Raw genomic sequence first — 131,778 nt, forward strand, 5'->3', positions numbered from 1 at the left:
TACCCTATAAATATATACATCTATGATGTACCCGCAAAACAAAATTTTAAATACTTAGAAAATCAACATTTATTTATTTATTTATTTATTTGTTTATTTATTTTGAGACAAAGTTTTGCTCTGTTGCCCAGGCTGGAGTGTAGTGGCACAATTTCAGCTCACTGCAACCTCTCCTTCTAGGGTTCAAGTGATTCTCGTGCCTCAACCTCCCAAGAAGCTGGGATTACAGGCATGTGCTACCATGCCCAGCTGATTTTTTGTATTTTTTTTTAAGTAGAGATGGGGTACTCTGTGTTGGCCAGGCTGGTCTCTAACTCCTGGCCTCAAGTGATCAGCCCTCCCCAGCCTCCCAAAGTGCTGGGATTACAGCCATGAGCAACCATGCCCAGCCAGAAAATCAATATTTAGAAAATGGTGCAGCCCCTCTGAAAAGACTGGAGCACCTTCCCACAAAAAAACAAAACAAAAAAAAACCTTTGATTTTGTAACTACTATATGATCCAGCAATTGTACTTCGGGACATTAATCCCAAAGAAATGAAAACTTATGTTTCCACAAAAACCTATACACAAATATTTAAGCAGCCTTATTTAGAATAGCCAAAGACAAAAAACCAACTCAGATGTCCTTTAGTGGGCAGCAAATGGTTAAACAGACAGGTACATCCATACCATGGATACCACCAAGCAACCCAAAGGAACAGGCAATACACACGGCGACCTGGCTAAGTCTCCAGAAAATTATACTGAATGGGGAAAGACATCCCAAATGGTGATATACTGTGTGATTCTACTTCTTCCAATATTATTGCCATTCTTGAAGTGAGCACAGTATAGAGGATTCTCCAGGGGTTAAGGAAGGGTGGAGATAGGGAAGAAGCAGGTGTAGCTGTAAAAGGACAGCAGGAGGGATCCTCGTAGTGAAGGAACGTTCTGTATCCTGACTTTATCAACATCGCTTTCCCAGTTGTTGTACAGTACCTTGTATGAGTGCACCAACACTGTACTGTACTCATATGAGATGTTATCACTGAGGCAGCTTTTCCTGCCTGATTTCCCCACACCCCTCTGAGTGTGTCCTAGGATCACCTCCCTGGTAGACCAGTGATATGATTTGACTGTGTCCTCACCCAGATCTCACCTTGAATTGTCATCCCCATAATCTCCATGTGTTGAGGGAGGGACCCAGTGGGAGGTGATTGGACCTTGGAGGCAGTTTCACCCATGCTGTTCTCATAATAGTGAGTGAATTCTCAAGACTTCTGATGGTTTTATGAGTCAGTTTTCCCAGCTCTTGCTAACACTTCTCTCTCTTGCTGCCATGTGAAGAAGGTCCCTGCTTTCCCTTCACCTTCCACCATGACTGTAAATTTCCTGAGGTTCCCTACCCATGTGGAGCTGTGAGTCAATTAAACCTCTTTCTTTTATAAATTACTCAGTCTCTGGTATGTCTTTATAGCAGTGTTAGAATGGACTAATACAACCAGCTATGTCAGAGGCTGGGGCCCCCATCCTGGGATGTGCACACCAGCTCCCTGGGAGCCTTCCTGCACACGGGTGATGCCAAACACCTCTGTGCCTGGAAGACTACCTGTGTTCATGTCCTGGGGCTGCTGCAACACATGGCCACAAACTTGGTGGCTTAAAACAACAGGGACCTATTCTTTCATAAGAAATGGAAGCCCAAAATCAGAAATCAGTATCACTGGACTGAAGTCAAAGTATCAGCAGGGCTGCGGTCCTAACAGAGGCTCAAGGGGAGCAGCCATTCCTTGCCTCTTCCAGCCTCTGGAGGCTGCAGGGCTTCCTTGGCTTGTGGCTGCATCACTGCTCTCTACCTCTGAGGTCATAGCAGCTTCTCTTCTCTGTCTGAATCAAATCTCCCTCTGCCTCCTTTGTATAAAGATCCTTGTGATTGCATTTAGGGCCCACTTGGATGATCCTGGACACTCTCCTCATTTCCAGATCTTTATCACATCTGCAAATACCCTTTTTCCTTATGAAGTAAGATTACAGGTTCTGGGGGTTAGGACCTGATATCTTTGGGGTGGCCATCATTCAGCCAACTACACTCCTCAATCTGGGGCTCCAGCCCAGACTGGTCCCTTCTCCACTGGGCATGTGTCCTGTCTAACTCTGAACTCCTCCTTCTTAACTGACACCTGGGCTGCCCTTCATTTTTTTTTTTTTTTTTTTTTTTTTTAGACACAGTTTCCTTCTGTCTCCCAGCTGGAGTGCAGTGGCACTATCTGGGCTCACAGCAAACTCTGCCTCCTGGGCTCAAGTGATCCTCCCACCTCAGCCTCCCAAGTAGCTGGGACTACAGGTGTGCACCAACACACCTGGCTAATTTTTGTAGTTTTGTAGAGGTAGGTTTTTGCCATGTTAACCAGGCTGGCCTTGAACTCCTGGCCTCAAGTGATCCGCCCACCCTGGCCTCCCAAAGTGCTGGGATTACAGGTGTAAGCCACTGCACCCGGCCCTCTGGACATCTTTAACCAAGGCTGCAGCACCCATCTGTTGTAGAAACCAGAAATCAGGGCGTCATCCTCACTCCCACCTCTCCCTCAACCATTTTGGCCACGGGTCCACCCAGGGCCTGTGCTGCCACCAGCATGGCTATGGGGGCCTTCACCCTTGGGAAGATGCAGGAGGAGCTCCTCTCACTCAGAACCAGCAGCTGTAACGTCACCCAGGAGCACACGGCCATGCAGGACACTTGCCTATTCTAGAGATGAGCGGTGGTTATTGTTTGTTGCCTCAGAAACCATAAGCCCATTGGTTTCTCTGGGGCCTGGGTCTGGCTCCTGTCCCACTGCTGGCGCAACCTCTCCCCATGATCTTAAGCTGAGAAGTAGCCATCCTCTGGGCCCAGATGTGTTGTGGACTGCAAGCTTTCCAGACACAGGGTGGTGGCTGTGGACCTGTGCTGGGACTCTGAGGGTGCCAGGCCTGTCCCAGCAGCCCCACACCCAGATACCCTCTGTGAAGGAGATGCAGAGGCAAGGGGGAGGCCAGCTGCCCAGACGATCCTGCCCGGCATGCTGGGCACTGCCAGCCACTGGCTCCGGCTGTCATACCCAGGCTGGATTCTGAGGCCGGGGCTGGCCTCCAGACACCTGCAGTGGGCAGCCCCAGCCAGCCCAGCTGTCTTCAAAGACAAAACTGGGGATGGCCTCTTCTCAAATGTGCAGGAATTTCCTCCCATCTGCCTTTTGGCCAGGCCAGGGACCTGGGCTTCCACAGCAAGGCAAGGTGTCCAATCTGCATCTGGGCCCAAGGATGACCTGGCATGCCCTGCACAGACTACCCAAATGGAAGGCACAATGCCGAGAGATGGGGCAAAGGGAAAACGACATCCAGGTCTTAGGGGCCCAGCTGCAAGGGTCCCTGGAAGGCCCCATCAGAGTCTACCAGTGCCCAGGAGCACACCACAGTGACTCACATAATTGGAGCCAATGTCCAGCTGTGTCTGGGCATCCGCAACCACAGTTTACAAGGGGAAAGACACTGACGTCAGGTACTCACTCAAATCATTTCCGTCAAGAACTTTCTCTCTCTCAGCTGTTTGTCTTCAAACCTCCCTCAAGGTGGGAAGCTGGGGAGCAGGGCATAAATGAAAGTTGCCAGACAGATGTAACATTTGGGGTCTTGTTCTGACATGTGACTTCATAGAAACTGGATATGGGCAGGCAGCCACAGGTGATAACTCCACCCCAAGCCTAGGCGATGACAAGTTTCTAGACCTCTGCTCCCTAGAGCTGGCTGAGAACAAAGGCATGGCTGATGTGAGCACTTCTGGGAGGACTCTGAAACTGGGTTCCCACTGGACCCAGGCAGCGCGATGTTAGCCTGACAGGTTAAGTTGTTTCAGTGCCGACTGCAAAGACGTTCCTGATTTCTCAGCTGGACCTGTGATGTGTCAAGGACTTGACGTCACGGTTCTAAACTGTGCCTGCATAACAGGCTTTGTTAACCAGCCATTGCAACGCTGGCACACTTTCAGAACCATAGTGCCAGACAGGTTACCCTCATCTGTGTGTGAGTCAGGGTGTGAGTGTGCTTGGTGTGGGTGAGGAAGTGGAGTGTGTGGGTACTGTGGTGGTAGGAGGGGCTCTGTGCCACAGAAGGTCTCCATGCACATGCCAAGAACTAGAGCTTCCTCGGACCTTACAACTCTCTGTTTACCTTTCCTGGGAGCAGTTGGCCCATTAGCCACTCACACCTTAGTATGAATTTGTCTGCCCTGCACAGGCCCTCTTACAACACAGCAGCTGGCCACAGCCTGCATTCATGTTTCAAGCCACCCAACCCTGTTGGTCCTGTGAGATTCTGTTTCTTGTGCACCTCGTACCAGACTTGGGGAATTTCAGGATATCAAGAATTATGGAAAGATCTCTGGAGCAATCACACAGGAAAAAACAGGCAAACCACAGAGAAATGGGGATCTGATTGGCAAAATACTTTTCATCAGGCTCAGTGGGTGCTGGAAAACCACAGAGCTGACCTTTAGAATTGTAAGAAAGAAGAGTACTTTGAACTCAGGATCCGTGCCCAGCTAAACCATCAATTATGTCTGGGGATGAATTTCCAGATATGCGAGTTTGGGGGATGTTTATCTCCTGCTCCTTCTTTTGTGCTTTTTCTGAGAAGAAATTGTTTCAGGATGTACTCCAATAAAGCCAGTTACAACAAAAGGAATTCAAGAAAAAGAGAAATGGGATCAGAAAACAGTTGTATTACCCCATGTGCAACAGAAAAAAAATTCTAGTCTGAAAGTCTAAAAAGCAGCTGATACAAATGAGCCATTCAGAATAGTACAATGAGGATGCTGGATGGTCTTCCTCACGTGTTTCTTCCATCAACACGGAAAAACAAAGGCAATTAGCAAGGCCAGGATAAACAAAGAGTTATAGAAGAGTATCATGGGCAATTGATAGAGTGTAAAAAAAATCCATTTAAATGTTGGCTCCCAGATTATCCCCTGCCAGCAGCCAGGCTTAGGAGTGTAAGATTTCATTTCCTTCCTGGGTACAGAAAGGAATCATATTTATGAAATCATAATGCATATTTCCTAGCTTAAGAATTATAGACTCAAAATATTGGCAATTACAGGGAAGACATAGTTACAGATTCAGAACAGGGAGTTAATGTTATACATCTTCTCTGGCTACTTATTAAGTTATGACTCTCTCTTCCTTTATTCCTTGCTTTAGTTTTCTCCATAGTTCTTATCACCACCTGACATATTGTCTAATTTACCTACTGATTTTGGTTTATTTTTTGTCTCCTTCAAACTGGAAAGTGAGCTCTGAAAGGCTAGAGGCTTTTGTCTGTTTGGTTTGCTGCCCACAATAGTGGTCGGCATATAGCAGGTGCTCACTACATTTTTTTGAGCAAATGACATCTGAGCAATGTAAACATAAGGGCTTCATGACACCAGCTGGCACACAGGGTATAGAGCATAGGAGCCCTCAGCTCTTCACTTGACACAGAAGGGAGTCATGAAACAGTGCCCAGGCTGGTGAAACAGAAACAGAGGTCTATGCACACGACTCCAGGCTATTTCCAAAAACATGGAAGAGCTAAAAATGACGTAACTAACAAAATTAAGGGGATAATGTAGGAAGTGGAAATGACTTAAACTTCTCTTTCATGCTGGGACATCAAATAGAAATGGTCAAAAATTGATAAATCCAGAAACAAAGTAAAAGCATTTGATTTAGAATTATGGTGGTAACAAGAAGATCTGAAAACATAAACTGTTAAAATGGTTCTCTCCCGAGAGCGGGACTAAGGGCAGGAAACTTTCCTTTTTTCATTTAATATCAGTCTATACTGCTTTAATATTTTTACTTTGTGTGTGTATTACTTTTATAATTTTAAAAAATGTGTGGAAAAAGCTATGTACACAGACCTCAATATCCTTGTTTCCTCTAAAAATGTCTTCACTTATTTATGATTTAGTATTATGCCACTGGACTTTATAGAGGGTCAATATAAAAAATGGCCATCTGAAGAGTGTATCTATATTGTTTGAAAACTGCAATAAAAGACACTCATGTCCATTATGTCACCAAATGTCCCTTATGTGAGGATTCATGCTGTAAACTTCTAGAATTTCACATCTGAAAAAAGTTTGTCTCAACTAGGGAAAAATATCTGCCACAGATATGGAGGACAAAGAGGTTGACATTCTTAATACAAAAAACTTTCTCAAATTAATAACAAAAATCCTTAAATACGTCTATAAAAAAAAAGAGAGAAAGGATACAAACTCACCAAAGAAGAAATTAAAAATCGCGAAATAAGACAGTCAATTAACATTTTACCTCTAGCAAAATTGAAGGAAAAGCGGTGTGGGGAGAAGTGGCAGGAAGAGGAGGAAAGGCAGGAAGGTGAGGAGGGAGGGGAGAAGAGCTCATAATGACAGGTGTATGGGGAGCCTGGTCCCCTGGTCTATTCAGGCCAACTGGATAACATGATCAAAACTTAGAAAAAAGATTGCTGTGAGTCCAGCAGTTCACATCTAAGAATTTAGGCTAAGAAAATAATTGAGTAAGTATGTAAAAATACATTTCAATTGGATCCCTCAGCTCTTCACTTGACACAAATGAACAATTGGACGAGGAACAGTATTGATTGAGTGCCTATTCTGTCCCTGGTATTTACTAGGATGTTCATTTAAGGAATTAAAAAATAATAACAATCCAAAACATTGGAAACCAACTCTCTATCCCTGTATTAGCTTGCCAGGGCTGATATAAAAAAACTACCCAAAAATAGGTGATTATAAATAACAGACATTTGTCTTCTCCCAGTTCTGGGGGCTGGAAATCTGAGATCAAGGTGTCAACAGAGTTGGTTCCTTCTGACTATAGGAGGCAGCATCTTCCCCAGGTTGCCCCACTAGCCTCTGGTGATTTGTTGGCAATCTTAGGTGTTACTTGGTGATATGGTTTGGCTCTGTGTTCCCACCCAAATCTCATGTTGAATTGTAATTCCCAGCGTTGAAGGTGGGACCTGGTGGGAGGTGATTGGTTCATGGGGGTGATTTCTAATGGTTTAGCCTCATCCCCCTAGTGCTCTCTCGTAATTGAGTTCTCATGAGATTTGGTTGTTGAATGTGTAGCACCTCCCCGTTTGCTCTCTTCCTCCTGCTCCATCCATGTACAACATGCTGGCCTCTCCTTTGCCTTCTGCCATGATTGTAAGTTTCCTGAGGCCTTCCTCAGCCATGCCTCCTACGCAGCCTGTGGAACTTTAAGCCAATCAAACTTCTTTTCTTAACAAATTACACAGTCTCTGATAGTTCTTTATAGTGATTTGAGAATGGAATAATTCCCTTGGCTTGCAAATCTCTGCCTTCATCTTCACCTGGTGTTCTCCGTGTGTGTGTGTTTCTGTGCTCACATTTGCCCGGTCTGTAAGGACTCTAGTTATATTAGATTAGGGCCCACCCTAATAATTTCATCTTAACTTGATCCTGCAAAGACCTCATTTCCAAATCACATCATATTCACAGATACTGGGTATAGGGGCTTCAACGTCTTTCCGGGGAACACGATTCAACTCATAACAATTCCAGATAGGGAAAGGGTAAAGTAAATGGAGGTAACCCATATCATCAGTGCTACCCAGTCAATAAAATAGTACTGGACATACATATTCTTAATATAAATTAAATGTTTAAAAAAGATTATACATCAATATAATAGCATGATTCAATTGTAGTCACATACATGTGCATTTGCACACACAGCTGGAAAAATACATTCTAGAATGCTCACAGTTACTTTCATTTAAACATTTAACTTATTTAATATCAAGATAGATGAGGGATCTCCCTGGAGTCTCATGGTTACAAGTGGAGAAGAGGATTTTTCCTTCCTTTCTAGTATTTATCAGAATTCACAATATATTCACTCGTGTGTCCTTCTATTTCTCACTGCTGCTTTACTAGTCCAGGGGAGCCATGAGCACCAACTTTGCTCACAAAAATTGCTACTGGGATCCGCTCAGTAGACCCAAAATTGGTAAAGTCAGGCACTGCATAACAACATTTAGGTCAACAATGAACCATATATACAATGATGGTCTCAAAATTCTAATGCTGCATTGTGACTGTACCTTTGTGATATTTAGATATGTTCAGATACACAAATACCTTCGTACAACCGCCTACAGGATCGGTACAGTGACGTGCTGTACGGTGTGTAGCTCAGCAGCAAGATTGCTTAACAATGCACTCCCCAGAACGTTACTGTCACTAAGCGAAGCATGATTGCTTTTAATAAATGGATGAATAAAGGAATTGTGGACGCTTTAATTTTTGTCTTTACTTTCTTTGTCTGGATTTTCTAATTTTTCTACAAATGGACACATATTATCACTTTTATAATCATCATAAAAGGCCTACATGGTTTTTGGTTGTGGCTCAGATGAATTCTGTGCCATTTCCCTGAGAGAAGGGTAACTCCATGTAATGGGCTGATATTTGGAAGACACTCATGTTCTTTTTCTTGTTCAGCACAAAGACGACCTTCTCCCGGGCAGCTAGGAGCATCCACCCCACTCTGTGGGCAGATGGTGGGTGAGCATTTCTGCAGCAAGAAGAAGTTAATGTCCAGGTTCTGACATTCCAATCCAAGCTGGAATTTATGGCAAGACTTAGAGTACAGGCATTTTTAAAAACAAAGGACTTTCTAAATTCATTTAACTTCTAGTATGTTGTGGGTTAGGTTTGGTGGATCAGATCCTGGGATCTTACCTTTAAAAAGGTCCATTGAGGACAGAGAAGGAAAGGAAAGCCTGCCCCACTGCCCCACAGATCATGGGAAGCGGGGGATAGAGCCAGCTGTCTGGGAGAGGGAGTGTCCAAATTGTGGCTCCCAGCCCAAGACTTCAGATGTGGGTTGGAGAGTTGAAGGGCATGCAGAGGGCAGAAAGGCATTTACACTGATCCTGTCCTGGGACCCTGGGAACCCCAGTGCAGGGAGACGGACCTTTAACACAAGTCTCAAGGGTAGAGCAGCATGGTCAGGGGCAGCCCTTCCAGCTCCCAGCAGACGCTACGCGGAGGGGCTGGTACAGGCCCCGCCACAATGGGGGCAAGGTCTCCCACAGGAGGTGCTACATATGGGAACTCTCTAAGCTGGAGACAGAGGAACCCAAGGCAGCGGCTAGAGGGTCTTAGCTAGGGGCTGCAAGATGCACCATCTTTCTTTTTATAGAGATGTTCTATTTCTGAAGTTAGCACGTCCTCTGTTCGAGGTGTCAGCTCTTCCTGGCTGCTTTGGCCCCTGGCTCAAATCACCAGGGAGGTAACCTGACTGGTTAGTGTGTTAGGATACAGGTAAAGCTATCATAACCAAGGATCTCAAAGGATACTGCAATTTAAATAAGATGCTATTTCTCTCCTTGTACTCGGCTGGATAGCATCCTCCCAAATTCACATCCACACTCAGAATGGGGCCTTATTTGGAAACAGGGTTCTTTGCAGATGTGACTAGTTAAGATGAGGGTGCACCCTGATACCCTTTGGATGTGTGTCCCCTCCAAACCTCACACTGAAATTTGATCCCCAGTGTTGGAGGTGGGACCTGGTAGAAGGTGTTTGGGTTGTGGGGCTGGATCCCTCGTGAATGGCTTGGTGCTGTTCTTGCAGAATTGAGTAAATAAACTGAAACTATCTGAGACAGGTCTCAGTCAATTTAGAAAGTTTATTTTGCCAAGGTTAAGGATGTTGCCATGACACAGCCTCAGGAGGTCCCAACAACATGGGCCTGAGGTGGTTGGGGTACAGCTTGGTTTTATACATTCTAGGGAGATGTGACTCATCGATCAACACATGTACGATGTACGTTGGCTTGGTCAGAAAGACAGGACAACTTGAAGTGGGGTCTTCCAGGTCATAGTAGATTTAAGGATTTTCTGATTGGCAATTGGTTGAAAGAGTTATTATCAATAGAAAGTAAAGTCTAAGTTACGATAAGGGGTTGTGGAGACCAAAGTTTGATCAGCAGATGAAGCCTCCAGGTAGCAGGCTTCAGAGGGAATAGATTGTAAATGTTTCTTATCAGACTTAAAGATCCTGTTCAATCAGTGATTCCAAAAGGGAGGAGGGTAACGAGGCACGTCCAGCTCCCCCTTCCCAGCACAGCCTGAATGAGTTTTTAGGTTGACTTTACAATGCCCTTGGCTGAATGGAGGGGTCCATTCAGATGGTTGTAGGGCTTAGAATTTTATTTTTGGTTTATAAATGCAAGCTTTCTGAGTCCTTACCAGAAGCAGATGCCAGCACCATTCTTCCTGTATAGCCTGCAGAACCATGAGCCAAACAAACCTCTTTGCTTTGTAAATTACCCAGCATCAGTATTCCTTTATAGCAATGCAAAATGGACAGAGACACACCCTAACCCACTGACTGCTGTCCTTATGAGGAGAGGAGAGGAGAGGACACACAGGGACACGGACAGGGAGAATGACATGTGATGACAGAGGCAGCTATCACTGTGCTCCAGCTCCAAGCCAAGGAATGTGGAGGGACCCCAACAACCCCTTGAAGTAGGAGAGACAGGAAGGAGCCTCGCCCTGGAGCCCTCGGAAGGAACACAGCCCTGCCAACACCCTTGATTTTGGTCATGAAAAAGGCCTCCAGATCTGTGAAAAAACAAATTTCCATTATTATAAACCACCAGCTGGTGGCACTTTGTCATGCAGCCCTGGGAAGCCCATGCGTACCTCGAATAGTGCTGAGATGGGCACACAGTTGGCTCCACAGGGCCCTCCAGCCCCTAGGCCTGGGGGTTGCTCCCACACACGGCTCCATCACTGCTCCATGGCCACCATCACCAAGGCCCCTGCTGTTTGGCCGGGAGGCAGAGGAAGATGTGGGGCGAGTGTTTGTTTCTAAGGAGCCTGCTCAGGGTAGCACCAGTCCTAGTCAGCCCAGCTGCTCAGAGCTGTGAAAGGCAGTCTCTCAGGGGTCCATGGTTTCAGCTGGGACTCACAGGAGTCCTTTCCATCTCTCAGGAGGTCCATGGTTTCTGCTGGGACTCACAGGGGTCCTTTCCATAGAGGAAGATGGGTGAAGACCCTGAGGCTGGTTCAGGGCAGTTTGGCTGCTCCTCCCCCTCATGCAGTGACTGTGGCCTGGGAGGTGGGTCTAGGGAAACAAACAGGGCTCTGAGGACCACCTGGTTAATGAGGGCGGGTCCTCCAAGGAAGCAGGGCTCTCCAGGTCAGCTGTGCAGGTGAGAGCAGGATAAACACAGCAGACAGAGCCACGCTTCTGAGTGTTCATGGAGTAGCCCAAAACCACGGTGCCTATTTCCTTCCATTCTTTTAAAAATAGGCCACATAGGAACTTTATGCCACATTTAGAAGGGGATGCATTACTTGTAGGCTACAGCAAGAAAGGCAAAATCAAAGGTGATTTGTCCGTGTCTGACCAAAAGCCACCAAGCATGCAGGTACCAGGATGTCCTGTAGCCCAGCTGGTACTCGAGAGAGTCCCAGCGCCATTTGTCAAATCTTCCAGACTCAGATGGACACATTCCTTTGACCTTTGACAGGTCCACATGAGGGTGATGTGTCACTTCCTGACAAACAGTTTAAGGGCCTCAGTTCTATGTTCAAAACCCCTTCGCTCCCCACTCTGGGAGGTCGCAGAGCCTGTGAAGGAAGGTGTCTCCACCAGCCTGGGCTCCTGGAGCGGGCCAGGCTCCCCCATGCTGCACTGGCAGTGCAAGCTAGAAGTAACCGGGCTATGTTAAGACAGTATGATCTGGGAGTTGTCTATTGCTAGCTCATTCAATCAAACAAAAGAAGCAACATAAACATCTATCAGTGGAGGAGTCTTTAGCTCAGAATCGCAACCCCCATCCTTCAGGGGCCAGGCAGGAGCAGGAGTGCCAGCCAGCAAGGCAGGCCAGCAAGGGTGGCCAGGACGAAGCTGTTGGGGTGATGGGCAGGTGCTCCTGCAGAGCCGATGCCAAGTGGGGAGGGGTACAGGTGGCTGTCTCCTCCCAATTTCCAGAAAAGCTGGACATGCAGATTCTACGTGCTTTCCGACACCGAGCAGGAAGTTCAGGAAGCCAGAGGACGAGACAGCGCATATTGTACGACTCCATTTATCTGAATTGTCTAGAGCAGGGGACTCTATAGAGACAGAAAGGAGGTTGGTGTAGTTTAGGGATCGGGGCATGAGGTGGGGGAGGTGGGGGGGGGACAGTTAAAGGGGAGGGGTTTGTTTTTGAGTGCTCAAAGTGTTCTAAAACTGCTGTGGTGATGAGCGTACTTATCTGTGGATATACTAGAAACCTCTGCATTGTATGCTGTGAATGGGTGAATTGGTTTATATGTGAATTTTATCTCAACAAAGCTGTTTAAAAGGGAATGTGTATATTTGTACATAGACAGACAAGACTGGCTGGTGGCCTTTGCTCCAGGGAGGGGGTGTGGAAGGAAGAGAAGGATGACAGGGGTTTTCCCTTTGAACTTCATGCTATGTCTGCTTTATTTCTGTGTTAAATGAATTTTTGCAATAAGCAATTACTTTTGTTTTGTAGGAACTCAGTAAGGATTGAAAAAAGGAGAAAAAACAAAAAGGAAGATACAAATAGTTTCTACGAATGTGAACTTCCGTGGCTTTGCTGGCATTGTCTTTCTGATTTTGAAAAAAGTGGACGTCCCCATGGGCCAGCCCAGGTGAATAACCTCAGTGTCCACGGCCTGACCGAGATGCACCGTCCTCCACACAGCAGCAAGTACATACGTGAACATCCAGGAAACACATGTGTGTGCTCGTAGGTAAGCATGGCAGACTCTCATTTCTGGATGGCATCACAGCCATTTAGGGCAAACCTGAATCGGGTTCCATATCAATCACATCGTTATTGAAAGGGTCTGGTTATAAACCTTGTCCTCAGAACGGATAATTAGAAGATGGATTAGACACAAAGTGCCGTTTCTTTTTCTTAGAGCAGGGAACCTGACGCAAGGCTCTGCAGCCGCTGCGGGCTTGCCGACCGTCGCCTGGTTGTAATCACCATGACTTATGGGTCTTGGCTGGTGTTTTAGGCAAGATGAACATTGTTGGAGCAGAAATTCATAGCGTGTCATAAGCATTCTGCTTTTTTCACTTTTAACAAAACAGACTTTCAGTTCCAAAGGCAGCCTGGGTCTGGAATGTGTGTTAGATCTTTCAGAAGCATAAACTTGTTTCCTCGCGCTCACCCCTGACGTGTGCTTCCAGGAAAGCACGACAGGCCACAGGCAAAGTGCAGTCACAGCGGGGCCTTGCGCCGAGCAGGAAAAGCCTGGATTTGAAATCAGAGTGGGGCCTTGCCAATGCCACTCTGTTCCTTCCCAGCCGAGATCTGGATTTCCACATTCTGCTTTATTCTTGCTTTTGAGGTTGGGGAAGAAAACATCTGCCTGGTGTACTTAGTCCTGAAATCTAGCCCAAGGCAGGCGCAGGACATGTTCAGGAGATCCACAAATCCCCCTTTGGTGAGGTCCCTCCGAGCCCATCCGAAGGATGCAGGAGGTTAGTGAGGGGAGCTTTGGAGCACAGGAGCAGGCCTGGAAGAGCAGGGCCTTGGTGGGGGCCAGACCCCAGGCTGGTGGCATTGAGAGATTCAAGGGTGGTGCTGGCGGCTCTCTGGCAGGACCAGCACAGGGCACCAGGGCCCAGGGATACGAATAGGGCCCTCCCCAGCACAGCTGCCCCACTGGGGACCAGGCACACAGTGGCCCTGGGCACACATTTCCTGGTGGAAATGCGTAAGCAGCTCCCAGAGTCTCAGTAACACGGGGGCCTCTCATCCTGCAAGAAACACCCTGGGGCTCAGAGCCGGGGCGGAGCTATGACCAATGTCCCATGACTCCGCTCCTGGCTGCAGTGTTCAGCCTCATGTAGGCTGAACAGAACAACCAGGGCGAGCAACCAGGGCTGCCAACTGGAAACCAAGCGACATCTCCTCTGATCCCCACCGTGCCTGAAAGGTGGTGGAGTGGGCAGAACGGTGGCCCCAAAGGTGTGTCTATGACCCAATCCCCAGAACCTGCAAATGTGATTTTATATGGCAAGCAAGTGATTATTACCTTCGTGACAAAAGATGCAATGAAGTGAAGATCTTGAGTGCGGAGTTCACCCCAGTCATCCCAGCGGCCTTCCTAAATGCCACCGCGTGTCCTCATAGAGGTGTGCACGGGAGATGTGATACAAACCCAGAGGGGAAGGCAGACTGGCGGGGTGCAGCTGCAAACCCAGGAAAGCCTGGACCACCTGGACCTGGAAGAGGTGAGAAAAGACCCTCCCTGGGAGCCTCCGCAGGGGCCCGGCCCTGCTAGTACCTTGGTTTTCAACTTCTGGCTCCTGGAGCTGTGAGAGAATAAATGTCTGTTGTTTTAAAATAAACTTAAATGCACTCAGTTTGCGATCATCTGTCCAGGCAGCCGTGGAAAACAATACAGGCAGCATCACACTCCCAAGCCAGCAGCGAGGTTTTCCAGGCTCAAAATCTCCGGGCGGCTCTCTGAGGCCACGAAGCTGGGAGCTGGGGGACCTGGGGTTCACCGGCGGGTCTTTCCGAGCACAGTCGCTCCCGGCCCACCCACGTGACTGAGCATTTCTTCTACTCCCGCCCTCACTCCAAGTCATTTCTGAATCTCGGCCTGATATGACAAAGCTAGCGGAAGAGAAGGCGGGCCACGGCAGGGGTGAAGGCGTACTGAAGATGCTTGCCTGAATGAACAGCAATGCTTTCCTGGCTTTTTGTGTTGACCTAATGTTTCCATTCGCTTCTCAAGGACATTTCTCTTGGGCATGAATGGGATGGCCTCACAGAATCTCCGAGGCTCAGGGTTTCAAGGCCCCTTGGTGTGATGTGCAACCTAAGTCAAGTTCATTATCCAAACAGGAAAACTGAAATGTCTGTGAATGAGCCGGGTAGAGCGCCGGTGAGGGTGAACGGGTGGGCGCTGGCATAGCGGAGCTGCGGGACTGGGCCTGGGGCACTGGCCCAGGATGTGGGCGTGTCTCTGTCAGGTCAACCGGCTGCCACAAATGTTGGGCCACTGCCCAGCCAGGAAGCCTCCTTCCCTTGCCATGTGGGTTGAAAATAACAGCAGGAATAATAATAACAGATGATACCAATCAGCAATGGGAAGAGCTCAGATGGAACTCTGCAAGGTGGGAAGGATCCTGCCCCTGTCACAGAGATGCAGAAACAAAGAGCCGCTGCCCCAGCTGTGGCTGGAACACACCCAGGTCACACTCAGTGCAGGGACTTGGTTCCAGACACCTCCTGTCCGCCTGGGTCCTGGGCTGCTTCCTCAGGAGAGCTATTTCAAACTTACCAAAACAAGTGGTTGATTTGAAGGCTTATATTTTACATGGAATTTCATGGTTTTCCTGTTATGTGGTGTGCTCTTAGATGTGAATGAAAGCGTTGATTCAGAGACAAAAATCATACGGAAACCTCCATTTTCACCTCCAGGGCTTTGGTTGTGCACAGCAGCCAAGCTCAGGGCCCTATTCCAGTGGGCCTGGGGCCAGGCGGGCAGGCTGGGGATTGGGGAGCAGGGGTGGGGGTTGGGCTGCTGCTGTGCTGCTTCTTCCCCTCCAGATTCTGCCCCCAGCCCTCCACCCATGCCACTGTCCCCCCGAGGCCCCACCATCCCTCTGCTGGCCACTGGTCGAGTCTCCCATGCATTTTGGGAGACATGGAAACCTGACTGGTCAGCAGAACAGCAGCCAGAAGTGTCTGTCCCCTCCCTCTGCATGGGAGAGACTGTCCTTCCTCTAGTGTCCCCTCTGAGAGAAGTGCAAGGGGTATATGCAAAAGAAAATAATTCATTCTATCAAAAAGACACACAGGCACTCGTACGTTCACTGCAGCACTGTTCACAATAGCAAATGGAATCAACCTAGGAGCCCTCCAACAGTGGATGGACATATACACCATGGAATACTACACAGCCCTTAAAAAGAACAAAACCATGTCCTTTGCAGCAACAGGGTTGGAGCTAGAGGCCATTATCCTAAGTGAATTGACACAAGAACAAAAGACTAAATATCACATGTTCTCACTTGTAAGCGGGAGCTAAACATTAAATGTACACAGACATGAAGATGGGAACAACAGACACTGAGGATGACCAGGTGGGGAGGAATGGACTGAAAAACCACCTACTGGGTCCTGTGCTCACCACCTGGGTGACAGGATCATTTGGACCCCAAACCTCAGCATCATGCAATATACCCATGTAACAAACCTGCACACGTACCCCTTCATCTGTAATAAAAGTTGAAATTATAAAATAGTAAGAAGAAGGCAGAAGGAAGCCATAGGGGACCTGGCCCTGAATGGGCCCATGGCTCAGCGGGGAGATGCAGGTGAGGTGCCAGTACGGGGTCCCAGGGACTGCTCCAGAGAACGGGGCCCTGCACTGGAGTCTGGAGGCAAAGTGGTGGACAGGAGAGCGCAGCCCCCTTTAGTGACGTTGGATCTACTTGAAACCATCTGCCCATTTCCCTTATCTTTCATCGTTTCAGGGGGACTTTGGGTCAGAACCATGGCTGGCATCTAAAAGATTCATCTATGGCCTTCCTGGGGCAGTGCTGAAGAGGCAACACAGGAAGGATTTAGGTTCTTATCAAACAGTTCTCGTAAAACAAAATAATGGATTCACCCAAAGTATGAGATATTGATTTAGCATCACCTAAGAAGTCATCCTAACACTCCATGAAGAATACATTTTCAGTTCTAAAATCTTCTAATGGATATGTCAATTTTAACAGATTTTTCCCCATCTAAATCTCTGCTTTGGACGGTAGTGTGCGGCTGTCAGGAGCACGATCGCATGACAAATGGGGTTATGACGTACATTTCCATTTTCCAAATGAGCCTTGCAGCTGGGGCTGCAGCCGGCCTGCCTCTCTCCAGGCAGAGTCCTGAGGCTTGGGCAGCAGCCGGAAGCTGGGGTCCCGCGGGTGGGAGGTGGCTCCATCCACGGAGAGCCAGGCAGGGTGGGCCAATGCCAGCTGGGGCCATCCGTAAATTTAATTGTTTTATGGTGATGCCTAGTGTTATTGTCTCCATTTTGCAGGGGAAAAGTCTGAAGCCCAGGGGTAGGAAATGACTTGTCTGAAGTCCTGCAGCTGCTTGTGATCATGATAGCAGCTTCCATAACAAACACCGCTGTGGTGCCCATTCTGTGCCAGGGGCTGGTCTGAGTGCTGCATCCTTATTAACCCCGTTTGCCCTCACAAGTCACGGCATTATTCACATTTTACGGAGGAGGAAACTGAGGCACGGAGACGCAAAGTTTAGAGATACTCACCAGAGGCCTTTTGGTTGATAGGTGTGAAGCTGCGACTTACCCCCGATCACCTGGGCTCTTGCCTTCAGTGACAGAAGCGTCTGCTGACTCCTTTGCCCTCTCCCAGGTGTTCACACGCACCCCCACCTTCGGCCCCACCCTGGGGGCAAATCACAGCTCTCAGCTATGTGAGGCTCCTTCCCTCCAGAAAGACAGGGTCTGTCCTGCCACAGCACCGGGCTCTCAGCCAGCTTGGCCATCCTGGGCTACAGTCAGGGTGGCCGGTTGTCCCTTGGGCAGGGTTCCAGGCCTGCCTGCAAGCAGCCCTTCTGAGGCGGCCAGAGCAACTCGGCGTAGTGAGGGTCCTCATGTCCTTCATCACACAGGCCACGTGCTGCTGGGTTTTTTTTTTCATCGATTTTGTTGCCTTGCTCTGCAAGGTTTTCCCCAGGACTTTACCATAATAATGTTTCTAGTCAGGCTGATGATGTCTCCCTTAAGAGATATTAATATTCGAATAATGTTCTTAAGGTGCATCTCCTTATGAAATAAACTGTAATAAGCGTGCTGTAGTGTTCCATGGAACACAGTATGCATCATGATATATAGAAGGGCTGTCACATATCCATAACTTTGCTTCAACTTCCTGAATCAGTCTGCAAGGGCTAGGATGCCTTTCTAGAACAATCTGTATTGGAGAGGAAAACTCACCAAGGCTTCTTCAGAATGAGCTAGGATGTTGGGCTGGACCAGCCTTGGCGGTCAGCTGGGATGCAGTGGTTTCAGGGCTCTTGGGGAGCCCCTCCCGATAGCAGGAGGGGGCTGCTGTGCTGCAGGCTCCGAGAGCGAGTCCACTGTCCAACCAGGGAGCTGAGGTGTGCGATCCACCTCCTTCAAGATCATCCTTCCCCTTGCAACTCAGCTGGACGATTCATTGCTTCCTGCTGCAAACTACTGCTGGAGGAGGGCTTCACTGCATTTGAAGCTCTTTTCTTTAATGGCAGGTGTTTGATGCATAGCCATATCCAAATTTACTCTTCATTTAGTATTAAACATCTGTTCCAAACAGCATTGTGAAATGCAAATGATAGCATCTGTGTTAAACCTTAATACAAAATTCATTAAATGCATAGCCCAAAACTTTCCAACCTCATTATAAAGCCATGTGCTCTGCACTCACTTACCAGAGCTGTGTCATGGCCCTGCAGCCTGTGCTTGAAGGCTCAACATTCAGGCTGTGTGGCACACAAAAACAATGCCAGGGGGATGGGGTGAGGTTGCCACCATTACCCAAGAGAGGCAGGAAGTCAGGCTCTGCTTGTTTTGTGCATCTGCAAGAGAAACTGGATGCCCAGTCCAAAGAACGCTCAGGCTTCACCACCCGCATAAACTCCAATGTGTCCAGGCCTGGGACCTTGGTGGCTTCTGCAGTGAGGGGCAGGACAGGGTGGACCACTGGTCAAGACCTGTGGGCTGCTCGTGTAGTCAGCACCCACAAGGCCAAGAAGCCATTTGCAGAGAGGACTTGCAGGCAGTAGGGCCCCCACCCACCTGGGGTGCCAGGGAGGTGAGCTCACCATGCTAGTCTAGAACTGAAAGGCAGACAGGCCACAGGGCTGGCTAGAGTCTCGGAGCCTCTCCTTCTTAGTGCACAGATGCTCAAAACCATTTCCATAGGATCTCTGCTAAAACACAAGGGACACCTCAGGGCAGCTGGGTACACAGAGGCACCAGATGCCACTTGGCCACTGTTGTGTTTGGTGACCGGGACATGTGTAGGGAGATGCAACTGAAGGCAGAAGAAATGGGCAAATCCCTTGGAATAGAGAGGAAACTCAAGAGCACCAAGAGGCTGCTGTGACTGATTCTGCTGTTCCAGATATCTGTCATCAATGCCTTGCACCATGGTTTAATTGGCTGTGTTCTCTTTCTTCGTTGGTCATAAAATCATGGTACATCCACTTAGGTGGATGAAATAAATAATGTGTAACTAAAATAGGTTTTGCAAACCAGCACTCATCTGTAGTATGTAATTTGCTCTAAACGTGTTCTATTTTATTCTATCTCATTTTTCAAACATACTGGTCATGGTCTACTATATAGTCATGACCAAGATTTCCTGGTCCACTAATGGGCTGCAGTCTGAATAAGATGGTGCTGGGAGCCAGCTCACCAACCCTGTGTGGAGAACCTACCTGGATGTGGAAGAAACATGCCACATGGTTGAGCCTCTAAATCAGCCCTGTCTGACAGAAATGCAAAGGGAGTCACAAATACAATTTCAAATTTGTAGCAGCCCTGTTAAAAGCGTAAAAATAGGCTGGGCGCAATGACATGCACCTGTCATGCAGCTACTAGGGAGGCTGAGGCAGGAAGATCACGGGCCCGGGAGTTCAAGACCAGCTGGGGCAACACAGCAAGACCTCGTCTTTGGAAAAAAAAGTGTAAAAATAAGCAGGTGAAGTTAACTCTATGTTTTATTTAACCCAACAATTTAAAAACATCTTACTATGTAATCAATATACAAACATTACTAATGAGCTACTTCACATTCTTCTCTTCACACTAAGTCTAAAACCTGGTGTGTTCTGTAGTTTGCACTGACAGCCCATCTCCATTCAGACTAGACACGTTTCGAGAGTGCAGAAAACAAGAGCCCCATGTGGCCAGTGGCTGCCATATTGAACAGCAGAGCTGCAGGGCAGAGGTCGGTCAATCTCTTCTGTAAAGGAACAGACAATAAATATTGTAGGCTTTGCAGGCCAACGGTCTCTGCCACACCTACTCAACCTTGCCACGGTAGAGTAGAAGCAGACAAAGACAATACTTGAACAAATGTCCATGGCCGCATGTAGGCGGCAGGGCAGATCTGGCCTTCAGGCCACAGGCTGCCAACCCCTGATATGGGTCACTCCATGCCTGAAGCCACTGATGTTTCTAGACTCTCCAGTTCAACCCAGTAAATCCTCTTTCTAAACTTGCTCAAGCTGTCATCAAAAATTCCCAATTCAGAGAGTTACCATTTTGATATCTGGCCCCCATTGAGAAGCACTGGGCAGCCCTCAGAGGTCCTCTGGTCCACAGATTCCTCCCGGCTCTCTCCCAGGAGAACACTCCCCTGCCTGTGTGGCCCAAGCGCTCTGTGTCTGCCTCTCCTCCTCTCCCTTCCACCCCTTACTTCCTGCTGTCTTCTCTGAGCTGTTGACGGGCTCGCCTGCACTTGAAAAGCATGCAGGAATATGAGGCTGTCATCGGTGAGAGCCAGGACTGTCTGCTCAGGGACTTGGAATCCCCAATCCAGGGAGTGGGGGTGACTGTCAGGCTGGCTGCGGGCAAGCTGATGGAAAAGGCCCTCTGAGAGCATGGTGTTGCTGGCCTAGAGAAGCTTCCACACCCTCCCTGGTCACTGCACCTCAAGGCCCTGGAAGAAGCTGGTGGCACCGGCGCTGGAGCATCACTCACTTATAAGCACAAGCAGATGCCAGCCAAATGGCTCCAATGGCTGCTCTGAGCTCCAGACCAGGCACTTGCCCAGCCCTGCACAGGGAATGAGTTTCAAATGACAAACATTTGCCTAGTGGCTTCCAAATGCCATTCCCGGAACTGAAGATCACTGTGTGATGGCAGCGTGGTGTGCACTTCCCTGGTTTGCCTGCCCGGTCCCCCACCATCCCCCGGGGGCTCCTTGTCCCTGGCTGGCCTCTGCTGATTAGGAGGCCCTGACCAATGAGTCGCTGCTCTGAGGTTTCTGTACTTGGAGAGGGGAGTGGGGCTCTCTCTGTCAGCTGAGATCCCATTTGGAAGCTGTTGGCTGCCATGGAGAAAGCCAATTTGCAGTGCAAGCGAAAGAAGCCAGTGGCCCATATGCCAAGGGAGGAGAGTGGGGAAGGAACAGGAGGGCCCCAGGGGCATCTGTGGCCTGGAGCTCATGTCCAGAGTCTGGCTCATTCTTGCTTTTTCTAGTAGCTTAGTGGCTCTTGAGACGTCTCCAAGTGTTTTCACTCAGTCATTCTTTCTGCTTGAGCCAGTTCCCGTTTTGTGTCTACCACATGCAAGCAGATGAGCCCTATGAAGTCCGGTTAAATGAGTCCAATCTAAAGCAGTGGTGGAAGCTGCAGCGAGTGCAACCAGCAGAGAGGGGCAAGAATGGTGTGTCCAGGGACACCAGGAGGAGCTCAGCCCTTCAGTGGCTGGAACCTGAGGCCAGCAGCTCCGTCTTCACCCATTGCCCCGTTGTCACTGCTGTAGGGCTTAAGTTTAGGCTTTGGGGGGAAGCACTTCCCCTCTCCAGAGGAGAAAGCACAGGGCCGCTTGGCTAACCCAGACAGAACTCCGTGCCCATGCTGTTTTCATCGTGGAGAATGCAAAACACTTGCGATATTCATCGATAGCACATGAGGCTTTGGGGGCATCATAGGCATCACCTGGAGAAGAAAAGCCGAAGTCATCCCAAGCTGGGCGCACAGGAGCTGCTCTTTAGACTTCCCAAAGAGACTGGAGTGGGTTGCACAGTGTCCCCCCAAATCCACATCCACTTGGCACTTCAGAATGGAACTTGTTGGAAATAGGGTCTCTGCAGATGCTGTTAGTTAAGAGGAGGTCATGCTGGATTAGAGTGGGCCCTAACCCAGTGACTGGTGTCCTTATGAGGAGAAGAAAGGACACACAGACAGAGGGAGGAAGATGGCCATGTGGTGCTGGAGAAGCAGACGGGATGCAGCAGCTGCAAGCCACGGAACCCAGAGAGCACTGAGAACCCAGAGGCCAGATGGAACCCTCCCCAGAGCCCTGGGAGGGAGCACCGCCCTGCAGACACCTTGATTTTGGACTTCTGGCCTCCAGAACTGTGGAAGAATAAATGTCTGTTGTTTTCAGCCATCCTAGTTTGCAGCCATTTGTTGCGATGGCAGCCCTAGAAAATTCATTCAGGGATTCAGGGAGCCACTGGAAAAACTCAGCTCCCTGCAGCCAACGCTGCAGCCCACCCACCCTGCACTGTCAGGTTGCCCTGCCGAGGCAGCGTGGGGCACCCCCAGCACAAAGCCTTCATTCCCTCTCGGTGCGCCATGGGCTCCTTGCCTTCCTGGGCCCTGCCCCGTCCTCTGGGTTCCCTTTGCTGCCGCACATCCAACTTTTCTGATGACCTCAAGGGGTGTTATTATATCATCTACACTGGCATCTGCCTCTCCTTCCTGCACGCAGGTTCTGGAGGCTGTCCCTGGCCCACAGAAGCACTCATGAATGAATCACCAAATAGGATCATTCAGCTGAACTGAACTTTACCTGTACTTCAAGAAGAAACAGTTGGGCCTTGTTGGCAAAGCAGGGATTAGAGAAGCAACTGTCGCTGTTTGTCAAGGGCTTAACATTTGTCAGAACAGGGGCCAAGCGCACGTTACCTGGATGGATTCGTTCTTTCCCACATCCAGTGAGGGAGATGCTCCTATCCCCATTTGACGGATGAGGTGACGGAGCCCCCGTGATGTGTCACTGGGGGGCCCTGCCGGTCTGGCTCTGGCAGCCACAGGGTGCCACCCACTCTCTTGTGCACCCCTGCTCTCTCAGGTGGTATCAGCTCCGCACAAAAGGGAGGAGTGAGGCCAAGAGTAGTTTTCCTCAGAAGGACCCGGCAACAATGGCTGACATTTTGACATTAAATTCAAATTCCCTTAATTTAGGCGATTCTGTTTATAATCAGCAGCAGCCACACTCACTTCTGAGCCCTGCTTCACGAGGTTGGAGAGGGCGCCTCTTTTGATCATCCAGACTCCTAGGTGGGGAGCACCGGGGCTGGCTGTCCTGGGAGCCTAGGTGGGCATGGGGCACAGAGCTGGGTGGGGCAAGCAGGGCCGCCTTGGGGTCAAAGAGCTTTGGGGTTCCTGCAGACATAGTGGGGCAGGATGGGATGTGTTCCCGGGCCTCCCTCCCCACCCTGGTGTGCCTTACCATCTGCCTCCTCCAAACCTGGCCCAGGCCCAGCCAGCACACCTGGTTGCAGAGGGCACGAGTCCATGAGGACCAGACCACAGAGCCATGTGTCAGCTGGACTGCTCATCCTGAGCCCGGGACCCCACTGGCTTGGCAGGACAGGCCTCCCCAGGAGCCACAGTCAGCTTCTCTGTGCAAGCCAAGGTGTTGAGGATGGTTCCGCCCCCACAGGGCGCTGGGCCCGGTCTCCTTCATTCAGACTGTGCCTCGGTGAGAATCAGTGTGTGGCCCCTTCCCAACAGGCTTCACTCCCACTTCACGTCCTCGCTCAGGAAGTCGTCCTGCAATTTCTGATGTGTTAGAACAAGACAGCCATGGCCTCAGCTCTCCAATGGACAAGGTGGCAGTGTTTGCCAAGCAGCCTGGCCCCTAGTGGCCCATTACCCTGTCTCTGATGCCATGAAGAGCTGCCCCGGCCCCACGGGATGCACCAGGAGCAGAGACCTGGGGCGGCTTTTCCTCAGGGCCCACCCTGTTAGCCCACATCTTGCCCCGCTTCAAGCCTGTCCCCCCAGCACACTTCTGGCCGCCTTCTGCCTGTGCCCGTCTCCCGCCTGTGCCCGTCTCCCACCTGTTCCCGTCTCCCGCCTGTGCCCGTCTCCCGCCTGTGCCCGTCTCCCACCTGTTCCTGTCTCCCGCCTGTGCCCGTCTCCTGCCTGTTCCCATCTCCCGCCTGTACCTGTCTCCCGCCTGTGCCCGTCTCCTGCCTGTACCCATCTCCCGCCTGTACCCGTCTCCCGCCTGTACCTGTCTCCCGCCTGTACCTGTCTCCCGCCTGTGCCCATCTCCTGCCTGTACCCATCTTCTGCCTGTGCCCGTCTCCTGCAGATGATGGAAACAGCCCCACAAGAGCCTGCTGTGCACACTCATCACCTAAGACCAATTCATTCCCACTTGAGAAACTCTTGCTCCTAATGAGGTCAGCAGACATTCATGAAACACAGGTGTAAGAGGTGCTGGAAGTTCGTTTTCTTTTACATTCGTTGGAAGCAGCTTACAAATTGCCTTCTAAAAGTAAACAAAAAGTGCAAATTGGAGACAGGATGGTTCAAAAACGCTTCTGAGATGCACCCCCTGCCCATCAGCGTGGCCATTTGATGCTATCCACAGGGTACATGGGCACCTCACGGGTTTGTCTCTCACCCTGGACAAAGCCAGGAAGGTCTATGGCCCAGCTCCGTCTCCAGGGCCTGGACACATGAGTCCAGTGGCTTGGGAAAATGGCCTCACCTCCTAGAAACTCGGTTCCACCCTCTACAAATGGGACTGTTACCCCTGGTCTTGTAGGTGTGGCAAGGATCAAAGATGAGGTGCAGAAACCCCCAGCAGCATGGCTGGCGTGGGGGAGGCCCTCACCCCAGGGCCTTCGGTCCCAGGCTCCCTGCTTCAGAGCAGTGATGGGCGAGCTTCTATTCTGGGTTCTGAGATTCTATGGGCCAAAGCCAAGCAGGAGCTTTAACCAACACTCAAGCCAGGAAGGAGAGCATGTTGGTGTGTGTCAGGGTCTGAACTGTGCCCCTCCTGGTTCATAGCTCCAAACCCTGACCCCCATTGTGACTATATTTGGAATTGGGGCCTTTAAGAAGGTAATGGAGGTTAAATGAGGTCCTAAAGGTGGGGCCCTAATGCAGTGGGACTGGCATCCTTATAATAAGAGGGAGTGGCACCAGGGATGCATGCACAGAGGGTAAGGCCAGGCGAGGACACAGCACCTTTGCTGTCTGCAAGCCAGGAAGAGAGGCCTCAGGGGAAACCCACCTATTGGCACCTTGATCTTGGACTCTCAGCCTCCAGATAATGAGAGAATAAACACATTGTTTAACACATCCTGCCCCAGGTGGTGGCATTTTGTCAGTCCCAGAAGATGAATACAGCAAGCCTCCATGATCTTATTCATTTGTCCTTAGAATTCTGTATTTTGACTGATGCGCTGATTGATACCCTGCCATATGCCAAGAAGGACGTGTTCTAATGTCTGTGTTTACAGGCAAATTGTTCCCATGAACAGTGTTAGGAGCCGCTCACAGTGGTGAGAATTATCCTTTCACATTTCCAGGCACGTGGTCGGGCGCTCCCATTTCACGGGTGATCTTATGGAGTGAATCGCGTCTGTCTGCAGCATTGACAGTGGGATTTGCAGTTGAAAGGTGAGGGGACACTTGGGCGGCCGGACGTCCGTGCTGCTGTCCACATCGCGCCTGCCTGTGCTTCTTCAGGCTCCACACTGCCTGTGCTATACTATCCAGGGGATGCCAGCCTGGGCGCTCTTCACATCCTCCTTCCAAAGAATTCGAGACGCATCCACGTGCCGCTCCAGGGTATTCTCTGCTGGGCAATTTCAAGGGATATTCATGGAGGGTAATTTTTCCTCTCTTTGAATCGCATTTAGACAAGGTTGTGTTTGTGAGGCTGGAGATTCCAAGTGCTCCTAGTTACTGGGCGTCCTCCCTGATTTGAAAATGTTTTCCCCTCACAGCCCTTGAGAATCCACAAAATGATCCCAGAGGCCAGCTTTGCACCAGAGCTCCAGTGCTGACCAGTGTGGGGGGTGGGGACAGGTAATTTGGATACCATGTTCAGGCAATAAACACCTCTCCATGCATACCAAAATATACAAAAGGAGCCAGGCACGGTGGCTCACGCCTGTAATCCCAGCACTTTGGGATCACAAGGTTAGGAGTTTGAGACCAGCCTGGCCAATATGGTGAAACCCTGTCTCTACTAAAAATACAAAAATTAGCCAGGCATGGTGGCAGGCGCCTGTAGTCCCAGCTACTTGGTAGGCTGAGACAGGAGAATCGCTTGAACCTGGGAGGTGGAGGTTGCAGTGAGCCGAGATGTCACCATTGCACTCCAGCCTAGGTGAGACTCTATCTGGAAAAAAAAAAAAATATATATATATATATATATATATATATATATATATATATATATATGCCCCTGGCAGGACCCCGTGCCCACGGTGTTCCAGGGAGCACAGCCCTCTGTGTGGGAGGCAGGAGGCTGACAGTGAGCACCTGCCAGCCCTGAGTCCTCAGGCTGTCAGCCCGAGCCTAAGTGCCCCTTGGCTCCGAGGGGTTCCGAGTGAGGGGAAGGTTCCCACACCCACCGCCCACCTGCTGCCAGGCCCTGGGGGAGCTCTAGTGAGAAACGTCCACGTACTACTGCCCAACACGCTCGCCGCTCCTGAAGAGTTTTGTTTGAGTAGAAATGTCCCCGTGTCCACTGCCGTTTTGCTGGAACAGACTCCAGGCCGCACAGAGGCACCAACACTGTCCCCAGCTGGAGGCCACCACTGCTGCCCTCACTGCTGCCAACTCACAGTCTCCCCCTGCCCCACTTCAGGGCTCTCCCAGGGGGGCCAAACAAGGCCCGGCGATGGGGTGGAGTCACCCGCAGCCTTCCCCAACCCACGCGCCTGCCCACCACCCCACACCCTCCCCCCAAACCTCCACACCCGAGTGGAGACCACGGCCAGCCGGGGACATAGGGCCACACTCTGCCCCCAGAGCTGTTGGGATGGAGAAGAGTGTACTACATTCCCATGTGTGGGACCGCTATCCCACCAGCAAGATCAAATTAAAGGTAGACTGAGAGCTGGCGTTCAGGAAGGCGGGGAAGGATGCACTACAGTCCTACCCGGGGACTTGCTATCCCACCACGGGGTGAAGTTAGGGTAGATTGGGAGTTAGCATTAATTCAGGAAGGTGGGGAAGGATGCGCTACAGTCCCCACCTGGGGACTTGCTATCCCACCACGGGGTGAAGTTAGGGTAGATTGGGAGTTAGCATTAATTCAGGAAGGTGGGGAAGGATGCGCTACAGTCCCCACCTGGGGACTTGCTATCCCACCACGGGGTGAAGTTAGGGTAGATTGGGAGTTAGCGTTCCGGGAGACAGGAAAGGATGCGCTACAGTTCCACCTGTGGACTGGCTCTCAGTGAAGCTAAGGTGGGCTGAGTTAGCGTTCAGCAAGAGCCAAGGCTGCAGCCAGGGCTCAAGTCAGCATCATTGTCAGAGCTGAGACTCCAGTAGGTTTGATTGCAGATCCCTGAACACCTCCTCTCTATGGGGGATCCTGAGACCCTGAACGGCCACCACCCCAATCCTGGCAACCCCGGCCCCTCGGCCGTGAGACTTTCCCTTGCAGCTGCTCGGAATAATCAGGACAGTCCCTGAAGGCCCAGGTGCTGCTCTGCTCTCCTTGGGGGCCGAAACCCCTTCCTCAGTGCGTGTGCTGTGGGCGTCACATGCAGAGCTTCACCTGCTGCCTCCTCAACTTGTCTCAGCAGGAGGGCCTGGCGAGGGGTCGCTCTGCCCCTGGCGAGGGCGGTCCCTGGATGTAGGGTCCCAAGCCCTCTGCTCAGCTGCCTGTCCTGTTGAAGGGGATGACCCCCTGGGATTCTGAATCCTGCATGGACAACTGTCTTTTGTGCTAAGTGCCTGCCTCTGAGGGCCTTGCATAGGCCACACAATTCAGGCACCACCACTCTAAATGCACCCTGTATAGAACCAGCGGCGGTGGACGGGGACTCTCCCTTTGGTCCTGTGCATTGCTTGGGCTCAGCGCCAACAGTGCCAGGGCCTCCCTTCCTTGGGTGAGCCCAGCCGGCCAGCTGCACAGGTCTCTCTGGCAACAACCTAGATGCCTCGCCTGCCTGAGTGACAGGTGGGCTCTGGGCAAGTCCTCAGCAGCTGGCAATTGTGGGGGAGCAGCAGGGCAGGGGTCCCCTGACCCCACAGCTCTGCCTGACCTGAAAGGAAGCTTGAGAAGAAAAGGCAAAGAGGGGGTGACCCAGTGTGTGGGCCCAGACTACTCATCCACAAGTCCCAGAGGCTGGGTGGCTTCAGGGTATAAGAGGTGATGTGGCCTCCGATGAGGCCCCAGCCATGACCGTAGGGATTCCTGCTGCTGCTGTGGCCCTGGGCAGAGTGGGTCTTGGGCATGGGCCAGCACCCAGGGAATGGACAGGGGCAGGAGGCCAGGCCAGCTCCTGTGTCAGGGCTGCTAGGAAGGTAGAGGGGAGACCACTGATGCCTCAGGAACTTCACTGCAGGCAGAATGAGTCCAGAAAAGCCCAAGAAGGAAGTGAGTGTGATTCCCCGTGTCTGCTCCTGCCAGCCGACGTGGCAGCCTGGTTCTCCCTGGAGCCCTTGGGCATCTGCTTCTGGTGGTGACAGTTCAGGAGACCAGCACTCTGGGCAGATTGGTTTCCTATGGCTGCCATAACAGACCAGCAATTGGGTGACTTAAGCCAACAGAAGTGTATTATCTGACAGTTTCAGAGACTAATGTCTGAAATTAAGGTGTGGGCAGGGCTGGTTCCTCCGGGAAGCTCTGAGGGAAAACTCATCCCATGCCTCTGTCCCAGCTTCTGGGGCCTGCCAGCATCCTTCACACACCGTGGCTTGCGGACACATCACTCAGTGTTGGCATTCACGGTCACAGCACCTTCTCCTCCATGTCTGAGTCCTTTCATCCACCCTCGTCCAGCAGGATCTCATCTTGAGCCTTAATTACATCTGCAAAAACCCTACTTTCAGATAAAGTCATATTCTGAAGTTCTGGGTGGACATGAATTTTTGGATGGACACTAACCAACCACTAAGCTGGGTAGGGGAATTGCTCATCCAGCCAACTGTGAAAAAGGTGAACATTGCTGTCCAAACCCCACTGCAGTGCCAGGCAAGGGAGGCACACGGGGAGCCAGATGCAGCTCTCCTCCAAGACACGCTCCTCTTTAGTTTCTAACCTCCTTAATTTTAATTAAGCCTAATTGTTGTAACAACCCTAGTGAACTGAAATTGGGGGTTGTATTAATTTTCTATTGCTGCCGTAATAAATTACGACATACTTAGTGACTTAACACAAAATTTATTATTTTCCAGTTCTGTGAGTCAGAAGTCCAACATGGGTTTCACTGGGCTAAACTGAAGGCACCAGGCAATTTGCATTCCTCTCCAGAGGTTCTGGGAGAGAATCAATTTCCTTGCTTTTCCTGGATTCTAGAGGCCACCTGTGCTCCTTGGCTCATGGCCACCTCCTTCATCCTCAAAGCCAGCAATGGCTGGCAGAAACTTTTTCACATTACTCCCTTCTGATTGCTTCTTCTCTTCCCTCTTCCACTTTAATAGGCCTCTGTAATTACATTGTACCTAACCAGACAACCCAAAATAATATTCCTATTCTCTGAGTAAGCTGCCTAGTAGCCTTAATAGCATCTGCAACCTTAATTCTCCTTTCCCATGAAAGGTAATATATTCCCAGGTTCCAAGGATTAGGATATGGATATCTTGTGGGGTGGGGGGTGACCTTATTCTGTCTAACATAGGAATTTTTCCAGATATCTTATTATTGATTTCTAACGTATTCCATTTTTGTTGATGTACATCTGCATTATCTCAATTGTTTAAATGTATTAAGACTTGTTATGTGCCCCAGCATGTGGTGGTCTATCTTGCAGAACATGCCACACACTTGAAAAGAATGTGTATTCTGAAGTTGCAGCATATAGTATAAATACCAATCAGGTCAAGGTCATTGATCATCTTTTTATATCACCAATATTTTAACTGAATTTTTCTCTATTTGTTCTATCAATTGCTGGGAAATGGCTGCTAAAATCTCTTAGACTGTACGATTGTCTATTTCTTCTTTTATTAGGTGCATACATATTTATGATTGTGAGGTCTTCCTGATACACGGACTATTTCACCATCATGAAGTGACTCTCTTTATCGCCCTTTTTGTTTGTTTGTTTTTATTTTTGTTTTTGTTTTTGAGACAGTCTCGCTCTGTCACCCAGGCTGGAGTGCAGTGGTGTGATCTCAGCTCACTGAAAGCTCTGCCTCCCAGATTCATGCCATTCTCCTGCCCCAGCTCCTCCCAAGTAGCTGGGACTACAGGCGCCCGCCACCATGCCCGGCTGATTTTTTTATTTATTTATTTTTTATTTTTTTTAGTAGAGACAGGGTTTCACCGTGTTAGCCAGGATGGTCTCGATCTCCTGACCTTGTGATCCACTCACCTCGGCCTCCCAAAGTGCTGGGATTACAGGCGTGAGCCACTGCGCCCAGCCTCTTTATTGCTTTTAATGCTCTTTGTCTTGCAGTTGGTTTCATTGGATATTAATGCAGACACTCCAGTTTTCTTTTTTCTTTCTTTCTTTTTTTTTTTTTTTTTTTGAGATGGAGTCTCGCACTGTTGCCCAGACTGGTATGCAGTGGTGCGATCTCAGCTCGCTGCAACCTCCACCTCCCAGGTTCAAGTGATTCTCCTGCCTCAGCCTTCCGAGTAGCTGGAACTACAGGGGTGCACCACCACACCCAGCTAACTTTTGTATTTTTAGTAGAGATGGGGTTCCACTGTGTTGGCCAGGCTGGTCTTGAACTCCTGACCTCGTGATCCACCCGCATCAGCCTCCCATAGTGCTGGGATTACCAGCATGAGCCCCCATGCCTGGCCGCCACTCCAGTTTTCTTATGCTTACTGGCTGCATGGTATATCTTTCTCTGACTATTTATGCTCAATCTGTCCAGGTTTTCAAATTTGAAGTGAATTCTTAAGATAATTGTTACAGCTAGGTCTAGCATTTTTTAAAAAGTCACTTTTTGTTGTGTTAAAATACAGATAACATGTAATTTACCACCTTAACCATTTTTAAATACACAGTTCAGTAGTGTCAAGTATATTTACATTGTTATGCAACCAATCTCTAGAACTTTGTCACCTTACAAAACAAACTCTATACCCATTGGATTCGTCCATTCTTGCATTGCTATAAAGAACTACCTGAGATTGAGTAATTTATAAAGAAAAGAGGTTTAATTGGCTCACAGTTCTGCAGGATGTATAGGAAGAATGGCTGGAGAGGCCTCAGGAAACTTACAATCCTGGCATAAGGGGAAAAGGAAGAAGGCACGTGGCTGGAGCAGGAGGAAGAGAGAGAAGGGGGAGGCACTACACATGTAAACAACGAGATCTCATAAGGACTCACTCACTATCATGAGAACAGCAAGCAGAAATCCACTAATAATCCAATCACCTCCCACCAGGCCCCTCTTCCAACACTGTGGGTTACAATTCAACTTGAGATTTGAGTGGGGACAGAGACCCAAACCATGTTACTCATTAACAATAACTCCCCATTTTTCTCTTTCTCCAGCCCCTGGCAACAACCATTCTGTTTCTATAAGTTTGTCTACTCCAGATATCTTAGGTAAGTGGAATCATGCAGTATTTGTCTTTTTATGACTGGCTTATTTCACTTAGCATAATGTCCTCAAGGTTTAGCCATGTTGTAGCATGTATCAGAATTTACTTCTTTATTACGTTTAAATACTATTCCTTTTTTTGGATATATCACATTTGTTTGTTCACTCGTCTGTCCATAAACTTTGGTTCCACCTTTTAGCTATTGTGAATAATACTGCTATTAATGTGGGTGTCATGAGTGTATAAATATTTCTCTGAAACTCTGCTTTGAATTATTTTGGATATATATCCAGAAGTGGAATTGTTGGATCATATGGAAATTCTACATTTAATTTTTTGGAACTGCCATACTGTTTTTCTACAGCAGCTGTGCCATTTTACATTTTCCACCTACAAGGTACGAGGGCTCTGATTTCTCCACATCCTTTTCAACATCTGTCCTTTTTCTGTTTTTGATAGTAGCCTTCCTAATGGTTGTGAAATGTGGGTATTGTTTCTTAAAATCTAGTCTGACAATCTCTGCCTTTTAATTATAATGCTCAGTCCAATAACATTTAACATGATTTTTGATATGGTTAGATTCGGTGTGCTAATTTATTATTTGTTTTCTGTTTCTTCCCTCTGTTTCATGTTCCTCATTTCTGGGAAAGGGACACCTTTCCCAGTTTTGATACTCTTCATTACTTCTTGAAATCTGAATTTCCAACTGGTATCATCTCCCTTCAAAGAACTTCTAAGTTTTCTTTGATCTGAGAATAGCTTCATTTTGCCTTTATTCTGATTACAGAATTCTAGGTTGATAGTTTCTTTTTCCAGAGCTTTTTTTTTCTTGAGACGGAGTCTCGCTCTGTTGCCCAGGCTGGAGTGCAGTGGTGCGATTTTGGCTCACTGCAAGCTCTGCCTCCCGGGTTCACACCATTCTCCTGCCTCAGTCTCCCGAGTAGCTGGGACTACAGGTGCCCGCCACCACACCCAGCTAATTTTTTGTATTTTTAGTAGAGACGGGGTTTCACTGTGTTAGCCAGGATGGTCTCAATCTCCTGACCTCATGACCCGCCCGCCTCAGCCTCCCAAAGTGCTGGGATTACAGGCGTGAGGCACCGCGCTCGGCCTCCAGAACTTTAAAGATATTGTTCCACCGCTTTGTGGCCTCATAGTTTTGAGGAGAAGTCTGCAGTTATTTAAATCATATTCCTCCATGTGTAATGTGTCTAGTTTTTCTCTGGGTGCTTTAAGGATTTCATCTTTCTTTTTGTTTTCAGCAATTTAACAATAACGTACAGGCATAGATTTCTTTAACCCTTTCCCTGTTTTCCCTGAGAACACTGGGGTTGGCACTGCAGTGTTTAACCTGAGATAATTTTGCCACAGAATATCTCACTTTTATTATTATTATTATTATTATTTTGAGATGGAATCTCACTCTTTTGCCCGGGCCAGACTGCAGTGGCGCTATCTCGGCTCACTGCAAGCTCTGCCTCCCAGATTCACGCCATTCTCCTGCCTCAGCCTCTTGAGTAGCTGGAACTACAGGGGTGCGCCACCACACCCAGCTAACTTTTGTATTTTTAGTAGAGACAGGGTTCCACTGTGTTGGCCAGGCTGGTCTTGAACTCCTGACCTCGTGATCCGCCCACCTCGGCCTCCCAAAGTGCTGGGATTACAGGCGTGAGCCACCACGCCTGGCCTTTTATTATTATTTTGGCATCACTCTGGTATATCTACTTTGGAAACAAAATACATCATTCTATTTATAGCATTCTGTTTTCAGCAGTGATATTTTCATTTACAAAATATAGTAATTCTTCATTGCTGAAAATGTCAAATCTTAGAAAATGTGGCTTTCGTACACATGATGTTATCATCATTCTCAAACAGTTGTTGGCCAAAGATTCATTTGATGAATCAGATTTTTCTGGAATAGACAATTCTGATGATTCAGACAATTCTGACGTGAGCTCTGTTTAGAAATAACTCCAAGAGGCCAGGCACGGTGGCTCACGCCTGTAATATAAGCACTTTGGGAGGCTGAGGCAGGCGGATCATGAGGTCGGAAGTTCGAGACCAACCTGGCCAACATGGTGAAACCCCATCTCTACTAAAAATACAAAAATTAGCCAGGCATGGTGGCACACGCCTGTAATCCCAACTACTCCAGAGGCTGAGGCAGGAGAATCACTTGAACCTGGGAGATGGAGGTTGCAGTGAGCCAAGATCGTGCCATTGTACTCCAGCCTCAGTGACCAATCTCAAAAAAAAAAAACCCAAGAATAGTTTTATATTTTATTTTCACATTGAAATTTAGCCAGATTTGCTTCAGCCTCAAAGAGCATGTTTATGTAAAACTAAGTGACTGCTGGCAGCAAGCTGCACATTTTTTTCTGAACAAGAAAAGGACTAAATCATCCAATTCAGAGTTCACTGAACTTTTACAATCCCACATTTGTGCGGCACAACAACAAATTTAGGAAATGTTTTGGCCACTATACCTTCGAATGTTTTGTCTGCGCCATCCTGTTTCCTTTACTCATAGGACTCAAATTATATCTATGTTACACCTTTTGATATTACCCCCTAGGTTCCCACAGCTCTGTTCATTATTTTTAAATCATTTTTCTCTCTCCTCTTCAGAATAGATTTTATCTGTATTCAAGTACACTGATCTTCATTTCTCATCTCTGTTCTGCTATTAAGACAATCCAGTGAATCTTTAATTTCAGATATTGTCTTTTTTTCAGTTCCAGAATTTCCACTTGGTCCTTATTTTCAGTTTCTATTTCTTAGCTGAGATTTCTTATCTTTTCTTTCCTGCAAGCATATTTCCCTTTACTTCATTGAATATTGTTGTAATATCTTTCTTAAAATCCTTGTCTTTTTTTTTTTTCTTTTGAGATGGAGTCTCACTCTGTCACCCGGGCTGGAGTGCAGTGGCGTGATCTCGGCTCACTGCAAGCTCCGCCTCCTGGGTTCACGCCATTCTCCTGCCTCAGCCTCCTGAGTAGCTGGGACTACAGGCACCAGCCACCACGCCCGGCTAATTTTTTGTATTTTTAGTAGAGATGGGGTTTCACCGTGTTAGCCAGGATGGTCTTGATCTCCTGACCTCATGATCTGCCCACCTCGGCCTCCCAAAGTGCTGGGAAAATCCTTGTCTTTTAATTTCAACATCTTGATCATCTCAGAATTGTTCTCAGTTGATTGACTTTTTGGTTTAAACTGGATCACATTTTCCTGGTTCTTCATATGTCAAGCAATTTTAGATTGTATCCTGAATATTAGGAACATTATGTTGTGGAAGTTCTAGACTCTGTTCTAATCTTCCAGAGAATGTTCATTTTTTTCTCAGTTAAAATTAAACGGCAAATTTGTCTCTTTAGTATCAGCTCAAATCACAGTTTAGATATTTTATCCTTAGCTAAAATGCATTAAGTCTGCCTAAAAGCATGTGTAGTTCAAAGGTTAAGCAGAGAATTGAGTAGAGCTTGTTTTTTGTTTTTCTTTTTTGTTTAGAGTTTGTAGTTTTTATTTGCAAGAGGTTTAGGTCCAGTAGGAGTTAAAGCCATGCCCTATTTTTTCTAACATGTAAGTGTTTTGTTCACCTGTCACAAAGCTGGGAGGCCTGTGAGCAGATGACTTAGTGACAGACGGAAAAACCTTCAGAGGAGATTGAGGAATAAAAGAGCAACTCTCTCTAGGCAGAGGGCAGAGGCAGCTGTGAACAAATCAACCTGTATTAGGCAGCTCAGGCTGGGTAGTTTAACCAAGAGAAATTTATTTTCTCACCATCCAAGAGGCTGGAAGTCCAAGATCAAGGTGTCAGCAGGTATGGTTTCCTCCGAGGCCCCTCTTCTTGGCTTGCTGATGCTCACCTTCTCCCTGTGTCATCCTATGGCCATCCTTTGGTGTGTTTCATCTGTGTCTTTGCCTCCTCTTCTTCTGAAGGCACCAGGCGTATTGGATTAGGACCCACCCCAAAGATCTCATTTAACTTTTGTTACTTTTAAAGACCCTATCTCCAAATACTCACATTCTGATTTACTGGGGGTTAGGATATCAATACATGAATTTGGGGGGACTCAATTCAGCCATAACACTGCCCTTCAGAGGCTGAGGACTACCCTCTCCTAAAAGGCTGCAAAGGGGTGCAGCTGCCTCATGGCCCCTATGTTGTGGGGCATTCAGGCAGCAACTCCCCAGGCATGAGTTGCCCCCTCACTGCTTACACGGTGCCCTCACATGTCCTGTCTTGCTTTATCCTCCCTATCCTCTAGGGTGGTAGCTGCCAGGATTCCCATTTTGCAGACATGAGAATGACTCCAAACCACACAGCTGGGAAGTGAGTAGACCACCACACATCATGTGTTCACTGCATCCTGGGCCTGTGCTTTACATGGTTAATTCAGTTATCTACCCAATGTTGTCTTAGTCTGTTCAGGCTGCTATAACAAAATGCCACTGACTGTGTGGCTTAAACAACAGAAACTCACTTTCTCTCCATTCTGGAGGCTGGAGGTCTGAGATCATGCTGCCAGCATGGCTGGGTTCTGGTGAGCCCTCCTTTCCTGGCTTGCGAATGCTTGTCTTCTTGCTGTATCTTCACCTGGTGGAGAGAGAGGGACAGTGAGCTCTCTGGTTTCTCTTCTTATAAGGACACAAATTCGATCATATCTGGGCCCCATCCTTCGGACCTCACCTAACCCTTATTACCTCCTTGTAGGCTCTATCTCCAAATAGGGTCACACTTGGAGTTAAGGCTTCAGCATAGGAATTTTAGGGGGACCCAATTCAGTTCATAGAAACTCCATGTTTCTCCTGTACTCTGATGGGGAAACTGAGGCTCAGGAAGATCCAGTCACAGAACTAGGGAGTGACACAGCTGAGTGCCCACTTCCCAGGCCAGGCCTGTCTGCCCGGGAGCCCATCTGGGGTCTTGAGCCCGATAGGTCATGGACACCATCCACAGACCTCAGGCCATTCTGTCATAGGACGATGGTAATCACCTGTCCAGGCAGCTGCCATGCTGGCTGGAGGGGACGACACAGTTCTTTGGTCCCAATCTCAAGGCTCAGCCCCAGTTCCTGGCAGCCCTGATTGTTTGACCCAAAAGCAGGCAGCTCCCTCTGCAGGTCCCCAGAACACCTTGGGCTGGGCCATTTCTCCAAGCCCTGCCTGGAGCCTCCACCCTGAGAGGAGTGGCCCCCATCTCGCCAGCTGCCACCTGGTTCCTGTAAGCATCCTGCGTTTCAATAGTATTTGACAAAGTGGGAAGCCCACATGGCTTGGAGATTGTTCTGACTCACTGTAGAAAGTGTCCTAGGTTCCCAAAATATGATGCAGCAGCGAGTCAGGCATGCAGCCCACCTAGGTGCACACTGTCCTGTGTTGCTTTCTCTCCAGAGCACCCTGGGTGCTGGCTGCAAGTTCCCAGAGAACAATGGTGCCCAGCAGGTGTGCAGAGTGTGGGCCTGTCCTGGAGCACCCAGCATCCCACACTTTTTGCTCACCCTTCCCACCAGGGGCCGCACTGGAGACGAAACCTCTAGGAGGATGTGTGCACTATGGATGGGGCTGGCTCCTCTGAGGTGCAGATGCAGGGATGCACCTGCTACAAGCAGAATTGGACTATTTTGGAAAGCTTGAACTCAATGGCATTTTAAAGTGCAGATGACCCTGAAGAGTGCCCTTGGAGAAAGTCTGGGTGGGGACCATGGGGACAGGGCGATGCCCTCTGCCCTGTGGGAGGAGATGGGTGAGCAACAAGGCTTCTTAGCATTGAAATTCACCGAGGCCAGGCAGCCTCTTCCACCGTATGTTACATGTCAAAGAACACTTTTAACTAAGCACTGCCGCTTTCCTCCGGCTGACTTCACCCAGTTACTTACCCCAGTCACACTGCTAGCAGCCCATCTGCATCCTAGAGGAAGCACTGAATGAACAAGCAAAACAAGAGAAGGCTCACCCCCCAGCCCATCATTCACAAGCCCTGCCTGCTGTGGGTGGACTAGGGTGCCCGGTCTCCAAGAGAGTGGCCCTGACTCTGTCCCCTGTCTTTAGCACGTCCCCTCTTCCCCTCCAGCCACCCACCAAGGGAGGTGCCACTGACAAGGTGTGCACACCCCGGAGAGGGCAGCCCCACCTGTGCGTCCTGCCGAGGGCAACTGTAGCTCAGCGCAACCGAGGCTAGCGCCACAACAGGAGGCTGTGCGCTCACAGGGACAAAAATACCCCAAGGAAATCAATGCGGGCCTTATTAATATCAGACCCATACGTGACAACTGTCAGACAATCGGTCAACAAGGGGCCTCGTGTCTGCATGATCCTGGCTAACCCACTGTGATCTTCATGAAGTGTCCTTCTGGGGGGTCCGGATCTTCAAATATGAGGGGAAGACCCTTCCCTTTTATTAGCAGCTAAGCTCTTTATACTTTTCCCATATTGCAGCAGGTTAGAAGTCTAAGCTTTATTGTCTTATGTTATTGAAAATCCAGATTCCGGCAGGCATCTCCCTCAGGTCAAGCTTTGTCTGCGAATACATTCTCATTTTTCCATGTACAGAGACCGTCTGGAGAGGGGCAGAAAAAGATTATGACTGTAATATACTTAAATCCAATTTATTTGCCTGGCCAGAAACTTCCACCCTCCACAATTGCTTCCTACCCAAGATGCTCTCTTTAATTCTTTCTTGACAGGGAGTAACATGCGGCGGCCTCTTCCAGCAGGTACAGGCACGGAGGGAGGTGTGGACCCTGCAGCAACTGGGCCAGCAGGTGACAGGTGGCCTGAGAGAGGGGGCCAGCCGCTGACTGAAGTTTCGGGTTCGGAACTGCTCATTTGTGCATGAGAAGTGGGTCCTCAGTTGTATGTTGTTTACTGGGTGAGAAATGTGGTAACTGGAGAATAACAGGCTGTTGTCCAGGCAAGGCCGCCCCGGCCTGTGGCTCCCTTGCAGCCTCTGGCTTGCACTGCATTTCATCCAGGAGCGTCTGTCGCGGGGGCCCCTGGGATGAGGGTGGGCCCCACAGCCTCACTTAAGGTCTTGATGAGCCTGTGTAACACTTCCCTGCGGGCTTACCTCTGATGCAGGCTCACAGTCTGGGAGGAAAGTGGTTTTGGGGTATTATTTTATTAATCGGCATTTGCTCGTTTTAAAGGATGGGATGTCAAGGGACTGCCAGGACAGACGGAGGTGTGGGCGTCAACCACTGCCCAGGCCCTTCCCCACCCCCAGGCTGAGCCATGCCCGGGGCCGTCCTTGGCCTTAGCCTGCCCGGCTAATGAACCTGGGACTGGGCTGCCCTCCCAATTATCATCTGCTGGCCCTGCCTACAGTCCACCTCAGTGCAGCACAGAGCACAACCATTAAGCACTGACTGTGTGCTTTTTCCTGCTAAGCTGGAGGAGGCAGAGATGGTAGCAAGGCAGGAGGGAGTGATGGGCCAGCAGGATCTGACCACAGGGCAGGGGAGTGCTGCACTGGGCAGGGAGGATGCAGGGAGGGGCTTGACAGATAATGTGTGGAGCCACCACTCTTCCCAGTTTGCCCAGGATGTTCTGGTATTGCTGCTAAAAGTCCTGCATCCCAAGAAAGGCTCAGCCTCAGACAAACCAGGACAGTTGGTCACCCCAGCAGCCAGGAACAGTGACACTAGTCCAGCCAGTGCTGCTCTGTCACCCTAGCAGCTGGGAACGGTGACACTAGTCCAGCCAGTGCTGCTCTGTCACCCTAGCAGCTGGGAACGGTGACACTAGTCCAGCCAGTGCTGCTCTGTCCATCTGTGTATTGGCCAGTGTCTCTAGGGAAAGAGAACCAACAGGATATATACAGATACATGGAGAAAGATTTCTTATGGGGTCGGCTCATGTGATTTTGGGGGCTGAGAAGTCCCACACTCTGCTGTCTGCAAGCCGGAGGCCTGGGACAACCGGTGGTGCATTCCAGTCCGAGCCCAAAGGCCTGAGAGCCAGGGGAGCCCGCCATGTGAGTCCCAGTGTGAGTCTGAAGACTGGAAAACCAGGAGCACCAGCGTCTGAGGGCAAGAGAAGACTGGCAGCCCAGATCAAGCAGACAGAGCAAACGTGCCCTCCTCATCTTCCTGTTCTACTCAGCCCTCGGTGAGCTGGATGCTGCCTGCCCACACTGATCTCACGAGTGTTTCATGCAGTCTCCTGATTTCAAGGCCTTTTCCAGAAACGTTCTCACAGACACACCCAGAAATAATATTTCGCTAGCTATCTGGGTAGCCTGTGGCACAGCCAAGAGGACCATGTACAGAGACCATCTGTACACTCATGCCCTGCAAGTCAGAAGATGCCCTGGGTCTGTTTCTCATCCATACGCTGCAGGCGGGGAGGCTGACCTCTGCCTCTAGGAAAGCTCCCGACGTCTCATGTGCTCTTCTCCTTGGGTCAATGGCCTTCTCCAAGGGTACTGTGGATGACTCTGAGCAAAGCACAGTGGGTGACTACCAATTTGTTGTCCCCAGAGAGCCACTGGGCATGAACCATTTAGGGACGTGGCAAATCACACAGCATTGCAAATCACACAGTTTCTTATTGGGATAAGAAACTGGCCTGCCTGGGGAAGCTAATTCTGAAGTCATCAGTGGGAGGTCTGGAAGCTCCAATTTCTTGGCATCTTAGTGAGGATGCCCCAGGAGGGGACCTGTCCCCTGCCATTCTCCCTTTCCACGGGCTGAGTGCACTCATCAGCAGGGAACATGAGGAGCTGGGATGGGAGTCATCTGAGCCTGGATGCCCCCTCCCTAAGGGAGTGCTGGGAAGTTCAGCAGCTAGCATGAGGAGGCCTGGGATCCATGCCCCCAGCCCCCAGTCCCTGCTGGGCTGAAGGCACCCCAATCCCAGCTGGCCTGTTGCAAAGCAGTCCAGAAAGAGCACCGAGGACCATATCATGACATCTGCCTGTCCCTGTATATGGACAGAGCAGCCTGATCCCTAGCCTGCCATGCAAAGGTGGTATGAGTTCTTGGTCTCTCCAAGGTGATCACTCAAAGGCTTCTTTTGCAAAACGGCTTAGGAAGTGGATCATTTGGTTCATAAGACACTGAGTACTGGAGTCACATTCTTCCTGCACATCAGAATAAGGCAGCAGCAAGTCCCCTGAGACTCTCCACCCCACCCTGCAGCCTCCAGACGGTGAAGTGCCTTATTCAAGACAGTAGAATGGGCCGGCGTGGTGGCTCACGCCTGGGGAGGCCGAGGTGGGTGGAGGTCAGCTGAGGTCAGGAGTTCAAGACCAACCTGGCCAACATGGTGAACTCCCGTCTCTACTAAAAATACAAAAATTAGCTGGGCTTGGTGGCAGGTGCCTGTAATTCCAGCTACTCAGGAGGCTGGGGCAGAAGAATTGCTTGAACCTGGCAGGCAGAAGTTGAGATCACGCCACTGCACTCCAGCCTGGGTGAAAGAGTGAAATTCTGTCTCAAAAAAAAGAATGAAGGGACCACAGTGGCAGGTCCTATGACTCAGTGAGGGGGCACCAAGGGACATGGGGCTACAGGAAGCTGCACTAGCCTCCTTACTCGGGGAGCACTCCTGGGCGTGAAGCAGCATGGGAAGGGACACTGGGTCTTAGTGAGGACCCCCGCCACCGGCACTCCCAGACCTCCAGGAGGCCCTGGCAGGTGGGTGGGAGGGGCTGCGCCATCCTAATGGTATCACCTCTTCCCTCCACTGAAGGGCAGGTGGGTTGAAATCCATTCTACTTCTCAGGAGGCCAAACTCCTGAACTGCCGTCTTGCCAGGGAGAAGCTGTGTTTGAGATAAAATGGAAAGCAGCGAGCACCTAAATACCAAGGCTCTGGTTCCTGAGTCCAGATGGTTTCCACAAACCTGAACCTTTAGGTGTGCGGACAGGTGTCACCAGCTTGACCCCTACTGAGTCCCCTCCAAAGGTCAGGGGACAAGGCTGGGACAGCAGCTTCAGGCATGAATCTAAGCTCAGAGTCAGTGCCAAGGAGGCCATGAGGGACCAAAAAGCAGGGGCATTTCAAATAGCGATAGGTTTTGCCAAATTGTCTTCCACAATGATCGAAACTCTTTTTTCATTGCTACCAATGGTGACTGAGTGCCTATTTTCCAACATCCTCACCAGCGCTATTATAATTTTTAAAACATGTTGCCAACTTGATAGTAAAATGATATAAATTTGATTTGCATTTTTAACTTATGAGTTTTAACACTTTTGCTGTAGCCAAAATTTGAGAGCAACTTAGGTGCCTGTCAGGGGGATAGCAGCTATGTGAATTACTGTTAATCTTTTCAATGTAGTAACACATGGCTTTTAAAATGATGAGTTCCATCTGTGCTGATGAGATGTGTCCATAGGAAACATTTTCAGGACAAATTAAGTGAAAAAAACTTGTAGGACTTTTATGTATAATTTTAATAAGCTCTACACACACACACATATATATATATGCATGTATACATGCACCCATGTGCGTACTCAGACATGAACACGTGTAACACATGCACACATGCACACACACACTGCACACGTTCATACAATTACACACATATGCCCTATGTGTACACATAACCACGTATGTACATGCCCATGCACACCCTAAGCACACATTCACATGCATATTCATACACATTACACATGCACACACGTTCATACATACCTAGATATGCACTTGTGTGCACACCTGTACACACACACATGCACACTATGAACACACAGACACACATTCATGTGCATACCCATATGCACACACACATCCCCAGGCAGAGCTCTGTGGGCTTCATGCGGGAAGAAGGGAATGATTGTTACTTTCTGATTCAGGGCTAGACTGTTTAGGCTAAATCAGAAAATGTGCGTAGAGTTATCATGTACATGGAACGATCATTCTGCAAATGTTAACCACTTTCAGGCCGTTTGTTAGCCAACTTAACTGACAAAGGAAACAGAAGAATAGAAAATCTGCTAATTTGATTAAACTTACATTCTTAGAAGAGTTTGTGAATGGATAAATATGAGGAAGTTCCTTTGGCTCACTTCCTCAGAAGAAACATCGTGATCGATTTCACCAACACTTTCTCAAACAGTCTCAATCCTGGACAATTAGCTGGTGTGTTTGCAGATTGGAGCCCAGAAGCCCTTTCTGTGCTGCCCAAGGCAAGCTCAGCCCCTCGGATGGGAGACCTCCCTCAGCTCCGGCCCACCCCTCCTCGAGGGCATCACTCTGCTGTTGCACCACGGGCATCCGAAATCAGTTCTTTGCCGTCAGGTTTGGATCCACCTCTCTGTCCTTGGATCCAGAGCTGCCAAAAGCCACATACTGTTTTCATCACCTCAGCCAACGTCTGGAGAGCCTATATTCATATAGCCAGTGTGAGAAGGTGGAAACTGAAAATACAAGCAGGGAAAGCAACGCTGGGAAAGGAGGTGGGCCGTCACGGCTTGGAGGAATCTTGAAAGTGAACTGAATATCAGACTCTATTAAGGAATTACGGATCATTTTGTTAGATGTCTGTATCAGTCGTGTCAAAATACCCTTATCTGTTAAAGACACATACTGAGGTACTCAAGGTGGAATTACGGATTGCCTTAATACACTCCAGGAAAAAATCTGGAGACAGTGCGGAAGCAAGCCTGCAAAACGCTGATGCTCACTGCAGCTGGGTGAGGGGCGCGGAGGCTCATTGGCCTAGCATGCTTGAGTATGTTTGAATTTTCCATAACAATACATTTTTTAAAATAAGAAAGTTAAGCAGCCGATATAATTAAAACACCAACAGATGAGACAATGCTGCCATAAGTCTCAAGGTTACTGCAGGGAATGCTTCATAACCTAAGTGTGTTTTCCCGAGGAGTTATACCGCAAAAAATTGATCACCATTACTTATAAACATGCTGGTATTCCTGGAAAATTGAAGAGAACGTGTTAACATATTAAAGCAAATTGGAAAGGTTATCAGCTGGCTAGACACAAAACACACCAAATCTAACAGTCCTCCTAAATATTAGCCGTAACCCACTAGAAAGTATGATTTTTACAAGATGCCCATTACCAAGATGGGCAGGTGGGAAAAAGCCCCGCCCCTCTGTATTGTGCTTCGCTCTCTGGGCGGCTCAGCAACTTTGCTCGTTCCAGCAGCAGAAAGTCTCTCCGCAACCCCTCCGTCAGCCCTGGTCTTCTTCTCCCCTCCTCAACCATGGCACTCATGCCCAGACCAAGGGGCAGTTTGGGGGAACAAACCCCATCAGCACCCCCAGGCACCCTGCTCTCCCGCTGAGTCAGACGTGCCTTTTCTCCTGTGCTTGATACCCAGATGTTCTCCCCGAGGGGTGTGGTCTTCCAGAAGTTGAAGCATCTCCACCCCACTGTTCCAGAGGTGCTTATGCCCTGCCTTGGCATAACAAGGGCACCGTCCATCCTGGCAGTTAAACCAAAATGAGCAAGCAGATGCCCCAGCAGTGCGGAGCTCCGCCTCTTGCAGGTGGAACCTACTTGTAGCTCATCATGATGGGAGGCTTTTTAGTTTCTGCACATTACAGAAGTGACACTCTTAGGGTTGGGGCTCAGCCTGGGCACCTGGACAGTGCCCAGGGGCCTTTGCAGGCTGCGGCAGGGAGAGAGAGAGAGAGGAAGAGGGAGAGGGAGGAAGGGAGAGGGAGAGAGAGATGGTAAAGAGGGAGAGGACTTTAGCTTGGGACAGCTGCTTTCCTCCAGTCTGACCAGGCCAGCCTGTGAAGCTGGTCAGGAAAGCTTGCAAGGCTGTGGGGATGCTGTCTGGGGACTGTCCCTGAGGAGCCACCCCACTGGTGCACTATGGTAGGAGAAGCCTTGGCGGGAAAAGTGGCCGAGACATTTGAGAACAGGCTGAGCCTCGATGGGGGCCAAGCTGGGAACTGGAGGTGAGATTCCCTGTGACTTAAGAAATAGGATATGGGGATATGGCTGGAGGAGGAAAGTGGAGAGGTCTTGGCTGCACCACATGACGCCTCCTCCAGCCCAGCCCAGCCCGGGCTTCCCTTCACTCCCAGGCTTGCTTTTATTCCTTCCTTCCACGTCTACCTGCCAGGTAGGCTCTGCTCCAGCCAGGGCTGCCAGGGAGCCAGGGGCTGGGAACCCCGGGTGTGGCCTTTGAGAAAGGGGGCTTCATTGAGGTGAGCTGGTCGCTCTGCTAAGGGCTCGGAAAGGCATCACGCTGGGCTACAAAGTGCACCCAGCTGCAGATGAGCAAAGTCAGGGAAAGGGATGCTTGGCTCTTAAATCCCATTTGGCTTCTGATGGAAGGGGCACGTGCAAGTTGCCAGCATGATGGAAGGCAAATCATGAACCAGATGACCCGGTGGATCCATTTGTCAACGGACCACTTGTCAGCCTTGGGAAGTCCAGACTTCCTCTGGGGATGTACCCTTGCCACCTCTGTACCCCAGAAAGGCTTCCTATGGCTTGTGGGACAAGAGGTGCAAACAGAGAGGCCGTTACTACCAACAGCAATGCCCAGCCCTGCACACAGGTGTGCGGATTGCAAGCAGGGTCCTTACTCAGTGAGGTGAAGACCTAGGCTGGAGCTCAGGTCTACCGGCCCATCACTGGCATGTGGCTGATGCTTCAGTGCCTGCCACACGCCGATGCCTCCTTGCCAGCCCCTCCTGCCCTGTCCCCCCGTCCCCTCTGTTCTCTGGGGTCCAGGGGCCCCCACTGCCTGTGGAGGTGAACAAAACCCAACCCATGGAGAAAGTTTAGGACCTGACCCAGCGTGGGTCTGGCTTTCCTGAGGGCAGGGAACAGCTTTGTCCCAGTACTGGCCACTTGGGGCCTCCAAATGGCTTTTTCTTGCAGGGCAAGGCAGGCTCTGGGCAGGCACCTCGCCAGGCATTGCGCCCTCTGCCTGCAGGTCGGCAAGGCCTGCTCTCCCCGGCTCCTGAAATGCATTTCCTTCCCGACTCCGAGGCCCTGCTTCCAGAACTTTTGGCAACAGAAAAGGAAACCCGCACAGGCGTCAAATGTCTTCGGACTGAAACCAGCAGGTAACGAACCATACAGCCCCAACTCTGCTGCCTCGCCCACAGTGTGGCGCAGACAGGGGCAGCAACGCCCCGCCCCGCAGCACTGCAGCTGCACCCCCCAGGACGCCCCCCGCGAGCGCCACGACCCAAAACCGCGAGGCGCCCCTGGGAGCTGCCTCCAGAACTTCGTTCCGGGAACGTTTCTGTTCTTTGGAATTTTCATTTGAAGCAGAGGTGTCAAAAATAAATGCAGCCAAGGTGTCAATAGGCTGCCATGGTATGTCCAGCCACACCCCACACAATTGGACGTGAAGTCACGACTCAGAAAGTCACAGCCGCGTCCCGCCACGTGGGCGGGAAAACGTGGAGGCAAATGCGATTGCCTGGACTCGAGCCCCAGCTAAGGAGCAGTCAGGTCCGCGTCACCTGTGGCTTCCACTCCCAGGAAGTCTGATGGCTCCCGTCGTGTATGTTGCGCGGAATCCGTCGTGTGGAGAACGTGCCTGCCACGTGTGGGGGAGAAAGGAGCCACCTTCCGAGGACGTGACCTCACCTGCCGGGCGTGAGGTGCTGGACTGGGACCAGGGTGGGGCTCGGGGCATGGGATGTGGGGCTGGGCGTAGGGCGCGTGGCACAGAGGGACGCGCGTGGCAGGGCTCAGGGCAGACGGAACGTGGAACGGGGAGTGGCTCAGGGCATGGGGCATGGGGCAGGGCGTGGGACGGGGCGGGGCGTGGGGGCACAGGAAGAGGCAGGGCACGAGGAGTGGGGCGAGAGGTGCTAAGTGGGGCCTGAGTGGGGCGCGGGGCGTGGCGCGGAGTGGGGTGGAGCGGGTGGGGCGAGGCTCGGCGTGGGACACGAGGGACGGGACGCGGGGCACGGCAATGGGTGGCGCAGGGCGCACACTCGGGCTCCCTGCAGATGGGCAGCCCCACCTGTGCACGCCGCTCCCCCGCCCAGCGCCTCCCCCGGGACCTGCTCCAGAAGCGCCAGCTGCGGGACCCCACACGGAAGGCAGTCTTCGGTGGTTCTCACCGCAATTCCTCTTAATTATGTGTGACATAAAAAGACCACCTACAGACGAGACAATGCTGCCGTAAGAGTCTCAGGGTTACTGCAGGGAATTCTTCATAACCGAAGTGTGTTTTCCCCGAGGAGTTATGCTACCATTTGATTTAATTTTTAATTTTTACATTTTAATCAAAAATAGATCAAATGGTGGTGGTCTCTCCGGGGAAACACACTTCAGATAGGAAGCCGGCCATGCTCCTTTAAATATGGAAACTGCCGTCTCCGCGCCGCGGGCTGGGCGTGTCCTTTCTGGGAGGGGCCTTGGGCTGTGCACCTCAGGCCACCTGCTCACCCGCGCCTCCCGCTCACCTCCACGCGGAGGTTCATTTAATCGGTGCGTCTATGCAGCGCCTAGGCCTAAATCTCCCAGGAGGCGCCAGTCACGTCCCCCAGGGGGAGCTCCCTGACCTTTCTGGGGGTGCCAGAGTGGGGAAGTGGGCAGTGTGAGCCCACCCCTGAGGCGTGTGTGTGTAAGCGTGCACACGTGCTTTTTAATGTTCTGTATTCTAGTCAACAGACAGTACAGCTGTTCAGTTGCAAGGAAAGGCGTGCACACTATAATCCAGGTGTTTCACTGGAAGAGATGTGTCTTGCATCCACAGTGGTCAGCTGGCTTGTCACATCAGGGCACTGAGGTTGGTCTAGGCTCCTGCCAACATCCAGATGGGCTCCAAAAGCAGCCACCCAATCCCCTGTGTGAGCCTGGCAGATGCACTGGGTGCATTCTGCAGCTTCTCTGGACCTGGTGTTGTCACACAGGGGAGGCTGGTGTGGACCCCATGCGGTTGCCGTGGGGAGGAAGATTCCATGGGTGAAGTGCTACAGTACTGGCTGCAGGTAGGAAGTGAAGCTATTTTGTTCCTGTTGTTATTGCAAGGGAAATAAAGGCAGTCTGCTCCCTCGCTCTCTCTCAGCCCCAGCATCAGCACAGGGCATGGGGGGTCTGTGTAAGGCACTGAGGGGGGCTGCGTACTTGGTAGGGAAGCCTCCAGAGCCCGCCTTCCCTGAGGCTGCCTTAATGCCCTGATGATGCCCACAGCTCTCAACCTGCAGCCGCTTTCTCAAATTCCTGGATTCCTGCACTAAGTAACTCACTAAGGCCCCCGCACTCCAGGCTTCCTGCGTCCAGAGCTGGTCAGACCCGGACAAACCTAGCTGAGCTGAATGATGAGGTGTCCACCTTCTCTTTCACTCCTGTCCCTAAACCCATGGACAGGTGACACCCAGGCCACGTGACCCTAGCTCCATGAGACACGCTTTCACATGCTTCTATTTTAACACGGTGGCCTTGGCCTCTAGTGCCCATAAGAGATGCGCAAACCCAGGTTTCCCCTCCTCCCATCAATGTCATTTCCATAAAGACCCACTGGAAACTTTTTTTTTCGGATTAAGCACCAGGAAAAGTAATGTGGCTTCCCCTAAAGCACAGATGTGCTTCCTTTCTGGAGGCCAGCTGTTTTTGCCTTTGAAGCCCAGACAAAAATCGAGTGCTCCAGTCCGGCAGCCTGACTTTTGGTCCAAGTGTCTCCCCCTCAATACTATTTGCAATTTGTCTCCTGCCTCTGCCTCTGTGGCCCATCACAGGACTTCATCCCAGTCATGGGGCACCACAGGCCCCCTATCATCTTGGTGCCCTGGAGCCCAGGAAGCAGACAGATGGAAGCTATCAGGGAGGAGGAGGCAGGAAGGGGAGGACAGCAGGCCTGCCAGCCCTCTGTGGATATATGAGGGCTGTCTGGGGGTCAGCTGTCCAGCTCACCCCTACAGCTGCAGGACAGCAGGCCCAGGGTAAAGATGACCTGGCTGTGGTCCCTCCCTGGACCCACCTGCCTTGACAGAGGGTAAGAGCCCCAGTCTGTGGGTGCCCCTCCTACTGGCCAGGTTGGCTGAGAGTAGGTTCCCTCTCTCCTGGGGCACCCACTCTCTGGCATCCCCCTCCTTAGCCCCATCATTATCTAGCCTGTGACTGGCTGGATACACACTCGCCTAAGTCCCCTGTACCCTCTGCTGGGACACCAGGGTCTCTGCAAGTCCCCAACTCACGTCACAGGGCAAGTGGATTTGGCTATTCCAGATCCATGGGAGCCCAAGGAATTGAGATGTGCAGGGACCTCGGTCACTTTTAGGCTCCAAGGGCCACCTACTAGCCCCACGGCTACAAAAGCTCCAGATTCTCTGGTGCACCAAGTCTTCCTGTAGACCACGCAATGCAGAGGAAGCCATAAGCTTGAGAGACATCTTCTTTTTAAGAGTCAGAATCTCCTCTGTCTCCCAGGCTGAAGCGCAGTGGTGTAACCATGGCTCACCGTCATCTTGAACTCCTGGGCTCAAACAATACCCCTGCCTCAGCCCCCCAAGCAGCTAGGAGTACAGGCATGCGCCACCATGCCCAGTTAGTTTTATTTATTTATTTATTCTTAGACATAGGGTCTCACTATATTGCCCAGGCTGGTTTCCAACTCCTGGTCTCAGAGGATCCTTCTGCCTCGGTCTCCCCAGTCACTGGGGTTACAGATGTGAGCCACCGTGCCCAGCTCCATTTTCTTAATATAACCGAATGCAGAGGCTCTGAAATGTGCAAGGCCGCACCTGGCCCCTAGGACTCCGGGGCTCCCTTCTCTCAGCACTGTCCCAGGTTTACCCCTGAGAGACAAGCCCCAGCTTGTGCTCCTTGGCAGCCCACTGCCCGGGCTTCCTTTGCAATGTCAGGTGCAGCGCCTGGGCTCACGCGTTTGCACCTCCTACGTTGGATCTCCATCCACAGGAAAATCATCCCGTGGTGATCATGGAGGCAGCAGGCATCTTGGAGCAATGGGGGCTTGGGCAAGCTCCCCCTCTGCCACTGGAGGGAACACCGTGCAGGGACCCCTTGCCACTGTGGTGTGTTGTGACTCTGTGGCTCATTTATTCAGAGCCGGAGCTCCAAACGACTGATCCCAAGTGGAAAACATGCCCCAGGTGCCATCCAGGGTGGGGCAAGTGTGGTGTGCAGCAGACCAGGCAGCCCCTGGGCCAGCCAGATCGCCTCCATCTGGAGGGGCCCTTGTTGAACCAGCCCTGGAAAGATGCTTGAGTACCCTTTGGTCCTGGGCAGGGGCTTGGGGACTAGAGCCCCACTCAAACTGGAGCCCCCACTCATACCGGTGGGCGCTCAAAGGTGGGTCCTGGGAAGGGAACCTACAGGGGTTTTGGGCTCATGCTGTGGCCAACTCGCGCTGACTTCACAGTCACTTTGTTGTCACTGCTACCAGTGACAGTTCTTTTGCAGACATGTGGAAAGAGCCGCTTTGAGTCCTGAGGAGGGAGACCATTCCACCGGCAGGGCTGATTCTGGGTTTTTAGGATTTGAAGACTTCTCCAAAATAACAATTAGGGAGATTTAAAAGTCAAAGGAAATGATTTAAATATTAAATGAAAAATTCAAGATGTTAATTTGAATTTCTATCCTTGTAGATGGTATTGCTACAGAATCAAAGGAGAGAAAGAGGGAAAATACAGCAACATTTAAAACATGGCTGTAAAACCATCTGTGATGAAATTGAGTGGTTTAAAATCTCATCTCCAAGTGTTCTGTGTTTTCAGGGCCTCGACAGTGTGCATGGATAGCTTTTATACCCAGGAGAAAATCATCAGCCATAATGGAAAAACGAGAAGCTGGGGCAGGATTCAGAAACAGAAAACAGGTGGTGGGACCCGCCTGGGCGAGACATTCCCGGCAGGCTGCAGGCGCATGACCAAGAAGCAGGAATGGGCCAGCCTCACACCCAAACTTGCACTCTCGCTGGCCCCGGCCAAGTGCAGAATTGCGGCTGTGGCTCCCAAAGTTCTGAGGCTCATTAAGAATAGGTTTGGCCAGGTGCAGTGTCTCATGCCTCTAATCCCAGCACTTTGGGAAGCCAAGGCAGGAGGATCACTTGAGCCCAGGAGTTCAAGACCAGCCTGAGCAACATGGCGAGACCCCCACCTCAACAACAACAAAAATTAGCCAGACGTGGCAGCGTGTGCCTGTGGTCCCAGCTACATGGGAGGTCAAAGCTGCAGTGAGCCCTGCTTGCTCCACCACACTACAGCCTAGATAATGGAGCAAGACCCTGTCCATTCATTCATACATAAACAAAATAATCAGAATCACCTTAGTCACAAAATAAAGGCAAAATGGAAAATAACGGGTACTAAGGCCTTAAAACAATGTGTTGTTTTAAAGAAATTCGAACATCTATACATGCCATTTTCTACCTCAATTACAACAGGGAGCATCTGAGTTCATTTCACATAAACAAAGAAGCATGCATTATCTCTCAGATGCTATTTAAGAAATTATTCTACGAGATCGTTTTGAATATAAAGAGCATGTGGCAACCGAATCAGCTCTTAACACAGGACGTAAACCCTGGCGCCTCTCCGTCTGGGGTCAGTTCCTGCTGGAGCACCGATCTCAGCCATAGGCAGCTGTGTGGCCTTGGCCAGTCCCCCGACTTCCTTGTCTCCAACATGGATGATGGTCCCAACTCAGGCTGTGGCGGGACCACTGAGCTGTTATGTGCAAAACACATTGGCCCGTGCGTGGACAGATGCAGCGCTGGCTGTGATTACAGTCCTTAGATTCCACCGCTAAGCCAACTTGCCATTTATTCAAGGTTCATGTTAGAAATGCACAAAAAATGGAAAACTACAATACATAGCGAACATCCATGTTCTCACCAGAATTAACTGTTAACACTTGGTCATACTTGCTTTTGATTTTGTGATACTTAGTAAACGGTGACCGTTGTGCTCACCTTCCTTCAGTGGCTGTTGAGAGTCTCATCTCCCTCTCCCACCCCCGCCTCGTTAAGAGTCTCATCTCCCTCTCCCGCCCCCGCCTCGTTAAGAGTCTCATCTCCCTCTCCCACCCCCGCCTCGTTAAGAGTCTCATCTCCCTCTCCCACCCCCGCCTCGTTAAGAGTCTCATCTCCCTCTCCCACCCCCGCCTCGTTAAGAGTCTCATCTCCCTCTCCTGCCCCTACCTCGTTGAAAGTCTCATCTGCCTCTCCCTCCCCCACCTAGTTAAGAGTCTCATCTCCCTCTCCCACCCCCACCTCATTAAGAGTCTCATCTCCCTCTCCTGCCCCCACCTCAGGAGGCCACCGCCATACATCCTTCCGGCCTGTATAAAATAGCTTCTCTACAATGCACTTCTGCCCTGGGTTAGGAACCCTGATGGGGATCACATGCTGCTCCATGGAGCTCCTTGAGGCAAAGAAGTGGGGGTTCATGTACCCCGCACAGGACAGCGGTCAGCCCTGGGCCACCCAATCATGGTGCGTGACTCCAGGCACCTCTGGGTGAGGCAGCTTGAACCACCAGGGAGATCTCTGGAGAAGGTAGCCATGGATGGGAGCTGGGAGCACCAACCACAGTCCCCCACACCCAGAAGCATCCCCGTGATAGTTACTGCCCCCAGATGACACAGCCAGGACACGTGAGGTGCAAGCTGGGTCTCACGCCCAGACCAGCTTTGAGGAGGCTGCCCCAGCCTGCATCAGCCCCATGGTACACTTGAGGTTACACAGCTGAATCTTTGGACCCCCTCACCTCGTCATCATAGACTTTCACTGTACCTATCTGATCACAAACGTAAGCTGCCTATTTTAATATCAGGAGCTATTTTAATAAAAATACAGGATTAAAGGAAGAGCTTAGACCAGGACACGAGTGAATAAGACTAGTGGCCAACTAATCAGCGTTGCTATTTTGTGGGCCTCTCAGTACCCTTGAAGATAAAGAAAATTATTAGTAGAGCATTTGAAAATTCTTGCATTTACTCTGAAGACAAAAACAATGCATGTTCTAAGAATGTTTTCCAAACAGCTAACTCTAGTCGAATATTGGTGGAGGTCATTCATACAGTAAACCTTTGCAGCCAAACAGGAATACCAAGTCTGGGGCAGAGTCTTGCACATTTCTATGAATTGTGTATACAGAGGAACTATGGGCAGGCAGTGGCAAAATGTTGGGTTTTGTTACGCTAGAAGTTTCTAAGTGTTTTTTGTTTGTTTGTTTGGAGATGGAGTCTTGCTCTGTCGCCCAGACTGGAGCGCAGTGGCACGATCTCGGCTCACTGCAACCTCCAACTCCAGGGTTCAAGCGATTCTCCTACCTCAGCCTCCTGGGTAGCTGGGACTACAGGCCCCCGCCACCATGCCCAGCTAATTTTTGTATTTTTAGTAGAAACAGCGTTTCACTATGTTGGCCAGGATGGTCTCGAGCTCCTGATATATCACATGACCTCGTGATCCGCCTGCCTCGGTCTCTGAAAGTGCTGGGATTACAGGCGTGAGCCACCACACCCGGCCAAAGTTGCTAAGTTTTTATACTGATGGAGAGCTTGAAAGAATACAAAAAATACTTCAGGATGTTTTTTAAGCTGCTAAAACAAAACTGTTATTCATTAAGGTTTTTGGGACCAGAGTCAGACCCCCTGGTTCTTGCCTCTACCTCTGTGATGGTGTTTTCTAGAACAAGGCCCCAGGCATGTGAGACCCCCACAGGAGTATTTCCACCTGTGTCAGGAGCTTGCTGTTGGGCGTGAGACTCGAGGGGGCGAATGGCTGGGACTCGGGGCGGTTTGCGGGTAGCACAGCAGCCAAGAGGGCTCCTCGAAAGCCAGGACTTTTGGACAAGGGATCCCGAGTACATCTGTCAATTACTATGGATGCCAGCAAAACCGCGTCTTAAGTGGAACCATCTGGAAAGACAAGGAAGCTTTGTCAGAGTCTCCTCCCACTCTGTTGCCAGGAGGCTGGCCCAGCGCCAACTCAAGGAGAAACTGCGGGTCCCCGGGAGAGTGGGGGAAGGCCCCTTAGGGACCATCCAGGGATGGGGAGATTCTCACGTGGGAGAGTGTCTGAACCCAAATGGAAAGGACGAGAGCAAGCATGAGCCCTCCCTCCAAGTGCCACCGTGGGTCATGGGCCAGTATGCTGTTTTTAATTTTATTGTGGCAGGAACACTTGCCATCAGATCTGCCCTTTTAGCAGAGTTTTAAATGTACAATATGGCATTGTTACCTACAGGCACAGTGTTGTTCGTGGATCTTGGGAACCCATGCATCTGCCATAAGTGAAATTTTATACTGGCTGACTTGCAACTGCCCGTTTTCCCTCCCTCCAGCTCCTGGCAAGCATCATTCTATTCTGTGCTTTTGTGAGCTCAAAGTTTCCAGGTTCCACATAGAAGTGAATCACACAGTATGTTTTTTCCTGTGTCTGGCTTGTTTCACTTAGCATGATGTCCTCCAGCTTTGTCCATGTTGTCACATAGGACAGGGTTTCCTCCTTTTTAAAGACTGAGTAATATTCCATCATATGTATACGTCACATTTTCCTCATCCGCTGTCTTTGGGCATGCAGGTTGTTTTCACATCCAGGCTATTGTGAATAGTGCTACAATGAACACAGGAGTGCTAATACCTCTTTGAGATCTCATTATAATTCTTTTGGATACATACACAGAAGTGAGATTGCTGGATCATAGGGTAGTGCTATTTTCAGTTTTCTGAGGAACTTCCACACTGTTTTCCATAGTGGCTGCACCATTTTGTGTTCCTACCAACAGTGGGCGTGGCTTCCAATTTCTTCACATTCTCACCAACACTTGTCTTTTGTTTTTTAAATGGGTGTGAGATGGTATCTCATTGTGATTTTGATTTGCAATGCCCCGATGAGTAGTAACATTGCATATCTTTTCATATATCTGTTAAAGGCATCACACTTTCTAATTTCAAAATATATTACAAAGCTACAGTAATAAAAATGGTACAGTACTGACATAAAGACAAATCTATAGACCAATGGAATAGAGTCAAGAAATAAATCCAACCATATATGGTCAACTGCTCTTCAATAAGGGTGCCAAGAATATAAAATGGGGGAAAGACAGTCTCCAACAAATGGTATTGAGAAAACTGGGTATGCAAATGCAAAAGAATGAAACTGAACGATTCTCTTACACCATACAAAAAAAATCAACTCAAAATGGATAAAAGACTTCAATGTAAGTCCTAAAACTATAAAACTCCTAGATTTCACCAAGTGGGCTAATGTCTAGCAAACAAACAAAAAACAAAAACCTCCTAGAAAAAAACAGAGTTTCATGACATTGGAATTGATTTCATGGATATTACCCCAAAAGCACAAGCAACAAAAGCAAAAACAGACAAGTGGGATTTCATCAAACTGAAAAGCTGCTTTACAGGAAAGGAAGCAATGAAGAGTGAAAAGGCAACCTACAGAACGGGAGAAAATATTTGCAAACCACATATCTGATAAAAGGTCAATTTCCAAAATATATAAGGAATTCACACAACTCAAAAGCAAAAAAAGTAATAGCCCAATTTAAAAATGGGCTTTGGACATTTCTCCAAAGGAGACATAGGAATGGCCATGGGTCATTTTTGTTCATCAACAACTTGCAGTGATTGCCCAAGGCATTTATGACTCCTGAGATTTAACTTCTTCTACTGATTCAAATTAATTTTTAAAAGGCTTGTTAAGAATGTTTGAAAAAATTAAGAATTATGAATCATCACTGAATTGGCTTTCCTGAAATCTGAATAAATGGGCCTCACCTGGCTGGGCACGGTGGCTCACGCCTGTAAGCCCAGCACTTTAGGAGGCCGAGGCAGGCAGATCATGAGGTCAGGAGTTTGAGACCAGCCTGGCCAACGTGGTGAAACCCCATCTCTACTAAAAATATTTAAAAAAAGCTGGATGTGGTGGTGTGGGCCTGTGGTCCCAGCTACTTGGGAGGCTGAGGCAAGGGAACTGCTTGAACCCAGGAGGCAGAGGTTGCAGTGAGCTGAGATTGCATTCCAGCCTGGGTAACAGAGCAAGACTCCGTCTTGAAAAGTGGAAAAAAAAAAAAAAGGAAAAGAAAAGAAAAATGGGCCTCAACAGAACAGTGATGAAATAGATCATTTTAACTGAAAAATGCATTGGTGGCTGATGGTTGTTAACTTTTTAAATAACTTCACTCTTTTTAATAATGGTCACTGAATAAATGAGTAAATGCAATTTAAAGTAAGTAAATTTAGATGTCAGAAAGGAAATCTTGTTTGTCCTGATTTAGGGCTGAAAACATCGCCGTGTATTTAGTAAATGTGCAATTAACCCTTACCGACCCTAGCAAGCCCCTGGTGGTCTTTGGGCTCCTGCCCAGAGGGAAGCGCTGCCCCTCATGGCTCCAAGCTCCACTGGCCGGACCGGAAGATCGGGGGTGGGGGTGCCGTCATGAGCAGGACGAGGGCAGCACCCGTGAGAGCCGCTGCATGCACAGGGCTCAACAGCAAGGGTCATGCTGAGTCGAGCATTCAGTGAATACCCCAGGACCTTCATGTGGGTGACTGAGAACTCGTACTTGGCTGGTCCATAGTCAGTGAGAAATGAGGAAAAGAAACAATGTCATTTCACAGAGAAAGGGAAGGGTTGAGCCACTGAGGGTTTTTTTGTTTTGTTTTGTTTTTACATTTTATTTTATTTTATTTATTTATTTATTTTTTTTTGAGACGGAGTCTCGCTCTGTCGCCCAGGCCGGACTGCAGTGGCGCTCTCTCCGCTCACTGCAAGCTCCGCCTCCCAGGTTCACGCCATTCTCCTGCCTCAGCCTCCCGAGTAGCTGGGACTACAGGCGCCCGCCACCGCGCCCGGCTAATTTTTTGTATTTTTAGTAGAGACGGGGTTTCACTGTATTAGCTAAGATGGTCTCGATCTCCTGGCCTCGTGATCCGCCCGCCTCAGTCTCCCAAAGTGCTGGGATTACAGGCATGAGCCACCGCGCCCGGCCAGTTTCCTTCATTTTTTATACAGAGTCTCACTGTGTCACCCAGGCCGGAGTGAGGTGGCTCAATCATGGCTCACTGCAGCCTTGATCTCCTGGGCTCAAGTGACTCTCCCACTTCAGTCTCACTACTCGCTGAAAGTACAGGCATATGTTACCACCATGCCCAGCTATTTTTTTTTTTTTTTTTTGGTAGAGATGAGGTTTCACCGTGTTGCCCACGCTGGTCTTGAATTCCTGGGCTCGTGTGATCCTCCCACCTCAGCCTCCCAAAGTGCCGGGATTACAGGTGTGAGCTACTACATCCAGCTGAATTTTTAATTTTTCGTGGTGGTAAGATATACACGGCATAAAATTCACCATTTAAACCGTTTTTAAGCGTGTAGTTCAGCAGCATTAAGTGCTTTCACACTGTTGTACAACCATCATCCCCATATCCATCTCCAGAACTCTCATCTTCCCCATCTGCAACTCAGTGCAACACTAACTCCCTGCTGTCCCCTCTGGGCCCTTCCAAGTTTGCACTAGACCACCCTGTCTTTCTACCAAGCTGCCGAAGACTTGACAGTGATCATAGACACCAAGGCCAGGAAATCCTCACCAAATACTCTTGACATATTGGTAAGCAACTGGGGGGCCAGAAGTTTCTAAAGGTCCTCAAAAAACTGCATAAAAATCACAAATCCTAGCTAAGAGGCAGTGGGTAGAGAAGATGAGGTCTGAGACAGCCTCTCCGCAAGGCCTGCGATTGTGGGGGAAGGGGGGCTTCACAACAGGGTCAGCATGTGGATGGCAGAGGGCTGGCTTTAACCCTATACCACTGTGGCCCTGGGTGCTGGAGTGGCGGGTTCTGAGGCCTGTGCAAGCACACGCGGTAAAAGTGGCTACGGCCACCATGCTCCATTCCAAGAGCGTCAAATACAGACCTATGTCACTAACTCCTCAGTGAGTGATGACGCGGGTACTGTTGCTATTCTCATTTCACAGATAAGGAAACTCAGTAAGTGGCAGAGGAGCCCCAGGCAGGCAGCCTGCCCAGGCCCCCAGATGTCATGACTCCAGGAAGTGGCACCAAGGTGAGGGGCTTCCTAGACTGGCAAGGTAAGCTGTTCAAATTATTCCCCCAAACAGAATGCTTTCCACTCTAGAGCCGGGGAATTGTCTGCACCTCCACAAGATCCCATGTTACCACATTCTAAATGATGTGGGCAGGCAATGTGCTGTAACAGTCCTGAGCATGGTCTGTGGCATCTCCTGGGAGCTTATTCGAAATGCAGAATCCCAGGCCTTGGCCCAGACGTAAGAGTCTGCATTTTAACCAGACACCCACCCCTACTCCGCCACCCCACGATCCATGTGCGGTTCTAGGAGTGAGGGTCTGGAGGAGGCAGATGCTGGAGTGCAGGCCAGGTCTGACCCCAGCACCTGACTGTGGACAAGTGATGCAGCCTCCTTGGGCCTCTCTTCTTCTTAGTACAATGAAAGTACTTCTTCTCTCAAGGAGTTCTGGGGGTTAAATATGATAATGTAAGTCAAGTATTCAGCATGGTGTCTAACATACAGTGTGCTCAGGAAGGATGGGCTTCCTGAGGACGGCCACACAAAACAAAATCATTATGAAATTGATGAAGCATGTAGAAATTTGATCAAAATTTCCCTTTGCATCTGGGGAAAATGCACTAGTAGGTTTTAAACAGCATTTTTTTTTCCAGAAATGATCTGGTATAACAGTTATACACAGAAACAGTAATTGAACAAAGATGATCTGGGATGAGCTTAAAGTGCAGGACCTATACTAACAAAACAGGAAAGTGTTTATCAGAGCAAAATGTATCATGTGTCTGCATAAGTCTCAATACTGTAAAGCTACCCCTTATCCTGCAATTCATCAATAATCAGCACAGACCCCATCAACACTTTATGTGGGTTTTTTGAGATTTGACAAAATGATCCTAAAGTTGATCATACCCATGCAGGTGCACTAGACCTGGACACACATTTATTCACTCTTCTGCATGTGTGTTATATTTTAATAAAAAGGCCACCCACACACATGCACAATGTTACAGCCACTGCATAAGAAAGATCGAAGAACAGAGAAGCAAGTACAGAAACTGATCCATGTAAGATAAAAATGGAATGGACAGTCAATGGAAAAGATGTGGTTAGAATAACTGGTTAATATTTGGGGAAAAAATAAAGTTAGACATATCACTCTTTACCCTCCAGAAAGTTGTAGCTAGAGTAAAGTTTTAAATGTCAGAATTGTGCAAAAATGTAGATGTGTAAGTTACAATCAACTCACGTAATGTAGATGACCTTGGGGAAAGGAAGGCCTTTCTCGAATGATTGTAAGGCTAGAAGCCAGCAAAAAAGAGGCTGACAGATATGACAGAGAAAAATTGTTTGGCAAACGATATATAAATATCATTGAAAACAAAGTGAAAAATAATAAACTGGGAAAAATATTTCCAACATGAGAGAAAAACAGATTCAATGGCCTTAATATATAAAGAACTCTTAAAAATAAATAAAGACACATGCTCCAATAGAAAAATGGGCAAAGGTGGAAAGTTTACAAAAGACACACATGGCCAGTAAGCATCTCTGAAAAGCAGTGTGTGGCATGCAAATTAAAACTGCAACTAGCAAAGATCATACTGGCATCAATCAAAAGAGAAGACTTGCTAAAAAATCAAAGTAGAATCCGCTTAAGCTTCTACATCAACTACCAATTTGTAGGAAACACAGGTCAGGGAAGCAGATAAAACCTCAGGGAGATATAATTAGCGAAATCAGCACAAACTCTATAATCCAGTTTCTGGAGGGGGGAGAGAGAGAGAAGATCCTTGCACAGAGAGAGAGACTTAGGAACCCATCAGCTTGTCACAGTGTGTGGCCCTGATTTGGATCTCAATTCATACAAGCTGTAAAACACAAAACAAAACAAAATCATCATGAAATTGATGAAGCATGTAGAAATTTCATCAAAAGCTAGCTATTTCATGATATAAGGAATTACTGTAAATTTTGTGTTAGGAGTGACAATTGTATTGTGGTTTTGCTTTTTTAAATGTCTCTTTAGGAGAAACACTAAAAAAAAGCACAGCTGCAGTCATATTCTGTCTGGTATTTGCATCTAACAGTGGGACCAGGTGGGAACAGGCAGGCAGGACTGGCAGTGGCCGATCATCACTGGAGCTGGATGAGAGCTGATGGGGCTCCTTGTCCTGTCTGTTTGTCCTGCCTACTTTTGTGGGTGCAAAATGCTCCATGCTAAAAAAAAATGTTTCTGCCAATGTTGGTGCACAGGGACAGGACATGGGCTCTTGGTACCTTTCCAGAGGGCAGAAAACTAGAAGGTGCCCTCTGCTCCAGCAGCACAACTTCTAGAATGTTCTTTTGAATATAATTGCAAAACTTTACAGAATATAAGGATGTTTAGACAGCAACTTCTATTATAGCAAGTAGACAGATACAACCTAAGCACTCATTATAAACGAACTGGGTAAATGTAGCATTTCCATTTAATGGTATACTGTGTAATCACTTAAAATGGTAATCTAATATATATTAATTGACATGAAAATATTTACATGATGTTAACTTTAAAAAGTATATGCGGCCAGGCGCGGTGGCTCACGCCTGTAATCCCAGCACTTTGGGCGGCCGAGGCGGACGGATCACGAGGTCAGGAGATCAAGACCATCCTGGCTAACACGGTGAAACCCCATCTCTACTAAAAATACAAAAAAATTAGCCGGGCGTGGTGGCGGGCGACTATAGTCCCAGCTATCGGGAGGCTGAGGCAGGAGAACGGTGTGAACCTGGGAGGTGGAGCTTGCAGTGAGCCGAGATTGCGCCACTGCACTCCAGCCTGGGCAACAGAGTGAGACTCCATCTCAAAAAAAAAAAAAAAAAAAGTATATGCTAGGCTGTGCGCGGTGGCTCACACCTGTAATCCCAGCACTGGGAGAGGCCAAGATGAGCAGATGGCTTGAGCCCAGAAGTTCAAGACCAGCCTGGGCAACATGGTGAAGCCCCACTTCTACAAAAAATACAAAAATTAGCCGGGTGTGGTGGCACACGCCTGTGGTCCCAGCTGCTCAGGAGGCTGAGGAGGTACTCATCTGCGCCCGGGGAAGTCAAGGCTGCAGTGAGCCATGCCTGCACCACTGCACTCCAGCCTGGGTAACAGGAGTGAGACCTTGTCTCAAAATAAAATAAAATATAAATGTTAAAAGTACATGCTTAGGAGCATATATTCACACAGAAAAAATTTTGAAAGGATGCACATCAAAATGTGAACATTAGTTACTTTTGAGTAATGGGATTATGGATGACTTAGTTTAATTTTTATCTAAAATTTATAATTAAAAATTTTTTTCTTTAGTAAGTATGGATTTCAAGTATACTTTTTTATTGTTTTAAAAACAAATTTGGAAATAAACTATATTTTTAAAGGAGGAAAAACATGTCAAATGATGTTAACACATCTTTGTTAACCACTTACCATGCTTTTGAATGTTCTAAAATGAGTTTCATAAGTTGTTGGTTTAGAAACCATTACAAACTTTGTGAAATTATTAAAGGTATGTTTTGACATTTTTAGCCCCTATATCCCCCTAAAAGCAATAACAGATTATAATTAAAGAACAAATTGAAAATTTATCTAATGGAAATACACACACATCAATGCCCAGTCTGTTTCCTCAGGGTGTAAGAAAATGTCTTTTTCCTCCTCTTTTGACAAGAATACAAAGATGAAGCACTTTAAAGGGATAATCCCATTTCACGCTCGTCACAGGTGCATCAAGACCTAGTTTAGTGAAATCTATGCAGGTTTTGCCTATTAGCTAATCTGTTTTAGTACCTGTGGTGCTGACAAATTAATTTGCCAGGGAGAAACAGTTCTGCATGGGGTGAGCTCCTCCAGGTAATCCCAGCAGGAGGCGGGTTGGGCTGGAGAGCAGAGACCGTCCTGTGGCCAGGGATGACTCTGGAGCCAGGGATGACTCTGGAGCCAGGGATGACTTGGAGCCAGGGATGACTCTGGAGCCAGGGATGACTCTGGAGCCAAGGAGGTGGGGCTGAAGGCCAGGATGGATGCCAGGGCAGCTGTGACAGCAAGTCAGGGGGTGGGCGGGGGGCGGCTGCCAGGGGACAACAAGGCCACAGGCAGGACCTCTGTCCACACAAGGCCAGACTAGGATGGGACTGAGGTGTGGACCACACCTAGAAAAATCTAGAATTTCTGAGCCTTCTGTTTCATGGCCTGTACTAAAATGGCTGAAAACACCAAGAAAATGCTGCCATCCCCCTTTTTAGGTACCCAGTGACAAGCTCCTCCATTCCCTTCACAGTCCAGAAACTCCAGCACCTGGATAAAGCTGCTGGTTCTCCACTGTGGTGGTTAATATCAAGTGTCAACTTGATTGAAGGATGCCAACTATTGATCCTGGGTGTGTCTGTGAGGGTGTTGCCAAAGGAGATTCACATTTGAGTCAGTGGACTGGGAGAGGCGGACTCACCCTCAATCTGGGTGGGCACCACCTAATCAGCTGCCAGCTTGGCCAGAATAATGCAGGCAGGAGAATGTGGAAAGACTAGACTGGCTGAGTCTTCCAGCCTTCCTCTTTCTCCCGTGCTAGATGCTTCCTGCCCTTGAACATCAAACTCCAAGTTCTTCAGCTTTTGGACTCTTGGACTTACACCAGTGGTTTGCACGGGCTCTTGGGCCTTCAGCCATACACTGAAGGCTGCACTGTCAACTTCTCTACTTTTGAGGTTTTGGGACTCAGGCTGCCTTCCTTGCTCCTCAGCTTGCAGACGGCCTATTGTGGGACCTCACCTTGTGATCGTGCAAGTCAGTACTCCTTAATAAACTCCCCTTCACTTATACACCTGTCCTCTTCTGTCCCTCTAGAGAACCCTAATACACCCACATTCTGGCCAGTTGCACCTCATCCCTTTCGTCCTTGTCACCTGGGTCATCATGTTTCGTGAGCTTTGCTTTTACAGAACAGAAGGCCTGCTTTGGGCTGAAGGGGCTGTGTACAGGGAGGGAGGGCACAGACACCGAGGAGTCGCACTGTGGGCTAAGGGCAAACCCCGAGGGCGACCTCCCCACCACACAGATGGGAACCAGAGGCTCCAAGAAGTCCAAGGACTCATCAGGGTCATGTGGAGATGGTCGGTGGAGATGAGATGGGAACTCACATCTGTCTGACTCTGAAGCAGGGGCATTTTCCTTGGGGCAGGAGGATGCCCGGGGACTGTTCTCTACAAAAGCCAGCTTCGTATGAACAGCTGGAGGGACGTGCGCCATGTCAGCTACAAAACACCCACCTGACACCACGTGGACACCTGCTCTCTCCATGAACGAGGGTGAGAAGGAAGAGTTTACACACAAAAAAGAACATGCTGTGAATCTAAGAGTTTTCTTTTTTTCCCATAAAAACTAGATGTGTATCTCATTTTGAAAAGAGAAGAACAAACTAAACCTCTTCATAAAAATCTTTCGTAAGGCCACGAACGCCAATACCTTCTCCCTCTCTCCCGGCTTTGGTTGTTTGGCGCGAACTGGCATTTTTTGATCGAGTCACAGCTCTGGGATCTTACCCAGGGTTAATGAAGATGTGTCCTGTAATTCTGGATCATCCATATCCCAGGTGGCGCTGTACCGGTTTCAACACCTTGTCTTCCTCTGCTCCATCTTTCCCGTACAGAACTCTCCCATGACTGAATTCCATGATGACTTATAGAGGGGGCTCTTCCCACATCAGTGCCGAGGGCACTCCCTGGAGGGAGCACATTCCCTGCAGATAACGTGATGCGGACAGGAGCTTACAAACAGGACATCTCAGGAAGCTTTCAAACCCAGAGAAAATAATGCCAGCCTCACAGTCAGACGATACATTGAAAACCCAAGAGAAAATGAGTAATTTCCACTTGAATATAAAAGGGATTCTGTCTCTGATAACTTCAGTTGGGGAACAGATTGGACACTAGCATTTAGTAAAATTCACTCCAAGATTAGAACATTTTAAATATAAAAATAAGCCTTTTAATGAAAGAGTGTGTAAATAGCCCTGGGTACATCCACAAAACAATGAAAAAGCATGATGGCGGGGCTGCGTCTGGGCGGGCCTCCATAGGCCATGAGTGCCCAAGCTCATAGGAAGTTTGATACAAAATTTTTTGACTTGAAAATAATGCAATTGATCTCCCTCTCAACCAGGAACATTCGAAAAGAGGCCGTAGTATGTAGTAATGATTTGGGGGCTCTTTTGAAGTGACATGGATTCTCCTGGCTCTTGTGCAGAGGATGGTGGATTTACTAGAATGAAAGGACAGGCAAACCTACCCCACCCCACAGAGGACACCGGGCTGCTATTTGAACAGGTAAATCCCCAAACCCATCTGTAGGAGATTCACATTTGCTGCAGTATGAAGGGTTGGAAACCAAAACTGGGATCTTCTTTTTTCCAGCTTGCATCTTCTAATGATTCTTGGTATGGCTAAAATGTCCCTACAAAGATAAAACAGCACATCGTGGGAATTAGTTTACCTTGGCCAAATTAATACACCTTGGCTATATATACATTTGCCAACACAAAGCACTACATTTAAAATGACTACTTTTAAGTGATATCTTAATTCCTGAGGTATCTGTTTATAGACATATTAATATATATTACATTATAATTAAGATATTTAAAGCATTTCCAGTAGTGACTGGTACACAGAACACTTTCAATAAATGTTACTTCCCTTCTTTCCTATAGTACTTTGAGGAATAGCAAGAGAATGAAAACACTATTCATATATTCATAAAATAAATTTTTAAAAAATGTCTAAATATTGAATCAGGATTCAGCACAAAAGCAACACAAAAGTGGCGCCTCTCACCAGGGACACCTGGGAGTAACAGAGGCTCACGGCAATCCCCGCCAGGGCCCCTCCGGCCCCCCACCCATCTCCTGGAGCAGGCAACTCATCTCCTCACCTTCACCCGCAGAAGTAACTGGGAGAACCAGATGGCTGGGGATAGACAGTTGGCCAGACACTGTACCACTGTGCAATGAGAGGCTCGTCAGCATCTAGGAATCTCTGTCACACTTGGCCACATATCCTGGCACATAGCAGCACGGCACTCTGGCCCACAGGCAGAGACAGACACAGCCTCCCTGTCCTGCAAGGACTCCACCATCAGGGCAACAGGCTCCTGAGCTGGCTGCAGCCCAGTAAGGGTGGGGTAGGCTGGGCGGTGGGGGGACAAAGCAGTCCAGTCCTTGATGATGTCCCTGCTGCCTGGAAGGCAGGGGCTGCCCTGACCCACAGGAACCAGACAGGAGAGACTCTGGACTTGCCTGGAGGGAGTATCAGACAGCAGAGTACTGGCGTGAGATACTGATGGCTCCTTCGAGTGATCAGAATGAAATGCTACAGGAGCCAGGGAAGACAGCACGTGACCCTACCTGGTAAGGGGCCTGAAGAAGGCTTCACGCAAGACAGGAATCTCGGGTGGGCCGCAAAAGAGCAAGAGAATCTTTGGAGGTGGGCAGGTATACCCCAAGCAGTAAGAACAGCACAAGGTCAGACCGCTCCAGGATCAGAGAAGCTGTGGCGGCTGGAGCAGGGGCTTGTGGTGCACATGGTAGGGATGGGAGCAGCTGTCTGGGAGGTCAAGCAGCACTGAGATTTGAAGGGCCCTGGATGCCATGGTGAATACAGGTGCTGCATTTACTCAACAGGCCTGTGCTTCCCAATATATTCCCGGAATCACATGTGTAGCAGGTATCCCTTTACAAAAGGACATTTTGGAAACAAGTTTCTTCATGCAGTTCTTGAGGTCTTTCATAGTCTAATGGACATCAAATCTCTAAAAGGTAGGGGAAAGTACGTAGCATTTCCTGAACTTCTTTGGATAAGAACCTGTTCTGTTGGGAGACTCTGAGCACAGGAGCCCAGCTGGCAAATTGTGGCTCTGGGCCGTGCACTGAAGGGGCAGAGTCAGCGGAAGCCTGGGAGGCTCACTTGGAGGTGCCGTGGGGTGCGCAGGCCCAGGAGACAGTGGGCCTCTCTTAGGGGAGAGACGGGGGATTGCAGGGAAATGCTGTTTAATTCATTTCATCATCACCAACCACGTAACTTGAAAAACACGACGATTTTTTTTAAAAAAAGCTATTCACTGAGGTGACTTTCTCCTGACTTTCTTCCCCGCTCTGTTCAAGGAGGGGTACATCTGGAAGACATGTTTGAGACAGAAAGGATAAAACTTGGGTACGAAGAGCCACATCAATTTGAGGACTGAGACCCAGAATTTGTTTTTTTGTTTTTTTGTTTTGAGATAGGGTCTGGCTCTGTCATCCAGGCTGGAGTGCAGTGTCTCAGTGATGACTTACTGCAGCCTCAGCCTCCTGGGCTCAAGAGATCCTCCCAGCTCAGCCTCCTGAGTAGCTGGGGGCTACAGGTGCTTGCCGCCACACCTGGCTAATTTTTTTTTTTTTTTTTTTTTTTTTTTGGTAGAGACAGGGTTTCATCATGTTGTCCAGGCTGGGCTAGAACTCCTGGCCTCAGGCGATCCACTCGCCTCAGCCTCCCAAAGTCTTGGGATTACAGGTGTGAGCCAAAGCAGCTGGCCAAGACCCAGAATCTTAGACACAAAGGAACCTTTAGAAATTGCTCTTTAGACCTTTTGCCCCGGTGTGATCTCAAGCCCCTGCATCATTCTACTCTCTCTTAGACACAAAGGAACCTTTCGAAATTGCTCGTGTAAACCTCTGCCCTGGCATGATCTCAAGCCCCCCATCATCCTACTCTCTCCTCTTGACACGTCCCAGTTTGTCTCTCTCAAAGCAAGCAGCCCCCAGTGACACCCAAAGAGAAACCTCATACTGACCCCAATCTAGACTGGGGCTGGGCCAGTGGGACCTCAAGCCCTCGGACTCTGGGACTCACAGATGGCCCACACCAACCACCAGAGGCAGGTCTGATGAGGAGCGTCAGGCTCATTGTGCCTCGACTGTGAGTCTTACTGTGGACAATTAAAATGCCCTGCCCCCTGTTTGGTCAGGCTTGAAAAGTGATTTGATCAGCAATAATGGGAAACCCTTTTCCACTTTTGGTAAAACACAATTCCACGGAGCAAGAGAACGATGTTTGTGAAGAGGGAGTTTTTATTTGCTTCTAACCCTGGGATGAAAAGGGCCTGGGGCCAGCTGCTCCTGGCTGCACCCGCTGCCCAGAGCCTTCTCCTCCACACCCTTGGGGCACACGTGTGTGGCCTCAGCCCTTCTTTCATCTCTCACTGCAACGGCTTCTTTGCGGGGTTTACCACCACTCATGAACTCCCTCAAAACGTCCCCCTTTCCTTTTTGGAAGCCTTCCTCGCTGGGCTCTCCATGACCTGTCTGTGGAGCCAGCAAGGACAGCAGCGCCAACAGGGACACACCTCACTCCATCTGGGACCACCACGTGAAACACCCAGATTGATGCCTTCACCTCCGGTACATCTAGCTGCAAGTCATCCCTGTGGACAGGGGGAGGAGAGAACTGCACCCGCATCCCCTTCCCTTTTTGCTGAAGCCATTTTTCCTTAATGGGCAGAGTCCTGGCCGTGGCTAGCTCTCCGCTTCTCCTCGAGTACCTGTGTGACAGAATGACAGCAGCCCTCTGTGGGTTAAAGATGTTGATGATTCCTGCCATTACCATCTGCCAGAGGAGTCATTTTTTCTTCCTTTAACAGCATATTCGTCTTTACTGCCATAAAACACTGTCCCTTCTCAAGAGAATTCTTCAAAGGCCTAAAGTAAAAGCTTGGACCTCTAAGACAATCATCTGTCTTTGCCTGCATGCATCTTTGTATGATGAAATGTCTTTAGAGCACCTGCTGTGCCCTGTGCCGATGGACACCTGTCACACCCTTGCCTCATCTTCCTGCCTTCCTTCTTGGAGGCATCAACACTCGAAAGTGGGCGTGCACCCTTCTGTACCAGTCATAGCCCCAACAGGAAACAGATACATGGGCGAATAGGAGACCTCACAAAGGGGTTATTACAAAAGGATTTGTCACAAAGTTGTCCTGGGAGCCACGAGGGACAGTGCAGGGGCCAGACCCAAGGGATAAAGGGCAGCAGCGGCTACCAGAACCTGGAAGGAGGAGGTGACACATGCTGCTGAGTGACACTGGCCAGGGGACATGGCCACATACCCTGCTCTCGTTCTCCGGCCTCCTGTTGCCGGCCCCAAATCCCCCTAGCGGTTGAGCCCAAAGGGAAGTGGGAGAGCCCAAGCACCCCCTGGATGTAAGCCATGCAGGCTGGCCTCCTGCACAGATGCCAGGAAAGGTGGGCCAGTGGATCTGACCCGGAAGGGCAAACAGAACACAAAGCCCAGACATGAACTTACCAGACAGATACTTCACCTCAGCCATTTTAAATATGGTCAAAGAACTAAAGAAGGTCATGGCCGGGCACGGTGGCTCTCGCCTGTAATCCCAGCACTTTGGGAGGCCGAGGTGGGTGGATCACTTGAGGTCAGGAGTTTGAGATCAGCCTGATCAACACGGTGAAACCCCGTCTCTACTAAAAATACAAAAGTAGCCAGGCGTGGTGGCGCACACCTGTAATCCCAACTACTTGGGTGGCTGAGGCAGGAAAATCGCTTGAACCTGGGAAGCGGAGGTTGCAGTGAGCTGAGATCATGCCACTGCACTCCAGCCTGGGCAACAAGAGCAAAACTCCATCTCAAAAAAAAAAAAAAAAAAAGATCATGATTAAGAATTAAAGAAAAGCAGAATGATGTCTCACCAAATAGATAATTATCAATAAAGAGAGAATTTTATACATACAAACTAAACAGAAGTTCTACAGTTTAGAAGTATAAGTGAAATTAAAAATTCATTAAAGGGGCTCAACAGCAGATTTAAGCAAGCAGAAGAAAGAACCAATGAACATGAAATCAATTGAGATTATCCAGTTTGAGGAACAGAAAAAAAAAAGCGAAGGAAAATGAACAGAGCTTCAAAGACACCAGTGCAGCACCATCAGGTGTCCCAACACACCTGTATGCGGAAGTCTCAGAGGAAAAGGACACAGAGAAAGGGCAGAAAGAATATTTTTAAAATCATGGCCAAAGACTTCGCAGATTTGATTTGAAAACATTATATATACAAGAAACTCAATTAACTTCCACTAGCATGAACCCAGAGGGATCCACACCTAGACACATCATAATAAAATGATCTAGAACCAAAGAATCTTGAACACAGAAAGGGAGAAGCGACATACCACATGCAAGTGAGCCTCAGTGATACTAACAGCTGATTTCGCATCAGACATCATGGAGGGAGAGGCAGTGAGATGACATATTCCAAGTGCCAGAAGAAAGACTGTCAGCACCTGTTACTCTACTTCAAAACCATGTGGCCACACACGCCTTTCCTCAATATCCAACAAAACCAAACGACATTGAAATTATAATGATAGAGAAATTAAGACATCCCCAGATAAACAAAAACAGAAAATCTGTCGCTGGAAGACTTGCCTTACAAGAAATGCTGACGGGAGTCCTTCAGGATGAAATACAGAACACTAGATAGTAACTTACATCCTCACGCTGCAACCATATAAATGGAGTTTTGTTCTTCTAATTGACTGTTACCAGTAAATAAGAGTCTATCTATTTTTGTGGGTTCATCTTATATTCAACAACCTTGCTGGATATTAGTTCTAGTAGTCTATCTGCAGATTTTCTGGAAATTTTTTTTTTTAAGAGATGGGTTCTCACCCTGCCGCCTGGGATGGAGTACAGTGGCATAATCATAGCTCACTGTAGCCTCCAACTACTGGGCTCAGGCAATCCTCCTGTCTCAGCCTCCCAAAGTGCTGGGATTATAAGCATGAGTCACTGTGGTCAGCTTTGGATATTCTATATAGATAAATATACCATCGGGAAATAACAATTTAGATTTTTCTCTTTCCAGTTCTTATGCCCATTGTTTCATTTTTTTCTTATCACATTATGCCAGCTAGGAGCTATAGCATACCGAGCAGAAGTGCTAATAGCATCCTCGTCCTTTTCTCTTCAACACAGATGCTTCTACTAAGTATCACGTCCTTAATTTTTACCAGAAGAAAGCCTTCTATTTCTGGTTTGTGGAGTTTTTAAATATATATCATGAATGGGATTAGCATCTGTACGCTGTTTCTGCATCTAATAGATGATCTCTTTTTTCCCTTTGATCAGACAATGTAGTCGTTTTTCTAATGTTAAATCATCCATGTGTTCTTTCACACAGGGTTTTTAAAATCTGTAAAATCCCTGTGATGGGAGCTTTTTGATAACCTTCCCAGATCCTTCCATTGTTACTGATCTGATTTTGTTCTCTGTTCTTGAGTCAGTTTTGGTAACTGAATTTTCTGGGGTGGGGAGAGGAACCCCACTGCAGTGGCCATCGCAGCCCCAGACCTGGTGCAGCCTGTCCACATGCACGTCACAGAGCAGTCCCCTTAGCAGCTCAAAGATGCGTTCCCAGGTCTTCTGACATCTATTGCTACTAATAAGAGATCTGTTGTCAAATTATCATCCCTGCATGCTTAGCCAGTCATTTATCTCTAGCAGCTCTACAGATGTTTCTCTGCCTTTGATGTCCTCCAGTGTCACGATGACCTATCTATGTGTGGATACATAACACCCAAGACTCACTGTGATCCTTCAGACATACAAAAAAAGGTACAGACGACAGTATAACAAACACTCATGAACCATCACGAAACTTAGGAGATAAAACATTAGATTCACCAAAACACTGCGCCCTGAGCCCTTCCACTCAGTAGAAGTAACTCCCTTATTTTGAAGTTGTTTACCACTCTCACAAATGTTTTTATTCCTTTAGTAGATATATATCAATGTTTCCCATGCTTAAAATTGTATCTAGAATAGTATCATTCTACACAGATCCTTCTGTAGTTTCCTTTTTTCTCCATTTGATCCATTTTCACTGCTCTCTATAACATTTCATTGAGTAAATCGATTGCAATTCATTTATCCATTCTATTGATGAACATTTAGGTTGTTTCTGGCTTTTCTTACGCTAACAGTGCTACAACAAATATTTTGTTTTGAGACAGAGTCTTGCTGCGTCACCCAGGCTGGAGTGCAGTGGTGGGATCTTGGCTCACTGCAACCTCCACCTCACAGGCTCAAGTGATTCTCTTGCCTCAGCCTCCCGAGTAGCTGGGACTACAGGCATGCACCACCACACCCAGCTAATGTTTTTGTATTTTTAGTAGAGATGGGGTTTCACCATATTGGCCAGGCTGGTCTCAAACTCCTGACCTCAAGTGGTCTGCCCGCCTCAGCCTCCCAAATACAACAAACATTTTGTATACACTTTCTTGGGCATCTACTAGGGTATACACCTAGGACTATATCTTCTAGCTTACCAGAAATGCCCACCATAAGCTTTACCCATTTACGTGGCTTCTGAGGAAGTGAACACGTCCTTTCACTCTACAACCTCACCCACACTTATAGCAACATTTTTATTTTTGCTAATTTGATGGTTTCATTTGCAAGCCCTTAAATTACTGGTTTAACACCTATTTATATTTATTGGCTATTTTGAGTTTCCTCTTCTCTGAACTGCCAGGTGATATACTTTGCCCATTTATTTACTGGACTGATTTGCATATTTATTCAAGATACCCATCTTTATATTTTGTGCATTGTAAATATCTTTCCTGCAAAGAGCTTTTCTTAGACAATGATGAAAGAATTCTGATATGTAGCATGTCTTAATATATGCAGTTATATTCTATATATATATATATATATATTTTTTTTTTTTTTTTTTGAGACAGAGTTTCACTCCTGTTGCCCAGGCTGGAGTGCGATGGCACAATCTTGGCTCACCGCAACCTCTGCCTCCCAGGTTCAAGTGATTCTCCTGCCTCAGCCTCCCGAGTAGCTGGGACTACAGGCATGCACCACGCCTGGCTAATTTTGTATTTTCAGTAGAGACGCAGTTTCTCCATGTTGGTCAGGCTGGTCTCAAACTCCCAACCTCAGGTGATCTGCCCGCCTTGGCCTCCCAAAGTGCTGGGATTATAGGCATGAGCCACCGCACCTGGCCATCATATTCTATATTTTCTAACCTTAACTAACAATGTTAAAGGTTTTGTTTTTTTTTTTTTTTCATATATAGGTTCTTATTAACTCCCATCCCCACCTCCCACCTCCTAGAATTGATTTTGTGTGAGACAGAGATCTAATTTTATCTTTCCTCATATATGGATAACTAATTGCCCTGGCACAATTTATAGGTGTATGTAAATCTCATTTATAATGCCTTCATACTGCCATGTATGCATGTTTAAAGATCTCAATTTTATTTCATTGGTTAGTCTACACTTAGGCCAGTTAACACATTGTCTTAATGGTCACAGCTTTGTAATATATCTTGATATCTGATGGATAATTTCCCTTGCTTGTTATTCTACTTCAAAATTGTTTGACCACATAGGCCTTTCTTCAATTCTGGAAAATTCTCAGCCATTATCTTTTCAACTATTCTACTCAAACGTTCTCTAAAGTCCTTCCTTCTGGATTTCCTAATGGGCATTCTCATTCTTTCCTCTATGACTCCTAATTACACTTTTATACTTTCCATCTTTTTATCTCTCTTGCTATGCTTGGGGGATTTATCCAGCTCTGTCTTCTAATTCACTAATTCTGTCTTTAACTTTGTTTAATCTGATGACTTTTTAAAAAAACTTCAATGAACGTATCATGCACTTTTAGTTCTTTTTAAAAGAACCTTCCAATATTTTTTTCAAACTGTCTTCGTTTCTTACTATGGCTCTATTTCTTCTTTAATTGTTTTATAAAATAACTACAGGACACCTCACAGACACGGCAGGCTTGGTTGCAGAACACTGCCATAAAGTGAGTCACACAAATTTTTTGGTTTCTCAGTGCATATACAAGTTTTGTTTACAATATGCTTGTAGCCTATTAAGTGTGCAACAACATTCTGCCTAAAAATATGTACACACCTTAATTTAAAAAATACTTTGTTGTTTAAAAATGCTGACACAGAAGCATGAGATGAGGATATGTTTTTGGGACAATGGCACCAAACAGGCTTGTTCAATGCAAGGTTGCCACAAATCTTCAATGTGTAAAGACCACAATACCTTCAAAGCACACTAAAGTGAAGTGCAATAAAATGAGTTGTGCCCATACTTTATATCCAACTTCAGGTTCTTCAATTATTTCTAGATTGTTGGAGATTTCGATTCTACTGTTTATTTCCCGGCCCCTCTTCTCACCATGGTGGTAGATTTGTTTATGTGCTTATTTTTCTGTTGTGATCTTATCCTCCATGGGGGTTGTTTTATCTCCAAATCTCCTGCACACTGGGTGGTGGAGGCATGCCTACAGGACAATTCTGCACCTGCCGCCACCCAAGGCCTTCAGGACTTCAATGGGCTGCAACTGTTTTTATGGCAGGGCTTCTACTTTTTGTTCCTATACGATTGCGATAAAATAAACTTGGAGCCCACACCCATGCATGGCCTGGTATTGTAATTTCCAGTCCCCTTTTAGGGTATAATCAGATCTTCATGCTCTAAACTTTATGCAAGGATCCAAATTCTAGCTCCCACACCTCTGTTAGGCCAAAACCACATCTATCTCTGGACATGAGCATTCCAGTTCCCAGCCCTGGGTGCATTCTAGGACCAAACCCAAAAAGTACCCAGACCCAGGAACGGCCACTAAAGAGTGTGTTGGTCCCAAGGGCTCTACTTTTGATTTCTCTCTTCGCCTATTACATGATCAGCTGTGTGTTTTTTATCAGAGTCTACCTTGAGTCTCCGCAGCAGGAGGAGGACACATCTGTGTCGGTTTTATCTAACATGTTTGTAGGAAGTCTAAATTGAACTTTTTTCTTTTTTCTTCTAGTCATCTGAAGCCCCTCAGCTCCTTCAGCACCAGAAAATGATCTAAATAACAGTTAAAATTTTTTTTAAAGGTAGTTTTTCAATATCCATATTCCAGAGAAAGTACTCACTGTCAGCTACTGCTAGTAGCTAAATCCGAAGATTTTGTCAGTGGTCTATTCAGACCCGTCTATTCTGGGATTCGTATTTGGCTATACTGACACAGCCAGACTCTTCTGTTCCCAGCTTATTCCCTCACAGTGTGAGTAAATCAGCCCTGTGTCTTAGCCAAGAGCTTCTCACTGTGTCTGGGGATGAAGTCCACAAAAACCCGCACTGTCACTGCCACACTTCTCAGAGGGTGTTTGAGCCTGACGCTGGGCTGTCAGTGTCAGGGAGTGATGCCGACATGCTGACTGCAAACACACTGATCAGCCAAAAAGAGCAGAAAGCAGAGGGGGCTCCAAGCCGAGTGCTCAGGCCCCTGCCTCCCCATCAACCACGGTACGTGGCAGGCCAATGGCTTAGCCCCTGGGGACCTCACTTTCCTTATCTGTAAATTGACAGGGTTAGACCAATGAACTCCAGGATCCTTGACAAACCTGGGGGGAGAAATGCATGGAGCACAACTTGATTCTCAAAGAATGATCAATGAAGTTCCCGTTGATCCCTCCATGATTGTGTTTTCTTCTCTCAGGACAGAAAAAGAAAGAACTGACAAGGATGCTTGCTATCAGCTGTGGCCGAGACAGGACACAAAGAGCAGGGCACTGCGCATCGATCTCTGTTCATCGATGTCAGAACGTTACATTTCCATCTTTGGTCCCATCCCCAGCTTGACACTCGGACCCGCCCTAGCAAGCACAGGCAGCGTTCTCAGCCATCACTGCAGGCACCAGAGGAGGGCAGAGATCACTGGGTTCCAGGCCTTCCTGTTCTAGTGCAGTATTTATAGATGATGTAGATGTAGAAAGCAATGACCAATAACGTACAGACATGTAAACAAAATAAACAGAAATACTTTAAAGGTAACCCATTTGGAGATAAAAAGAAATACAAAGAAAAAATGCATCCATTTAGAATCAGAATAATCATACTTTGGCTCCTCCTGGTGTCCCTACAAGGGAAAACTGAACCAAAGCAATAGGTTTGGACCAAACACCTTCCTTCCCCTACCCTCAATTTCTACTCCTACGTTGCCTGACTCCACACACACAGACGTGCACACACACTACATACGTACACAGACACACACAGGCACACATACCATATATACCACTCACACACAAATGTTGTCAGGCAATAGATTTCAATGTCAAAAGTGAATAATATGGAAGCTTATTAAGACTGCTCCTTTGCTATTTGCCCTCAATAAAAAAAAAAAAGAAAAAAAAGATAAGGCTAATGACAATGCTGGTATCCAGAATCAACGCGGGGAGCAGAGGCTGCATGGAACCAGGAAACACCACGTTTTGCATGCTGGCTTTTCAGTGGTAACTCCCTACCCGTTTGAGCAATAAAAACCAATAACCACACATAAAAGGGAGCGAAGGAGCATTAGCAATGGGCAACATTGAAGGGCCTGACTGTATTTTTAACTTTCATGTCCAGGCTCTCGGGACTCATGTGGCTTATCACCAGGATCAGCCCTGCCAGCACTCTGGAGTGCCAAGCTTGTGGACTACTGACTGAGCCCTTGCAGGGGACAACAAAGGCCGGAGACCTCTGTTAGAAACAGCAACCTTCCTCCCCAGGAGAATCTGTCCATTCATTAGATGATTAACGCAGGTAAGAAAACAGAAACCAATCTAGGTATATTTCAAACAGAGGGACTGTAACAGGATTTGGCTACACAAATGATGGAAGAGATGAGAAGCCAAATGGGGGAGCTGATATGGTTCAGCTCTGTGTCCCCACCCAAATCTCATCTCGAATTATACTCCACACGTGTTGGAGGGGAGCCGGTGGGAGGTGACTGGATCATGGGGGCGGACTTCCCCTTGCTGTTCTCGTGATAGTGAGTTCTCATGAGATCTGGTTGTTTTAAAGTACACGGCACTTCCCCTCTGGCTCTCTCTCTCTCTCTCCTGCTGCCATGGTAAGGCATGCTTGCTTCCTCTTCACCTTCCACCAGGATTGTAGGTTTCCTGAGGCCTCCCAGCCATGCTTCCTGTACAGCTTGTGGAACTATGAGTCAACTAGATCTCTTTTCTTTATAAATTATTCAGTCTCAGGTAGTTTGTGTGTGTGTATGTGTGTGTGTTTTTTGGCTTTTTTTTTTTTTTTTTTTTGAGATGATGGAGTCTCATTCTGTCACTCAGGCTGGAGTGCAATGGCGCAATCTTGGCTCACTGCAACCTCCACCTCCCAGGTTCAAGCAATTTTCCTGCCTCATTCTCCCAAGCTGGACACTGACAGGCACCAGGTAGTTCTTTATAGCAATGTGAAAATGGACTACTATAGGAGCCAAACACTCACAGGGAGGACAAAGGGAGGAGGAGGTGGACCTCGCAAGAGATGGGCCCAGAGGGACTACTCTGCAGGAGCTATGTCCTGGGGGAGGGCTGAGAGAGAGAGAGAGAGAGAGAGAGAGAAATCCTCTGGCCTCCTCCTCCTTCTCCCCCACATTCCTGTGTCCTACCAATGCCTCACGTTGGCTGGATTCTCCCAGAAGTCAGAAGCAAAGGAGTCTGGGAAACACAGTCTCCACAACACAGAGGAGGGGCAGACAAAGGAGGTCGGAGCTGAGAAAAAAACAGGCAACGGGCTGACCAGTGACCCAATAAGATCTGAGGGTGGCCCCTTCTCCAGAGGATTCCAGCACTGAGAGGCTACAAAACGTCAGAGACCAGAGACCACTAGGAAAACACGGTGCTGAGGAAATATCATCACGTCTCCCCTCAACCAATATCCTAAATCCTTTCTACAGTTCTCTGCCTTATAAGCCTTCCTCCCCTTTTCATGTACCTTCTTTTCATTATTTTGGAGACCTCTGGCAGACCCCTAAGGTTTCATTTAATTGCTCTGAATTTGCAAGGAGCAGCTTCATTTCCATTTTACACTCGGTTACCATGTGGCCTGTGCACACGCAAGCCGCGCAGATCCGGGAACGGAAGGCTGCAGCCCAGGTGACTGCCCAGCGTGGAAGCCATTAGTGGCAGGAAAGGAAGCCTCCTAGCGACGGCGATCATCCTCTACGGGACTTGCAGCCCCAGACAGCGCACAACAGGGAGAGCAAGCAGCCCGACCCTGGGCAGAAGCGGACGCCCTGGATGCTGCAAGACCGGGTCCCACCACATTCATTTCGATCATCAATAACATGAGCAGGGTGATTCAGGGCTACGAGGTGACGCTCCTAAATAATAATGTACAGCAGGAGATAAACCCTAACAGTAATTACTATAAGAAACCACCTCAGTCACTCCTGCAATAGTAACCATTGTAACAATGGTTACAATGCGCCAGAATGGGTCAACAGAAATAGACCGAAATGCAAACTTGGAAAATGAGGTTGAAGAGGTCTACCGAGGAAGTCCTTGCATATGAGAAAATGTCAAAACCCTCTATGTGTGAGAAACAACTCAATCATAAACGTAAGGAAAAGCTTAGGAACAGAAGGACCACCAAGCTCAGACGGCTATACTGAGAATTCAGAGCAGAACAGATCAGATTAGCTGACATCCTACGAAGGTCAAAAATACACTAGAGAATTCAGGATGCAAAGGAGCTTACTGGAGAAAAGCCAGCAAATAAACTGAGAATCACATGTAAGTTTCCCACTAGGAATTCCACACAAACTACCCCTCACATCACTTTGGCTTCTCTCTGACCAAGAGAACCATTCTGAGCTGCCTACGGGCATCACGGGAGAGTGGGCAGGCCCATGTGTAAGCGGGCATTTGTGAATGGAACTGCAAGTTTAATAAAGTCTTCTGAAATTTGGAATTGTGCCCCATTGGTGATTTATTGTTAAGCACGACTCCCAGGGATCTTGCATTTCTAAAAATACTATTTGCTTTTTATTTAACACTGAACCTTTTGATGTTTTATAATACAAAAATAGTGTCTTATTATTTTAAAAGCTTAGGAGAGAAACTAGCCATATTATTAGAAGAAGAAGATATATGCAGCTATAGTCTGTTCAAATATCAAGAGGTGTGACTTTTCAAATTCACATTTCAATCTTTATTTACATTAGACTTTCAGAAATAGTGGGTGTAAATATTAAAACGCCCAAGCCTGGGTGAAATTTTATTGAGAATAACTACAAATAAAAGGAAACTGATTTTTTAAAGTCAGTTTCTGAAATTTAGATGAAAAGAATATTGAGTATTAACAAAAAAAATGATATTTACATATCAATGAAGGTTTTCTGCTCATAGATTCATTTCCAACGAAACATAACAGAGGCAAGCTTGGGGAATTACAAAGAAAGGAAAAACCCTAATCAAATAGGTACTGTTGTTCAAACAGAATATTAGCCAAAATGATCCAATCAGTTGCTTGAACTAAATTTTTTTTTTCTTTAAGCCATTCATGCCAGAACACAAGCTCTCAAAGCAATAAGAATCTGGACTACATTCCAAGTGTTTGCTTCCAACAGATGGGGGGGATGTGAAAGATACATTCCATGGAAATGGGGTGGGGACAAACAAGGCACTGGTCAGTCATCGGCAAACAAGGAATTCAACCCCAATGGAGGCGTAGTTCTCAAAGTAAGCATTATTCGTTTGTATTCTAGGGTATGTTTAACAGTTACATGAATCAACCTAAGCATACTAAATTCAAGTTGCTGGATCTTTAATTTCAACATTGTTCAGAATTACAACATAGAATGCAACATAACCTATGAAAATTTTTCTAAAGAGAGTACAAAAAGTAGCAAAGTATACCTTCATGGAATGAGTTACATACTAAACTTTGTTTTCCTATTTGTCTAAGGACTTCAGATAATTAGAGGTTCACCCTGTCATCAGACACGGTGATGGCTGTCATGGTTTTAGGTCTTCGTTTGAAACACAATCAGTGCTTATCATTGTAAAACACAGTAGCTTACAGTATGTTAATTGAGGATCTCCATAATTTATTGACTCAATCTTTTGCTTATCAAAAACAGCAATACATTTCTCTAAAGATCTTTAGGGGGCAATCTCAGAAATACACATGAACACACACACAAATTCCTGGTTTCTAGGTGGAATTTAAATATAATTCTATTTTATTGCAGTATTAAGATTTCAAATGTAAAATTAAAGAAACCCAAGAATTATAGAGGTTATCAAAGACATATTAACTTGTTCCTGGAGTACGTTCAAAATTAATAACAAAGGTATTATTATGCTAATATATACTTTATGATATTCTGCCCAGTAGAAGAGACTGAGAATCTGACTCTGGCAGTTTCTGACCTCCCTTTACTTTGAATTAATGGTGTGAACACTGTGTTTCCTTCTGAAATCTGTGATTTATGTGAAGTTTACGATAGAAACATGCAAGAAAAGCATAAACAGGGAAAAGAAAAAAGCAATGTTGATTGCTATTTGAAAAATTAAATGAGAAAGATCTTTTCTCCAAGATGTCCTTAAATGATTCTCTACTTTAACCAAATCCAGTGGTCCCTTTCCTAAACCTTTCCTAAACCCTGTTTTTTAGAAGGAATTTTAAATGTATTTGCAATTTCTATTTCCAATCTGAAGCTGGACACAAATTAGTTTGTACCCCGATAGAATGCTAAGAAAAGCTTAAATCAATTTTCACCTTTTTATTTATGTTCCTCATTCTTCAGAAACGTAACTGCAGTTTTTATTAACTTTGTTTTATGGATGTAATATTTAAGAAGAAGTCTATCTTTTAAGTCACAGCAAGAAGGTTAATGCACTTACAGATTCCCCTGCAATACATCTTGGGCAAGGCTGGGCTGAGCTCCTTCCACCATTCTGAGAAATCTAGTTAACAAATCACAGTTGCAGATATATCAGAACAATGATTATTTACACTTTCTATTAAAATATTTCAACATGCTCACAACTAGTTTTGTGGGAACAGGAACATACCCCTGTACTTAGCCTCCCCTGGCCACTCTCTGGCCTCGGTGCTGGGGGGCAGCCTCTTGATGGAGGCTTCCGGTCCTCTGGGCCCCAGGACGCCAGGGCACAGACGTTCACCTGGTGGCAGTCACGCTCGTGCCCACTGGCTTCTAATCTCCTGCATGCCCGTTTCTGAAACAAACAAAATTTCACTTTAGATGGTCTCATAAAGCATACAACACTCTAATTGAATTTGCTTTCAGAAAACTTCAGCTGCAAATACAGACCCCTGTGGAGCTGGCAAACTTTATAGGGCATTTGAGGAGATGACTTTAAACTTTATCTTTTCAGAATAACAATCATCCACTACATTTAACCTCATTATTTCTTGCATTGCCTGATATTTACTTAGCTTTATACATTTAAAATAGTCATTTCAAATAATTTTGGCTGAAACTCTTGTAATAAACTATGGTGACTGGTTTATTGATATTGAAAATGTGCAAAACCTATAAATTTTGTTCAAGAAACTAGTTATATGCTTTTGCTTAGTATCAAATTACATACTTTCTTAATACAATATGAATAATTCACAGGTGACTACTTCTGTGTCTCACTGGCACTGAAGAGCAAATTAATTTTATTTATTTCAAAGGTTGCACACACAGTCCATAACTGATAATCTTTGGGAAAGTTAGCATTTGGTTTTTACTACTATGTGAACTAAAGAAAATAATTACAAAAGGAATCCTCTAATGCTAAAGGAAAAAAGTACTCAGTTTGAAAGTCCCAAGACTTTGTGTATTTTTAGGGTAACAGTGTTGTAACTGACACAGAGTTTCAGAGGCAGGAGGACCTCTGTAAACAGTCATGGAGGCCACCCTGGCCCAGGGCCAGCAATCCACCCCAGGAACCCTGGCAGCCAGCCCAAGAGGCCCCGCTGCTGGACGGCCCCGATGTCAGAACACACTTCATGGTACACTGGCATCTCCCCAACCTCTGCAGTCACTTGCAAACCACCTTTATCACTTTTGTAAAATGTATTTATTATCCGTACTACTATTATTTAATATATTCTTAATGGACTTTTTTCACTTAATGCATTTACATAATATAGAAACCTTATGACAGACTAGAAATGATGCATTAAAAATGGGAGATGAGGGAAAAGGAAGAGAGGAGAATTCTTATTATTGTATAGTTCATTATTGTATAAGCAATAGGTGAGTATTAACTGATGCTGAAAAAAACTGAGAATCAGACAATAAAGGGTTAAATAATAAAACAGGGGACCTAAGGATATTAAATCGGTTTAAATACAAATAATCACTAGAAAATACAAATCCTTCTACACCCAAAATTTTAAAAGAACAAGACCCAACTATACAGATGCACTTAAAATCAAGTGATTTTGAAAGGCTAAAAATAAAAAGGATGGACCAAGGTATAATAGAGAAATAAAAACAAAAAGAGAGCAGGAGCAGATCACATAGAACATAAGCCCCAAAGTGTTAAATACAACCAAGGACTTTTTTTTAATGCTAAAAGCCACAGTTCACAGTGAAGACATAATACTCATGAACACCTATGAGCCGAACAATACAACCATAACCTTTATCGAACAAAGACTACAGGAGATGTGAGCAAACACGGTTAGAAACATACTAATAACAGGAGGTTTCATACACCATTCTCAGTACAAGGCAGAGCAAGTATACAGAAAACAAGTAAGGAGATAGATTTAAACAACATAATCAACCAAGGTTGACCTTATGGACACATATATTGAACTCTATACCCTGATAATAGAGTATACACATTCCTCTCAAGAACCCACATCACAGTCACAACTGATGGCATTAAAGGAAAAAACAATGATTTCTGTAGGGTAGAAACGTAACCAATACTTTCTGATTATAATGCAATGAACTATCAATTATTAACAAAAACAAAAAAACAGAAAGGCACTTCCACCTGGAAATTGAAGAGTCTTATTATTTCTTAGGTCACCAACTGAGAGGAAAGAATTTAAAAAAAAAATTACAATGAAAACACCACATGTCAGAATCCATGAAATACATTTAAAGCAGTAATCAGAGAAAAATTCATGGCACTGGCACTTTTATCAATAAAAATCAAAGAATGAAAATTAATTAATAATTCCCAGCCAGGCACGGTGGCTCATGCCTGTAATCCCAGCACTTTGGGAGGCTAAGGCAGGCAGACTGCTTGAGGCCAGGAGTTTGAGACCAACCTGGGCAACATGGTGCCCTGTCTCTACCAAAAAATATAAAAATTAGCCAGGCATGGTGGTGCACCTGTAGTCCCAGCTACTCAAGAGGCTGAGGTAGGAAGATTGAGCCCATAAGGCTGAGGCTGAAGTGAGCTGAGATCATGCCACTGCACTCCACCCTGGGTAACAGAGCGAGACTGTCTCAAAAAATAAATAATAACAATAATAATTCCCAGCTCATAAAAACTAGGAAAAGAACAAGAAAGCAAAACAATAGAATACACAAAGAAAAAATGAAGGAGAAAGCTAAAATTAATGAGAAAAAAGAATATATAAGATAAAATTAATGAGGTCGAGAATAGAAAAACAGTAGATCTAATGTACAAATATAAATCCTGGTTTTTGGAGGGAAAAAAGTAGACAAACCACTAGTTAAGTTACTCAAGAAACAGGAGGAGTAAATACAAAAATAGAAAATAAGAAAGGACACATGGGAAATAACCAATGAAACAAGAAATTATAAAAATCTTAAGGGAATATTTCACAGACCTCTATGCAAATGAATTTGAAAAATGTAGATGTAACTGATAACTTCCTAAGGATAGTCTGATTACCAAAACTGATCCCATTAGAGTTAGAAAGCTTAAACTGATGATTTCCCAGAAGAAACAAAAGAGTTATTAAGTAACTACCCACAAGCCCCAGGACCAGATGGTTTCCCAGGGGAATTCTCCCAAACCTTCAAAGGCCAGGTAATGCCAATGCTCTATGAAGAAGATTCTAGCACACTGTCTCCTTTTATGAAGCAAATGTAACACTGATAAACCAGACAGAAAGAAGAAGAAAATACAACTACACACCAATCAATTGCTCGATATCGATGTAAAAATATGAAATGAGGTCTAAGATATTCAAAATATTAGGAAACTCTCAATGTAATGTACTATATTAATAAACATAAGGAAATAGTGTGATGACCTCCATAGATTCTGAAAAATCCTTTAACAAAATTTAAAACTTATTTACGATAAAAGTTAAAGAAAACAGGAATTGAGGGTTATACTGTTAAATTAATAAAATACACATTCCTTAATTCATTACTAAATGGGGAAAAACTAGTAGCATTTCTACTACTATCAAGAACAGGGCAAAGATGCTCACTGTCTCCATTTCTGTTCAACATTGTATGAGAGGTATTACCCAATATATTGAGACGAGAGAAATCAATCAGCATTATAAGACGGGGTAAAGCAGTAAAACCACTTCTATTTGCAGTTGATAACCATATATATCTGGAAACCCCCAGAGAATCAATGATAAAACTAACTCAAACAATAAAAGAATTCACTAATACAGAATTAACAAATAAAAATCAATAGCTTTCAAATACAAAATAATAATCAGAGAAAACTCCATTTAAAATAATTGCAACAAGGATTAAATATCTAGGAACAAATTTAACAAGCATTGCACAAAATCTATACAAGGAGAATGTAAGGCATTCTTGAAAGACACTAAAGTAGATATGAACAAGAGAAAAGACATCCCCAACTCTTGGACAGGATAACCCAACATTATAAAGATGACAGTTCTCCCTAAAAATTAATTTGTAAATTCAATATAATCCCAGTAAAACTCCCAGTAAACTATTTTATAGAGTTACACTAGTTGATACTAACGGTCACGATGAAAAACAAATATGCAAGAAGAGCTAGGAAAACCTTGAAGAAAAAAATAAAACAACTCCTGGACATGAAAACAAACCATAGACACTCCATAATTAAACACGGTGGCACACAAGGAGACAAACAGACCAGTGTGGTAGCGTTAAAAGTCCAGATATAAATCAAAATGTATATGAAAGTTTGGTTTCAAATCACTGTGATAAGGATGGACTTTTTATATATTCATATATAATTTTCTTTTTTTTTTAGAGATGAGGTCTCACTATGTTGACCAGGCTGGTCTCACACTCCTGGCCTCAAGCAATCCTCCCATCTCGGCCTCCCAAAGTGCTGGGATTATAGGCATGAGTCACTGTGCCCAGCAGGATGGACTTTTTAATATACGGTGCCAGGACAACTTGGAGCCATTTGAAGAAAAGAAATTTAGGTCTGCACCTCACACCATGAGATGGTTTGGCTGTGTCCCTACCCAATCTCATCTTGAATTGTAGCTCCTATAATTCCCACGTGTTGTGGGAGGGACCCAGTGGGGGATAATTGAATCATGGGGCGGTTCCCCCACACAGTCCTCGTGTTAGTGAATAAGTCTCATGAGATCTGATGTTTTATAAGGGGGTTCCCTTTTGCTTGGTTCTCATTCTCTCTCATGCCTGCTGCCACGTAAGACGTGCCTTTCACCTTCTGCAATGATTGTGAGGCCTCCCCAGGCACACGGAACTTTGAGTCCATTAAACTTCTTTTTCTTTATAAATTACCCAGTCTCCAGAATGTCTTTATCAGCAGTGTGAAAACAGACTAATACAACCACATACAAAACCAAACCAGATGCATCAGGGACCTGAATGCAAAAGATCTAATTATAAAGAACTATGCAATTCCTAGGAGAAAATATGAGTGAATTCTCTAATCTTGGTGTAGGGAAAGATTTTCTAACTATGATTCAAAATACAGAGGCAATAAAATCAAGATTGATAAGTTTGACTATATGAAAATAAAAACTTCTGTAAGGCCAAACAAACAAAAAAATCCTAAACAACATCAAAAGATAACTGATAAAAGGGGAAGAAAAATGTTTGCAACATATACCACAGAAAAAGGGTGAATAACCTGAATATAAAAAACTATTACAAAAGCCGAGCAACAAAGGACCAAAAACCTGAAAGATAAATGGAGAAAAGACATAAACAATTTACAAAAGCTATTAAAATGGTCTTCAAACATGAAAAGTGTTCAAATGCACTCATATTTAAAGAAATACAAATTAAGACAACATCAAGATATCATTTATTATCAGAATGGCAAAAATTGTAGAATGTGGTGTAGCCTCTGTTGGTGAGGCTGCAGGAAAACAGGCACCTCCCGCTTTGCTGGTGAGAATGCAAATTCCTGCAGGGAAATTTGGCAATACCTTACAAAGCTATATGCACATTTTTTAACCCAGCAATTACGACTCTAGAATCTACCCTAAACATACACATCCAACAATGTGGGAAAAAAGCACATTTGCACAGAGTTATTCAATAGTGCAATATATTGGAAACAACCTAAATGCCCCTACACTGGAGAGTGGTTGGATAAACTATGGTACATCCAAGCAATGAAGTACTATGCAACTAAGAAAAGGAAGAGGAAGATTTCCATGAACTGGTCTAGAGTGATTTCCAGAATATATTGTTAAGTGAAAAAAACAAAGTGCAAAAGAGTATCTATAATATGCTATCCTTTGTGTAAGAAAGAAGAGGTTATAAGAAAATGGACACTATCTGCTCATTTCTGCAAAAGAAATACAGGAAGGATATTTGAGAAATGAAAGAGACTGCTTTCCTATAGAGAGTGGGTAGGAAAGGGTTGGGGAACAGGGTGGCATGGGAACAGAAATGAAGAGGGAGTGTATAGCTCTGCATTGAAGCACCAGAGTAACATTTCACACGCCAAAAAGTGAGGGAAAAATGTAAGTAAACCAGGACATAGGGGGAGGGGAACCCAAGTGGAATACAAAAATAATGAACCTAACTACATTATAAATAAGTAACATAGCAACACTGAAAAGAACTACCCCAAATAACTTTTAAAAATACTATTTTGGGCCAGGCGTGGTGGCTCATGCCTGCAATCCCAGCACTTTGGGAGGCCAAGGCAGGCAGATCACAAGGTCAGAAGTTTTAGACTAGCCTGGCCAATATGGTAAAACCCCATCTCTACTAAAAATACAAAAAAAAAAAAAAATTACCCAGGCATGGTGGCAGGCACCTGTAGTCCCAGCTACTTGGGAGGCTGAGGCAGAAGAATCACTTGAACGCGGGAGGTGGAGGTTGCAGTGGGCCGAGATCACGCCACTGTACTCCAACCTGTGCAACAGAGTGAGACTCCGTCTCAAAAAAAAAAAAAATACTATTTTGACTAGAAACTCAAATGCTAAATAAAGACAAAAAGCACTGTATAGAAATGCTGTACTCTAGCTAGTAAATGTGTTTATTACAGGGTTAGCAATTTTGAAATTACTTTATTGGCATTGGATAAATAAGTAAATACACTGTAAATAATAAGAACTAAGTTTCTCACTGTTGAAGAAATAAGCTACAAATACAGAAAAGGGAGAGGCTACAATGAACCCAGTGATGTTGTATTAGAATTTTTAATACATACCCAGACAGAGATATAGAAATATATAAAGATATGTATGTGTGGGTTACTGTGTGTGCGGGTGATACACACACACACACACACACACACACACACGTATATACATCCTAGCTGTGTCCGCTAAGGACAGTGGCATCCTAGTAGCAAGATTATACTAAGCACCTAGAAATTGGTTTCTAAATATCATTTTCCCATAAAAGGAATCTGGACTCCATGGGAAGCAGCTGATTTAGGGAAGGAGCAGGGAATATACAAGATGAGCCCGAAACACTTTATAGGCCAAAAACTTAGAAAGTTCTTGTAAAATGAGGGCATGTCAAAAAGACAAAGGCATCCACCTGAAGAACTTCCTGTTGGCCAAAGCTGGAATTATTTAAGCAATAAAATAAATAAAAACAGCACTAGATAATCCACAGAATAATGTAAATGCCTATTAGTCTACCCATATCAAAAATGATTGAGTAAATAAATAGCTGAGAAGGGAAAGGACTTCCTTACGTTGAATTCTATTAACAAATGCAAAAGGAAAGAGGGAAATGCATTAAGTAAATACCACAGTAAAAATTATTGCGGGCAAGATCTAATAAGAGATGCTAAAATCAGGAGGCAAGTTTAAGGTGAAACTGGATGTTTGCACAGCCTCCAACTATCTTCCCCAAGATTCGTGTTAATTGTAAAGAGAAAAATAGTAACTTTACAATGGATAAAACCATTGTAGTCAAGTGACAAGGTGAACAACAGCAGTAATGAGACGCGATACCATGAACCCTCCTCCGTACAATGTACCAAGATGGCACAACATCACTTCTGCAGTGCTCATGCCACAAATGCACACCCTGACTCTAATCATACGAAAACGTGGGACAACAAATAACCAACCAATAATCACTAAGGGTCGAGGTCCTAAAAGACTGTCAAAGTGTCACAGATTGGAAGAGAGGAAGGAAACACAACAACTAAATGCAATGTGGGATCCTGGGTTAGATCTTGCAACAGAAAAAGGACATTAGTGGAAAAACTGGTAAAATGGAATAAGGTCTATAGTTAACAGTACTACACCAACATTAATTTCATGGCTTGCTAACTATACTAAGATCATTAACAAGCTTAAGTGAAGGATGTATATGAACTCTATACTATGTTTTTGCAACCTTTCTGTATGTCTAAAACTATTTCAAAATAACAAGATTTTTAAAATGAAAAAAATATATATATCTTGCATCCCTAATGTGAGAGAAATACTGATCTAAACCAAATTGCCTTCTCACAAACTCAACCCACTGTTTCTAACTATTCTCCTTTGAGCAACATAAAATAAACAAAGCCCCTTGTGTATGAGATAAACATTCAGATATTTGATGATCATTCTCAGACACTTTGGAGGCTTGTTCTCTCCAACCAAACATCCCTAGTCTCTCTCACTATTCCATTTCAAAGATGTTCTTCAGACTCTTCATATCCTAGACACCCTAGTCCAGTGTTTCTAAATTGCCAATATCCCGCTTAAAATCAACCATGCAAAATACTTTCAATGCCATGTAACTAGCAGAGTAGAATCACCACTTGCCACTGTGTTTGCACAGGAGAAACCCACACTAGGCCAACAGCCCCAGCAACCACAACACACACAGGTCCATGCGAGCTCACCTCCCCTGCAACCCCCTCAGCTTCTCCACACAAACGTACTCTCTCATTCCTGGGGCTTATTAAGCCGTCTTTGTCTTCCTCTTTTTCTTCTTTTAATTTAACTGTAGGCTCTCCTATGTACACTAGTTAAATCTGATTTCCCTGGAATATGTATTTGATTTGTAGCATATCAAGATATATTCAATCCTTATTCTGCCATATATTACAGTAATCGTATTAATCATCTTTAGGACTTTTGCAAATAATGCAGCCTTCTACGTCTTCACCTAAGTTGGATGACAGTTTGAAGAACTAACACCAAGGCTTTCGATCTCTGGTTATTCAGGATCTGCTCAATCCTTACAGTGCAAAAGGAGGTGTGTTATGTTAAAACTGGTTTGCTGTCAACTTTCAATCATCTGATTAAAGGGGAAAAGTGGAAATATTAAGTATTCCCCACATAATTTTACAAGTTTCAATTTTCCCCCATCAGTAACACCATAGTCAGCTAATAGCAATAATATTATTTCCCTTCCTCTTTTCTCAATAACACAGGACTTACTCAAAAGGAAAGCAAACAGGCATGCATGAATATGAATGAGAACCTGTACTTTCTGGATGAAATTTACAACACTTATGAAACTATATTCTACACCTTTTCTGTGTGGTTGAATGACCCTTGGCACGTTAAGGTCAGCAGACTTGTGATTATCTGCAATGAAAAGCTGACATTCTTCAAGGGGCGCAGGGGGCTGAAGGGCCAGGGTCCCGACAGCCTGTAGTAGGAGAAAGGAGAGCCAAGCCATACTCTGCCACCAAGGCGAGCAGAGCGTGGGTTCCACTAGGGAATGTGAGGATGACGTCTCAGTGGCACTCAGCCAGCACAGTGAATTAATTTATTCATATTTTCTGTTACTTACTGTGGATTATTGAGAGCTGACCACATACAATATTGATCTATACACTTACTTGGCAAATAGTTCAGTTATCATGGATTGGCCTGGACCAAAGATAAATGACTGCCACAGAGGCATTTACATCTGGGGCTGCTTATGTTGAACAAGAAGATCTGTCAGCCTTCGCAAAGGCAGATGAAGACTTATGCCAAGCTAAAAAGACACTTGCGCTATATGAATGAAATGAAAATCCTAAGTATACACAAAGACCCCATTACGTAACAATAACTAGAATAGATCAAGTGACCAGCATCCTCATCAGAGAAAGGTGAAGCAGGAGCATGGCCGAGAAATAGATGCTGTTTCAAATGATGCTAAATTAAAATAGCAAACAGGGATGGTGCTGCCTCAATGATAGAAACACATGAAGCTGCCACAGGTCTCAGGAAGCCTTGCTGCCTGTCCTGAGGAGGCAAGAACAACCATTTGTTGAGGGGGACTTTATTGGCGGTGATGGTCCCAAGTGAGCTTAATGAGTGAAATGTCTATAAGGGATAGGGGATTGAAGACCTAACAGTTTGCCAAAGATGAGATTCAAAGCTTTGGTTTCTATGCTGAGAAGAGCCAGCCCTTATACAAACCAGACAAGGGATATCTCCCCAAAGCCCCTAGAAACACACAGCAGAGCCAGAGAACAGGGAGCAGGGTGAGCAGAGCCCAGTGCCAGCTCTGCCACCAGTGGGGATCAGCCATGCTGGCAGCCTCCGCTCTGGGCTCAAAAGGAGGGTGGAGAATAGAGAAGAGGCATGGTTCTCTGACCTCTTCAACAGAAAAGCACCACATGCTCTCTTCAGTCAGCAAAGCAAGAAAATGGCACACTCTTCAACATCAAACACACTGAATTAAGCGTATGTATTACATGTGTTAACACATGAGCAAGCATATGAGTTAAGCCAATATACAGCAAATTAAAATACCAAAGGAGCTGGCCAGGTGCAGTGGCTCACGCCTGTAATCCCAGCACTTTGGGAGGCCAAGGCGGGTGGATCACCTGAGATCAGGAGTTCGAGACCAGCCTGGCCAACATGGTGAAATCCCATCTCTACTAAACATACAAAAAATTAGCCAGGCATGGTGGCACGTGCCTGTAATTCCAGCTACTCAGGAGGCTAAGGAAGGAGAATCACTTGAACCTGGAAGGCAGAGGTTGCAGTGAGCTGGGATCACGCCATTGCACTCCAGCCTCGGCAACAAGAGCGAAACTCCATTTCAAAAAAATAAATTAATTATTTAAATAAAATACCAAAGGAAATCATTAGAAATCACTAATGCAATTAATAAGTCCACAAGAAAATATATTTTATATAAAATAAAATAATCTAATATTTCATTTTGAAGGTATTTTGAGAATTTTTATTGACTAATGGCCCTTATGCTGAAGATCATTTGTAGTGTAAGTGTATAATGCTGGGTAATTCATCCTTAGGTACTAGGAACAGTCGGCTGAGGGAGGTTTCTTCGGTTCAGTTTAGTTCAAGTCCTACCATGATAAAGTTTCTTCTGCAGGATGGAGCAGCTGATATGGATGCCCACTGGTCTGAACACAGAACAGGTAATGCTGGATGGAACAAGATTAAGAAGGCGCCATAGACTGCCATTTAGAAAGAAAGCATTCTTTCCATCAAGTAAAGATTCCTTTCCTATGACATTTTCATTTGGAGAATGACCTTGTAGTCTTAGGAGGTTTCTTTCTATGACATTTGGTACTGCATCAACTAAGGAGGGCCAGAAGTTAGGATTCTCACACTGAACTCCTGCATTACCAGGGCACACTGGGGCTTTAACCAACTGGATCTTAACATCTTGATACTGTGACCTTTTTTAAAAAAGACTCCTCGGCCTACTATGCTCAAGCTTTCAGTCCACACTCTTGACCAAGTCTAGCTTGGCAAAGAGAAGGCAAGTTCTGATATGAGCAAGCCAACACTCAAAGTAAGAGGGCAACTGAATTCTAGGGGAGCGAGTTATCTTGAGATAATGGAGAAGATTAAAGAAAAACCACTCTTCTACTTTGATTTTGAAAAAGACATAAATGAACACACTGGACTTGTTGAGGATTAATTTTAGGCTTGCAAGGTTTACCAAGCACACTGTAAACCTAGGTTATAGTCCTGAATAAATTAAGGATCTTAAGGAAAGCAGTTATGCACATTTACTTGCAACAGGCAGAGCCTAATAAATGTCCTTTGCATTTATAGAAAACTAGTTTAGATGTTTCCACGTTTGTTATTTCATTTGACGCTCACAATAATCCTGTCACAATGGAGGGATGTGGAGTTCTATTTCTATTTTATAGATGAGGAAAAAGAAGTAAAAAAAAAAAAAAAAAAAAAAAAAAAACCTTAGCCAACTTGCCTGAAGTCTGGTGACATGAAATGACCAAGCTGGGTCTTGAGTCTGCTTTCAGGCTAGGTGGAGAAATAAGACTGAAAAATACAACTAAAGAAACACTAGAAACTAAACAATGTATAAAAAAGACTTCAAAACTTAATATAATAGAAACTTAATATACAGCTCCAGTAATCAATATGGTATTGGCATAAGGATGAACATACAGGTCAATGGCACAGAACTGAGAGTCCAGAAATGAACCCTTATATTTATGGTCAAATGATCTTTGACAAGGGTGCCAAGAAAATTCAACAGAGAAAGAACAGTCTTTAGAAGACATGGTGCCGACATGATTCAATATCCACATATAAAAAGATAAAGTTGGGTTCTTGACATATATCATGCACAAAAATTAACTTGAAATGGATCAGAAGCCTAAATGTAAGAACTAAAAGTATAAAATTTTTAAAGGAGAACATAGGGAAAAAAAATCCTTATGATCTTGGAATAGGCAAATATTTCTCAGATGCAACACCAAAAGAATGATCCCTAAAAGAAACAAGTTGAAAATTTGGATTTCATCAATATTCAAAGGTTTGGGGCTTCAAATGACACCATTAAGAAAGTGGAGGCTGGCAAGATGGCCAAATAGGAACAGCTCCAGTCTGCAGCTCCCAGCAAGATCAATGCAGAAGGCGGGTGATTTCTGCATTTGCAACTGAAGTACCTGGCTCATCTCACTGGGACTAGTTAGACAGTGGGTGCAGCCCATGGAGGGAGAGCTGAAGCAGGGTGGGGCATCGCCTCACCCGGGAAGCACAAGGGGTCACGGAACTCCCTCCCCAGCCAAGGGAAGCCATGAGGGACTGTGCCATGAGGAACGGTGCACTCCAGCCCAGATACTATGCTTTTCCCATGGTCTTTGCAACCCACAGACCAGGAGATTCCCTTGGGTGCCTACACCACCAGGGCCCTGGGTTTCAAGCACAAAACTGGGTGGCCATTTGGGCAGACACCAAGCTAACTGCAGGAATTTTTTTTTCATACCCCAGTGGTGCCTGGAACACCAGTGAGACAAAACCATTCACTCCCCTGGAAAGGGGGCTGAAGCCAGGGAGCCAAGTGGTCTAGCTCAGTGGATCCCAACCCCAAGGAGCCCAGCAAGCTAAGATCCACTGGCTTGAAATTCTCACTGCCAGCACAACAGTATGAAGTCAACCTGGGATGCTTGAGCTTGGTGGGGGGCGGGGCATCTGCCATTATCAAGGCTTGAGTAGGTGGTTTTCCCCTCACAGTGTAAACAAAGCCTCCAGGAAGTTCGAACTGGGTGGAGCCCACCACAGTTTGACAAAGCCACTGTAGCCAGACTGCCTCTCTAGATTCCTCCACTCTGGTCAGGGCATCTCTAAAAGAAAGGCAGCAGCCCCAGTCAGGGGCTTATAGATAAAATTCCCATCTCCCTGGGGCAGAGCATCTGGGGGAAGGGGCGACCACGGGCACAGCTTCAGCAGACTTAAACGTTCCTGCCTACTGGCTCTGAAGAGAGCAGCGGATCTCCTAGCACAGCACTCAAGCTCTGCTAAGGGACAGACTGCCTCCTCAAGTGGGTCCCTGGCCCCTGTGCCTCCTGACTGGGAGATACCTCCCAGCAGGGGTTGAGAGACACCTCATAGAGGAGAGCTCCAGCTGGCATCTGGCAGGTGTCCCTCTGGGATGAAGCTTCCAGAAGAAGGAAAAGGCAGCAATCTTTGGTGTTCTGCAGCCTCTGCTGGTGATACCCAGACAAACAGGGTCTGGCGTGGACCTCCAGCAAACCCCAGCAGACCTACAGCAAAGGGGCCTGACTCTTAGAAGGAAAACTAACAAAGAGAAAGCATCAACATCAACAAAAAGGACATCCACACAGAAACCCCATCCAAAGGTCACCAACATCAAAGACCAAAGGTAGATAAATCCACGAAGATGAGGAAAAACCAGCGCAAAAAGGCTGAAAATTCCAAAAACCAGAATGCCTCTTCTCCTCCAAAGGAACACAACTCCTCGCCAGCAAGAGAACAAAACTGGAGAGAGAATGAGTTTGATGAATCGACAGAAGTAGGCTTCAGAAGATGGGTAATAACAAATTTCTCTGAGCTAAAGGAGCATGTTTTAATCCAATGTAAGGAAGCTAAGAACCTTGAAAAAAGGTTAGATGAATTGCTAACTAGAATAACCAGTTTAGACAATAACATAAATGTCCTCATGGAGCTGAAAAACACAGCATGAGAACTTCATGAAGCATACACAAGTATCAATAGCCGAATCAACCAAATGGAAGAAAGGATATCAGAGATTGAAGATCAACTTAATGAAATAAAGCATGAAGATAAGATTGAGAAAAAAGAATGAAAAGGAATGAACAAAGCCTCCAAGAAATATGGGACGATGTGAAAAGACCAAACCTACATTTGACTGGTGTACCTGAAAGTGACGGGGAGAATGGAACCAACTTGGAAACCCTCTTCAGGATATTATCCAGAAAAACTTACCCAACCTAGCAAGACAGGCTAACTTTCAAATTCAAGAAATACAGAGAACACCACAAAGATACTCCTCGAGAAGAGCAACCCCAAGACACATAATCATCAGATTCACCAAGGTTGAAATGAAGAAAAAAATGTTAAGGACAGCCAGAGAGAAAGGTTGGGTTACCAACAAAGGGAAGCCCATCAGACTAACAGCAGATCTCTCAGCAGAAACCCTACGAGCCAGAAGAGAGTGGGGGCCAATATTCAACATTCTTAAAGAAAAGAATTTTCAACCCAGAATTTCATATTTGGCCAAACTAAGTTTCATAAGTGAAACAGAAATAAAATCCTTTACAGACATGCAAATGCTGAGAGATTTTGTCACCACCAGGCCTACCTTACAAAAGCTCCTGAAGGAAGCACTAAATATGGAAAGGAAAAACTGGTACCAGCCACTGCAAAAACATACCAAATTGTAAAGACCATCAACACTATGAAGAAACTGCATCAATTAACGGGCAAAATAACCAGCTAGCATCATAATGACAGGATCAAATTCACACATAACAATATTAACCTTAAACATAAATGGGATAAATGCCCCCAATTAAAAGACACAGCCTGGAAAACTGGATAAAGAGTCAAGACCCATCGGTGTGCTGTATTTAGGAGACCATCTCACCTGCAAAGACACACATAGGCTCAAAATAAAGGGATGGAGGAATATTTACCAAGCAAACGGAAAGCAAAAAAAGCAGGGTTGCAATCCTAGTCTCTGATAGGATTGCAGACAGGGTTGCAATCCTAGTCTCAGACAGACTTTAAACCAATGAAGATCAAAAAAAGACAAAGAAGGGCATTACATAATGGTAAGGGGATGAATGCAACGAGAAGAGCTAACTATCCTAAATATATATGCACCCAATAGAGGAGCACCCAGATTCACAAAGCAAGTTCTAAGAGACCTACAAAGAGATTTAGACTCCTACACAATAATAGTGGGAGATTGTAACACCCCATTGTCAATATTAGATAGATCAACAAGACAGAAAATTAACAAAGATATTCAGGATTTGAACTCAGCTCTGGACTAAGTGGACCTAACAGACATCTATAGAACTCTCTACCCCAAATCAGCAGAATATACATTCTTCTCAGCACCACATTGCACTTATTCTAAAATTGACCACATAATTGGAAGTAAAACACTCCTCAGCAAATGCAAAAGAACAGAAATCATAACAGTCTCTCAGACCACAGTGCGATCAAATTAGAACCCAGGATTAAGAAATTCACTCAAAACCACACAACTACATGGAAACTGAACAACCTGGTCCTTAATGACTACTAGGTAAATAACGAAATTAAGGCAGAAATAAATAAGTTATTTGAAACCAATGAGAACAAAGACACAATGTAACAGAATCTCTGAGACACAGCTAAAGCAGTGTTTAGAGAGAAAGTTATAGCACTAAATGCCACAGGAGAAAGTGGGAAAGATCAAAAATTGACATCCTACCATCACAATTAAAAGAACTAGAGAAGCAAGAGCAACCACATTCAGAAGCTAGCAGGAGACAGAGATACAAAAAAACCCTTCAAAAAAATCAATGAATCCAGGAGCTGATTTTTTGAAAAGATTAACAAAATAGACCACTAGCCAGACTGATAAAGAAGAAAAGAGAGAAAAACAAAATAGACACAATAAAAAATGATAAAGGGGGCCGGGAGCGGTGGCTCATGCCTGTAATCCCAGCACTTTGGGAGGCCGAGGCGGGCGGATCACGAGGTCAGATCGAGATCATCCTGGCTAACACAGGTGAAACCCCGTCTCTACTAAAAATATAAAAAATTAGCCAGGTGTAATGGCGGGCACCTGTAGTCCCAGCTACTTGTGAGGCTGAGGCAGGAGAATGGCATGAACCTGGGAGGCGGAGCTTGCAGTAAGCCGAGATGGTGCCACTGTACTCCAGCCTGGGCGACAGAGCGAGACTCCGTCTCACAAAAAAAAAAAAAAAAATTATAAAGGGGATACCACCACTGATCCCACAGAAATACAAACTACCATCAGAGAATACTATAAACACCTCTACACAAATAAACTCGAAAATCTAGAAGAAATGGATACATTCCTGGATACATATACCCTCCCAAGACTAAACCAGGAAGAAGTCAAATCCCTGAATAGACCAATAACAAGTTCTGAAATTAAGGCAGTAATTAATAGCCTACCAACCAAAAAAAGCCCAGGATCAGACAGATTCACAGGAAAATTCTACCAGAGGTACAAAGAGGAGCTGGTACCATTCCTTCTGAAACTATTCCAAACAACAGAAAAAGAGGGACTCCTCTCTAACTCATTTTATGAGGCCAGCATCATTCTGATACCAAAACCTGGCAGAGACACAACAAAAAAAGAAAATTTCAGGTCAATATCCCTGATGAACATTGATGTGAAAACCCTCAATAAAATACTGGCAAACTGAATCCAGCAGCACATCAAAAAGCTTATCCACCACAATCAAGTTGGCTTCATCCCTGGGATGCAAGGCTGGTTCAACATACACAAATCAATAAACGTAATCCATGACATAAGCAGAACCAATGACAAAAACCACATGACTGTCTCAATAGATGCAGAAAAGGCCTCTGATAAAATTCACCAGCCCTTCATGCTAAAAACTCTCAATAAAGTAGGTACTGATGGAATGTATTTCAAAATAATAAGAGCTATTTATGACAAACCCACAGCCAATATGATACTGAATGGGCAAAAGCTGGAAGCATTCCCTTTGAAAACCAGCACAAGACAAGGATGCCCTCTCTCACCACTCCTATTCAACATAGTATTGGAAGTTCTGGCCAAGGCAATCAGGCAAAAGAAAGAAACAAAGGTATTCAAATAGGAAGAGAGGAAGTCAAGATGTCTCTGTTTGCAGATGACATGATTGTATATTTAGGAAATTCCATTGTCTCAGCCAAAAATCTCCTTAAGCTGATAAGCAACTTCAGCAAAGTCTCAGGATACAAAATCAATGTGCGAAACTCAAAAGCATTCCTATACACCAATAATAGACAAACAGAGGGCCAAATCATGAGTGAACTCCCATTCACAATTGCTACAAAGAGAATAAAATACCTAGGAATCCAACTTACAAGGGATGTGAAGGACCTTTTCAAGGAGAACTACAAACAACTGCTCAAGGAAATAAAAGAGGACACAAACAAATGGAAAAACATTCCATGCTCATAGATAGGAAGAATCAATATCGGGAAAATGGCCATACTGCCCAAAGTAATTTATAGATTCAATGCTATCACCACCAAGCTACCATTGACTTTCTTCATAGAATTAGAAAAACTACTTTAAATTTCATATGGAACCAAAAAAGAGCCCGCATAGCCAAGACAATCCTAAGCAAAAAGAACAAAGCTGGAGGCATCATGCTGCCTGACTTTAAACTATACTACAAGGCTACAGTAACCAGAACAGCATGGTACTGGTACCAAAACAGCATACAGACCAATGGAACAGAACAAGGGCCTCAGAAATAACGCCACACATCTACAACCTTCTGATCTTTGACAAAGCTGACAAAAACAAGCAATGGGGAAAGGACTCTCTATTTAATAAATGGTGTTGGGAAAACTGGCTAGCCATATACAGAAAACTGAAACTGGACCCCTTCCTTACACCTTATGCAAAAATTAACTCAAGATGGATTAAAGACTTAAACATAGAACCTAAAATCATAAAAGCCCTAGAAGAAAACCTAGGCAATACCATTCAGGACACAGGCATGGACAAAGACTTCATGACTAAAACACCAAAAGCAATGGCAACAAAAGCCAAAATTGATGAATAGGATCTAATTAAACTAAGGAGCTTCTGCACAGCAAAAGAAACTATCATCAGAGTGAACAGGCAACCCACAGAATGGGAGAAAATTTTTGCAATCTCTCCATCTGACAAAGGGCTAATATCCAGAATCTACAAGGAACTTAAACAAATTTACAAGAAAAAAATAAACAACCCCATCAGAAAGTGGGTAAAGGACATGAACAGACACTTCTGAAAAGAAGACATTTATGAGGCCAACAAACATGAAAAAATGCTCATCATCACTGGTCATTACAGAAATGCAAACCAAACCACAATGAGATACCATCTCATGCCAGTTAGAACGGTGATCATTAAAAAGTCAGGAAACAACAGATGCTGGAGAGGATGTGGAGAAACAGGAACGCTTTTACACTGCTGGTGGGAGTGTAAATTAGTTCAACCATTGTGGAAGACAGTGTGGCAATTCCTCAAGGATCTAGAACCAGAAATACCATTTCACCCAGCAATCCCATTACTGGGTATAAACCCAAAAGATTATAAATCATTCTACTATAAAGACACATGCACATGTATGTTTATTGCAGCACTATTCACAATAGCAAAGACTTGGAACCAACCCAAATGCCCATCAATGATAGACTGGATAAAGAAAATGTGGCACATATATACCATGGAATACTATGCAGCCCTCAAAAAGGATGAGTTCATGTCCTTTGCAGGGACATGGATGAAGCTGGAAACCATCATTCTCGGCAAACAATCATAAGGACAGAAAACCAAACACCACATGTTCTCACTCATAAGTGGAAGTTGAACAATGAGAACACATGGACACAGGGAGGGGAACATCACACACCGGGGCTTTTCAGGGGGCGGGGGGGCTAGGGCACAGATAGCATTAGAAGAAATACCTAATATAGATGATGGGTTGATGGGTGCAGCAAACCACCATGGCACATGTATACCTATGTAACAAACCTGTACATTCTGCACATGTATCCCAAAACTTAAAATATATTTTAAAAAAAAGAAAGTGAAAAGACTAGCCACATTTGTGAAGAAATGTTTACAAATCATATATATGATACAAGTATCCAGAAAATATATATATATAAAATTTAATTTACTTTTAATTTTTTATTTTTTTTTTTGAGACAGAGTCTCGCTCTGTCACCCACGCTGGAGCGCAGTGGCGCGATCTCAGCTCACTGTAACCTCTGCCTCCTGGGTTTAAGCGATTCTCCTGCCTCAGCCTCCCAAAATGCTGGGATTACAGGCATAAGCCACTGCACCCAGCCCAGAATATATTAAAAACTCAACTTGACAAAAAGACAACACAATTTTTTAAAGGGGCAAAAGATGTGAAGAGTAATTTCCCCAATGAAGATATACGAAAGGTCAATAAGTATATGAAAAGATGCTCAACATCAATACTACAGTGATGGCCAGGCATGGGCGCTCATGCCTGTACCAGCATTTTGGGAGGCTGACTTGGGAAGATCATTTGAGGCCAGGGTTTGAGACCAGCCTGGGCAACATAGCAAGGCTGCACCTCTACAAAAAAATTAAAACTAAAAACTGCAGTGAGATACTGCTCTGTGTCTACTAGAATGACCATATATGAGGGTGTGGACAACATGGACCCTCATATGTTGGTAGTGGGCATGCAAAATGGTGTAGCCACTTTGGAAAATATTTTGGCAGTTTCTTAGAAAGTTAAAAATAAATTTACCATAGAAACCAGCAATTTCAGCCCTAAGTATCCATCTAAGAGATATGTTCACACAATGATCGGTACCTATGTGAATTTTCAGAATTTTCTGCACTATTCATAACGAAAATGAATGGATAAACAAAACGTGTTCTATTCACACAATGGAATATTAAACAGCCATAAAAAGGAGCACACTACTGATCTATGCTTTATCTGGATGAACCTTGAAAACATGATGCAAACTGAAAGAAGCCAGCTGCAGGAGACCCTATCAGGTATGACTCCCTTTACAGGAAAGTTCCAGAAAAGGCAAATCCAGAGACAGAAAGTCAGTCAGTGGTTGCCTGGAGCTAGGGGTGTGAACGGAGTGACTGCCAATGGCCAGAGATTTTTCTGAAGTGAAGAGAATGAAAACTGGGTGGTGATAGTTGCACAGCTGTAAATTTACTAAAAACCACTTAATTACACACTTAAAAAAAAAACTCTAAACCTGGCTAGGCACGGTCACTCACACCTGTAATCCCAACACTCTGGGATGCCCAGGCAGGAGGATCACTTGAGGCCAGGAGTTCGAGACAAGCCTGGCCAACATAGGGAAACCCTGTCTCTACTAAAAATACAAAAATTAGCTGGGCATGGTGGCACGTGCCTGTAGTCCCAGTTACTCTGGAGGCTGAGACATGAGAATCACTTGAGCCCAGGAGGTGGAGGTTGCAGTGAGCTGAGATCGCACCACTGCACTAAGGCCTGGATGATAGAGGGAAGCTCTGTCTCTAAAAACAAAAACAAAAAAACTCTAAACCCAAATAACATGGTCTTGATAACTGCCAAGAGAGAAATCTAAAAAGATGGTAGCTAGGTGATGATAATGAAGGGTGCCATGTGGCATGCTGATGGCGTTTTCCCCAAATGAATTATAATTTGCCCTAAACAAAGATGTTTTGAAAATACCAACAATTTTCTGCATTTGCTTAATCCTCCTTTCACCAATTCTCAGTTAAACACACGCACACCCTCACGTGTCAGTCAACCAAAAAGCCTTTCCTGAATACCTACTATGTGCCCCGCTCAGTTCTGGGCACTTGGTAATTACAGAACCAGAAGCCAAGGCAGAGTCCTTCCAGGGTCAGTGCTGGACACAACAGACACCTGAAGAGGTGGCTAACCACAGAAAATGGCCTCCTTGCCGATCCTAACCTCATTGTGACTTTCTGTGTCATATATAAAGAAACCTGCCAAAAATCAGAAATGACTGGCTGGGCGCGGTGGCTCATGCCTATCATCCTAGCACTTTGGAAGGCCGAGGTGAGTGGATCACTGAGATCAGGAGTTCGAGACCAGCCTGGCCAATGTGGAGAAACCCCATCTCTACTAAAAATACAAAAATTAGCCGGGCGTAGTAGTGCACGCCTGTAAAATCCCAGCTACTAGGGAGGCTGAGGCAGGAGAATCAGTTGAACCCAGGGGGCGGAGGTTGCAGTGAGCCAAGATCATGCCACTTCACTCCAGCTTGGGCAAAAGAGGGAGACGCCATCTCAAAAAAAAAAAAAAAGAAATGATTGAGTGTGGGTATAACTGGCAGGGTGAACACCTGTATTAGGGTTGTAACCAAACATGAATTATCATCCATCAATTTCCTATATCTAGATGGGAGGATAGTGGAATCTCATTAAACTGAGTATAACAAACAGTATAATATAGCTCAACAGATTGTTTCCAAAATACAAAATGGGTGAGAGAATTAAATACCTTGCTTCTTGAGGAATGGGTGATAATTATTTAGAAGGAGAAGAGTGACCACAGAAGGCAAAATGACGGCTTCTGTCAGGGGCTGCATCATCAGCTGGTTATTTACTAGGTTCTCACAGCAAAGATCTCACTCAGCAGATGAGCTATAAAATCTGCAACCAATGGTGTAAAACAAGGAAATTTAACTCTGAATCTTCTTCTTTTATTTTTATTTATTTTTTTTTTTTGAGACACAGTCTCACTGTGTCGCCCAGGCTGGAGTGCAGAGGCATGATCTCGGCTCAGTGCAACCTCTGCCTCGTGGGTTCAAGTGATTCTCCTGCCTCAGCCTCCTGCGTAGCTGGGGACTATAGCCATGTGACACCATGCCCAGCTAATTTTTGTATTTTTTGGTGGAGACGGGGTTTCACCATGTTGCCCAGGTTGGTCTTGAACTCCTGACCTCAAGTGATCTGTCTGCCTCAGGCTCCCAAAGTGCACGGATTACAGCCACCACGCTCGACCTAATTTTTTTTTCTTTTTTCTTTTCTTTTTTTTTTTTTTTTTGAGACACAGTCTCACTCTGTCACCCAGGCTGGAATGCAGTGACGTGATCTTGGCTCACTGCAACCTCTGCCTCCCGGGTTCAAGCGATTCTCCCACCGCAGGCTCTTGAGTAGCTGGGATTACAGGCACGCGCCACCACACTCGGCTAATTTTTGTATTTTTAGTAGAGACGGGGTTTCACCATGTTGGCCAGGCTGGTCTCGAACTCCTGACCTTGTGATCCACCCAACTCAGCCTCCCAAAGTGCTGGGATTACAGGTGTGAGCCTCTGCGCCCGGGCTTCATTTTCTTTTAAACTCTGACCCAAACTGTATTATCCAACTTCCTCTTCGGGCCAATCTGGACCAACAAGATTTACTCTCCTGCATGAACTGACCAAAAATGGACAAAATAGGGCCAGGCACAGTGGCTCATGCCTGTAATTCCAGCACTTTGGGAGGCTGAGGTGGGTGGATCACAAGGTCAGGAGTTCGAGACCAGCCTGGCCAACATGGTGAAACCCCGTCTCTACTAAAAATACAAAAATTAGCCGGGTGTGGTGGCGCGTGCCTGTAGTCCCAGCTTCTCGGGAGGCTGAGGCATGAGAATTGCTTGAACCTGGGAGGTGAAGGTTGCAGTGAGCTACTGCACTCCAGCCTGGGCAAGAGAGGGAGACTCTGTCTCAAAAACAAAAACTGCCAAAGAACAGACACAGATGTTAAATTTAGCAGAGAAGAATATTAAAAGAGTTAATATAACTGTATATGTACAAAATATTAAACAAAACATGGAAGATATTTTTTAAAAGATAAAAATCAAATGTTACGAGATCCAAATCAAATGCTATAATGTCTGGGATTAAAAATGCACTGGATGTAATTAGTGGATGGCTAGACATTGCAGAAAAAAAGATTCATGAACTTGAAGGCACAGCAGTAGAAACGATCAGAAATCAAACACAGAAAAGAGATTTTTAAAAGTAGACATAGCATCAGGGAACTGTGGGACAACTATCAAGAAGCTTAACAGATGTGTAGTGGGAGTTCTAGAAGGAGAGGGGAGAAAAGGGACAGAAAAAATATTGAAAGCTATAATAGCTGACGCCGGACAAGGTGGCTCACGTCTATAATCCCAGCATTTTGGGAGGCTGAGGTGGGTGGATCACCTGAGGTCAGAAGTTCAAGACCAGCCTGGCCAACATGGTGAAACCCCATGGCGACTAAAAATACAAATAATTAGCAGAGTGTGGTGGAGCGCACCTGTAATCCCAGCGACTTGGGAGGCTGAGGCAGAAGAATCACTCGAACCTGAGAGGCGGAGGTTGCAGTGAGCCAAGATTGTGTAACTGTACTCCAGCCTGGGCAACAGAGACTCTGTCTGGAAAAAAAAATCTTATCTATTTATCTAGGCTGAAAGTGTACCAAATTTGATGAAAACTATAAACCCAGAGATCCAAGAATCTCAATAACCCAAGCACAAAATCATGAAGAAAACTATATGAGAGCACGTGATGAGCAGTTCAAAACCACAGGTCAAGGGCAACCTTAAAGGCAGCCAGAGACAAGAGACACGTTCAACACTGAGGAGAAGAGAGAGGGTGGCTGCAGATCTTTCATTGGAAGCAACTGTGGCAAGACAGTGGAGCAACATTTTTATATTACTGAAAGAAAAAAACCTATCAATTTAGAATTCCACACACAGTGGAAATATCTTTCAAAATAAGGATAAAATTAAGATTTTTTTGGCCAGGCGCAGTGGCTCATGCCTGTAATCCCAGCACTTTGGGAGGTGGAGGCGGGCGCATCATGAGGTCAGGAGATTGAGACCATCCTGGCTAACATGGTGAAATCCCATCTCTATAAAAATACAAAAATTGGCTATGGTGGCAGGCACCTGTAGTCCCAGCTACTCAGGAGGCTGAGGCAGGAGAATCTCTTGAACCCAGGAGACAGAGGTTGCAGTGAGCTCTCTGCAACTCCAGCCTGGTGACAGAGCGAGACTCCGTCTCAAAAAAAAAAAAAAAAAAGACTTTTTCAGGATATAGAAGTTAAAAAAAAAATTAGCACCAGCAAACCTGTCCTATAAGAAATGTTTAAAAAAAATTCCTTCAGGCAGAAAAAATTGAGGCCAGGCATGGTGGCTCATGCCTGTGATCCCAACACTTTGGGAGGCTGAAACCAGGCAGAATGCTTGAACCCAGGAGTTTGAGACCAGCCTGGACAACGTGGTGAAAATCTGTCTCTACAAGAATACACAAAAATTAGCCGGGATGGGGTGACACGTGCCTGTAGTCCCAGCTTATGTTTATTGAGGCTTCTCTTATGGCCCAAAATATGATTAGTCTTGGGAAATTTGTATTCTGTTGTTTTTGAGTGAAGAGTTCTATAAATTCCAAGTAAGTCAGGTGGTTTGATAGTTTATTTTTTAATTTTAATTTTTTTTTTTTTTTTGAGACAGTCTCACTCTGCCACCCAAGCTGAAGTGCAGTGGCGCCATCTCAGCTCACAGCAACCTCTGCCTCCAGTGGTTCTCCCACCTCAGCCTCGAGTAGCTGGGATTATAGGCGCCTGCCACCACACCCAGCTAATTTTTTGTATTCTTAGTAGAGATGGGGTTTCATCATGTTAGCCAGGCTGGTCTCAAACTCCTGACCTCAAGTGATCCGCCTGCCTCAGCCTCCCAAAGTGCTGGGATTAAAGGCGTGAGCCACTGCACTGGCCAGTAGTTTAAATTTTCTATATCCTTAGTAATTTTCTTCATGTATCTATCAATTTTTGTGAGAAGACACTGAAACTTACTAATATAATTGTGGATTTGTCTATTTTTCCTTGCAGTTCTATCAGTTTTTGCTTCATGTATTTTGAAGCTCTGTTATTAGATGCATAAACATTGATGAATTTTATGTCCTCTTGATGAACTGACTTTTTTAATCACTATGAAATCACCTTTTATATCCATGGTAATATTCTTTACCCTGAAATTGACTTTGTCTTTTATTAATATAGCAACTCCACCTTTCTTTTGGTGTTAGCATGATTTTTTTTTGCATCCTTTTATTTTTTATCTATTGTATCTTTATATTTAAAGTGAGTTTCTTATAGATGGACTTATAATTGAGTCTTGTTTTTTTTTAAAGATTGTGTTTTGCTCCTGTTGCCCACCCAGGCTGGCATGCAATGGTGCGATCTCGGCTCACTGCAACCTCTGCCTCCCGGGTTCAAGCGATTCTCCTGCCTCAGCCTCCCAAGTAGCTGAGATTACAGGTATGTGCCACTATGCCCAGCTAATTTTGTATTTTTAGTAGAGACGGGGTTTCTCCATGTTGGTCAGACTGGTCTTGAACTCCCGACCTCAGGTAATCTGCCTGCCTCGGCCTCCCAAAGTGCTGGGATTACAGGTGTTGAGCTACCACACACAGCTGAGTCTTGATTTTTTTATTCTCTGCCTTTTCCTTTGGGTATTTAGTTTTATCTCTACTAAAATTAGAAAAATTAGCTGGCACACGCCTGCAGTCCCAGCTACTTGGGAGGCTGAGGCAGAAGAATTGCTTGAACCCAGGAGGCAGATGTTGCAGTGAATCCAGATGGCACTGCTGTACTCCAGCCTGGGTGACAGACCGAGACTCTGCCTCAATAAGTAAATAAATAAATACATACATACATACTTGTACATGAGGCCAGGTGCAGTGGCATGCCTGTAATCCCAGAAATTTGGGAGTCCAAGGCAGGCGGATCACTTGAGCCCAGGAGTTTGAGACCAGCCTGGGCAACATGACAAGATCCCGTCTCTACAAAAAAGTTTTAAAAAAGTAGCTGGGTGTGGTGATGCTTGCTTATAGTCCCAGCTACTCAGGAGGCTGAGGCAGGAGGATCGCTTGAACCCAGGAGATTGAGGCTGCAGTGAGCCATCATCGCTCTACTGCACTGCAACCTGGGCAACAGAGCAAGACTCTGTCTCAAAAAGAAAAAAAAAAAAAAAAAAGCTAGAAAGAAGGATCCTGAATCAACTCATATGACACCAGAAAAAAAATATATATATATATCAACTTGATTTTCCAGCCCAGGTTTCTTGTTCTACCCAAGAAACCTGGTCTTCAGTGAGTTCTTTAGGGAGGAGAGTCTCAGCAGAGATGAAAGACTGAGTGGACCTGAATCTTTAGGCGTTCTAGGCAGGCAACTTTCAATCTGAAAGACATGAGTGTGGCCAGGGTGTGGTAAGCAGGGGCACTTACTGTGTAAAAAGCCGAGCACTGGAGTTGCAGAGTAAGCTTCATCATGAGTTGCAGGATAAACGTAAGCAAGGCCTCTACTCATCTTTTCTTCATCTCATCCCCAGTGCCTAGGACAGGGCTTGAGACACAGCAGGTGCTCAAAACATGTCTGCCCAATGGAAACGATAAAACACTACTGTCATTGAACTATGACACATGTGACCACGCTAGCTAACTGGACTGCAAGGAAATGCACAGTGATAAGACACTCACATCACAGCAGAGGTGCTTCACTCTGGCCCTGCCCGAGAATCACCTGCAAAGTCACTACAGAGATGGGTCCTGGCTGCTGTGTTTTCCAAAACTTTGCTGGTGGTTATGTGCAGAGTATAGAGCCTCTAGGCTGTGAACAGAAGTAAGAAACTAGTTACCGTTCCTCAGTAACCAAATTCTGGAGACGCCTGTGAGAGAGAAATACACAGAGAGGCAGAGAGAGGACAGAAAACTTGGTAGAACTTGGATACTTTATTGAACTCAATCTGGATTATTAAAGACTAGGACACAATACAACATAAACAAAATTTTATCAAATTAAGAGGCAATATACACCATGCCAATAAGATACCCAACTCATTATTCTTTGCTAAGTCAAGAAGTATTGCAACCTGAAGCCTGGCACTCAATTTCAGCAATTCCAACCTGATAGATCATTCAGGGTGTCTTCCATTAAACCTTCCCTGTTGGCTCTGATCAATAATGACCTCTGGCTCCCCTTCCCTGACAGCCTACAGCATCACACGATGGTCAATTTAGGACTTCATTGTGAAGCTTTGTGGGTATATTTTATTTTTACTTTTTTATTTGAGACGGGTCTCACTCTTTCGTCCAGGCTGGAATGCAGTGGTGTGATCTCGCCTCATTGCAACCTCTGCCTCATGAGTTCAAGCAATTCTCCTGTCTCAGCCTCCCGAGTAGCTGGGATCACAGGCGCGTGCCACCAAGCCCAGCTAATGTTTGTATTTTTAGTAGAGACAGGGTTTCACCATGTTGGCGGGGCTGATCTGGAACTCCTGACCTCAAGTGATCAGCCTGCCTTGGCCTCCCACAGTGCTGGCATAACAGGCATGAGCCACTGCGCCCGGCCTGCTTTGTATTTTAGTTCCACAAATGCCACATGGGAAGCTGTGTAGCCCTGTGGTTAAGAGGGCAGGCTCTGGAGCCAGATGGCTTGGATTTAAGATCTAGTTCCACCATTTACTAGCTGTGTATCCTTAGGCCAGTTAATTACCCCCTCCGTGTTTCAGTTGCCTCCTTTGTATCGTGGGAATAATTTAGCAGTGTTGTGCTATAAATTCAGATAATCCAGGATGGGCACGGTGTCTCACGCCTGTAATCCCAGCACTTTGAGAGGCTGAGGAAGGCAGATCACCTGAGGTCAGGAGTTCGAGACCAGTCTGGCCAACATGGTGAAACCTCATCTCTACTAAAAATACAAAAGTTAGCTGGGCATGGTGGCGGGCACCTGTAATTCTAGCTACTCCGGAGGCTAAGGCAGGAGAATCGCTTCAACCCGGGAGGCAGAGGTTGCAGTGAGCCAAGATTATGCCACTGCACTCCAGCCTGGGCGACACAGTGAGACTCCGTCCCCCCCCCCCAAAAAAAACAAAACAAAACTCCCCACCTCCCTACGGCTGCCTGGCCAAAACCAAACCGAGGGGTGGGGCTTGCTTGGGTCCAACATGTGCTACCTTAGGATGTAGTGTAACAATGGGGCTGGGGTGGGCAGCGTGGGCCTGTGAGCGCCCGCAACCCCCAGCTCCCCCCCGCAGCCGGCTCCACAATGGTCCGCTCCGGTTGCCGGGTACGGATTCGGGTTCTGAGTTCTCCGCTGCTTGTTGAGGCCGGGGTTACTGTGGCGACCGCCAGAGCAGCCTTAGCGCTATGGAGGAGCCAGGGGCTACCCCTCAGCGATACTTGGGGCTGGTCCTGGAGGACCTACACAGGGTTGTGGCAGCGCCGCCTGAAAGTATGAGACTGGATTCGAATCCTCATGGTTTTCCATGGAAATTGGTGATATGTGCAGCTGTTGCTGCATTTTTTGCTGTTCTCCTTTTTCTGTGGAGAAGTTTTAGATCGGTTAGGAGTCAGCTTTATGTGGGAAGAGAGAAAAAGCTTGCTATAATGCTTTCTGGACTAATTGAAGAAAAATGTAAACTACTTGAAAAATTTAGCCTTGTTCAAAAAGAGTATGAAGACTATGAAGTAGTGTCATCTTTAGAGGATGCCAGCTTTGAGAAGGCGGCAACAGAAGCACAAAGTTTGGAGGCAATCTGTGAAAAGCTGAACAGGTCCAATTCTGAACTTGAGCATGAAATACTCTGTCTAGAAAAAGAGTTAAAAGAAGAGAAATCTAAACATTCTCAACAAAATGAATTGATGGCGGATATTTCAAAAAGGATACAGCCTCTAGCAGATGAGTCAAAATCCCTCAAATCACAAGTAACTGAAGCCAAAATGATCTTCAAGAGATTTCAAATGACTGAAAAACAACTGAAGATAGCAATAAAAGACGCTTTGAATGAAAATTCTCAACTTCAGGAAAGCCAGAAACAGCTTTTGCAAGAAGCTGAAGTATGGAACGAACAAGTGAGTGAACTTAATAAACAGAAAATAACATTTGAAGACTCCAAAGTACATGCAGAACAAGTTCTAAATGATAAAGAAAATCACATCAAGACTCTGACTGAACGCTTGCTAAAGATGAAAGATTGGACTGCTAGGCTTAGAGAAGACGTAACGGATGATGATAACTTAGAAGTGAACAGTGAATCAGAAGATGGTGCTTACTTAGATGATCCTCCAAAAGGAGCTTTGAAGAAACTGATTCATGCTGCTAAGTTAAATGCTTCTTTAAAAACCTTAGAAGGAGAAAGAAACCAAATTTATATCCAGTTATCTGAAATTGATAAAACAAAGGAAGAGCTTACAGAGCATATTAAAAATCTTCAGACTGAACAAGCATCTTTGCAGTCAGAAAACACACATTCAGAAAGTGAGAATCAGAAGCTTCAACAGAAACTTAAAGTAATGACTGAATTCTATCAAGAAAATGAAATGAAACTCTACAGGAAATTAACAGTAGAGGAAAATAACCAGTTAGAGAAAGAAGAGAAACTTTCCGAGGTAGACAAAAAGATCAGCCATGCCACCAAAGAGCTGGAGACCTACAGACAGCAAGCCAAAGATCTTGAAGAAGAATTGGAGAGAACTATTCATTATTATCAACGGCAGATTATTTCCCATGAGAAAAAAGCGCATCATAATTGGTTGGCAGCTTGGACTGCTGAAAGAAACCTCAATGATTTAAGGAAAGAAAATGCTCACAACAGACAAAAATTAACTGAAACAGAGTTTAAATTTGAACTTTTAGAGAAAGATCCTTATGCACTCGATGTTCCAAATACAGCATTTGGCAGAGAGCATTCCCCATATGGTTCCTCATCATTGGGTCGGCCTTCATCTGAAACGAGAGCTTTTCTCTCTCCCGCAACTCTGTTGGAGGGTCCACTCAGACTTTCACCTTTGCCTCCAGTGGGAGAAGGAAGAGGCTCAAGAGGCCCAGAAAATCCTCTGGACCATCAGATTACCAAGGAAAGAGGAGAATCAAGCTGTGAGAGGTTAACCGATCCTCACAGGTCTCCTTCTGACACTGGGCCCCTGTCACCTCCGAGGGAACAAGACCGTAGGATGATGTTTCCTCCACCAGGGCAATCATATCTTGATTCAGCTCTTCCTCCACAAAGGCAAGACAGATTTTATTCTAACTCTGGTAGACTGTCTGGACCAGCAGAACTCAGAAGTTTTAATATGCCTCCTTTGGATAAAATGGATGGGTCAATGCCTTCAGAAATGGAATCCAGTAGAAATGATACCAAAGATGATCTTGGCAATTTAAATATCCCTGATTCATCTCTCCCTGCTGAAAATGAAGCAACTGGCCCTGGCTTTGTTCCTCCACCTCTTGCCCCAGTCAGAGGTCCATTGTTTCCAGTGGATACAAGGGCCCCGTTCATGAGAAGAGGACCTCCTTTCCCCCCACCTCCTCCAGGAACCGGGTTTGGAGCTTCACCAGGTTATCTTCCACCAAGGGATTTCCCAGGTCCACCACATGCTCCATTTGCAATGAGAAATATCTATCCACTGAGGGGTTTTCCTCCTTACCTTCCCCTCAAGACCTGGATTTTTCCCCCCACCCCCACATTCTGAAGGTAGAAGTGAGTTAGTTCCCTTCAGGGCTGATTCCACCTTCAAATGAGCCTGCTACTGAACATCCAAAACTGCAGCAAGATACCTGACAATATTTTTGCTGTCTTCAAAAGTAATTCTGACTGATCTCATTTTAAGTAACTGCTGTTACTTAAGTGATTACACTTTTGCTCAAATTGAAACTTAATGGAATTATAATTCTTAGGATAGTATTTTGTAAATAAGGATGATTTAAATATGAATCTTATAAGTAAATTATTTCCACTGTATTTTATTCTAGATAGTATAACTATTTTAATTTGATTAATCCACTATTATAGAAACAACAGTGGGTGTTTTACATATGTAATCTTGCAGGTGGGGAGGCTTTAAATTCTAAAGGCTGTGTCTTTATGCCAACAACTGTATTTACTGTAGGTGTAGACAAATGTGAAAGTAACTTTATGCTTAAATCAATTTTAGTTGATTAAAAAAATTCAGATAATCCACATGGTAACCATTCAATCACTAGCAGTATTTGCCATGTCTCCACTAAATGTCTCAAAGTCGCAGAAAACACAGCATGGCCTAACAGGAGCTCTTCATTGCCTCCATACCACTCTTCTCTCAAGGAACAGCAGTACTGCCCTCCCAGGGCTCAAGTCAACCCCGGCAACACCCTGGACTCCACTCTTCACATTACCCTGCCATTGCCACTCCATCAGTGAGACCATCTGCTCTCCCTCTAAATATACAGTCACGTCTGTCTAGTGTCACCACCCCACTGCCCTCTCTTGTGCAAGCCTCTGCCACTTCTCCTCTGACATACTACTGTAGCCACAAGCCTTGCCTCCCTGCCTGCACCCTGATCGCACCTTTCATTTTCCAAGGCAGTGGAGTAAGGTCTCAACACATCAGCATAATCATGTCACTTTTCTGTTTGTTTTCCTGCCATCTGGTAGCAAGGTAGTGGTGAGCCACCCTTGGCTATGCAGAGGAGGGTAATACCCAGGGGATGGTGTGAGGGGAAGGAACCTAGGTCCCTGCATATTCCCTGATTTGGGTGCCACCAGCCCTACGCCTGTATTTAGTGACCCTGGGTTCCGCCCCACTGGACTGCTCACCTCCATGCTGTTCTGTGCAGGAGAATGAAACTTCCATCTTGTTAGAGCCAGCGTGCTTTGAAGGCTCTTGGTTACAAAAGCACCCTAACCTGCTATATTACTGTACTACACTGTTACTATACTACATTACTATACCATATTATTACTATATTACTGGGGTAACCTGCACCCTGTTAATATTACAATTGGTACCTGGAGGAGGGGTGCGGCTGTGACAGAAACCTAAGTGGTACTGGCTTCACGGCCAGGCAGTGGGTGGTGAGGAAAGAGATGGTGCAGGGTAGAAAGCTAGTCATTCCCGCTGCGCAGTAAATACATCTAAAAAAATGCTGCCTGTATTAACTGGGAAGACGGATCCTGCACTTACCAAGCCTGTGTAGCTCTAGAAGAAAAAAAAAAGCAAATATGCGGTATGTTGGCTGCTCACTGCTGCCCCTAGCAAGGAACTTTGAAATAAATGAGGTTAAGTAAGAACTAGCCAATTTGCAAGCAGAGGTGGAAGATAAAATACAGTAATGCCAAGCAGCTCTGTCTTCCAGCTCCAATCCTGCAGTACTTCTTTCAGTGCCCCTAAGACGCTAAGCTCCTTCCTCCAACACTGTTTTTTGTCACCTCCCAACCTGCCTACCCCTGGTCATCCTTCAAGTCTCACACATACCTGACTTACCCACCCACCCTGGGATCTTGTGCAAGTCTCCCCATTACCATCTCATCTTACCCTCTTCTCATCAGTTAATGGACTCAGCCCAAGAAGCACTAACACGCTCAATGCCGGGTAATTTTCTGCGCGTGTTCGCTCCCCACGTACCCGTCCCCCAACACCCAGCCCTGGGCCTGGCACGTGGCAGGCGCTCAGTGAACGAGACTCAGGAACAGTCAAGTGTAGACGGCAGAAGACATGACACGGATACCAAGCACCCGAGGTCCTGCAGTGAGTCCCGGCCTATGTTTTAGGGAGCCTGGGTCTGGAGCCCCACTGAGCGTGTGGGTCAAGAAGGTGCCCGAGCTCCGCGCGCGTCCGCGCAGGCGCGCAACCGGGAGGGCGGTGTCACAGCCCCGCCCTAACAGGCCACGCCCATAACGGGCCACGCCCACCCAGGCACGCCCTCCCAGGGAGGTGCGCGCGCGTGCGAGTGTCTTGGGCCAGGCCTCCTCACAGGCAGGGCCGCGCCGGCAAACACGAGGCGCGGTGGGAACCCGCCCAGGAGCCATCCGCCCTCCCGTCCCTAACGCCCAGGCCCCGGGGGCTCACCACGTCCCCCGGAACCTGCAGATCCTCCGCCCTCCGCCGTCGCCAGCGGCCGAGCGCTAAGCTGTCCATGCAGCTCGAGGGTCAAACCCTCCCGGCCTCTCAGGCCTGGCCGAGACCCGCGCACCACGCCCCCTTCCGCACAAGGCCCTGGGGAGCCAATAAGGAGACGGAGGGACGGGACGCCGCGGGAAGCGCGAGAGCACCAAGGCGAGGACCGCAGGCAGAAGTAGCAGAGACCAGAGTCTTCTGGGACTATTGGGACGCTGTGGGCGTTGTCCGTCTGCCCCAAGTCATTACTTCGCAGAGAGGTCCCTGCATATCCCTGCTTGTCGCTTCTCCCGTCACAGGAGCAGCCGTGGGGCTCTAAAGAGAGCATTCTTTCAGGATCCCGCCAAACTTTTGACAACACCCCGTGGATCGGCTGGAGGAGCGCCCGCCTCCTCTGTCTTATGATTGGTTGTTAGGCCTCGTGGGGAGCCGTCTCCCTGTGGCTGGTTGGCTAATAGATGGCGCAGCGGGTCAATTAGCTTGAGCGAGACAGCGGGTGTTTTTGGGAGTTTTGGTCCGCAGGGCTGCCTCGCTTCCGGGTGGGAGCTGCTGTGGCCGCGGTGGGAAGGCGGAGAGCTTTCAAGCAAGCCCCGCGCGGCGCACGGCTGTTGTGGCTGGTGGCTGCTGGTTGGGAGGCCCCGGAAGCACTTCTGCTTCTTCGTAGGCTGGAGGGCACTAGGAGGTCGCAGGTGCTGAGCTGCCGGGGCCTTTGCGCTGTGCTGAAGGGGAAAAGCGCAGCCACTGTTGGGAGTGTGTGCTGTGGAGGCAGTTGCCGCGGTGATGTTCGCTCCGCCTGGCCCCTGCCGGGGATTCAGCCAACCAACCGTCCACAGCCGGCGGCGGCTCAGACTCTGGCCCGGCGCGGTGCTGAGCACCCACTGAGCCTTCATCGTAGGGCACCGAGGCCCGGACTCCGGCAGCCGCATGTCCAGGCCCCTCCTCCCTTAGCACGGAGCTCACTTGACTGCTCCAAACCGCCCAGACCGGCGCCTTTTTTGGATGAATTAAAACGGGGCCAATCTGTTGCCAGCGATTGGCTAGCAATGGGCACATGACCTAGTACGGGCCAGGGAGAAGTAAGCGAGGTCTGTTGAGGCAGAGTTTTGGGAAAGATTTTTCTTCTAGATAAAAAGCGAGTTGGGTTCGTGGGGGCTATTTTCTTCCTGTTGTCCTTGCCCAGTGTAAGTTTCCTGGAGCTGCGGCAGCCTTTTTGTCACCATGAGGGCAGCTGGTGGGAACCCTAGGAAAGCAGGAAAGCACCTAGAGCCAGAACAGCCTGAGCCTCTGAACCAACCCACAACTGACTACCCGTCACTTTGTCGTGTCTCTGTGATTTGAGTCCATCATTCTGCTGCAGTTGAAGGTATCCCTTGACAAAGCCCTGTTCTTAACCATTATGGTGAAATGCATGAATCCCTCTTCGGGCTATTTGCTGCATGATCCTCAGCAAATTAAATAGTTAATCTCACTCGGTTTCCTCATTTATAAAGGATAGGATGATAAAGCATAGAGATTGTGAGGATTACATGAGGCATTTACCTAGAAGATACTTAGAACAATGCTGGACACAAACTAAGTACTCAACAAATGTTATATTTCTCCTATTAGTTAGTACTCCTAAGACTATGCCACCACTGATTCACAGTCCCTTATCAAAAACCTTTCAGGCCAGATGTGTTTGTGAAATTCAGAATTTTTTGAATGTTTAAAAAAGGAGATACATTGTATGCCCCCGTAGTCAAACAATGTTTCTATAGCAGAAATGTGTGAGTATTCACAACTATTCACCCTAAGTGGGATATATAAAGGTTGTAAATAGGGCCAGGCACAGTGGCTAATGCTTGTAATCCCAGTACTTTGGAAGGCCAAAGCAGGAGGATTGCTTGAACCCAGGAGTTTGAGACAAGCCTCGGCAACACGGTGAGACCCCGTCTCTACAAAATAAAAATAACAAAATTAGCCGGGCACTATGGCGCCCACCTGTAGTCCCAGCTACTCAGAAGGCTGAGGTGGGAAGATTGCTTGGGCCTGGAAGGTTGAGGCTGCAGTGAGTTAGCTGTGATCACACCACAGCACTCCAGCCTGGGCAATAGAGTGAGACCCTGTCTCAAAATAAATACAATAAATAAGTAAAGGTTGTAAATAGTCTCATATCAGTTCAAATGAGTTTACTCCAAGCGTGGGGAAAAACTAATTTGGAGGACTTTCTGCATTTCAGAATTGAAAATAAGGTATGTTGTAGGCCTCTAAAAATGCTTGTCTTGCAGTTTAGATGACTCTTTGTTACCCATTTTTGTTATCACTGGCCTTTATACTTATGGCTGCTTTTCAGATGTGTATAAGAACAAAATTTCAACAAATTTAGTTTCAAAGATCTGATTGGCTTTTATTAGCATTGCATGCACCAGGCAGTCTACAAGATAGAAAGGTGCTCCAGTGAGGACCGAGTGGGTGAGCTTGACAGGCAGGAAAAAGTGGAGGAAAGCAGGAAGAATGAACAAATAGCAGATCAGTCATTTCAAGATTACTTTCCTTATAGAGGTGTAAACGAAATCTTGGTGTAATGTAATTTGGCTTTCATCTCTCTCCAGATTTCTCAGAAGATCTCACAAGTAAGCAACCCAGGTTTCAGTTTGGTGGCATGGATCCTTAGCATTTAGTGACTCCAGTTTTGGTCTGCTGTCTTTCTTAAATGGATACATGAGGCAACCATTTGGTACGGGGTCGGGGGACTACTTAGCCCAGGAATGAGATACAGCAATAGGTATATTTAGAAGGATGCAGTTTAGCTTAGCACAGTATTTACCAAGCATCAGTCACTTGGGTACTAACTGCAAGATGTATGCTAAACCTCGCCTATTATTTACATAGTATATTTATTTAAATTCTCAATATCTTAAGTTTGAAAAACTTTAATATGTGACATCTATAAAGTGATGGTTTGAATGCTCACTATTTTAATATGTTAAATAGATTAATTATTAGAAGAAAATATGGGAGGTCAGGCACAGTGACTTATGCCTGTAATCCCAGCACTTTGGAAGGCCAAGACAGGCGGATTGTCTGAGGCCAGGAGTTCAAGACCAGCTGGCCAACATGGCAAAACCCTGTCTCTAATAAAAATACAAAAATTAGCCAGGCATGATGGCACATGCCTGTAATCCCAGCTTTTTGGGAGGCTGAGGCATGAGAATTGCTTAAACCCTAGAGGCGTAGGTTGCAGTGAGTCAAGATCACACCACTGCACTCCAGGCCTAGGTGACAAAACAAAACTCTATCTCAAAGAAAGAAAAATAGGCCAGGCACAGTGGCTCCGGCCTGTAATCCCAGCACTTTGGGAGGCCAAGGCGGGTGGATCACGAGGTCAGGAGATCGAGACCAGCCTGGCCACCATGGTGAAACCCTGTCTCTACTAAAATACAAAAAATTAGCCAGGCATGGTGGTGGCGGCACATGCCTGTAGTCCCAGCTACTCAGGAGGCTGAGGCAGGAGAATCTCTTGAACCTGGGAGGCAGAGGTTGCAGTAAGCCGAGACTGCGCCACTGCACTCCAGCCTGGGTGACAGAGTGAGACTCTGTCTCAAAAAAAAAAAAAAAAGAAGTAAAGAAAATATGGGAAAACTTCATGATATTGGATTCTTGGATATGACACCAAAAGCACAGTCAACAAAAGAAAAAAATAGATAATTTGGACTATATCAAAATTTAAAATTTTGTACATCAAAGGACACTATTAATCCAGTGAAAAGGCAACCCAGGAAATGGAGAAAATATTTTCAAATCGCATATCTGATAAGGAGTTAATATTCAGATTATATAAAGAATACCTGGCTGGGTGCAGTGGCTCATTCCTATAATCCCAGCACTTTGGGAAGCCGAGGCGGGTGGATCACGAGGTCAGGAGATCGAGACCATCCTGGCCAATATGGTGAAACCTCATCTCTACTAAAAATAAAAAATTAGTCAGACATGGTGGTGTGTGCCTGTAGTCCCAGCTACTCAGGAGGCTGAGGCAGGAGAATTGCTTGAACCTGAGAGGTGGAGGTTGCAGTGAGCCAAGATTGTGCCACTGCACTCCAGCCTGGACGACAGAGTGAGACTCCATCTCAAAAAAAAAAAAAAAAAAAAAAAAAAGAATGCCTACAATTCAACAACAACAACAAAAAACCTGATCGAAAAATGGACAAATACCAGCATGGGCAAGACAGCAAGACCCTGTCTCTCCACAAAGCAAAAAATTAGCCTCTTGCTAGAGAGGCTGAGGTGGGAGAATCACTTGAGGTCAGGAGTTTGAGGCTGCAGTGAACCATGATCTCACCACTGTACTCCATCTGAGGTAACAAAGTGAGACCCTGTCTCAAAAAGAAACAAAACAGAAAAATAGACAAATAAATGGAATAGACAGTTCTCAAAAGAAGATATACAAATAGCCAATAAGCACATGAAGATAATATCATCAGTTATTAGGGAAACGCTAATCAAACCCATATTGAGATACCACTTCACACCCATTAAGATGGCTATTATCAAAAAGAAAAAGAAACAGTGACCGGGCACTGTGGCTTATGCCTGTAATCCCAGCACTTTGGGAGGCTGAGGCAGGCAGATCACTTGAGGCCAGGAGTTCAAGACCTGGCCAACATGGTGAAACCCCATCTCTACTAAAAATACAAAAATTAGTCAGGTGTGGTGGTGCAGGCCTGTAATCCCAGCTACTTGGGAAGCTGAAACAGGAGAATCGCTTGAACGCAGGAGGCAGAGATTGCAGTGAGCCAAGATCGTGCCACTGCACTCCAGCATGGGCAACACAGCGAGACTCCGTCTCAAAAAAAAAAGCAGCCGGGCATGGTGGGTGGCTCATGCCTGAAATCTCAGAGCTTCGTGAGGCTGAGCTGAGCGGATCACTTGAGTGTAGGAGTTTGAGACCAGCCTGGGCAACATGGCAAGACCTCGTCTCTACAAAAAAACAAAAATACAAAAATTAACCAGGTATGGTGGCTCCTGCCTGTAGTCCCACCTACTCAGGAGGCTGAGAGGTGGGCAGATTGCCTGGAAGGTCGAGGCTGCAAGTGAGCTGAAATTGTGCCACTGTACTCCTCCAACCTGGGCAACAGATGAAGACTCCCTCTCAAAAAAAAAAAAGAAAAAAAGACAATGACAAGTTTTGGCTAGGGTGTGGAGAAATTGGAACCCTTGTGCATGTCTGATGGGAATGTAAAATGCTGTAGCCACTGTTGAAAACAGTGTGGTGTTTTTTCAAAAAATTAAAAATAAAATTACCATATAATCCAGCAGTTCCACTTCTGGGAATATACACAAAATAACTGAAGGCAGGGACTCAAAACAGACATTTGTACACCTGTGTTCATAGCAGCATTATTCCCAATAGCCAAAAGTTGGAAGCAACCCAAATGTCCATCAGTGGATAAATAAAATGTGGTCTGTATGTGTATATATATATAATATTCTACTGTATATATATATGGTAGAATAATACACAGTCTTAAAAAGGAAGGGAATTTTGGCACATTTTACAACATGGATGAACCTTGAAGACGTAATGCTAAGTGAAATAAGCTAATCACAAAGAGTCCAAACTATGATTCCACTTATATGAGCTGCCTAGAGTAGTGACAGGTGTGGAGACAGAAAGTTGAATGGTGATTGTGAGGCCCTGGGAGGAGGAGGAGGAATGGGAAGGTACTGTTAAGTGGGTACAGAGCTTTCACTTGGGAAGATGAAAACATTGTGGAGCTGAATGATGGTGATGTTTGCACAATATTGTGAATGTACTTAACACTACTAAAGCATACACCTAAATACAGTTAAGGTGGCAAACTTCATCTTCTGTATATTTTACCACAATAAAACATGCATTATTAAAATAAAAGTGTCTCAGCCAGGTGCAGTGGCTCACACCTATAATCCCAGCACTTTGGGAGGCTGAGGAGGGCAGATCGCTTGAGCCCAGGAGTTCAAGACCAGCATGGGCAACAAAGCAAAACCCCATCTCTAAAAATAAAATAAAAATTGTTTCTCATGGCCCAGCATGGTGACACACACTTGTAACCCCAGCAGTTTGAGAGGCATAGGTGGGGAGATCACTTGAGCTCTGGAGTTCTAGGCCAGCCTGGGCAACATAGGGAGAGTCTGGTTTCTACAAAAAAATACAAATTAGCGTGGCATGGTGGCGTGCACCTGTAGTCCTAGCTACTCAGGAGCCTGAGGTGGGAGGATCGCTTGAGCCCAGGAGGTCAAGGCTGCAGTGAGTCATGATCACGCCACTGCACTCCAGCTGGGGCAACACAACAAGACCCTGCCATAAATAAATAAATACCTGTTTATGCACCACTAACTGTCATCTTGCACACCACCTTCAAGGGAAGTATCTCTTAGGTGGAAGGTGATTCGAATTCAATCCCACCCTGCCAGTTTCCAGCATCTGGACAAAGCTGCTTGAACCTCTAAGTCCCCTTCCCCTTTTTGGTGTATAAAATTGGTATCAGGGGAACCAGCCCCCAATATTTCAATTAGGTTCTTTCTATTTTCCCTAAGTGTAGGCCAGTCTGAGAAATAAAGAGAAAGAGTACACAGAGAAATTTTCAGCTGGGCCTCTGGGGGTGTCATCACATATTGGTAGGACCATGATGATGACCCTGAGCTGCAAAACCATCAAGTTTTTATTAGGGATTTTAAAAGGGGAGGGGGTGTAAGATCAGAGAGTAGGTCACAAGGATCACATGCTTCAAAGGGCAATAAAGATCACAAGGCAAGACAAAATTAGAATTACTGATGAGGGTCTATGTCCCACTGTGCACGCATTGTCTTGATACAACATCTTAACAGGAAACAGGGCTCGAGAGCAGACAACTGGTCTGACTACAATTTACCAGGCTGGAATTTCCCAATCCTAGTAAGCCTGAGGGCACTGCAGGAGACCAGGGTGTATTTCAGTCCTTATCTCAACCGCATAAGACAAACACTCCCAGAGTGGCCATCTATAGACCTCCCCCGAGGAATGCATTCCTTCCCCAGGGTTGTTCCTTGCTGGGAAAAGAATTCAGTGATACTTCTGCTACTCTCACATCTGTCTATAGGCTTTCTGCAAGAAGAAAAATATGGCTCTATTCTGCCCGACCCCGCAGGCAGTCAGACCTTGTGGTTATCTTCTCTTGTTCCCTGAAAAATCGCTGTTATTCTGTTCTTTTTCAGGGTGCACTGATTTCATATTGTTCAAACACATATATTTTATAATCAGATTTCATATTGTTCAAACACACATGTTCTACAATCAATTTGTACAATAGTGGTCCTGAGGTGATGTGCATTCTCAGCTTACAAGGATAACAGGATCAAGAGATTAAAGACAGGCATAAGAAATTATAAGAGTATAATTAGGGAAGTGATAAATGTCCATGAAATCTTCACAATTTATGTTCAGAGATTGCAGTAAAGACAGGCATAAGAAATTATAAAAATATTAATTTTGGGAACTGATAAATGTCCATGAAATCTTCACAATTTATGTTCTTCTGCCTCGGCTCCAGCCGGTCCCTCTGTTCAGGGTCCCTGACTTCCTGCAACAATTGGAATAATAAAACCTGGCATGGTGGCACGTACCTGTAGTCCCAGCTACTTGGGAGGCTGAGGCAGGAGGGTTGCTTGAGCCCAGGAGTTTGAGGCTATAGTATGCTATGGTGTAACCTGTGAATGGCCACTGCATTCTAGCCTGGAGAACATAGGGAGACCTCGTCTAAAAGCTAGAGAAATAAAATTAAGAATTGGGATGCTAATAGTATCTACCTCAGTGGAATACTTTTGGGTTTTTTTGTTTGTTTGTTTGTTTGTTTTTCCCCCAAGACGGAGTCTTGCTCTGTCACCCAGGCTGGAATGCAGTGGTGTAATCTTGGCTCACTGCAACCTCCGCCTCCCGGGTTCAAGCAATTCTCCTGCCTCAGCCTCCTGAGTAGCTGGGATTACAGGCACTTGCCACCATGCCCGGCTAATTTTTGTATTCTTAGTAGAGAAGGGGTTTCACCATGTTGGCCAGGCTGGTCTCAAACTCTTGACCTCTTAATCCGCCCACCTCAGCCTCCCGACGTGCTGGGACTACAGGCATGAGCCACCGCACCCGGCCACTTTGGAGTTTTAAGTGAGATGTTGTCTGTGACTGTGGAGTGGTGAGCACTGTGTCTGGTAAGGTCTCAACTAATGGTAGCTGGTGTGACTATCTCTAGTCTTTCTGTAACTGAGCACATAGTCTTTCCCCTTCCTGGATCACATAGAGTTCAGGAGGTTTCCAGAGAGGTTTGATTTGGTAATGGCTCCTGTACTCAAATGATGAGTGTTTGTTTCTGAGCCTCAGTTCCCTCATCTATAAAATAGGAATAAAATAGACTGCTTCTGTCATCTGCCTTCCAGAGAAGTCAGAGCTTCCAAGACTGGCTGCTGATTTGCCAATGAACACACTCATCTTGGCCATGCCAAGGGGGATCTGTGTGTGTGGTGGGGCCGGGCCAAGGAGCAGTTCGATTCAACTGTTGCAAAGCCATTACTTCTGTTCTTCCATTTACCCAATCTTCCCCCTTTCAAACTCCCATGACGTCTTTTAAAAAGCACCATGTCTGCTCATCTTACTGAGATGTACAAGATAACATGTAAAGCCCGTAGTAGGGAGCCTGGCATGGAGTAGGCATTTCAGAGGCGCTCCTTCCATTCTCTGCTGCCCTCTTATTTAACATTCCCAGCACTTCCTTGGGCACTAGAATAAGGTTAGTTTTTACCTTTGAAATTTACAGTTTCTTTAGATATTACAATAACAATAATTGGTTATCGTCTTTACCTGGAAATGCTTCCCCCTTTGATTAGTCTGTTTTGCACTGCTATAAAGGAATACTGAGGCTGGGTATTTACAAAGCAGTTTATTTGTCTCATAGTTCTACAGACTGTACATGAAGCATGTGTCAGCATCTGCTTCCAGTGGGGCCTCAGGAAGCTTTCAATCATGGCAGAAGGCCAAGGGGCAGCAGGGTCTCACATGGCAAGAGAGGGAGGAGGAGGTGCGAGCCTCTTTAAACAATCAGCTCTTGCATGAACTCATAGAGCCAGAACTCACTCACTACCTGGAGGACAGCACGGAGACATTAATGAGGGATCCACCCCCATGACCCAAACTCCTCCTACTAGACCCACCTCCAGCACTGGTGGTCACCGTTCAACATGAGATCTGGAGGGGACAAACACCCAAACCGTATCACCCTTCAACCCCTCAACTACACCTGGTTTGCTCGTTTTCTAGATTTTGACTGAACTGGCCCCTTCCCAGCAAAGCCGTGTGGACCACCCAGGCTAAAGCAGCCACCTGGTGCTGGCCTGTGTGGCCCAATTCCAGTTCTCCAGGGTGCTCATCACTCTGTGGCAGTTTCTCTTCTGGTTTGTGAGAGAAGAATAAATCGTAGGGACCCAAAATCACTAAAGGGAAAAGTCAAGCTGGGAACTGCTTAGGGCAAACCTGCCTCCCCTTCTATTCAAAGTCACCTCTCTGCTCAATGAAATAAATGCATATCTGATTGCCTCCTTTGGAGAGGCTCATCACAAACTCAAAAGAATGCAACCATTTGCCTTTTATCTACCTGTGACCTGGAAGCCCCCTCCCGCTTCAAGTTGTCCCTCCTATCCGGACTGAACCAATGTACATCTTACATATGTTGATTGATGTGTCTCCCTAAAGTACATAAAACCAAACTGTGCTCTGACCACCTTGGGCACATGTCATCAGGACCTCCTGAGGCTGTGTCACGGGCATGCATCCTCAACCTTGGCAAAAATAAACTTTCTAAATTAACTGAGACCTGTCTCAGATATTCAGGGTTCACAAGCTGATGTTCTGTACTCGCTCCACAACCCCCCAGAATGCTTTGTTCCCTGCTGTCCAGAGCCAGGCACACTGCAGGCACTCAGGAAAGAAGTGTGCCAACAGAGACTTCGCCAGTTAGCCTGGCACCTTTGATTTCACTTAATTGTTACAATAATACTGCAGGACTATCCTCATCTTCAGACAAAAAAACTGAGGCTCAGAGAAGTTACCCATGGTGTCCACGGCCGCAAGGCCACCAAGTGGCAGACCTGAATTCAACCAAGTCCATCTGGTTTCCCACCCTTCTGCACCCAGTAGCCTTTGGGTTCCCATGTAAAGCCTCCTTATTAAGCTGCAAGTCTTCCTGAAAACAAGGTGAGTTAGACAAAAACAAACAAATGAAAACAGCAACCCACAGCTCTAGCTTGTCAGTTACCCCAAAGGCCTCCATTTCCCAGTGGCATTTTCTGGGTGCCCTGCTGGGGAGTGATGTGCAAGACCCAGGGCGTGGCTGACATGAGCCTCTGTTGCACACGCTTGTGTACTCTTTATTCTGCATCCTAAGTGGCTTGTGCAGGGCCGTGTGCGATTAAGGGCTTTGTCTACCTCCCCACCCAGCTCCTTGCTGGTCCCACTTACCAGCCAGTAGCCGGGGCCTGCACTGCCCCGGGGCCGTGCATTCCAGGCTTGGCTTCATGCCATGCCCTCTCCACCTCTCTCCTCCTGCGACGTGCAGCCAGTGTTGCATGGGGACTTCCCGTCATGGCTCAGGCTTGCTCCTCTGACCTCTCCTGGCACTTGGTCCTCCAAAGGAGCTCCCCCTTCTGCCGGCCATCTGCATTTGCTCACCTGGACTTGCTGAGGGAGCTCAGGTGCCCTGTGTGTGCTTATCTGTGTGTCCCAGCGCCCAGCACAGGCAGGGCCCAGAGTGGGTGCCTGCTCGAGGCCAGGGGATGGGTGAGTTCAGCAGTTAGCTGTGGGGTGTCTGCTTAGGCCCAGCCCTTGGGGGGCCTCTAGGAGGGGTCCCCCTGCCCTCCTGCCCTTTCTGCAGGAGAGGCTCCAGTGAAGCAGACACAGTTCGATGTTGAGACAAGTCGGTGAGAATGCACAAGACACGCAGGCGCTGCTTCGTGATTTTCTCATGACATCTGACACTTGTATGTTCAAATCGCGTCACTAAAGAGTGGCTGCATAGGACTGTCTACGGAGGGTCTCATGGTTTGCTGTCTCTTGTCTCTCCTGTCTAGCCTCGGTCTTTAGCCCTCTCCTCTCCCTGTGGACAGGGCAGTTGTTCTAGCCCAAGAGGATTAGAACCTGAAGGATGCCCTTCTCACTATAAGGGAAGCCACACATTTGTTTTGGTGAGGGTCATGGTTTTGTTCCAATATCGTTTTAGCTTAGACTGCATTTTCTTTTATAAGACTCAGTTTAAGACTTTTCTACCTGCTCATAAAAATGAGATTAAAAAAAGAGAAAGACTTTTCTAAATGCAATCCTTATAATAATCCAGGAATACTTCATTAAAACAAAAAAGAAAGTAACAATCCACTATTTTTCAACTTTTTTTTTTTTTTTTTGATGGAGTTTTGCTCTTGTTGCCCAGGCTGGAGTGCAATGGTGCAATCTCGGCTCACCGCAACCTCTGCCTCCTGGGTTCAAGCAAGTCTCCTGCCTCAGCCTCCCGAGTAGCTAGGATTACAGGCACGCGCCACCATGCCCGGCTAATTTTGTATTTTTAGTAGAGACGGGGTTTCTCCATGTTGGTCAGGCTGGTCTCGAACTTGTCCCCACCTTAGGTGGTCCACCCACCTGGACCTCCCAAAGTGCTGGGATTACAGGCGTGAGCCACCGCACCTGGCCTCAACTTTCAAAATAATGTCTCTACATGCAGACTTTTGTCATCTAAGCCAGTGCCCTGAATTATTTTCTGACATTGTAAATGTCTTTTTTAAGGATGATAAAGAAAGATAATTATTTAATATCAAAAGACTTTAGGCCAGGCGCGGTGGCTCACGCCTGTAATCCCAGCACTTTGGGAGGCTGAAGTGGGTGGATCACTTGAGGTCAGGAATTCGAGACCAGCCTGACCAACATGGTGAAACCCTGTCTCTACTAAAAATAAAAAAAATAGCCAGGTGTCATGGCCGGCACCTGTAATCCCAGCTGCTCAGGAGACTGAGGCATGAGCATCACTTGAACCTGGGAGGCGGAGGTTGCAGTGATCCAGGATCTCACCACTACACTCCAGCCTGGGTGACAGAGTAAGACCCTGTCTCAAAAAAAAAAAAAAAAAAAAAAAAAAAAGACTTTATGACCAGTGCAAATTAGAGATCTATATGACACTATATGACACTGTATAATGTATATGCCCAAGTCTGTCTCACAATGGTACTATAAACCCTTGCTCTCTCTCTCTCTCTCTCTCTCTATATATATATATATATATATACAGAAGGTAAGAATTTTATAGTCATTTTGCATTTCTTCATAGGTTCTGTTGATAAATAAAAATATTAATAAACCACAAATGTACCTTCCAAAGTCAATAGTTTTATGTTTGAATGGAAAGTACTGTCTCCCATCTTAACCTACCCCTGCTTCTAATAGCTTGACAATGTTTGTTAAATGCCACACACCAGTGTCCTTTCTAAGTCATGTTTTGTTTCAAAAATAGATTGAAATTTTACCATGGTGTTTTATATTTCATCCTAAATTTTTTTATTTTCAAGTGTATGAAGTCATATGAGTTATGTCTGATAATCCATTTTGGACATGTATTTTCATATAAATTATAGGACATTTTTGCCTCTCAGTTCTCACAACATAGTAAGGAAAAAAAAACAACCCCAGCATGTGGAAATATGACTGATGCCATGTTAGTGTGTGGTTGGAAATAATAAAGATTATAAATGACTCCATAGGTGTAGAAAATAAGGGGAGAAGACTTATTGGGGAGAAGTAAAAAAAGCTTGTTTTCTTTATGCATAGCAGAAAGAAGGCACCATGACTGATATATTACTATTCACCTTCTTTTTATTTCTAAGGGGGTTTTTATCAATCAAAATAAATTGATTGCCAGTGAATGCAGTATTTTCTGACTATTTGAAATTATACAATGAAAGCAAAGCCATGTAAACTCACATACTACATTTGCTGACAAACAAGAGACAACCTTTCCCCCAAAAAAGGCTTGCTAAATAGTTAAAGATTGTTATAGCTATCTCTTAAGAAAAGAACATTTTTAGGCTAGGCATGGTGGTTCTCATCTGTAATCCCAGCACTTTGAGAGGCCAAGGCAGAGGATCTTTTGAGCCCAGGAGTTGGAGACCACCCTTGGAAATATAGGAGACCCCCATCTCTATAAAAAATAAAAATAAAAGTATCCTGGTGTGGTGGCACACAACTGTGGTCCCAGCTATTTGGGAGGCTGAGGCAGAGGATCCCTTGAGCCTGGGTGGTCTAGGATGCAGTGAGCCATGATCACGCCATTGCACTCCAGCCTGGGTGAAAAAGCAAGACCCTTTTTCAAAGAAAAGAATATTTTATTTAAGGATAGGATTAGGCCTTGGGATTCCTTTGGAATTCAACTTCATCCAGCTGTGTTAGTGGTCGTGTAGCCATTAAATATCAGAATACTGTTATTTAATAAATATACACCATCATAAAAGGACATATTTCTTTAGGGCAGATACAATTATGACCAATCTCAGTCCTGGGCAAGGACTTACCTGATTCAAGAGGGGAGAAAACAGGGTGGTCAGGAATGCATTTGTGATTCACTCCCTGAAGAGGCAGTCTGGTGACGTGGTTGGGCTGTGTCTCCACCCAAATCTCTTCTTGAATTGTAGCTCCCATGATTCCCATGTGTTGTGGGAGGTAATCAAGTCATGGGGGTGGGTTTTGCTTGTGCTGTTCTCCTGATAGTGAGAAGTCTCATGAGATCTGATGGTTTTATAAAGGGGAGTTCCCTGCATAAGCTCCTTGCCTGCCTCCATGTGAGACATGACTTTGCTCCTCCTTTGACTTCCGCTGTAATTGTGAGGCCTCCCCCAGCCATATGGAACTGTGAGTCCATTAAACCTCTTTCCTTTATAAATTACCCATCTTGGGTATGTCTTTTTTTTTTTTTTTTTTTTTTGAGGCAGAGTTTCGCTCTTATTGCCCAGGCTGGTGTGCAATTGCACAATCTCAGCTCACCGCAACTTCTGCCTCCCAGCTTCAAGCGATTCTCCTGCCTCAGCCTCCCGAGTAGCTGGGATTACATGCATGCGCCACCATGCCTGGTTAATTTTGTATTTTTAGTAAAGATGGGGTTTCTCCCTGTTGGCCAGGCTGGTCTCAAACTCCCAACCTTAGGTGATCCACTCACCTTAGCCTCCCAAAGTGCTGGGATTACAGGCGTGAGTCACCACGCTGGGCCAGTATGTCTTTATTAGCAGCATGAAAACTGACTAATACATCTGGTCACTCCTAGCACAGTGACATAGAATGTGCACAAACTAAAAAATAAGGATTTCAACCAAACTGGTGAGAGCATTCCTCTTGGTGTTCTGTAGGAAGAAGGCCAGAGAGTTTGGGACAATAGAGATAAAACACAGTGGTTTTGAAAATGGGGCCAAACTGTGCTTCCCCATGGAGGGGCTGAGGAGGAGAGAGCGGGGCACTGAGCCCTCTGTTCGTTCGGCCTCTGGGCTCTCCGCCTCCTACCATCAGCCCTCAGGGCAGCTGCTCCTCGCTGGCCACCTGGCTGCTGATTGGCTTGGTGGCCGGCAGAGTTGCCTTGTTGTGTCTGTGCAGAGTCAGCCAGACGTGGCTCAGCGCAGCTCTTTCCCTCGGTTTCATGGAGTAAAGGGTTCCTCATTAGGACCCCACACATCTGTCTCTCATCATAGGAGGGTGACTTTCTTCCTGCATCTCCTGTTTCCACTTCTTAGTCATTTCAACCAGCAGCAAACTGGAAAAAGAACGTATATGTTACGGTGGGAAAGTCTGAAGGTAATGTTGGCATGGAGTGTTTCAATAAGATGTTTCTTTTGATTAAAGCATATTTCATATGATGGGCAAGTAATAGATACGACCTCAGACGTAGGCTAATCATGGAGTCAACAGCAAACTTCCACTTGACTCTTAGGAAACTAGCTCCCTCACCAGAACATTACCGCTGTATTTCTTTCTTTCTTTCTACATACCATCAGGCAATTGGGGCCTATGCATCCTTTAAAAATTAGTGGTTTGTTTTTTCTTTTCTTTTTTGGTTTGTTCTAGAAGAAGAAATTTAAAGCCAGCCATTGTTTTGCAGAAAAATCATCCTGCCATTGAAACCCAAAGTGGTCCATCCAGTCTGGAGGCCATGGGAACCATGAATCCTTTCAGAGTTTGAAGTAAATGCAAAATTGTTCACATTATCCTGGGTTATTTTATTGTCTCACCACCTTCCTGAAATGGAACTCGAGCTTCATTTAGAGTAGCTCTCTGGCATGCTGGCAGGGGGGCTCCCAGAGCTGAGTGAGCAAAGGGTGCCATGAGAAGCAGGCGTTCTGCCCCGACCGGCCCACCTCACTCTCGGCAGAGGGAGGCATTTGTGGTGGGCCAATGTGCGTGCAGCCCCAGGCTGGTGAACTCCAGAAGAAACTCAAGAACACAAATTTAGACGATTAACCAAAATAGTCTGTTCCATCTTCCTGCACTGGGGGGAAATGTCACTTGTATTTTAGAGGAGTGAGAGAATGGGAAGGAAGCCACTGCAGGAGTGGCAGACATTGGAGGACTCAGGTCAAGTATAAAACTGCTGTGGCCACTGATTTAACTAAGTTTCAACCAAGTAGCTTCCCAGGTTGGGTGACATCTGCTACATGCTAGAACTAGCTGTGGAGTCTGTGCTTTGGCCCCAGTTTGGAGCCCAGAACTATTAGCGTGTATCACCGAGTTGTGTTTGTGAGGGTTGTGTGTATTTTTAGTGCTTCCCAGACCTTTCTACCCTGATTGCCTTCCACAGGTAGGAGGGGCCGACTGTACCTGGTGCCTGGGGCCACTCCAGAGGTCCCCTCTGGGAGGTGATGCCTCTGTGCAAAAGCAGCCTGTGCAAGAATGTCAAGGTCAGCGGAAGAGAGGGCACACACCCTCCAAGGAGGTGGTGTGGGTTGGGACTCAGTGTCCTGGAAGGGGCCTCCTTCAGGCGAGAGCTCTTGGAGTCAGACAGCATGAAAGAACCTGAGTATAGAACTTCTCAGGTCTCTAAGGAATTACATCTGATTCTATAAGAATCAGAAATTTGTTGGCCAGGTGCAGTGGCTCACATCTGTAATCCCAGCACTTGGAGAGGCTGAGGCAGGAAGATCACTTGAGCTCAGGAGTTGGAGACCAGCCTGGGCAACATAGTGAGACCTCATCTCTGTTAAAAAAAAAAAGTTTGTGACACCAAGGAAAGCTCATCTGGGTCCTTAGTTTCTTAGATATGAAACATGAACCACAAATAACAGCAGAAAATTAACTCCAACTGGACTTGGAGGATAAATACACATATGCACACACATGCACACAATACTATTTACATATAAAACATTGTGACTCAAACGGAGAGAAAATGCAGCTGCATGTAAACATCCGTGGTGATTAGGTATACACACTCAGTGACCAACAAATTGCATTCAGTGTGTCTTGGGTGATCGCCTCAGGAACTGGGCCTTCGGTTAGTAACGATGCTTTGGAATCGTGTATGCCAGTCACAACATGTGGAGGGCTCTTCCTCTCTCCCTCCCTGTGTTAACATGCTTTCATATGGCTAGTACAGTCTTGATAAATCTTGCAGGATCTCAAATAGCCTAGTGAAACGGGAAGAGAAGAAGGTGTTAAAAGTTTGCAGGTCAGGGGAAAAGCACGTGTTCTGGGTGGGTTGGGGGAGCCTCCACAAATACGGCATTGGTTTGTGTGAATTCTCAGCTGTGGTTTCTCAGGTTGAATAAAGCCACTCAACAAAGGCTGCTGTTTCTCCAGCCTGAAGAGGCACTTATGCCACCTACAGCCTGGAATCTGGCACTACAATTCGCACCCAACTCTCTGGCTCATCCTAGGTGGGAGAGAGATGAGAGTCTATGCAGGGAATGGAAAATGGGCAGATATTCCAAGGTGAGTCTTTCTTCCCCCTGATAAACTGTAAACAAACAATTACAAACATGTTTGAAAATTGTTTTAACTAATTTTTAGAGATTGCAATAGCTGGGTTGGAATTTATGAACTACATTTCTTATAAATACATTTCTTCTAGAGAACTTCTTGTGAGACATAATCACTTTTCCCCTCTGTATAGCAGCCCCCACAACTCAACCCAAAGCTAGATTAGGCTACTGGGTACGCACTTACCCAGATAGTCTTAGCTTCTTAGGGGAAACCAGATTACTGTGAAGCCATCAGATAAGACATACTTCTGAAAAGAAATGGAATGTATTTTTATTGGCAGAGCCAAGATGAAGTATATCTTGAAATCTGTTTTACAAATAAAGTTACACATAAATTGTCCATCCACTGCTTGGAAATCTTTTTTCTTGTTTGAGGAGCTGTCAGAGGTCTCTAATAAACAGTAAGTCTTATTTAGTTTACTGGATATGTAATTCTTTTCTTTGAAAATAATTATTTTTCAAGCAAGTGCAGCAAAAATACAACCAATAAAAATCTAGCTATGACAGCATAAACAACCTTTATAGCACGCATATACATAGACTTCTTCCAATAAAAGCAGTTCCTGGCAAGAAAGGGAACAGAAAATTGGCTGATGTGTTCCCAGATAAGTTCTGGACTCCTAAGGGCTGAGAGAAGAGTCCTCACAGCCCATCCCCAACTTCCCATCCCAGACCGGTCCTTGGTTAGCGCGAGGGAGGGGGTCCCCATTGCCAGAGTGGCTTGGGCTAAGGAGAAGGGACGGGCTGCTGTCAACTTGGAGTCAGGGGAGACCCTTCCTAAGGCCCGTTCTTGGGGCCAGGAAGTCTGCTGGACAGAGGCTGAACCCCCCTGCAGGCTCCGGAGGAGCGCGTGGGAGACCGGCCACTGTTCAGGCTCCCCATTCTTGGTCCAGGCCAATTGTCCCCGCGGGAGGGCGGCGCCAGGGTGGGTGACAGGGCTGGGGGTGGGGTAGGAGTAGACTTAGGATAATCTGGTCCAGGGGTTCTGCTCTGGGCTGGGTCGACCTGGCTCGTGGGGAGGCTGTTTGCCCCGGGCCTTCCCATCCCCGCGCCCACGCCGCGGTCCCCGCGCCCAGGCGAGCAGCGTGGAGGGTCGGCGCGGGGCTGCTCCCGGGGAGCCTGGGGTTGCAAGTTCTCAGCAGACATGCGGGTGCTCATTTATGCTTTTTATAGTAGCTGGAGAAGATGTTATCGCAGCTTGAGAACAGAAATTAAAATATGTATCCTTCAGGTGCAAATCTACTGTACTTACAGTTTTACTGTTTCTCTGCAGGGGGGCTCCATTAATCTTGTAAGAGTGAAATTCCTAAGGAAATTAATTCCCTCCAGTTGGGGTTATTCTCAACTGGTCTTTGGGGGCGGAGTAATTGGAATTTAAGAGTCGCTCTTAAAAGAAAGGAAACGTTGGCCATTTTACTCGAATAACAACACTTTCTAATGCCAGGCTTTACTCTTTAAAACACCTCCTCCTTCTTTCTCTCCCTGCACCTCTTTGTGTCTCTGGGCTTCTCTTGGTAGGGTTTACAAAGACTCCTGTCAGGTGGGACCTCCCCTCCTAGTTTTCCTGAGGCTGACCCCGCATTCCTCTCCACATGGGTTATTTGTGGTCCCCCACCCCCCTTCTCCCACTGCGCAGGCTGAGGACCACGGGACCGCAGGAGGGAATGAGGCATCATGAAAAGTTCATGGCTAAATCATTTCCTTGCCTGTTTAGGAGCAGTAAATGTTTGTTGTCATTACCCAGCAAAATAATTACACCTCAATTTCTCTCTCTCTCTCTCTCACACACACACACCCTTTAAAATACAGTCAATTCATAGGCAAGAGGTGAAGGTTTTTTTTGCTGCCAGGAAAGTCCAGGAAAGCATCTTCCACTGGAGCTTCAGGTCTCCCAGGCCCAAGCTTCAGTCCCCAGGCCCAGAGCCCCAGGCCCTTATTCTTCAGGCTGTGGGAACCCCACCTCCACCACCAAGAAGGAATAGAACATGGCTGAATGGCTAAATGCGGGTGTGGTGGCGCATGCCTGTAGTCCCAGCTGCTCGGGAGGCTGAGGGAGAAGAATTTCTTGAACCCGGGAGGCGGAGGTTGCAGTGAGCCGAGATCATGCCACTCCACTCCAGCCTGGGTGACAGAACAAGATTCCGTCTCAAAAAAAAAAAAAAAAAAAAAAGCATGGCTAAATGATGCTTATATACTTATATACAGGGTCAGTAGAATATTAGTGGCCAGGAGGAACCCGTGGGCACATGGCCACAATCAGCCACAGTCCTTGCTTCTCAGCTTTAATGGGGCTTAAGGGAAAGTCCATGTCCAGCGCATTCTGTGCCAGCCCAAGCCAATTTAATAGGGTCGTGGCCAGTTTTTCCCTGTGGGCCCTAACATGGTCATAGGGAGAGAGGATGGACTTTCCAGGGCACTGTTCGGGGCAGTGAGTCCTGGCACTGTCCCTCCTCTGCTGTGGGTTGGGCAGTTTCCTTAGCTATACAGCGGGACATGGGCAGTGTGGGTCCCACATCATCAGCTTAAGGGGGTGCTGAATGATCAATACAGATGTTTACCTTTGGGGGCTTTTAATAGCTGAAAAGTGCCATCTACCAGTGGGCACCTGTGTATCCCATAGCTCCCCAAAACCTGGCTCAGCTCAGGGCAGAGCCTAGTGGTCTGTTGTCCACGTCAG

At 46.3% G+C, this 131,778-nt stretch overlaps 2 protein-coding genes across 6 annotated transcripts; one reads left to right on the forward strand and one right to left on the reverse strand.

Annotated features, from left to right (window-relative positions):
- Positions 1–50,767: 50,767 nt before the first annotated feature.
- Positions 50,768–112,161, reverse strand: C8H10orf143 (chromosome 8 C10orf143 homolog). Of its 5 annotated transcripts, XR_008504907.2 has the most exons (6): positions 112,023–112,160; positions 79,406–79,570; positions 79,235–79,297; positions 63,770–63,934; positions 63,025–63,221; positions 50,768–53,314 (listed from the first exon to the last, which is right to left on the reverse strand). XR_008504907.2 is itself a non-coding variant. In XM_054503521.2 (4 exons), the coding sequence occupies exons 1-4, from the start codon at positions 112,089–112,091 to the stop codon at positions 63,905–63,907; spliced, it is 327 nt and encodes a 108-aa protein (XP_054359496.1). In that variant the 5' UTR covers positions 112,092–112,160; the 3' UTR covers positions 60,803–63,904. The 5 variants fall into 5 exon arrangements, 2 of the variants coding, with proteins under 2 accessions (XP_054359496.1, XP_063526478.1); XR_010127491.1 differs by lacking the exon at positions 50,768–53,314 and having other exon boundaries at positions 60,803–63,221; XR_010127490.1 differs by lacking the exons at positions 50,768–53,314; positions 63,025–63,221; positions 63,770–63,934 and adding exons at positions 63,941–64,775; positions 64,884–67,054 and having other exon boundaries at positions 112,023–112,161.
- LOC129045164 (cTAGE family member 2) lies at positions 107,056–110,212 on the forward strand. Its single transcript, XM_054503520.2, has one exon. The coding sequence runs from the start codon at positions 107,343–107,345 to the stop codon at positions 109,665–109,667; it is 2,325 nt and encodes a 774-aa protein (XP_054359495.1). The 5' UTR covers positions 107,056–107,342; the 3' UTR covers positions 109,668–110,212.
- Positions 112,162–131,778: the final 19,617 nt, after the last annotated feature.

This window comes from Pongo pygmaeus, chromosome 8 (assembly GCF_028885625.2).
Source record: "Pongo pygmaeus isolate AG05252 chromosome 8, NHGRI_mPonPyg2-v2.0_pri, whole genome shotgun sequence".
Classification (NCBI taxonomy): domain Eukaryota; kingdom Metazoa; phylum Chordata; class Mammalia; order Primates; family Hominidae; genus Pongo; species Pongo pygmaeus.

Bases quoted from the DNA above. Each gene is read 5' to 3' on its own strand.
- LOC129045164 (XM_054503520.2), top strand. From the start codon at position 107,343: ATGGAGGAGCCAGGGGCTACCCCTCAGCGATACTTGGGGCTGGTCCTG.
- C8H10orf143 (XM_063670408.1), bottom strand. From the start codon at position 112,091: ATGGACAGCTTAGCGCTCGGCCGCTGGCGACGGCGGAGGGCGGAGGAT. The intron at 79,298-79,405 runs GTATGTTCCTGT...TTTGTTAACTAG, and splicing joins AGGGGAGGCTAAGTACAGGG to ATTTCTCAGAATGGTGGAAG. The intron at 67,055-79,234 runs GTAAGTGCATTA...TCTGTCACACAG, and splicing joins GATGTATTGCAGGGGAATCT to GTACTCGAGGAGAAGCGGAG.